Genomic DNA, 144,179 nt, shown 5'->3' with positions numbered 1-144,179 from the left:
TTCCACCTGTGCAGATTCATGGGTTTTAGAATAAATAAGACTTGCATCCTTCTTGACTACTCTGGGGACTATGTGTGAGGTATGGCATGTTCCTTAAGTCACTGTGAAAAAGAGAGTCCAGCTCCCTTCCAGGGAGCCCATCACAACCCATACTGCCACACTTCACCTGTTCTCATATTCTTAAATGCTCCTTTGACTGATAATTTCAAGGCACGCATGTAAGGAACTCGTATCACAGGGATTTGTCTGTAAAAGTGCATTTAAAACACCAGGCAATTTAAGTTAGATACAGTGCAATGGGTTTGGGTAATAAAGACATAAGGGGTTTTGTTAGTATATTGAAGCTGTTACAGAACAAAGCTTGGTTATAATACGATCAGAGTTATCTTGCTGGTTCTGTTATGTCTTCTTACACAATATTTGTAAGTGAAGTAGCAAAACGGTTTGTGTAGATTCCTCTTGAGTATTTGTTCATTCTTGTTGAAGAGCTACCAAGAGGAGTCTGCAATTTTTAATCATGCTCCAGTCTTCTGGTTAAAGGTAACAGATTTACTTACTGTAACTGACAATAATGAAGAGATAAATTAATTTGGACCCTGATTTTGATCTTTAAAATTGATTCTATCTGGAAGAACTTTAGGTTACAATAAAAGTACTGCATAGAAAAAGTTGTGAAGTGAGAAAACTCAGTTTTAAGCATCATGGAATAGTTTGGGTTGGAAGGCACCTCTGGAGCTCATATGGTCTCAGATAGTTTCTATGTTTGTTGAGGCTCCTCTGTGCCTTGCTCAACTGAGTTTAGAGTATCTCCAAAAATGGAAAAATTTTTTTTATGCATTCTTTTATTCAAATAAATTGCAAAGAAACAATTCACTCCTGATGTTTAAAACAAGGGTTGCCTGAAGTGCAGAAATCTTGTTTTCAATGGTAATTTTTTGTTTTTCTTTGAGATTCTTTGACATATCTGAATAGTGAAGAGCAATAAAAAAAACCCCAGTGCTTATCTTGTAGAAATAAAAGCTTAGAAAAAGTCAAAGCTCATCATTGTATTTAACAGACAGAAATGAAGTTATGAAGACACTCTTAGCTGTGGAAAATACATTTCAAGGTATGAATTAGGATATATGAAAAAACCTTCTGTGCCAGTCACCAAAAAACCTCAAACAAATGTCCTTAAAATTAAGGACTTTAAATGTACTGAGTAGTTTTGCAGCTTTTTAATTTTTAACCTTACGCATCCTTTGCAAAACTGAGTGCCTATCAATGGACTCACTATAGTGACTCAAATCTGCATCAGGAAGAAGAGGACTACAGAGAAGAAAAGTTTGCATTCTCTGTTTTGAAAGTGCTGACAAACCTATTTATAAAAAAAAATAAAAGTACTGTTGAAATTTTGAGTTTTTTTTAAGAAACCAGTAATCTCAGACCACCCTTAAATGCTCTTTCAAACAAAAGTACCAGTCCTTTCATTTGTTTGTATTCACATCTACAATTGTTAATATCAACTTTTTTTCTGTTTTTTTAACTACAACGTTTTGTTTTAGCAAAGTGCCCAGCTTCTTCTCCTACACCCATTTTATCAATGAGGTGATATTTAACAGAGAGCTTGCCTGTTCTGATCAAGGACAGCGTGCTCTGGAAGCATAGAGTTCTTATCCAATGCCATGGTCTTAAAACTGTCGCTCTCATTTTCTACCTTCCTCTTTCCTTCCCACCCTTGGCCGTTGTAACTCTCATCTTTTTATGCCACAGAAAATGTAAAGTAAGTGATTTAAGAGAGAGTCTGCATTTTTGTCTGTAGCGGGTTGTCTTGCCCACACATGTTAGGAAGGCTGAATAAGTAGAAAATGTTTCAACTGTCCAGGCTTTGCATCACATTTACATTTAGAGTATTGCCAAAAAAGAAGAGCTAACTTGCATTTAACCTCTGAGAAAAAAAAGAAAGAATAGATAATGCTTGAACCATCTTTCTCAATTACTTTTCTATACAAGTTACCTCATTCAAACCCATCCTATCCCCCAAAAATCAGTTAAATGGATAGCTTTTTAACTGAAAATCAGTCCAAAACATCTTGAAGACTAAAAGACAGAAATGGCATGGCCATCCCAGGTGAGAGCTGAAGCTCAGTGCTGGACCAAATCCACAACTGCTACATGTTGTCCCAGCTCCACTGACTTTAAGCACAGTGGTTTTCACAGACTGAGTGCCAGTCACAGCAGTCTGGTCTGGGGGCTGCTCACCAACATGCAGGCTTTAGACCAGATCTTCCCAATGAATTCAGAGGCACAGCTCATAGTATGGTCAGAAAGGTCTGTGTGATGGTGGCAGAAGCAACAAAACAGGGTGCGTGCATGTGTGTCTGCATGTATTCCATAATTCACAGTCCCAATTTAATCCAAAATATTTGGGTGCTGGCCTGCCCCACACTTGCCTGGTGGAGCTGGAGAGGCATGACAAGAACAGCACCAACAGCTGGGGAGCCCAGGATGGTCTGATTCCCAGGCTGGGGACCTGGAACCTACACAGAGATGTAATCCAGAGACTGTGCAAGTAAAAAGGATCCTGTGGTTTTTTTTTTCAGTCAGCTGAGTTTTGCCTTGGTCTTAAAACTGCCAAAAGCAGGGGGTAGCTTTCAGCCCATACAACAGTTCTACAACATCTCTCCTACCAAAGCTCTACAGGTCATTCATTTCTCACAATTTTTTTATTCCAGTGGCCACCAGGAAGCATTTGGCAAGTCACTGCTGTTTTATGGGTGGGAGTTCAGCTTAACCACACCTAACTGCAGTGAGGTAGGGCATTTTAACGTACAACTGTTAATGTTCATTTGCCTTTCAGCACTGCTTGCAGCCCAAGATTTCATTTTATATGGTATAATACGGTTGCATCATTATCAACAATTACCAGTCATGGTTCCATTCAGATTTCTCTGGCTAATTAGATTGACTCCAGCAATATGTATCACCCATAAACCTAACCCCAAAAGGAGTATCTTCCCACAGTGAACAGGATGAAATATGAATAATCAGTTTATTAATTGTGTTTGACTTAGCTTCTCCACACCAATGGGTTTATGAAGAGGCTGCCAGTTCCCTGGTGGGGGAGTACCACTCTGCTCCCAGTTGCTTTCGTGAAAGGAGCAAGAGCCTTCCTGGCTGCTTTGCCAAACCTGAGAACGCTGTGTGGATCTTACTCAACCTTTAAGAGCCTCTACTTTAACTTCTCACAGTTTCACATGGGCATCCAGCTCTTCTCTTCCTTATTTACTCTTCTCTTGCACTCTGCTTTTCCCTCTCCTTACCTCTTTTCAGAAAGGCAGCTGTGATGGAGAACAATATTAGCTCCCAGGGAAGATAAAGAAATTTGGAAATGCAACCCCACAGTCCCTCCATAAAGGGCCTGGGGCTGCAGCCCAGTTTTGACAGCCTCGAGCACTGTTAGCTCCCCTTGCTGACCTGAGGATTTGGGTGACAAACCTTGGCTGGAAGCCATTTCTTAGCAACTTGATGGGCCTTATCTGACAGCTGCCAGCAACAGCCCCCGCTTCAACAGCAGCTCCAACAAAGGAGACAGTGCAGCTTCTAGACCAGTGTTGCTCCATGCCTGACTGGCTTGAGGCATGGCCAGAGGGTTGGGCTCTGTTTGCACTTGTTCGTTTAGGGTTCATCTGGGGCCCTTCTGCAAATCCCCTTCCCCACAATACATGCAGAGCTTCTGGTAATTGCTAGGCAGAGCAAGCTGTAGTTTATCACTCTGGCTGTGAATCGCGCAGACAGGCAGTTGGTTTTATTAATATTTCAGTTGCTTTTCCAAGCTTTGAGTTAAAAGTATTTAAACAAATGTAATTGCACACAACTGCAAGCGCTCCCCATCATGTACCATTATTGGAGCTGGACACCTCATGCTGCAGCACAGTTTGAGCATGGGTGCAGCGTGAGGTGCTGGTGAAAGGGCTGGTAACTCCTAGAACAGGAGGAGAAACACTGCACTGTGTCTTCATTCAGTCCCAAAGCCCTAGGAGACACCACTGAGCTGGTCCAGCCTGGCCTTTCCTCCCTCCTCTACCCTACCCCTGCCTACACCACTTCCCACAGGGGTCGCTTTTGCCCCTAATCCAGAGAAAATAAATGTGAGTGTGCTAACAGTCGGTATTAATGCGGGCTGGCCTTGGGCTAGGGCAGCTTCGTGCTGCCAATGTTTGGATACTTGAACCTGAGACTGTAGGAGGGTGTCTGCTCTAGCAAATTCCATCCCCATCACCACATGCATGTGCTCCAGGACCTTCCTGTGGTCTCCTGGGAGAGAGGATCTCCAGTCCCCCTTGCATCTCTCCTATGCAGTTTTCCCAAAAGGAGGGGAGGAAGGGGAGATCTGGGCTGTCTATGTTGGCACTAGTATTTCCTCATCTCTACTGGAAATAGAGCGAACGTAAGGATCAAACTGGCGGTACACAACTTTCTGTAACTATCTAATGCTGATTTTTTGTTCTCATGAGTTATTTTCCCAACTGTTATTTTCCCTGTTAATAGCAAAAGCCACCTCTGACACTGGTTTGCACCTCTATGACTCTTTGTCTTTTGCTTGAATGTCATCCTCCTTTTATTACAGTCATTCTCAAGGTGCCTCACTCATCTTGCCTGGCCTCTAAACCACTCTGTGCCAGTGATGCGTCACAGCTTTGTGCAGCACATTTCATCAGCACGATGCTCACATGGGCCAGGAGAATGCCATTAAGACAAACATTAAAAGAGAATTGGTCCCCAAACTCCTGTTTGAAGAAGTCTTCCAGATAATTCCTCCTGGCCTGAGTTCTCAACCCTCAGCATTCATTGCCTCCGCTTCTTATCAATGATGCAATTCCTGTCTTCCTATTTTGTCTCCAGCAACATCAGTTGTTTCATGCTTGACATCATAGCAAATACATTAAAGTAGTCTAGATAAAGGAAATCTGGCAGATATCACATGTCTGGAAAAATAATTGTTTCATCAAAGAGAACCATCTTGTTAGTCTGGCGGGATGTGTGTTTAGTTGCGTTCCATCCCATTTTTTTATGTGTCTTTGCATTCTTAATTAACCTTCAAGGTGTGTTCCAGAGCCTTGCATACCAGGGAGGTCAGGGTTACAAAGACGACGGTTGGCTGGATTATTGTTTAACTCTGCACAACCAAATGCATTGTGATGGATATTCTGCTGTCACGGGATCCCTCACTGATATGACAGATGTATAAAAACAGTTGCTGCTAGACGTGCCACCTCACATGCTGGTCTTTCCAGAACTCCTGGACAGGCATGACCTGCTTCCACCAAGAGGAACAGAGCCTGCTCTTTGAGCGATGCTTCCCCACAGTACTGATTCCATTTACATATACTTGTTCCCATTAACCAGACTGCTTTTGCCCCTAGGATTTGTCTTTCTTAAATGAGAACAGAGGTAAAACACTCCTTTGATTTTAGGCCATGCCTAGATTATCTTTAATCTCATTTGCTGTACAGCAGCCTGCCTCTGCTTTCCTTCCTCTCATACACTGAGATTTGAAGTTTTCCACATTGTTTTTTCCTGAATACTCTGCAAGTTTCAGCTCACATTTGCTTCTGAAAGTTCTACTGACATTTCTTGACCTCTAAATGATCAAGTCCTCTTTCTGCAGCCTGTGAACCCTCATGTCTTCCCAACAGCCTTCTTGAGGCTCCCTGGGACTAACCAGAGAACTGAGTGTCACAGACATGTGGAATGCACAGGTGAAGTGTGGGATCCCTCAGCTCCCTGCCTCTGCTTGGGCCTCACCTGGACTCAAGCCTTCTCGACAGGAGCCACCTTTGCCAAGGAACATCACCCCACTTCATCAGTTTGCCCAGTGGGAAACTGAGTCTCAGACACACACAGATTTGTGTTTACACCCCCATTTGCTTCAGACAGTGAGTTCAAAGCCCTGCTCTGTGACTACATCCTTAGTAACTTAATTGCACATCAAAACAACATCACTGTACAAGTTCACTGATGAAGATGTTTGTTGGTTGTCAAACCCAGGAATATCTGGGCCCTGTCTTTGCTAGATTGAACCATCATTGAGTAATGCAGTCTCCTCAGATTGCCAAAGCACTGAAAGAAGTTATGAATAATTTCTGAAAGGGTTTTTTTCTCAGCCAAAAACATGAACAGCGGCTGAAGGAACAAAGACAAAGTGTACTTCTGACCCCACAGCTTTGCTCCTGCTGAGTTCCAGGGGCCACTTGTGACCACCAGAAGCTCAAAAGCTTCTCAGCAAAATGTTGCCAGAAATTATTATGCTAGGAAGTGCGTGGTTATCAGCCCAAGATATTCTAAGGTGCAGCAGAAATTGTTCCCTGCAACCTGGGGGACAGAATCACAGAATCATAGAATCACCAGGTTGGAAGAGACCCACCGGACCATCGAGTCCAACCATTCCTATCAAATACTAAACCATACCCTTCAATGCCTCATCCACCCATCTCTTAAACACCTCCAGGGAAGGTGACTCAACCACCTCCCTGGGCAGCCTCTGCCAGTGCCCAGTGACCCTTTCTGTGAAGAATTTTTTCCTAATGTCCAGCCTAAACCTCCCCTGGCGGAGCCTGAGGCCGTTTCCTCTTGTCCTGTCCCCTGTCACTTGGGAGAAGAGGCCAGCACCCTCCTCTCTACAACCTCCTTTCAGGTAGTTGTAGAGAGCAATGAGGTCTCCCCTCAGCCTCCTCTTCTCCAGGCTAAACAACCCCAGCTCTCTCAGCCGCTCCTCATAAGGCCTGTTCTCCAGCCCCTTCCCCAGCTTCGTTGCTCTTCTCTGGACTCGCTCCAGAGCCTCAACATCCTTCTTGTGCTGAGGGGCCCAGAACTGAACACAGTATTCAAGGAGCGGTCTCACCAGTGCTGAGTACAGAGGGAGAATAACCTGGACAAGTCTAAATGGTGTTGTAGAAGATTTTCCCTAACTGCTGTCTCCAGTGCAGACTTTTGTGTTTTGCACCCTTGGCACAAAAGACTCTCTGGCCTTACCTGCTTGAGGCTGGGATCAGCGTCAGGACTGATTCTCTCATCATCTGCTCCTCATTTCATCTAACCTCATCAACTACCTCTGCCCTCCAAATCCCACTGGATGTGTCAGCTTAGTAGTTAAAGAAAATAATATCTCATCCCAAGAGCAGACACACCAAAAGGCTTTCATGGAGGAGAATGAGAGTTTATATGTTTTTGGTTTGTATTTGGCTACACTTTTGAAAACATTTTTGACAATGACAGCAGTTCTTTGGTGCCCGCATGGAATACTGGACTGTTAAGGTGGCTACTGATGTTTCAGGTCACCAAAAACTCAACAGACCATTCCTGCACAGTTTGGGGACAAGGCATAACAAATCCTCTATGGGCAGTTCTCTGCCTAGTGCAGCACTCTCTGGGGCAAAGAGAGTGAGAGAAAGAGTTCAGCCATAGAAAGAGTAGGTTTTTAGGCAAACACATAAGTAGGGCATTGTTTTCAGGCAGAGGGATGGGTAGCCCGATGCTGCCCCAGGCCAAAGGACCCAGTGGCAGAAAGACGGGCAGAATCCTGATGTACTTGTCCTTTCAGAGTGGTTGGGGGGTTTCCTCCTCTTTTGACCCCTTTTCTGCAATTTTGAGATCATAGAATCACAGAATCATAGAATCACCAGGTTGGAAGAGACCCACCGGATCATCGAGTCCAACCATTCCTATCAAACACTAAACCATGCCCCTCAGTGCCTCGTCCACCCGTGCCTTAAACACCTCCAGGGAAGGTGACTCAACCACCTCCCTGGGCAGCCTCTGCCAGTGCCAAATGATCCTTTCCATGAAATATTTTTTCCTGATGTCCAGCCTGAATCTCCTCTGGCAGAGCTTGAGGCCATTCCTTCTTGTCCTGTCCCCTGTCACTTGGGAGAAGAGGCCAGCACCCTGCTCTCTACAACCTCCTTTCAGGTAGTTGTAGAGAGCAATGAGGTCTCCCCTCAGCCTCCTCTTCTCCAGGCTAAACAACCCCAGCTCTCTCAGCCGTTCCTCATAAGGCCTGTTCTCCTACCCCTTCACCAGCTTCGTTGCTCTTCTCTGGACTCACTCCAGAGCCTCAACATCCTTCTTATGGTGAGGGGCCCAGAACTCAAGCCACATGTCAGAGGACTGGATTGTGATTTCAGCCCAGTGGGGCCACAGATGGAGCCTGAAAATATATGAGGACTGAAGGGTCTATGGAGTCAGTCTGTGTGCCATAGAGCATGCCCTATAGGATGCTATGGAGCAGCAGTCAAATAAAGCATATAAGACATCGTTGTTATGCTGAAGCCTGGCCTTAGCAGGTCCAGCTCCACGTCTCTCATTCTGCACTCAGCAGCCGGATGTGAAACAACCATTACATTGTGAAATGTCATGGGTCTACTGAGGAGCTGCAAACGTGTCAATATTTTCTTCTGGTTGCATGGAGTCATGATGATTTTGCTTGACTGCATGCCTAGATGAAACACCAGAGAACAAAAACAAAGACAGACGGGGCCAGAGCTTGCTCGTGCGCTACTTTTATCTTCCTGCCTTCCCCGCGCACTCATTGCAGCAACCTCTAGGTGATAAGTCCATTGCTTTACAAAACAGGAAGACCGTGGGCTGGTTGGCTTCTCTGATGAGCTATAAATTACACGGGCTTTACCTGGCTTCCAGCCCGTGCTGTACACTAGGTAAGGCAGGCACTAATGGAAGGTGCTGTGGAGGCCAGCGATAGGATAATTACTGTTATTGCATTAGGAGAGAATAGCTGCGACTTAAGAGCCGGGGGGAAAAAGAGTCCCAGGAAATGGAGCACTGAAGGCGTCGCTAGCTGCACGCACACAAAGGCGACCGACCTATAAATAATCTGACCTCTTTGTTCCAGTGAAATGGCACAAGAATTAAGAACCCCCCGATTCAGGAAGAAACTTTAAATGCAGGACTAAAGTCGGCATAGCTGAGCAAACCTATTGACACCATGTCTGCTTTTGAGCCTTTGTGCTCACCTGGAGGTATCCTGCTGGCAGAGCTGCTTACCAGGAGCTGCAGGAGGGTGAGCTTAATTACTGCAGGTAAATGAGTGAAAGCACCCTGTGAAATGTTGAGTGGGATTTGTCAAGAATACCTAGAGTTCAGTGAAATGCTCTTTCTCTGCTAAGTTACAGCTAAAGAAAGAAGCCTCTGTTAACCTCAGTTACCTGATAGCGGTTAGCACTTTGAAAATGAAAAGCTGACATGGAAAGTGAAAAACAGTAAGTGTTAGAACATAAGTCTAACAAATGTAGCCCAGAAATTTGCCAGTAAAACAAACCTGAAACCAAAACAGATGAAAAAAAGAAAGACATGAGCCAGCAGCAGGGCAGGTCATCTCTGGTTTAGCTTCACCCTGCCTGTGCATTGTCTCTCACCTTTGGGAGAAAACCCACTCAAAAATATGCTTGCTCAAATGAAAAGGCTTGTCATCGGGCTCTGAAGGTCCTTAGCAGTCTTGATAAAGTAAAACTGGAGCTACTTGTGAAAAAAAAAGGCTTTGATAATTGTCCGAGGTGGAGAGTAGCACCCTTTACCAGTATTTCTTCTCCTAGCTCCTGATCACAGGGACTTACAAAAGTTATGGCTGAAATCAATCACGATGCCTTCCTATCTTTTGCTTTTTAGCTTGGTGGTAGAGAGAGAAAGGAACTATTTTTCTTGTGCTGGAGGTGGGGAACAAACCTGGAGAGGATGCGTGACTGACCCAGCATCACCCACTGCACTAGTAACCACGGCCCCCTATGATTCAAATCCACAGCTGATACACGTGTCCCAGGGAAGATGTGTACAAGGTGGGTTTAAGACTAATTTTGTTGCTGTGGAGATGAGTAGCAGGATTTGGTACTGGGTTAGCAGCTGACTGGAAAAGCAATAATCTAGCAGCCTTTTTCCCAGGTTATAGGGGAAAGAATAGCAAGCAAGGGATCTGCCAGAAAGTTTTAGTGGCTGTTCGGGCAACTGCAGGTGGAGCTCTCAGGTGTGTACCCGTCCCTTTTGCCTGCCCTGTTAATGTATCAAAGGACACTGAGGGTGAGTAGAGACACATTCTCATATAACTACTTATCCCAACCCACAGCACCTTTCCGCTTTGCTGGCCTTCCCCATGCCTCGCACGTATACAAAGCCCCTGAAGCAAGTACTTTAAAAAGACTGGAAGCATAAACCAAGTTTGCATTATAATTCTTCCTGTGCAGCTTAGTCATCAGTTGCCACAGAGCAACTAAGAACTAACAGGTTCTGTGACAGACGGTGTTTTCTGGTTGCTTTTCCCAAGCTCCTCAGACCATTTCAGCTGATCTCCTGGGTGAGTCTTAGCCCAGTCACAGAGTATTATATGGCAGAAACTCTGAGGCCAACTATTCTAGAGTCACACATTGCATGGATCCTGTTTTCATACTGTCTCATGCTGGGAGCTGTGACATTAAAAGCTGTACCATCCAGCTCTTTCTCATGCTCCTCCCATGCGCATGACCCTGGCATCTCGAAGAGCCACCAGGCTGCAGAAGAAGCCAAGTGGCAAAGTCCATCTTTTTGTTCTGAGGTAGCATAGAGCCCTGCATGGCTATTCTTGGTTCCTGACTCAGGGCATAACCATCTTCAAAATAAATAAAATGAAGAAGGAGAACATCTTTGGGTCCGTATTTGACGCTTATATTCCAACACCATCTGACATTATATAAACCATACAGATTGGTACGGTAGTTATTTTGACGCATCTGTTTAACAATCATTTTATTTTAATCAATGTTTATTTAACTTACTTGCCAGACAAAATCTCCCTAATTTCTTCATCTGATTTAATTGATGTTCCCTGACAGAATGAAGCTAGACTGGATAAGACATTGCAAATTGCACCTTTCTTCTTCATCTATGGTTTGGACCTCTTTTAACAAGCCCTGTGGCTGTCGCAGAGCCAAGACACATCTTACACCTCACAGACAAACTGGGACTGTAAGTGGCTGTATGTGCTGGGACAAGAAGCCAAGAAAAACACCAAAGCAATAAGTGTTGACACAATAATTAACATATTGATTCTCAATGCAAATTATATCTTCAGATACTGTGAAATGCTTCACAGTTTCAGAGGATTTCAGAGGAGCTTACAGTTTCTTCTAGGCACCACAATTAAATACATGTCTTCAGCTGTAGCATTAAAATACAGTTCTGGGTGAAGGATCATAGAGAGACATAAATGTTGTGTAGATAAAAATGCATGGGCTGCATTTACCTTCTATTCCCCTTGGAAAACAAACCCCATGAATTCCATTCCTGAAGAAGCTTTCAGGCTATGGGTATTTCAGGCTTTCTCAGAAGAACCTCTTACTTTTTCTTTGAAGGAAATGGTCTGTACCTTGTTTCACCTCAGCCATGTGCCAAGGGGTAGAGGTAGCTGCAAGCTGAAGGATTGAATCACAAAGTTTAATCTTAGCCTACTACTCCACTTGTATGGGGAAAAAACCTTCAATTTAGCAAAATCAAAAATAGACCGGCTTTCAGAGGAATTGATTTTTCAAGCTCAGCCACAGAAAGTGCAATAGGAAAAACAAACTCTCACATTTACGTAAAGTAGAGTTACATAGAAACTCTGATCCTGAAGTCAACACATGGAAAAGCTTATGTGAAGCAATGCTGTAATTTGCTGTCCGGGTGAGTTCATACCCAACTCTCACTGCCAGCATTTAAAGTCTTTTTGAAATGCTAAAGTCTAAAGGGTAGCACTGCCTCTCAAGTCCAAAGTCAACTGACATTAGGAAAGCCTGCAATAATTTTATGGCCCTCAACAACATTAATGACCGTGTGAGCCAAGGCAAAAACCTACCAGCCCTCGTGCTGCAGAAAACTCCAGAATCACTTCTGCAAGGAGGAAAATTCCCCCTCCGTCCACAAACATACTGCAGCCTTGTAAAAATTAGCTAACTACCTAAATTACAGGCTGAGGGGGCAGAGCTGCCTGCAGTGGCAGAGGCAGATCCCTTCCAGAGACAAATCTGACACTGTGAAGCACCCACCAGGACACCCACCTAGGTTTAAATGTAGATCCAGGCACATCAGAACAGGGTGGTGAGTCCTACTAAAGGAAGCTGCCACATTACAGTAAAATTTTAGGAAGAAGTCACTGTTCTCTAGTGGAAGACCCTGAGGTTCACCAAGAAGACCAGAGCTCATACATGATGCCTTTCCCTTTTACTCCAGCAATGCCCTCTGTACACTCTTCACCTGGATGTTGCCACATGCTAACGCTACCATAGCATCTTGACAAAAAACACCAGCTGGCAAGCATACTCAAGTGCTTCAGGTAAGGCTTCAGCGAGGCTTGGAAAAGGCCATGGAAAGACCCAAAGCCCCTCTGAAGATCTCCAGGGAAAGGGAGGCAAGTGAAGAAATTTCATCTTCTACAAAGGCACTCAGATCAGCTCAGGATTTGTTCAAGCTTGGCTTTCTAGAGAAACAAAGCTGTGTAAGATCAGACACAGCCTGTACAGAAGCTCTTGAAACTGTTGTCTGGTTTGGTCAAGCATGGCAGGATGTGAGGATCTCTGTGATCATTTCCTGTTAGTTTTCATGCTGACATTACCTTTCCTGATTTTCACAGGGAGGCATGACCAGAGGGGTCAGGAATGCCAGCAGAGCACATGGCACTGGGTAGGTTCACTGGTTATTTGTTCTCCATGGCAGAGGAGCAGCCAATTACAGCCTGGATGATGGGCTACACCTCCTCCAAGGCTAAATCCTGCCCTCTGAGTTTGCACAACCAGAAAAGAGGAGAGCTCCCAGCCCTGGGAAGTCTATTGGCACAGGTTGAAGTGGTTTTCATTCTGGTCCAAGTGCAATTCAGCTCCTCCACTCTGCGCCTCAAGAAGTCCTGGCTGTTAGCAAGAGCTGCCAGCCTTGAAAGCTGCCTGCAATTGCAGGCATTCTGAGCCCTGAGAGAAGGGGAAGGACTGGATAAAAAACCACTCCAGGTCTTTGAAACATGGAAAAGGTGTCAGAGTTGGTTCAATGGCCTTTCATGGACTCAGTGAAAGGTTAACCAAGTCATCCACAGTGAGAGCAAATTTGGCATCCCTGTCCCTGGGCTGGCAGTAATGCCAAATTGTCACACTGTTTCCTACAACTGATGCTATTATTTGGGAAAAGCCTTGAGTACAGTCCCATGGGGGATTGTGGGGTGGTGGTTTCATAAAAATGACCTCAAACCCAAAAGGCTGTAGGGGCAGAATTGTGAAAGAAATTTGCACTTTTCCTGCCTGTGAACATAATTCATGCAGTTAGCATTTTATCAGAAGTAGTTTAACCCTCTTCCTCATTTAAACCACAGAAAAGTGAGTTCAAATACATTCCTTCAACATAAAGGAGATCTTTTACCCAAGTTTTGCTCCTGGTCACCCCACCCCCACACAATGCAATTAAATGGCTTGGAACATGACACAGAAATACATGTCTTATTACATTGGTTGGCTTCTCTCACTACATAGCAGCCCTTATCACTACTCAGCAGCCCTATTAATGTAGTCCCCTGCAATCAGCCAGAAAAAGTAGCACTCCATATATCTCTGATCCATCCCTTCCCAATATCATAGGCCATTTCTGGATGCCAAATAAAGAGCAGGAGTTCTTTTTATGCAAGCAGTTTGCTCCGTTACCTCTGTTCTGCATGCCCTTGGTCCAGGGCTCTTGCAGCTCATCCCGTGGCAGACCCCTCACCTGCTGATCTAGCATGAAGCTGCCTTTCCCTGGGACACGGCTGCTGGCTTCCCTGTCACTGTCCCACCAAGGACCCTTCCCACAGCAAGGCTGGGACAGCCCTGTGCTCATGGTCTATGTTGAACACGTTTGTTTAGGGGGCTGAATAACACACACGTTGCACTGCTAAGTACGAACTGCTCCGCAAAGATATTGTACGTTTTCCTTAATCCTACACTGCATTTTCAGGAAATGTGGTGGAATAAAGCATTGCAGGGCTTCAGGAGTCAAACTCTTCAGGAACTGGGAGCTGGACATCCTCACTGGGCATTAAACTTAACCCCCAGCAACTGTATTCCTTTTTAGTAGAGTTACGTTCACTATTTTTCAGTCTTCTTTGCATATATTGAAGACCCCTTTACTGCTTTCTTGGTTTATTTTCAGTTCTGGGTTGCTGTACTTCGTTTAAGATTTCTAAGATATTACAAAATAATATAAACAAGTGTTTTCAGAACTGTTTGCAACTCCCCTTGCTCCCTCCTGAGGAACAGAGGAGGATGGGACCAGGGTGTCCTTGAGCTACTACAGCTGATCTTAGCCAACAGACTGAGAAACATGGTCAGCAAAAAACAGACCGAGGAAGGATATTGCAAAACATCAGTGAAATCTTTTTTTCTTGGGATTTTGAGTTTGGTCAGGCAGGCAAGGCTGGCAGGAGGTGAGGGGGACGACCTCTCCAACTTGCTCACCATGAAGCCAGGCTTGCGAGGAGGAAGCCTGTGCTCTGCAAATGTCTCTTGGGCAGAGTTTACACTGAGCATGAGAGATTAGAAGTGGGTTTTCTGGCACCCAGAGTACCTCTGCAAAGCCAGGGCACCTCTGGCATCTCTGCAGTGTCAGAGTACACGTAGCACCTTTGCAGTGTCAGGGTAGCCACGGCACCTTTGCAGTGCTGGGTCATCCCCAGCCGCAATGCTGGGGTACCCACAGTATCTCTGCCACGTCAGAGTGTCCAGCCAAGCTCAGGAGCAAGCCTTGGGAGGCCCAGGTAAGCCCTCCTGCCATTTCTCTGTTTACCTAGGCTCTAACCCACCCTCAGCAGCCACCCCCATCAATCATAGCATGTGGGTGACAAGAGGCAGGCAGGGAGATGGCAGCAGGAGTGCCCACCAGCCAGGATTTTTCCCCTGGGGCTTCACGGCCCTCTTGCAGGGAGGACAGGTCAGGTAAGGATACAGAATCTCTGCTTACAACTTGTGTTGCAAGACAGAAACTGCAGGCATGGTTACTAGCTATGAAAAACTATCCAGGGAGAAGGTTTCTCTTGCGAAACCACCTCTTGATCATCTTGCAGAAACTGTCCTTGCCCTCCCTAGTGCTTCCACTCCTCAGCTTTTCAGTTCTGCCCCTGACTTTCCTACAAGCTTTTAGGAACACCTCTGTGCCAGGCTGCCAAGCAGAGTTAGCCTTGCTGCCTTCCCTAAAACACATGGTTTCAATTAGAGGAAGAGCGAACCCTGAGCCCTCCCCCCTAGCTTCAAGTATTGATGCAAATGGTTTAGGTTTTAGTGGGGCTTATCAGATATAATTTTGGCTAATGTAGAGTCAATTTTTTATACTCACAGCATAGCATTATTATTCTTTAATGCACTATTTGGAGCGTTATTGACACATAAAGTGGTGAAACGTAGCAGATCTTACTTTTAAGTATTTAATCTCCATGTGCACAAAAGCAGAGGAGTTCATATTTCCCTGACCATTTAATTTCTCTATTTCTCCATTCTCCATCCATTTCATCATTCTCCAATGCCTGCAGGATTATTGTAGATAAGAGACAATAATTCCACAGTTAAATAAAAGTACATATAATTTTTGTAAGTAAGAAAGAAGAAAACAGGTATTTTCATATTGTCTTTAAGAACTTGTACTGCTGTAAGAATGGGCTAAGTCTGGACCAGTGATCTAATGCTGAAAACCATGTGTTGCCAAATTGACTCCTTACTTCTAGATTCAATTTGCATCAAATTGAACATAAAAGTAATTTCTTAACATTAACCCCCCCCCCATCTGGCATCACTGCAATTTGAAACGTGCAAATTGCTAAATAAGTTTGTGGGAAGACTCGTGTTTAGATATTAATTTAGGTAACCATAGTTTCTCGGTGCCCTCTATGTGAAACAAATACATCATCAGGGCAATTAGGGTGATAAAAAAATTCATAGAATCATAGAAACATAGAATAACCAGGTTGGAAGAGACCCACTGGATCATCGAGTCCAACCATTCCTATCAAACACTAAACCATGCCCCTTAGCACCTCGTCCACCCGTGCCTTAAACACCTCCAGGGAAGGTGACTCAAACACCTCCCTGGGCAGCCTCTGCCAGTGCCCAATGACCCTTTCTGTGAAGAATCTTTTCCTAATGTCCAGCCTAAACCTCCCCTGGTGGAGCTTGAGGCCATTCCCTCCTGTTCTGTCCCCTGTCACTTGGGAGAAGAGGCCAGCACCCTGCTCTCTACAACCTCCTTTCAGGTAGTTGTAGAGAGCAATGAGGTCTCCCCTCAGCCTCCTCTTCTCCAGGCTAAACAACCCCAGCTCTCTCAGCCACTCCTCGTAAGACCTGCTCTCCAGCCCCCTCACCAGCTTCATTGCTCTTCTCTGGACTCGCTCCAGAGCCTCAACATCCTTCTTGTGGTGAGGGGCCCAGAACTGAACACAGTATTCAAGGAGCGGTCTCACCAGTGCCGAGTACAGAGAGAGAATAACCTCCCTGGACCTGCTGGTCACGCCGTTTCTGATACAAGCCAAGATGCCATTGGCCTTCTTGGCCACCTTGGAAAGGTTGAAATTCTTTTCTTTCAAAACTTTTGACTTCACTTATACAAGACACTGTGTCTGTCACTTGAGCATTCAATCCACAAAAAGACACATTTGTTTGTGGTGAATATTATTTTCCTGGGGAGAAGGAACAAACCTCTCTAGCCAGCCAACTTATTAGGATTTTATTGTGAGTGATTTAGCTGTGACTGGGGAGCTGGCTTTTCAGGAGCCATGTGTGTCACAGATTACACAACGCACATAAAACACGATAGTGTCATTACCACACCTCTGTTTTTTTAAATACACTTCCTTCTGCGTTTAGGTTGGGTCTGGTTATTCATGGGGAGAACGCAGCTCTGTACAAGGAAGCGGTGTATCCTTCTCCAGGGGGTTGCAGCAGGTGGGACACAAGGTCTGTGGTCTCATGGTGCTCCAAGAGTCCTCAACACCTGTGGGTCCAGCCAGGGGAGAAGTCAGCCAAAGTGAAGCTGAGGGCAGCCCTTGGTTCTATGGTTGCTTGCTCTTCTTTTCTTCAGAAACCCAGAGCTGCCCACTCCTCAAAATACCAATGCAAGCACAAGAGAGCAAGAGACTGATTTAATCTCTGTTTGGAAGAAACTGCTCTAGTTTAACTCACAGATGAGGGCAGTTGTGGATGTAACAACAACAGCAACAACAAGAAACAGACAACTGGCAGGTTTTTCTCCAAGTCCATGCTCTGGGTAGGGCAGGCAGATGGGATCTCCAGCACCATAATTCAGCTCACAACAAAGGGAGAAGAGAAATGGATTGTGAAATGAACCGTAAAATAAACATCTAATGTAAACATTCAGCACTCAGTTGTTTGTTTTTTCAGTCTGGAGCCCAAGTTCCTGCTGACTGTGCCAGGACCCTTCTGGGGGGGTTGTGGCTGGCCCCGTTGCAGGACAAGGAGGCAGTGGCCATTCTTCTTTGCTATCAGGAAAGGAGGCTGATGGTGTCATAAGTATCCCTGCTGTCCTCTGGTACAGCCCATCGCACACTGGCTCAGGTGGCTGAGCTTTGCCCTCAGTTGCTGGGATGGGCTGTCTGCCCTCCCAGACACCAGCCCTGGTGGCGTGGCAGCAGCAACAAGGACACCCCAAACAGCTTCAGGCTGCATCTTTCTCCAGAGCCTGGGTTTTCTGATAAGCAAAGGCTTACTCAAAGCTGCCTCTCCCTGCCGTGTCTCCTTTGTCCCTGCCCATACCAGCCTTGCTGCTCACAGCGGTGCTTTGATGCTTGGATCTCCTCCTGGGCCTCCCTGACTTCCCTGCTGGGAGGGCCAAGATGTGCTCTCAGTAGGGGAAGCTGGCCACCTCTGAAACAAACCTGACCCTCCGCAGCAAGATGTGCCTTGTCACTTGTATTTATACTCCTGGTCCTTCAGCTACGCAGGCCCACAGCCACAAGAGGGGTTGGTAAATGCCAGAGCATGTGGTGCCCCAAGAGAAGCACTTTCTACACCACTTTTCATCAGGAAAAGGAAACCTAAGGGGCAAGGCAGTCTCTTAGAGCTTTGAGTCTCACCAAGAATAGGAGAGAGCAACTTCTGGTTGCAATAAGACGCGCCTGGAGAACGAATTGGGACAAGATGTAGCTTCTCGGGACAAAGGCGGACAACAGATAGTAGAAGGAAACCAACAGCATAATTTTAGCATGCAGTTGCTCTCCGGGGTCTGGGGCACACCCTAGCTCGTGCGTCAGCACACAGGGACAACATTACTCAATAGGTGTTGCACTCAAACCAGGAGAAAAGATAACAATTTGCTACTGCACTTAGAGACCTGTGCCTCAGGTAGGACAGGGCAGGAGCCTCTGGACTTTTGTTTTGGTTTGGTTTGCCTTTAAAGTTGTTATAACTCTTTAGGGCAAGTCATAGGAGCGTGAGGTTAGAAGGGACCTCAGGAGATCATCCTTCTACTCTGAGGCAAGGCCAATGAAAATCTAGGCAAACATTTTCTCCCCAAAAACACTGTTACTAAAGAAAAGTCCACAGCTTTAGGGAATGTGTTAATTAACCTCATAGCTAAGAGAACATAACCTACATTTGCTGCAGATGAAACACAACTATGTCCTCCCCTTAGTGGGCAGGAAGGGTTTTTATTTAAGTAAGCTTCTATGCAAAGGGCAGTTTGTGTCCTCTCTCAACCTGGCCTAACAAATAAACCCAGCCTTTTCCCATAGGTCCCCATTCTTACTGACTCTGCTCATTCTTGTTGCTCTTCTTCAGGCTGGTTCTATCATCCGAGGCTGCCCCGTAGCCACACCATCACAGCAGGAGCTTGGACACTTTCGACTTCATTATTGCCCACAACATCTTTTTTTCCAGTGCTGCTGCTTGCACCCCACTTGGCATATGCATAGCTGATCTCTGCTTCCTTAGCATGGTGCTCTTCACCTTTGCCTGTTGAATTTCTTCTGGCTGATCTTACCTCCCAGTTTCTCATGGTGGCAAATGGTGGCACTCCTTGTTCTGCACAAGGGCCTTGCTTAAGGTGTGGGGCACGTGTCCTCCAGCCACTAGGCTGGCTGACACACCAGCAGTTGGGTTGTTGTCAGCTTTCAGGTTTTCAGGGATCGGTAGCCATGGGCATTCAGCCAGGGCTGGGTGGGGCAGAAGGCATGGGGACTGAGGGGCAAGTGTGGCACGAGATTAGGCTCGTAAGAGGAGGATGGGACACGGTGTGAGTCGAGATAGTGTGCAGGTCCTGCTCTGGAAACACACATGCAAGAAGCTGGGAGTAGTTCAAGTTGCTGGTAGAGAAGTGGTTTCTACCTCCAAATTCCTCTTCTATAGCCAGTGCTTATGGTTCTGCCAGGAGGAGGGGGGAGAGGCTAAAAACTGACACTCAGCCAAAAAGCCTGTGGGATACAGCTCAGAAATCCTCAGGGGAAAGGGATATTCAGCTGATCACCATTTTGCAACAGAAGAGTCTGCATCCTTTAGTGCCCTAACAAATAGGGCAGAGGGGATGCTGCTGAAGATACTGATTTTAATTGTGGGAAGTTATCTACCTCCCTTACTCAGTTCACACGTTCAGCTATGACTACAGTTTTATCATATTTTTGAGTTTCATACATTACTTTTGTGTGAAGAAGTTGAGCACATGCAATACTTGAACTGTGACAAGTGCTGTGAGCAAGGCTTAGCACGTGACAAGGGTGTGGGGTGTTACAGGCCACCATTTGCAGATGATCATCATACGTGCAGGGTACAAGGTTCCCTGGGGTTTGCTTTGGGTACCAGTATCAGCTGTTGCAGTGTCTGTGCTGAACATAGACATGTGCAGTGAGATGTAGGGTTCTGTACACTTTCTCCGGTGTTGCACAATTCCATGCTTGGAAACATAAAATTTAGGAGTAAACTGCTTAATCACAAACAAGGTACTGCAGCAGTTTGTCATAATTAAAATTTCAGATAAGAGGGGTCAGAAGAACGAAACTCCTCTCTATCCATTTCTGAATACATCTCCTTTGTTCAGGCTCTTATTATTATCTTATATTCCAGGTGCCAGATTCAATCAACCTTTAACATTTCTACTGTAGCTTCATCTTGAGACTCCTGGCACACGGGTGATGTCTGAGACAAGGCTAGGCCAAAGAGAAAGGTGTGTGGGCTCTGTGTGTGTGTTTACACAGATATGTTAAGTAAGTCACCTTTAGATGGTCTTCCCTCAACCATGAGCTCATCCAATCTTCCCGTATGATAAACTTGACCTTTAAGTTAGTCTTGAAATGCTGAACATGCGTCTACTGAGGACTGTCAATTACAGTGGAAAAGAAACAGATAAGCCTTTTGTTAGCTTATGGACGAGGTGATCAGCATAAAATGTTCCAATCCTGTTAACCTTCAAGAGGGAAAGTCAGCAGGAATCTTGACTCACTGAAATAGAAAGAATCAGAGTTTGTCAGTTTTATTTTACAGGTTATGGTTCAGAAAATATTACAGGTCACAAGCGTCAGCAGGCAAAACGGCCAGCTCTGTAGATGGTTGTTCTAGGCTGCATCTCGGCTGTACGAAGCTGCTTTACAATATCCATTTCTCACAGAAAGACTCAGCAGAGTATGAACAGAGACGCTTTTTAAAAGAGCAAGGCGCTCATTTTTTTCCCCATTCCTTTGGCTCTAGTGGTTTTCTCTGAAGTGGTGTGCTCATGTTCCTTTGAGCAGCCATACCTGGTAAGAGGTCTACAGTCCATTTGTATTCACTCTGCATTTCCTGACCTTGGCAGATCTTGAATACAGCCACCTGTCTTCATTGGCTGCAAACTTGCTCTTCCATGAGAAGCAATATTCAAGGTTTAGCCTATGTTAGGAAAAGGTGGCTGATGTAACTAGACCAGCAAACTGTGTTTTCAGACTCAGACGTAGCTTGAAGCAGCGAAAAGAAGAGCACTTCTTGCCAGTGTAGCTTGAACGGAGTGAGTTGTACTGGCAATGAGCTCTTCCCAGATAACTGTGTTACCTGGGCTTTTTGCTTGTATAAAAACATCATTAAAAATAATTGTATCCATAACTGACATTATTGACCCCACAACATTTTAATATCTGTCCTTAGAAAAGCAGAGAATATAAAAAAATCAAACAATGGAAAAAAAAAGGAAAAAAGACATATTTTCAAAGAAAGGCTCATGGTAAGCAAAAGTTAGGAAGACCGTTGCTAACAGCATGGGAAACACTGGTGACTTCAGACATGGATCAAAGAATGACAGAGAGGCATGAAGGAGTGGTTTGGGTGCTCCCATGCAACGTATTGTTTAAAGGGTAGCATTTGACTGGGCCCTTTTCATGTGCTGCCTTATTTACCTTTCCTGTGTGCTCACACCTCTTGGTATTTTGTCTGCATGCACAGGGAAGCCTGCTCAGAGGCACAGTCCATAAGTTAGAATCATAGGATCATTTGGTTGGAAAAGACCTTTGCGATCGAGTCTAACTGTACCTGTCCACTACTAAATCATATCGCTGAGCACCTCATCTTCCTGTCTTGAATATGTCCAGGGATGGTGACTCAATCACTGCCCTGGGCAGCCTCTGCCAGTGCCTGATAACCCTTTCAGTGAAGAAATTTTTCCTGATGTCCAATCTGATGTCCCTCTCATCCTATCACCCACCTTGCTACAACCTCCTTTCAGGTAGTTGTAGACTCCCCTCCCCTTCCCTTAAGGTCTCCCCTCCCCTTAGTGTCATCCACAGACTTACTAAGGGTACATTCAATCCCTTCATCCAGGTCATTGATAAAGATATTGAACAGAACTAGACCCATCACTGAGCCCTGGGGAACAAGTAAAAATAGGTAAAGTGGGAGTTGGTCCGATACCCCTCACACATGCATTTGTCTGAGAAAACCAAAGTGCAAGAGGCTCTTGCCAACAGCAACATCATACATCATGTCATCATCCCTTAAGTTCTCGAGAAGGGGACAAAGCTTTGGCAAGATAAGGTGAAGAGATTGTGGAAAAGCAAAGATATTCAGGCAGGAGTTTTAACAGGCTCGAAATGTAGCAACAGTCTCAGCGAAGTCCCCCAAGACCCAGCAATTCAGGGCACTTTCTGCAGATGACTTGTCACCTTGATGTCTTCTAATGAAAAACAATGAATTGTGCTGACTCTGAAGTGCTAGTTACCAATGAGATGAAGAAAGGGAAGCGAGGCTTTGTATTGACCTGTATTAGATACTCCAGGGCAACTTCCCACATACTTGCTCTTACTCTCGGTAAGCTAGTTTGCATGATCCTTTGGTGACAGCAAGGTATCCCACCTTACCTGGCTTGCAGAGCAAATGCAACTCCGCTGCAAAGTAAAGACACATGCTGTGCACACACACCTGACTCTCCCCTGTGCTACCTTCTCTTTCTAGTCATAGTCCTACAGGCAGGAACTTCAGAGCAGACACATGAAGGTAGCTGCCTTCCCCAGGAAGAGATTTTGACATCTAGCTCTGAAAGCCACTATAATTTTATAACCACTCAGGTACAGTAGAGTCTTGTCTTAAATTGTGGCTTTTCCATAGGGGTCTGCTAGGCTGAGTGACAGTGCAGAGCAAAAACTTCTGCATAAATGAGGCAGCCTTACCATATATTTTGCTCAACAGCTGCACACTGAAGTTGATAATGCAGTTTGATATTGCAAGTATGACTCTCAAAAGGAGTGTGAATGACAATGGGTTTCATTTAATGAGTAAAAGGATTTAGGTGGTGTGGTTTTGGTTTTTTTTTAATTCTATCTCTTTTATGAATGGCTTTCCAAGTACTGACTTTTCTGTAGGACATGCATCCACAAACTAGCCTCAAGTTAGGGGAGCCTATAGAATGATGGTGAAGTATGAATTTTCTACTGAAATAATAAATGTGGCATGAGAGGCTGCCGAGGCCCTAGGCTCACCGTTCTCAGCAGAGCCTTGGAAAGGCTGGACCTCACCGTCCTGGAGGGGAATATGTCAGGAACAGCATCCTCCACTGCTCCCAAGGGAGGATTTCCAAGATGGCCATGTCAATGCACAGTTTTCCTCCACCTTTTGCTTTGGAGATCAGAGGTCCAAGTACAACTGGTTTTCCTACCACTTTCCAACCATTCCTATCAAACACTAAACCATGCCTCTCAGCACCTCACCCACCCGTCCTTTAAACACCTCCAGGGACGGTGACTCAACCACCTCCCTGGGCAGCCTCTGCCAGTGCCCAATGACCCTTTCTGTAAAAAATATTTTCCTGATGTCCAGCCTGAACCTCCCCTGGCGGACCTTGAGGCCATTCTCTCTTGTCCTTTCCCTTGATAGAAGAGGCCAGCTCCCTCCTCTCCACAACCTCCTTTCAGGTAGTTGTAGAGAGCAATAAGGTCTCCCCTCAGCCTCCTCTTCTCCAGGCTAAACAACCCCAGCTCTCTCAGCCACTCCTCGTATAGGAATTGCCTTGCGCTTTGAATTTCATCAAAAGCAAAGTTTTAAGGTATAAGCTAAAAAAGAGCAAAAATTGAGGGGACAGAAAATCCTGATCATGATCATGTTTGTCTTGGAAACTGGAAAGATTTTTATGAGATGTTACGTATTTTCACTGCTTTTCCCTCATTTCACCACATCATTCATAGGGTGATATCTTTAAACCTGCATGGCATGATGTAACATTAAAAGAGTGTTACAACATTTACACTCACTTAGACCAATAGTTTCTACTGAATCAAGACATTTTCTCATTTTCTAGATTAAATTGGTTCCACAGAGTGTCATCTAAGCATTGAACAATAAAAGCAGGAGACGCTCTGTTCTAATAAGTAAATGTTGTGGCACATACAAAACTACTGGTGTCATGAGGATGAAAAGAAAATCCAAGAGCAAAACCACAAAATCAAAATAGAGTTTCTAAATTTTGTAGGACGATTCCAAAGTTTTCTAAAGATTTACAAAGCATTAAAAAAAAAAAGAACGTGTTTTTTTTAATTTTTGTTCCAATGGAAGTTTCTGTGTTTTGTATTTATATGATAAAAGTATTGTTATTTAAAAAAAAAAAAAGAAGAAGAAGAAAACAACAAAACACAAAACACAGGCAGAGCCAAAGGGGGAAAAATCCCTGTGGGCTGGGCCAGGCAAAGAGAGAAGTGATGAGACACTGCAGAAATCACTGGCAGAGGGATGAATCTCTACAGCAGCGAGAGCAGTATTGACTCTGTCTGGCTTGGGCTCCACTTCACCCAAGAAGTCCTGCTTTTGAACAGGGAGGTACCAGTCACCATGACTCCACCAGAAAAAGAGGTAGCCTCCCAGATTTGCTTATCTTGAAAACACCCCTAACTTCTTTGGCAGCGGTAGCCAAACAAGAGGTGTTAAACACTGTTTTCCCTGGTCTGGTTGAACTTGCAACTCAGCGTATGTGGTGGCAAGTGCCCAAAATAGCTCTCAGTTGCCTCATCAGTCTCGGGAGCAGCTCAAAAAGCCTTCTGTCTTCTGGGACAACTTGGAAAAGTTTAAAATGTTTGGACTTATTTTGAAAGTACTCAAAGATAAGAAAGATCTTTTCCAAGGCTGGGTGAACTGAAGGTCACAACTAAGGCATTGCACAACACAACCCAGTAGGTTCAGCACAAAACTCACACAGGATTTCATCAACTCGCCGTTGCTGCTGCTGCCCCTACCTATATTCAGGTCAAGGCTGAGGCTTTTCCCCTTGGCACCTCACTGGGCCAAACACTCCCAATGTTTGTCCTAAATACTGGTGGAGCGATGCCAGCGAGGAGGAGGACACGTGTCCTTCCCTGCCAGGTTGCTGTCGGAGAAGCCCAGAAAAATCAAGTAAAACAGCTCCATCTCCAAGGAGAAGCTGTAATCGCTGCAGAACAAATGGTCTTACTCTGGGAAGGCTAATGCACACTTCATCCTGGTCAAAGACTAGTTTCTGATTGATCTTGTAGTATTTTAGGCTATCTCTCATTAGGACAAAGCCCAAATAGCGCTTGCTATGTTAAACGAGGCATCTCCAAGCTACTTTTCATACAGCAGCACTTCAGCACAATGCTCCCATGGGCTTTGCATGGACAACACAGCAGTCATTCCCCCCCGGCCAGAGTCACAGGAAACTCCTCTCTGCTGCACGTAAAAGCTCTTCTTTTTTAAAAACATCATCTGCTCTTGAAAAATCACTTCAGAAAACTGTATAGCCCTGTAGCTTCCTGTCAGGATGGGATAAGTTTTTTGTCAACATCTCAAGTTTCTGAGCATGCTTTCCTGTGCCTCGGCCAAAGCCCTTGGTATAACTTTCTGCTGAGTCAGGCTGCTGGTTTTCTTATCCCAAATCACAAATGGGTGGGTTCAAGTACTCCAGGCACTTTTCAAAGACAATTTGAAACCCAGACAAGCCCACTGGGGAAGTGCAACTCTTCTCCTGGCCAATTTGCAGTTGGGCTGGTTGTCTCCCAGGACGGGCAAGCCAGGCTGCATCTTCAGGGTGCAGCCTCCATCTCAGGAGGCAACTCCAAAATCAAATAAACTCCGTGATTTTCAGCAGCAGTAAATAATCCCATCGATCGTGTATCCACCAAAACTATGCCGGCTTGGCTGAAGTGCAAAGGCTCACATGAATACGCATGTACAGGCTCCAGCGGGTGCAGGACCAAGTCCCCCCAGTCCCAAAGCCCCACCAGATGCTTCCACCCGCTGCTCAGAAGTCACCCATTTTCTAGATCTTGCATTTAGACGTCTGTCCGCGACACAATTAAACAGAGAGAAGGCAAATGTGCAATGTACAGATCCATTATGCTTTATTTACATGCGCCACCATCTCTTTTACAAACTAGATTACATTTTAAAATGGAATACACGAGGCAATATCTACTAACACCAAGTGGAGTAAGCACTGCATCTCTACTTCGTTTGGAAAGGGGCAGGTTTTGCTCCAAAACAAACTTCCTTCCAACCTCTGTGTAGTAAGGTAGTATATTCCTCCAGGGCAGCTTCTTTTTTTGTTGGTTTTTTTTTACTATAAAATCCTCAGTAAGACTGCAACATGAGAGTGTCTGCTTTCAAATGAAAGTACAAGATAGCCCAAATGAAAAGTATAAACTGTTCAGCTCTTCGGTATGTAAAGACGGCCATGCGTGGTAAGGCTGTGGATTTAATATTCTTCCAATTTACATGGCTTGAAACAAAAAAACAGATAAAACAGTTTTACAGATACTGTATACATATTTTTTCCAATCATGCAACTTTTTTTTAAAAAAAAGTTAAACATGTGAAGCCAAATGTACAATCCTTTTTTTCCTACCCATAGTAACGAAATGTATCTGGTCCCCCTTCGCACCTGTTGGCAATTCCTAATGTAGATGGTGTACTAGAAACAATTACTGGACATTGATTGCCAAGCAATGATATCATTTTAGAGATATACATGACCTAAAAGGTAACTTTTTGAAGCGGTGGCACAAAAATTCCTGGAGTTAAGCAGTGGTCAACTATCCAATTATTCTCAAGAGAATTTTTTTTTACAAAATCATTAAATCAATCCCCAAACCTGTGACTAGGAACTGCGTACTTATCACTCTTTTAGACCTTTTACTTAGACCAAGTGTTTAAACAATACCTATGTAATTTTTCTGGATCTTTATCTGTTTTACAGTTTCAGAAGGAAAACTCGTAGGCATAAACACGTTCAAAGAGTCAGATGCCAAAGTTTTCAAAAACTGGGTTCCCAAAATTAGCCTTTCAAGCCCGTATTTTGACACCTAAGTATGTGGCCCTTTGAATTCAGGGAGATTTATTTAGCACCTCAGAAGAAGAGGGTGTTTGCTGGGCACCTCAGCAGGTATGGATGGCAATGACCTTCCCCTGGGCATGGGAGGACCTGACAGCCCTCCCTCCTTTGAGAAACAATGAGGGCAGAGCAGCTCCATCCCCTGTGACCACGCTGGAGTCCACAGCATTTGGTGCCTGACACCAGGCACTTCTGTTTGAAAATTCTGGCCAAGAAAATGAGCAACAGAAACCAAATCAAACCTGAGGAGGCTGGCCAAGTCCACTCCTCTTCGGTGAGTGTTGGGATGTTCTCCAAAGCAGCGGCCCAACGTGTCCCACACACACTAGAGGAAATAATTTCCTTGGCATGGCTGGGAGGCAGGTTAGGCCTTTCAGCTGCTAATGCTCTTATTTAAAAAAAAAAAACAAAACAAAACAAAATAAAACAAACCAAACAAAACTTCTCTGCCATTTCCTGAACAGAGCAGACCACAGTTTTCTCTCTCATTTCTGCCAATGGGAGCTAGCTCCATTGAACTCAAGGGGGCCAGGCTGCTGCAGCAGAGCAGAAGTTGCCCCCACCTGCTAGTGGGCCTTCCCTTGCCTATGATAAGAATTGCCTTCGTATGAAGAAATAAAATCAAATTATAGATTTTTTGTCACCTCGGCCATACCATCAAGTCAGGCCTTACCGGTGCTGTCAGCGACCTGGTTGGTGGTCTTAAGGCAGGCGCTCTGTCTCACCTATGCAGGGACCAAATGCTGCGCCCCAGCACGGGGAGACACTGAACAAGCTCTGCTCCCAGCTGAAACCATGGGGCATGGGGAAGAGCCCAGCCACAGGGTAGCAGCAGCCACAGAGGAGCCTTGGGAAAGGAGCACCAGAGGGAATTCTTTCAGTGTACACTTGCATTTTGGAGTGTAACGGGAAGCCGAGAGCTAATGCTACCTGCTCAGAGGATGCTCTCAATCAATTCTGGTAAAAGGTGCCTGCAACTGGACTCTGATAAGCAAAGCAACCCCTAGCGCAGGTGACCGCTGAGCCACACCAGCATCCTGGGTAGCTGGCTGCTGACAGAGATGGGTAATGAGCATCAGCTAACTCCAACCAAGTCCATAAACTAGTCCCCACGCTGACAAATAGACCACCTCAGTGTAAAAAAAAAAAAAGAAAGAAAAAAAAAAACAGATTTTTTTTTTAAGGAGTGAACGATAAACCCTTGGTTGCTTGGAAGAGTTGATATGCTACAGGGCTACGACAACCACAACTGCACAGAGTCTACACAGTCATAATTGCAGGGAGAAACCAAGAGGTGCATCTTTACGAGAGAATAGCGTGGGGGCTACGGTACAAAACCAAAACTTCCATCACACTAGGAGCTGTTGTTTCACCAGTATCACTTCAGGGATCTGGAAAGTAAGGAGCAAGGAAGGGCCCACGAATGCATGTGTGTGTCTGCGTGTGCATGACTCTGCATGTGCAGTGGCAGTGGCAAGGGAGTCACTCCACATTGCATGGGACACGGGTCAGTGGAAACTCATGCACTGAGACTTTGGGTTAAAATGCTAGTTCGTTTTCCTAACAACCATGCATAATGATCCATTTCTGTACATAATAAAATATATTTATATATTTATATGCATAATGCATTTATGCAAAGAAAAGAACCTTCATATATCGCTTTGGAGAATTATGTATACACTGTCCTATTCAGAACCTCTTCATATCGAGTTCCTACGTACCACTGGTGTTTTCCCCTCTTTTTTTTGTATTCCCCCCCCAGATGCTAATAAAAATTAATCAAACTTTCCAAATTATAGAGAGGATCTATACAGCACCATACCATTTATTCATTATTATTATTATTATTATTCATTTTACAAAAGAAAATCTTAGAAGCAAAATATATAAAACTGCCTTGTCTTTCAGTGTCATTTATCTTGTTGCAATCTATGCTCATATGAAAAGCCATTTGTATGATACTGTCACCTTGCCGTTCCCTCTCCTGCTTCTTCTGCCACAATGGATTATACATAATGAGAAGGAAAAAATAATCAAGGCTATGTCCAAAACAGGAAAAAAAAAGGATCACTAATGCAGTAACACACCCTGCAACAATCTGTGCCTCAACTCTCAGCGTTGCCACTGCAAGTCACTTGCTGATGCCCCGCCTCTATGTTTAGCTTTTCTGCGAAGTGGCGTATTTCTCTTAATTTTTGCCTTCTCAAACACATCTTTACAGGTGGCTATATTCAACCTGTTTGGCAGCTCAGCTTGTAACTCCTTCCCAGTTTGCTGCAGTAGTAGGTACAGCTCGCCTAACAGAAGGTAGCCTGCTATGGCAGGCAGCAAACAGGCTGCACATGTGGGCAACGGCATCCGCTGTCGGTCTGTCCTCACGAACCAAGAGGCAAACTTACCAGCTTCCCTTGCTTTGTAATCAACCCTGGTTTGACGCTTATGGAAAACAGGGGTGTACCATTCAATTTAAGGAAAGAATAAGAAAGAAATAAACCAATCCAACAAACAAACAGACCAAACACATCACCTCTCTCTGGAATTCAGCTGGTTCCTCCGTATAACAAACGCTATATATTCAGCAAACCCTGACATCAGAGCAGTGTTGGGTTATGATAATTTCCTTGTGCATGTGCAGTACTTCAGGTTCCCCAGGGAGAGAAAGCAAAAACGATTCAACAATCTAAGGAAATTGAACTGGAGGTTTTAGGGAGGAGGGTGGGCAGACGAGGAAAACCTCCAAAAAGAAAAGCCAACTTAAAACATCCCATAAACCATTAATATATTGAAACACCACATACTCATTGACAAGTAACTACTGTAAAGGCTACAGAGTGTGTTCTCAACAGGATGGTGCTAAACATTGTCTCCACAGCAGGTGCTTGGCCATCCCAGAAAAGGAAGATTTGCATACTTCATAATGAGTTCAATTCCCAAAAAGAAAAATGAGGGGGAAAAAAAAAAGAAAAAAAGAAAGAAAGAAAGAAAAAAAAAAAAGGAGGATCTTCACTCCGGTGAGGGGCCTATTAACAGTCTGCTTCATTAGGAAAATAATGCAGGGTTCACAAAGGTCGTAAGCTGTAAACAGTATCACTGTCCACTTGCTGACAGCAAATTTGGCAAAGGGTTCTCTCTCTACATCTCGTGTCAGTTTGAGGGCCTGGAGAGGAAGAAGAAAAAGAAGAAAAGACAGTGAGATTGCTGCATGTAAGAAAAAAGCACAACAAAAAAAGGCAACAGAGCAAACCTCCAAACTCAACAACACCTTACACTGATAAGCAATTTTGATTTGTTTGCACCCAGAAGCTTCAAACTTACAGCAATGAAAAAATTGCACTGCGACCTTGCCTGAAGACACTTCTCCCTTGCCAAGGGTAAAGCACGCTTCTTTGCTGGTTTAGCTGCTCCTAAGCAGGAAAGAAAAAGAACCTCTCTGGAAAGAAAAACAACACCCAAGTCTGTTTTACAGAAACTTAGTGCCCCATCTCAGGTGCACTGTTTTATTTTATTTCCAGGAGAAGTATGGAAGGATCCACCAGCTTTTCTCCATTTGTCATGATCAGCCTTTCTCAGCATCACCAAAAGGCTGGACAAAGGCGATCTTGAGTGCTATCATGAAGCACATGCAAGATAAAGATGATCAGGCCCAGTCAACATGGGTTCATGCTGGAGAACAGGACTTATGAGGAATGGCTGAGAGACCTGGGGTTGTTCAGCCTGGAGAAGAGGAGGCTGAGGGCAGACCTCACTGCTCTCTACAACTACCTGAAAGGTGGTTGTGGAGAGGAGGGAGCTGGCCTCTTCTCCCAAGTGACAGGGGACAGGACAAGAGGGAATGGCCTCAAGCCCTCCCAAGGGAGGTTTAGACTGAACATTAGGAAAAAATTTTTCACGGAAAGGGTCACTGGGCACTGGCAGAGGCTGCCCAGGGAGGTGGTTGAGTCACCTTCCCTGGAGGTGTTTAAAAGACGGGTGGATGAGGTGCTCAGGGACATGGTTTAATGGTAGATCAGAATGGTTGAACACAATGATCCTGGGGGTCTTTTCCAACCTGGTGATTCTGTGATTCTGTGATATTGACCACTACCCTTGAAGGAGAGCTGAAGAAGGCTACTCAAGAGAAGAAGCAAATTTGTGGTGAGGAGCCATGAATTTCAGTTCTGACTTTGGAGCTCTCCATTTTCCTACTCGTACAACAAAGCGTCAACAGACAGCGTCCAGCTGGCTTTAAAAATGAGGTTGGAGTCCAGCTTGCTCTATAGCCATGAAACTTCTCTGCAGAGGGAAACGCACTAGAAAGACACCTTGGATGCTGCATGGACATAACTACAAAGGGACATGGTAAGTACATACAACACCAAAAACAGATTAATATTTCAACCAGGTGGGACAAGGGTCAGGTTTCTAAAGGTACTCAGTGATTTAAAAATATAGGCAGGCACCAAGTAGAGTTTTGGAATGCATGCACATTTAAACATTCCCATGAAATCCTCTCACATGTTCAGAAAGCCCACTTGGTAGCCATTCACATTACTGGGCATGTAACTTCTGGCTCTGAAATGGCTTCTGAAATCAGGGCTTTGTCCTCCACACCACCTACAGCCTGTTTAGGATTTTCCCCAAAACGAAGGATTGGTGATTTATTTATACAGTGCAAGAACAAGAGGACACTTGCTGAAACAAAAAAAGCCATTTGAGTTGATTACAGGAATATCTTTACTCTCAAAAGATCCTGGTATCAGGCACTCTCATGAAAAATGGTGGATTTAGGAGGATTAATCTGGACCAGCATCTCCTGCAAGGGAGATGACTCAAAAGCTGTCATGAGATGACTCTCCACCACTGCCCCTCTCCTTTCTAAGGTGCCAGGCACTGATCCTGTGATAACCTTTTATTAAAGCGACCTATTCTGATAATGCTAAATGATTGATGGAAATCTAATCACTTTGTCTCATGGTTATTGGAGCAACAGTGTGACAGCTGCTCCCTGTGCCATTAGGGGAGAACTTCATTCAGCACAGCTTAGGGAGCAGACAGATTGTGTGTTTCACCCAAACAAAATTTGGATTTAGCCTTAATTATGTGGAGGGGTCTGGGGTAGGCTGTTTTGTGAATAAACGGATTTCCGACTGGATCAACATATTGATTTCTTCATTTTCAAAGGGCAAATTAACGCTAGCCGTTCGTTAATATGACTGCCTGGCAATGACTCCATTTGGTAAATGTGTCCTGATGGCCGTAACAAGGTCAGCAGAAGACACCCAGACAGGCCTGGCAACTGCCAGTAAAACCTGTGTCGTGGCTTGTATGCAGCTCCAACACGTGCATGCTCTTTTCCCTACTCCTCCTTAAAGCCTTAGCATCAGGGGGGCTGGAAATGAGTGACTTCCCAAAGTGCAACCTCATCCAAAGGCAAAGCTTGGGTCCTGTGCAGCACAGCCCAGCAAGCCAGCTTGCTCTCGTGCAGTCATCAGTTATGTTGAGCGTGGGCTTAACTTCAGCATGTGAGAGGTCTTGCTGACTTTGAATGAAGCTTTTAATTAAAAGTAAACAAGTACAGAAACTCCCAATGAACTATCAGAGTAATGTTTAACATCTCCATTAAAAATGTATGTAAAATATTATACTTGGAAACAAAGTGAGAAGAGAAAAAAATGGAGGATGGATGATGATGAACATCATTTGTGGAAGTGGCACCACCTGATATTTTTTTCTGGAGGACACCCTGTCCTTCAGACAGTGCCAACATTTAGGAGACAGACATACGGCTGAGGGGAAATTTGCTCATAGCAGAACCAAACCACGCTCTATTTTCACAGCTCTATTTACATGGACTTCGCAAATTTATTAAAAAATGAGAAGTAGATCAAAGTCTTAACCTTCCTGCCTTCAAATTACCCCATTAAAGTCCATAATAGACCCACACTCTCTCACTTTCTGCCTCACAAAAAGCCTCTGCTAACCCAGAGTTAGTGGCCTGCTGCTACACAGCAATGAAAACTGTATCAAGCAGGGAAGCAAGCAATCCAGATACGTCTCTGTTTATCAGTGGTTCTCAATCACGACTCCCCAGTGTTTCTCTCCCCCTGTCCCTAAATATCTCCAGTTGCATTTTGAGCCACCACGAGGCTTTCTCCCATTCCTGACAGCTGTGGGAAAAGCTGCGGCATCACCCTGAATTCACAGAGGTAGGCGAGGTTTCTACTCTGGTGAGCCAGGATGATGCCATCCTCTAGGAGCAACACAGCTTCCCAGGTTAAGTACTGTACTTGTTTTCCTGCCCTTTACTACTGGGTCCTGTTTTGGGGGATAAAAGTAGCACAAGTATGAGCACAGGAGTCAAGAAAAAAGTATACAGAACAGAGGTCAAGGAGGGGTACAAGAAAGGTGTAGTTCAGCATGGCTAGTGGGTTTAAGCAGTGTTTGCTAATTTGCACAGCCAGGGTATAGAGCCCCCTCTTATGTGTGGCATGTTGTTTCTTAGGCTGGTGGGAACTTCCAGAAAGGGCACTACTGGAACACATCACCTGCCTGTACTTCTTAAGCCACTCCCTGGAAAATTCAGTTCTTCCTTGAAAAGCTCCTCTGCCAAACCTGAAGGACATTTTCAGTCATCAGGGGAGTGGAAAGGAAGGAGGAATTCTCGACTTTCTCATTAAGTTTCTTAGACTTTCTTTGCTGAAGACTTTCTTCCAAAGAAAGAAAAGGCTTTCTTGAGGAGTGTAGTCTTCACAACTACATTGATACCTGGGCTCTGTCACACACACATTGAAAGAAGCAGCAAGCAATTCCTATAGGGTTGTTTTGACGCCCTAGACACAGAAGGCTGGAAAAAGATACATCTGCTGGGCATTAGAAAAATCCTTAGTGCTATATCCAGCTACAGTTTATGCAAGCATATATGCACGTGGTTGGTGCAATTAATGACTTTAAAACAGAAAAAGCATTAAGTGAGGGGTAAGAACGAACTTCTGCCATCCCACAGACATTTTGAACACTAGATGCAAAATCTATTTATCCTATTTGGTGGAAAAGTGTTTCCAATATAAAAAAAGCAACTATTTCTGTATTTTCTAATTCTTCACCTTGCAAGCAATTATGCGGGAGATGAGATGCCCTTTTCTTCTGTCCTTTTCTCTGCTTTCCCATCCTCTACGTTGCTACTAACCTGTTACCAATGCTACTCTTGCTTTATACTGTGACCAAATTTTCGGTTGTGATGTTCCTGCAGCAGCAATTCCTCACCTCTGTCTCACAACATTCCACCACCTAACCAGGTGACCATCTCCCAAGCCCATATCAGTTCGTGCACTGTCTGAGTGGCTCTGAAGGATCATCTGCTGCTCGTTGCTTTCTCCCTTTGATTCCCAATAGTGCCTGTTAAAAAGCACTGGAAATTTCTTCAGAATAGAAAGGTGATGCATCAATGCTCCCCAGAACAAGGTGCAGATAACATACACTGGTGCTAAGTTTATGAGCAAGCTAACAGAGCAATCAGCACATACAGTTTTCTGTTAAAATAGAAGTTATGTGCACCTTTACATAATTATAGTATGAGAAACCACACTACCAACACACAGCTACTCTGTACATCAGCCTACCAAGGACCAACTGATTTGGCTGGATGGCTTGTTGAGTGGATCGCGTCTTGAAAAACATCACCACACAGAAGTTTGTAAAATATTTTCTCTGGGTACCACTCCATAACAACTCCCCTGGGACAGGAAATCCTAATAACTACTTTTACTGTCCAGAGACTTGGGATGCAAACAATTTGAAAAAAATTCACATGCTTTAGTGACAAATGTACACTTGTTATGGTGCCTCTGCCCCTTGATTTGTCATCACCAGCTGTACAGCTTCTACTCCAAAATGGGGGTAGGCTCAAAAAGCAAGACTTGTTAATGTGTGGTTGAAGTTAATACTCTGCCCAAGTTTTCACAGCTCAAGACAGAAAAAAATGCACAGTATTTGTTTAGAAACAATTAAGGAACATAACTACTGTGGCCAATCCTTCTATACTGACAAAATTGCAGCATGAGATTTTTTCGTTCAAGCAGAATAAAAATTAGGAATCCTGATGCCATGTCAGGTACACCACAGTGACATCCTGCACGCTTAGGACACTGCACTAGGACAGTTCTGTGCTGAGAGACAACCCCGAGGTCAGGGTGCAAAGCCCAATGGATAAAAAGAGCTGGCAACCTAATGTACTTTCATTCCTGAACTTCAGGCATGTTGCAACTTCACTTTTTTCTCTTTAAGTCCTACTCATAAAAATAGATCTTTAGAGCTCAGAACTGGGAGCAGAGAGTGAGTGAGAACGATGGAAAGAAGAACAACACTGGCACAGAACTAAGACTTATAGGACCTAAAATATTGCTGCGCTGGTACTTGTGCAGGCATCTAAAGCACGGAAATGCCTATTTTCTGTCTGTTGCTGCTCTTCCACTTCAAGAAACACTGCAAATGACAGCAGACAACCAAGTATTTTGGAAGTAAATGCAACTTAAGACAGCAAATCATTCTCTCACCCTTATCACCTCCCTGGAACTGTCGTGTGGTGCCACAACTATTGATATGCGCATTATTCTGATATTCCATTTGTCTATGGAATCATGGAAAAGTCCAGGCTGCAAGAGACTTTTGGTGAAGGCAGGACCTCAGGTTAGGTTATTCAGGGCCCTGTCAAGCCAAGTTTGGAATACTGCCAGCAAAGGGGACTCCACCAGTCCTCTGGGCAGTTCATTTTACCCTCAAAGGATTATCCTCAAAGGATATCCTTCTACCCATTTTACATACGATAAGGAGACACCTGGGGTAAATTGGTCCACTCATGCTCAAACACAGATCATATTTTCCTAATGTATTGGGATGTGACACTGAATGACCATATCCACAGGAGACTACACTTGCTCGCAGGAGGAGCAGGCGCATGCAAACTTCACGGCATATGTCAGTGTGTCGCTGCTCATACAGGAAGACCATATACTGCCACACTTATTTTAACACCTACAGACATGTCAGTATGAAGCTATGCCAGCTTTCCAGCACAAGCACTGCTGACACCCAAGTGCCTTTGAGAACCATCACATCTGGTTGGGTTCAATCCATGGCCAGCAGAGAGGAGCTTAGATGCAGGACATCATCTCTCTATGATGCCTCCGGGTTTCTTACTTGACAACTTGGTGAAATTTATCCCCTGCCTTTTGTTCAGAGGCGTAAGGAGGAGGTTGGAAATCCTGCAAGTTACAGGTGACACAACCACTGACTGGAAGACATCAGTCTGGGTGTTCAACACCCCACTTTTTAGGCAGGATGCTGCTAAACTACTGCAAATTTGTTGTATGGAAGAAGGCAGCCAAAAATGCTTGCAAAATACAACTTCTCTTAGGGTTATAATACATTGGCTAAAATAATGTCACTTTCTTTAGGCACTTGGGAGCACTGGGAAGGAGACCTCTGCTGTGGATCAGAAAAGGATGGGTAGCTGCTGCACTCTGCAAAAACAGAGGATTTTGCTTCCACTTTTGAATATGAAGAATAAGAGCCACTTTTAGAGCAAAAGATAGCTGCATGGCTGGAACATCTTGAATTATGGGTTTATAGTGCTATGGAAACGCGCTATGTACTCTTTATGCTGAAGGCCCTCATAGAAAGTTTCTTTTTCTCTGCCAGGCCTATTCAACCAAGTCTATTTTAAAAACATCAACCCTGCTTTAAAGCCTTCCCATTTTCCTCTGCATTGAAAGTTGAAAATGACAGGCCAAAAATGCTCACACAGGTCATACAAAAGAACTTCCACCATGTTCATATAAGGCAAGACATCTTCTATCATAACTTGCAAGTGGTAGAAAAAGCAAGAAAGGGAAGCTCCTTCCTCAAACCAGACTTTTTCTACATTTGTATAAAATAAATTATCCATGAAAGCCAGGAGAAGCAGTTTGCAAAAGCAGGCAGTACAAGGGAAAAACAATGGGAAAGGTATTCAGCCCAGCTGTAAGAGCGCATAAAAGCAAGTCATTCTCCATGGCATCAGCTGGGAAAGTGGCTTTTTTTCTGGAGTAACCACAGACAAACGTGGCTACACAGTGACCTCCATTAGCTGAGCCACGTCTCCATTCCATTACTGCTCAGCAGATGTCCGCTCCGCCAGACTCCAACAACTGCCATCCTCTGTGGTAATCCGAGTAGAAAACCTGATTAAATAGCCTCCATAGACTGGACCAGAGTGGAACATTCACACTGCCCAACTGCAGGTACCTGATTTAATGGGGTCAGCGTCCCCACGCACTGTGTGGGACTTGATCAGGGGTAGTGCTGATGGGAGCGTCCTGCTGGAGACTCTCCACTGCTGGCACAGGGAGCCTGGGAAGGCATTGTGTGAACATCCTTCAACCTCCCTTGCTAGGGCAGAAGAGAAAGGCCAGCTATTTACATATGGTGCCGCTCAAACATGTGCACTCCTGCTGCCTACGCTGTAACTGTGCTCTTTGGCTGTCATCAACACAAGACTTAAAACTCTCTTGCTGTCAGTTCACCACCTCAGCTGAGCACTGAATTGCTATGAAAAAAGATCTTGACATTTCCTCAGCTGCGTGACGCTACGTTTCTAAAAAGGATCTTTTATTACGCACTTCTTCAAGAAAATATGGTTTTTAGGGGGCTATTTAAAAGCCTGGCTCAAAAGAAGGAAAGGAGAAAGAAATAAACACCTGTAGCCATGCCAGCTATCAGGCAACAGCATGCCTGGGGACCAACACTGATGTGCTGTTCTAAACAATCATTATGGCTAAGTCACATGAAAAAGATGATTTATGAAGATCCATTCTGTAATAAAACTTGTGTGCTGCCAATCCAGGGAGGAAAGCACTGGGGAGACCAGTTGATGCGGGTTGTTCTAAAAATATCAGTTTGTACTGTCATCTGGTGAGAGTATGTCATCCTGTAATCTTGGCATCTGCAGGGACAGCAAGTTTCTGCCTAATTATTGCCGCTGAATCACATGACAAAGCATGAGGTACTAAAAAATCTATCTATATAAAACATCAACAGAAGAACACCCAAACCACAGGATCAGACCACTCTTCTGGCTTCAGCTGCAGTACACTCACAACACAAACCTGTGGAGGCAATCCTGTTTTTCACAGATCTTTTTCCTCGGTTAATAAAACCCCAAAACATAAACCTAGATTAAAAAAACACCAAACCCAAAAAGCCCAACTCCCAGAAGGAGTTAGTGATTCATCACGTTCATGTGTCAGCTCCTCCTGCATTCACACAGCAAAAGCCACAGCATCCCCGCAAGCGTAGTACTGGCCCCTGTATGCAAGGGGCTTCGAGGGGCACTACAGCCAGCAAGACAGGACAGAGGGCATTCCCAGCATGGTTTGCCCAGCTTTCCTCTCTCCTCCTCCCCAGCAGCCACAAGTGCCAAATTTGCTCCTGTGCCACTGGCATGTGCCTGGAAAGTGAGGAGCCTATTTGGGGCAGGTCTTCCTTGGAGCAAATGGGATCCCTGTTCCCACCAAAATACATTTTCAGCATAGATATTTTTGTTCAAAGACTAAACCTGGCACACATGATGCTCAGTTACTGGCAAAACCACCTTTCAAAACTTGGGCTGGCTGAAACAACACTTAACTGTTAGAAGCACGCCACTGCCTTAACCACTAATTCGTTAGAAAACGAGAAGAATTTGCTGCTCCTGAATTTCCTTTAGATTCCTTTAAAGGCAGCCAGCCCCATCTTGGCTGCAGTGTAACAAAACTGCAAGCCCTACCCCTAAGATCTCATTTCTGAAAATAAGAAAGGAGGAAGCACAGCTATGGTCCTGAGGGTGTTGGCACTTTCAGGCAAGAGGTCCACCAATTTCCACAATTTGGCTTTAATGAGCAGAAAACAAGCCTTCAGCTAAAGAATAAAAATCACCTTCCTCGTGGCATATTATCCAGAAGCTTCTGATTCAAAACTCCATCCAAATGGAGATCTGTGACCTTTTGTGACCTTTTCACTACCTACTTTGGCTTTTAAGATGGTGGTGGTGTAGTAATCAGTAAGTCATCCCAAGACATTTGTATCCGTCCTTTATATGACTTTCACCCAAAACCAGGTTGAATGCCAATTAACAAATTGGCAAATAGTCTAAACTGATATGGACTAATAAAATACCGACAGGCATTTTGTTAACGTTTCCTAGGAATTTGCTTTATTAGAGATGTTAATCATCAAATTGTGCCAATGTTACATGACGCTGCTATTAGTAGCTTGTGCACTCTACTGCTACATTAAGATCCTGTGGAACCTAGATGATGCTAGGTCAAAATGAGTGACGTTAACTGATCAGTGAAGTATTTTACTTGTTAACAAGTCAACATGACCTCAGCACAGCTCTGTTACAGACCCCCGAGGCTAGACAGCACATTGAAATCCTCTCAGAAGATGCAGCTAGATGAGTTTTTCAGATGATGAAACCAGCTCAAGAAGTTCCTGTCCTGCTTGCACTCAGCCATCCTCCACCCCCTGCCCAAGCCCTGCCAGCGTGGCACCGTTGTAAACTGGATCACTGAAACAATCAAGGTTAAAAAGCCTTCTTGGATGGGCTTGGTAGAGAAAACATCTGCTCAAGCAGTAGTTGATTACCAGCTCCTAACCTTCCAGGCAGCAGTAAATGTCCTAACCAGTCTCCCCTGCTGGTCTGTTTGGGACTGCTCTTTGGCAAACGCCAAGTCCCTTGGGACTCGCCAGCTAAGGACTACAGAGGAAAGCACAGTGCTGTGGGAACCCCAGGCTGAGAGAGGACCCATTAATTTCAAAATAAAAGCTATTCTAGAGACAGGTGAGGGACCAGTGATGTCTTTATTTATTAATAAACAAGCTGAAAAATCTATGTGATGATTATTTGAGTGGGTGGAGAGCACATCCAGTGGTTTTGGGAAGCAGGCAGAGATAGAGGAACAGAGACCCCAGCAGGCTTAAGAGGGGAAAATTATGGCTGAGTGAATAAAGCAAGAATAAAAGCACATTGATTTTCTCCTTTCCTTCTTACAAAAGAAAACCAAATCAAACCAAATTCAAATTCATTTATAGGCCTCAATGAAGACACCGTGAAAGGCTGTGCATTTCCAGCCTCACAGGCACAGGGCCAGCGCAGTGGGACCAGGCAAGGATCTCTCCAGGGATCGTGCATGGGCTTCTGTGGAGCAAACTAGAAGAACCACTAAACCCATAAAGCTCGTGTCTCCTGCACAGGATTTTTACTACCCCTATGAAGAAACTGTAGTTGATTTTCTCCCAAATTAAACCACTCTCTGCACCCAGGGTATATATAAACTAAGTACCTATGTACTTGGCTGCTTTATTTTCTTCCTGAAAACTGACTGCAACGTTTCTCTTATTTTCCATAGAAAACACAGCACTCGCTATTTCCAGATATCCCAATAACCCATTGTAACTGCTTTTGCCTGCCTGCAAAACACACCTGGCCACCCTCATGAAACGGATTTAGCATGAGTAAGCACCAGGCTGCTTTGCTGAAAGCACTCCCCAGTCTTCAAGCCTGTAAGGATCCATTGTTAGGATCGTGAACACTGCAGAAAGAAGATTTTAATTCAGGAGTCCCTACCGCTACAGCGAAGCAGAGAAGTAACTGAGAAAGCAATTCACAATGATTGCATCCAATGTCACATGAGGTGTTCCTATCAAAATATGAGATCCTCATAGAGAAGCGAACACTCACACAGTGCTGCTTAACACACAAGGAAGGGTGCATGATGAACCAGCTCAGCAGAAATCATCTGTGCTTGCACCTGATACCACAGGCACCCCGCAGCAGCCAGTCCACTTGTCAGAGAGAAGGAAAGAGGCTTCCACAGATGACTGGACAGTAATCCGTCAAGGAGAGCTGTTATTGTTAATAAATCTGTCCTTTGCAATGAGACACTGCTCACACAGATGTGTCAGTTCCTTTATTCAGAGGGAGCAGACTGAAAAAGACCATGATGCCTATGTTTTCCGTGAATGGCATGGGCCAAGGTGAAGAGGCAATGGTGAGCACTGATGAAGAGGTGATGTGGTACATCTCTTCCACACTGCCTACGCAAGCATCCCCACCAGCATCGTCTGCCTGTACATGGCAAATGAAGATACAATAGCAGGAGGCTGCCTTTTTGCCTGTGTCAAGCAAAGCTGTCAGTAGCATGTATTTTTTAGGCCTCATTTGGCAGACTGCACCCTTGGATGTTTCACAGGGATGACATTCCCACAGTCTTCTTTTTCACCTCATGCAAAAATGGTTTTTAAATACAAACAGCTCATGCATCTGGAGGAAAAGAGAACCGGTCAGCAAACTTGACCTTCTGCAAGTTTTTGCTTTCTGGTTCATGAGTCAATTCTTTTTATTCCTCTTTTCCTTTCTTAAATACTCCAGCAATGGAACTGAAGGAAAAACCCAAATACAGCTGTGGCTCTGGCCTTGCCAAGCTGTCGTTCCATGCAGGGTCAGCGGGAAATGGTGTCCTCTACAGCCCATTCCCGCAACAAATCTCCTGGTCTCGCTTTCAGTGAAAAGATGTGACAGAACCAAAGGAAATTCTCCCACTGAAACAGAAAGGGCTGTGCAAACCAACAGTTCCACTGGAGTGAGGCAGCTTTGCAGAATGATTGAAAGGAAGATTCCTGTTTTGTCCTTCCTCACTGACACCAGATCACAGTACATGTCTTCTGTGGTACTTCATACACACAGGAAGACATTGAGGAAGTTCACCACTGCTGTTCACCACCCACAAAGCTTCCCATTGAAAATCTAACTGTGAAAAAGAGAATGAAAACTCAATTAAAGATGAAAGGGGCAAATTATGCACCATAAAGTCAAACAACACCAACTCCTTCTTTCCATCCTTCACCCAGATAATAATAAAGTTGGAAGCAAGCTGCACACTGAATGAATGCCTTGTTTCACCTCACCACTGGGACACTCTACATACTATTCTGAAGTTAACAAAACACTTTCAATTATTTATAGCTAACCTTTTATCCTTCTATATTTTGAAAGCTACTCCCTTACACTAATAAATAAACAAGGGAGGAAGGGCACTTTGTGTAGCACCTTCCCCGTGAGTCAGTAAATATGTACGTGAGAGCAGGCAGAAGTATGGGCAGGAGCCTGTAGAATCACAAAAGGATGACAAGAAGCAATGTTTACAAGTTCAAATGCCCCCAGCTGCGGAAAAGAACACATTACTCTGAAAAACAAATTATCTGATAAGGCTAACAGCACCTATGCCAGAACTCAAAACCTACAAATTTTCTCTTGGTGGAGTCCAGGAGAAAATAAAACCCACTCCAGTCCTGGGGTGGACCAATTTTTGCATATTTAAAACATTAAACCCAGGACATTCCTGGGACCAGGAATCCACCTTTGCTATTTCAATATATAATTCGTCCATTTGCTACTTTTTTTTGGCCAAGAAATAAAATTAAAAAACTCAGATAACTTTGCTAGTTTTGCTCTACCACAGCAGCAATACAACTCTAATTTGGTCCAGATCTGCCCACACACCCAATTCTCGCTGCATGCACTGCTCTTGCAAAGGTGCTCTTCCTCCTCTCCTGCAGTACTATTGTTCCACTGACTGCAAAGCCCCATGCCCTGTCTCTGCATCACACAGTTCGGCTACGTGTGGCATTGGCTGCAAAGAATCCATCTGTTGCGACTTCAAAGAAGACAAGTTCGAGCTCTATGATTCCTAAAACCCACAAATATTCCCCTTTGGTTTGCCTGATTTGTCATTAACATTTCTCATGCCTAAATTAAGAAGGACGCACAGCATAAGATGCATGCTCACAGTGTTGCAGCTGAACAGCTTCTACAGCTTAGCCCTGTTTCCCTCCACACCTCCAAATGTTTCTTGGTTATGCCTGTTGCATACCGACACATAGCAAGCCATCACATGCCAAATTAATGTTATTAGTGTGCACTAACTATTAAGGACTTGGTGCAAACTCTAGTATAATTAAGGAATCAAGTATTTTACCACATCTGCAGGGCACTGACCTGTTTGCCCATTTTCCCTGTTCTCAAAGATCCTTCAGCCTGGTACCCAACTCTGTGATGAAGCCTGTTTAGCACCAGTGAAGTTCCCCACATTCAGACTGACAACGTTCTGAGCTGAGATGAGGGAATCAAAGTTAAAATCCAGACCATCTGCATCCATGAGTTCACTCCGGATAATGGACTCCATGTCACACTCCAAGCTCCCATTGAAAATATCCAGGTCCAAGTCACTCGGGAATTTCTCGTGTCCCAGGACCGGAAGGTTCATGCTAGAGGAGTACAAAGAGGAGCCTGAGAGCGGGTCGGAAAGTGTTTGCATAGACTGATTGACAGGTGACTGCTGATGTTTGCTGGATCCCAAGCTGTTCGAGTCACTCAAGCCTATGTTACTGATGGAATTGGACAAGGCACGGCTGCCACTAAGAGAGGAGTTGTGGGACTGGTGCTGGTGATGAGGCAGGCTCTGATTGACCAGACCGCCCTGGCTGGACTGCGCGGCAAACGACATCATGGGGTCATTCCGGAGCATTATATTCCTGCGGGAATTCTGGGCAGACACAGCTGTGCTGGCTTGTGACATGAGTGGGTCAGATTGTGTCATCATGACATCGCTGTGACTAAGTGCATCAGAGGCAAGGAGATCTTGCAGCGTCTGGTTGTTGTAATGAGAAATGGAAGAGAAGGTGGCCTGCTTATTCTCCTGAATGGTCTGCATGGGCGACTGGCGGAGGGAATTCAGGGACGATGGCCCAAACACGGCGTTGTTGAAACTACTTGACGGGGAACCCAGCCCTGAACCTTTGGAACCATAAGGAAAACTGGAGCTTCTCTGCATCATCCCTCCTGTGGGCGACTGCTGGGAGGGAGGGAGTGTTATATTGTCCAAGAGATCATCCATGAGGTTATCTGTCAGTCCATCATTCAAATTCATTGTCCCAGCCATATCAGTCAACCTAGGCAGCTCCACAGTACATGGTTTGTTTACTGATGGGGACAAGCTCGATGGACTACCATACAGCATGGGAGAAAGCGGAGCATCGTCATCTTGAACATCATCTAGTTCGCTGCTTGCCAAAATTGGTGACAAGCGGCCACTGATCGTACTGGCATTTGAATTTGTACGGGAGCGAAAATCTGTCCATGCATCCAGCTCATCGCTGCTGCGGGAGGTGGGACTCCCTGGCCACTTGGAGAGCTGAGAAGGGCTGTCCTCGCTTGTCTCCTGGGCAGTCTGCAGGGCTGCCTTTTTCTTAGCAGCCCGCCCTCTGCTCTTCGTGTACTTGTTGCTGTTGTCCATTGACACAGCGCGTCTCCTGGGTGCCTTGCCACCTTTTCCACCATCTGGGTTGATCATCCACCAAGAGCTTTTCCCAGTGCCTTCATTCTGCACCCTGACAAATCGGCTGTGGAGCGACAAGTTGTGACGGATCGAATTCTGCAGGAAAAGAACAAAACAAAACGTCAATACAAGCATCCCACTTCTTTTGCCATCCAAACCTTAATTATTAAACCAACATCACATGAAAACAACAAGATGGCCCTTCTGGACATCACCATGGGTTTCTCGGGTGATGGATATGGGAGGACTGGAGTGTGACTGCAGCATGCCAGCACACAGATGTAAAGCAAGCCTTGTGCTTGCACTAGCTGTAGGTTCCTGGTGCCCAGCTCTACACCCCCAGAAGCTGCATCCTAAGGTAAGGAGTGTGACACAGCTCTATTCCTGCTAGCAAGGAGCTAGACACTTCTCCCTGACTTTTGACTCAGGACAAAACTCTACAGCATCAGCAATCTTCCCATCAGTTCCTTGAAACAAAAACTGTAAAGACACTGCAAAAATCTGACTGAGGGAGTAGTCACTCTCATCGCAGCCTCTGCAAATGCCTTTTTAATTCTTCACGGGCATGTGTGTTGTGTATTTGTTATACTAATCCTTGAGAAAACTGCAAGTTGCTGTTGCTCCCCTCCAAAGGCACTCTGTGCATGACTAAACTGTACTTTCTCTCTTGATTAGAGGAACCAGAATTATGGCCATACCACAGAAGCCAGCCAGCTGTCCTCTCGCTATAGTACCCTCACAGCCTTCAAAACATGATCTGACACAGTACATGATGATATCCTTGTCCCTGTAAGCTGCTACATACAGAGTCGTATAAAGCTGCTGTGCTGTACAGGTTATTAGGAAATATGGTACTTTCAGGGAAGCCTGTGCGCAGTCTGCTCTTGTGTATTAGCCGCTTGCACTTGTCAGCAACATCTACCACTCAAAAACAACATTAACTCAAACCAACGAAAACCACCCCAGGAGGAGAAAGAGGCAGAGAAAACCAGCCCATTGGCAGCCCTGGCAAAATGACTCCAGAGTTACATCAAAATAACTGAGATGGAAATCCCACTCCACTCATGCTGCTGATCTTGGATTTAAAATACGGCTCAAAGAAAGGACAAGCAAGTAGTATTTGTTAGTGAGAATGCTTCCAGGTTTGCTTTTTTTCCCCCCCATGTGCAAGTCAAAAGATTTTTGGAGCTATCCTATGTTCCTTTCACGAAACAGTTATGCTGTTCCTCCAGGTTAAAGGTGATCGAGTTCAAAAAGTTGCATAAGTTCTTTTTTTCTTAAATTTTGGCAATTACCAGGTATATCTATAAAGACGATAAAAGCACATTTCTTCTGCCAGCATGCTTTAAAAACACAAACTCAACAGGATCACAGCATAATCAAACCATCCAGAATAAATATCCTTCATTTACAAAGCACTGAAGTAGTTTCAGATTTAAATGGGCAAAGAACAAATCAATTACAAAACCATTCAAAAGAATTTCGACATTTGCATCATTGGGATATCTGAATGTTTGACATACGTGAACTGGTGACACATTGGATGTACAAAGAAATACAGCCTAGCTTTCCTTAAGCAATTCTTTTCAGTACAAAAGGCCTTTTTTTTTCCTCCTGAATGTGTTGTGGGTTTTGTCAGACTGCAAAATGGAAAACATGCCTGAAGTTCTTCTCGCACTCAGACAGCAGACGCGGTTGTGATTATCACTTAATGAAAAGAGAAATCATATGGTGCACGGTTCAAAATAGCAATTGTTGTGTTTTAAACAATTTGCACAAAACAGCAGACCAGATTTCTCAGACTCAAGAGAAGTTTGGGTTAGTGCCTCAGCTACAAACTTGTCCATTTCTAGGGGATCATCATGACATGAAAATACAGTGGATTGAGTTGCAGTATAACAGTTCTTAAGTCTAAGAAAGGAAAGAGCTTTTTACTATTTAACTGATGACATTGTAACCGTATTTGGAGTCTGGCAACAGTCTTATCTACCTTCTAATAACTAGGTTTACTTCCTTGGGTTTCTCCCAGTTGGCTGGAGAATTGCTCTTTTTTTGAAAAACAAACTTTTCTGATATTCCAGCTTGTATTGCATCAGTGCAGGTAGCTCTCACATTCATCCCATGTTACTTTCATGGACAACCACATGCAAGAACATCTATCTGCACGGGGATGTCTCCTTGCAAATAGCTGATGGCAGGATAAGGATGACCAGAGCTGGACTACCACACCAAGCAAGGCTATAAGAGCCATACAAACCCTGCTGTTCCCCACTTAAAAATGCTGGGTATTAAGATTACACAGCACTGTGACTCCTGCTAATGAAAAAATATTAGAAAACACAGAAAAGAAACACCTGAGGTGGCAGATGCAGCATGACACGTAGCCTCAGTTATAAAAACACAAATGCCAGCTGCTACCACTCTTCAACCTACAGCATTCTCATAAAATGGCTTATTTCTGCTGGTGGTAGCCATAGTATGAAACTATTTGGCCTAAAACCATGAAATATTCTAAATGGTAAATTGTGAGACTGAGGTACCTTTCTGGACGAGGGCTCCTGCATGTGTGCATATGTGTGTGCACATATGTAATTTTCATCTTATTATATCCTTTTGCTCAATGTTGGTATTACACAAATAATAAAAGAATGTAATAATACTTTTGACTGAAAATTGGTGGTTATAAAAAAGTCCAAGGAGTTTGTTTTCCTTTACATTATGCAATATGCCACTTATACTCTGGCTTCTGTTTTTCTTTACTTTTCTTCTGTAGGAAGATTGTTTTCTTAAGCATAATTACGGGCCAATTTATTTTTGTGTACCCCATCTCTACCCTCTGTTCAAACACTGCCTTAAAACCCACTTCTTTCACGTAACCTCCCCCGCTAACCTCTTCAGCAACAGTATCTGAGCTTCTTGGTTTCTCCTTGTGTTGGATGCTCTGCTAGATCAAATTAGGGCTGGATACTATTATCCTTTCACATGCAAGTTTTGCTACAGAAGTCACCGGGATTGACAATTTGCATCAGTAAAGGCTGCTGTGCTGTGCTACCAGACTGCAATCCGGATGGCAATAACTGTATTTTCTACCTGAGCTCGTTTCTGAGCTGTCAAAGAATATTCCCATCTGCTTAAAATACAGGAAAATATCATGGGACAACTTTTGCTCACAACCACGTGCATTAATGTGCCACGTGCACTATGGCCATCCAACAAACCGCAAAGGAGGTGGGGGAGCAAAGAAAATACAGTTTATCACTTGAACCGGCTACTGACCAAATTAATGGGTATTTGTCTTTGACTTATTTGGGAGATGGATTAGGCTACAATGATGGAAACATAACACATTTTTCCATGCCAAAATGCAATGAGAAACTTTAAACGATCTATAAAGAAACTTCCATCAATCTGTCCTGGAGACCATATGTAGAAGGGACAGATGCTAGTCAGGCTGCAGACAGCCTGGAAAGAGCTCAGATACCACTGATGGGTACAACATAAGGACTGCACAAGAGCAGAGTTGAAAAGAAATATAAGCTCCTCCCTTTGTTAGAGTTACTATTTATACTGGACTTGAAGAACACTGTGCACTCTGCTAAAAACCAGAGGACTGAAGTTCCTGCAGATAAGATCAGGGAGCATCCTGTATGGCATTGATCCCAGCCCAGCTGGATCCCAGTCCCCTGGGAAAATAGTCCTGCAGGGATTAATAACCAGCCCTGGAGACAAGAAGACCCAGGACAGAGGAACACATGAGGCAGGACAGATGTGGTGTAAGCACAGGGTGGTGCAGTGCCACAGGCAAGCAGCACTGCTGCCCTACCTTTAGGCTGACAGCATCAGGAGAAGGAAGGGGTGCAGCTGGGTGCACACCAACAGCCAGGGCAGCCAACAGGTGCAGTGATAGCATTTTCCCCAAACCTGGGGCCACGCTCTCTGCTTTTATAAATGTCATAGAATCATGGAATGGTTTGGGTTGGAAGAGACCTTAAGTAACATCTAGTTCCAACTTCCCTGCCATTGGCAGGGCTGACTTCCACTGGATCAGCTTGCTCAAAGCCCCATCCAACCCAGCCTTGAACATTTCCAGGGATGGGTCATCCATGACTTCTCTGGGCAATTTGTTCCAGTGCCTCACCACCCTTACAGGAACAAATTTCTACCTAATATCTAATCTAAATCTCCTTTTTTTCAGCTTAAACCCATTACCCCTCATCCTATTACTGCACTCTCTGATAAAGACCTCCTCCCCATCTTTCCTATAGGCCCCCTTTGAAGTACTGGGAGGCCGCTGTAAGGTCTCCCCAGGGCCTTCTCTTCTCTAGGCTGAACAACCCCAACTCTCTCAGCCTGTCCTCGTACAGGAGGTGCTCCAGCCCTCTGGTCATCTTTCTGGCTCTCCTCTGGACTTGCTTGAACAAATCTGTGTCCTTGCTGTGTTGAGGACCTGCTGCACCTGTCAACCTCCTACACTGCATTTTGCTCAGGTAATACTCCTGGAGTGAACAAGACACATTTTGCTTGCACAAAAAAAAAAAAAAATTAAATAGCCTACCATGTCCTCATTACACATCTCTTTTGATATTTTGATAAGACTGCAAATGGGTAACCTCCCAGAGAGAACACTCAAACATTTCCAAAGTGCTGTATACCTGATCTGATATGAACAACTGAATGAGTCTCCAAGGGAGGCTGGGACTGCGTGTTATTTCAACACTCAGCCCTGTTCGAGCAACTGCAGCAAATGCTTGAGTCTTTAAAATGGAGAAAATTCCCCCTCCCTGTGCCTGTTTCAGCCTCTTCCAACCCATGTTTACCTTGTGGAGCCCATCCATTAACTCAGACACCAGCTGCAAGTGCTTCAACTGCAGTACAGACTCTTTTTTGTCTGCAAGCAACATGTGGTATCAATTTATCATTCTCAACAACGCAACAAGGGAATCCACTCACTTTAAAAATAAAAAGAGAGTTGTGTAACTTAACTCTTAAAAGCTCCCCTCCTCCCTTAAAAAAAAAAAAAAAAAGCCTAAAGATTAGCAAGATGAGGTGCAGCTGGTGGTTGCTGAGTCCAAGTCACACACTGGTCTGTTTTTATTTCAGTGTTTTGTAGTGAGTGGCTAATTTGTTATTTCAGATAAAGGCTCCAAAACTGTAAAGTTATGGCAAATCCAAAGCAGTTGTTTATTTTAACAATTGGGACATTAGGACATGATGGGAGAAAAACAAACACTATCTGCAGACCCATAAACCCTGCTAATGCTCACTTGGGAGACTTATACTTTATTTTATACTATATTAACATATTTAATGTTCTAACTTTTACCACGTGAAGTTGTCTGGTAGCCATACAGTAGGGAAAGGCATCGATCAAATACCACTGAAAAGAAGCTATGAACATAACTCCAGCTTATCAGCCTCCAGATGACTGGAGGGAGCCCTGCTTCTCCATGGCTCTGCTTGCAAACTTGAATTTCAGTTTGCAGCCTGTGTCACCATACTCAAAATGCTGTGGCATGAATCTCCTTTGGGATGAACACCCTTACAAAGGGCCTCCCCCAAAAGTACACCAAAAATGAAACAAACTACTTTCTTTGCATTTAGCTGTGGCTGAAACAGGAGGCTGCGAATAATCAACACATTTTGCTCATCTACCTAGAGCAATGTCTGCACCTTTTCATTAAGTACCCAAAATTTGCTTCAATTAGCAGTTTTATATTTTGTTTCCTTTGAATTCCCCAATGATATTCAAGTGCAAATAAGCAAGGAAACAGATACAGTGACTCCAAAATTACAAATAATTAAAGTTGCCCATTATGTGCATGAATTTCTGGTGAACGGGACAATGTCAGTCTAGACAAGGAGATCTTCAGGAAGTACCAATCTGTTGGTTCCATACCGTCACTTTCTACCTTGTTCTATAAGGCTACAGTGCTGCTCTTCTCAAGGAACTTAAAAATGCTCAACCCAAAGAGGTCTCAGAATTTCTTCCTCCTTCCCATGAGCTTTTGCAAACCAGAAAAATAGATATAATTTAATAAAGTAGTGAGGGTGTTCTGGATAGCCAGAAAAAGCAAAAAGTAAAACCTAAGGGAAGTCCTCCCACAATATCTAGCCAGCCATGTTTAACCAAAATATATCTTCTTCCATATAAACCAAAATATTTTGTATTCCACACTGTAATATTTTCCCTGAATTACAGAAGTTACAGAAAGTATTAAGCAAATTACACACAGAAAGAGAAACCTCTCCTGACACCCAAACATTTTCAATGCTTGATGTTTGGTATCATCTGCAAGTTCCTAAGGCAGCTCCGGCAAATCCCACCAGCTGTTCACCAGCCGCAGGTGGCAAGAGCACACTACCATCCCATGGGGAACATCCAGCAGGCCTTGGAACCCAGCTGGCTAAGGCCACTGTCCTTACAGCCCTGCAGAGGATAAGTGCAATGACACGGGTTCAGCCCTGCCACCCAAGCATGGTCTCCTGCAGGAAAAAAGGGAGGGGAAAAAACCCCAAAGATTTAGGGAAAAGAAAGAACAGCTCAGCATCTCAAGAGTGGGTTTGAAGATTCCCCTCCTCACCCTGTCATCAAGGTATTTCTGACCCTGGTGGTCGGGGAAGAGCTAGAAGTGGCCTCCGCTGTAATTAGCTCTCCACCTGCACCTCTGCCCTTCATCCCTGATCCCTAGGAAGGGCAGAATGCCTTGAGGGACACTAAAGCTTCTTGGGAAAACATTATGTCCGGCGAAGATCTATCCACTGAAATGTGCTGGCTCAGATAGGAGAGCAGCACACGGATCTGCCTCCATCCTGCACACAGGGCACTGTGTTGTGCCAAAATACGACAGGAGAAGGTGATCAGTGCAAGGAAAACAAACCCTCCCTAATGGCTCGCCTCACTCCTCGCCACAAGGGCAGGCGGCGAGCGACGTGCCAGCCAAGGAGGTTTATGCCCTCCCTTTTGCAAAGAAAAGTATCTTAACACATGGAGCTAAGGGAACCGAGTCACAACTTCATCAAAAGTTTTTCCTGAAAATATTAATTCTAGCTAGAACAACTGCCCCGCTCTTTGCAAACAGTGATATTGCAAATCACTATGCTGACGTAAATAAAACTTAGCTGAAAATATACACTGCCTGGAAATTGTCTCAGAGCATCATGCTTCCAGTTAGCAGAAAAATCTCCAGTTATTTTACAGAAGTCCTCTGACCGCAGGAGGACTCTAATAAATAACATTTGTTTTTCTGCGAGTAGAGTATGCCGGCTGCCGTTTAATTTTTTCCACTGTGTGTTGGGAGATGGGAAGCAGAGAGCGAGGAAAATGTTGATGTTTTAACTATTGCAGCTGCGGACCAAGCACAAGGTCAGGCTTTGCAGCAACTACTCCTAGCATGAGAAGCCACAGACACTGATGCCCTTTCTAATAGGAAGCCCCAAAAAATAAAGCATTAGCCTCTGTGTGCTATACTGCTTTTCCATGTGAAAACAGGATTTAGGCATCCAGAGACTGATATCATCATCAGGAGACTGCTAAAGGCACCTCATCGAGAGCTGTCTTTTTCACTCTCTTCCATGTGCGTCGTATCACAGCTGCCCACAATTCAAGAACGCAATTGATTTCAATCAAGGGATTTAACTTAATTAAAAGTAGGAATTTAGTTTCAGGCATCGATCTTGCAAGGTGCTGAATTCATGAGAATCCCAAGGCACCTGAGCACAGGCCTGACGAGAACACGAGCACAGTCAAAATGGAAGATGTTGCCACTTACTGAACCTAAGCACAAGGAGTTTCTCCTTCTGCCATGGAGCCCCAAGAGAAGTGTAAGCACACACAACTAATCAACCTGAATATTATACATACAGTAACTCTCATAAAAATAGCTACCACTGTCAGCATGGCCCCAATCCACCAGCCACTAAAGCTACTGGAAGACTTCTCACAAACCTCAGCAGTCACCCAGTTAGACCTCAATAAAAACAATACAATTCTACTGCAAGGCAGATTTTCACCCTGAAGGCTTTGGGCTTATTTTGCTAGAAAGAAGAAGTAGGAAAAAAAAAATTCCCTGTTTTTCATTTCTTAGATGCAAAGATCCCAGCACAACTCTCATGTGGTGTTGTGGAAACGAGAGTGCTCAGTTCTATTTTCACTCATTCTCAGCATATGGTTGTTACTATACATCAACTATTTAGAAACACGTATGGGCGTTCTTTCATGCCTTTATAAATACCTGTGAGTGATGCTACTGCTTATAATAATTCACTAAAAATAGTAGCTTCCCATGGAAGATCACAACAGCTTCTCATTGCTGAATCACTTATTATAAATCTTCTTTTTCCAACAGTTTTTGTGGTCATGTGTTGATTTTTGTTAACATTTCCTAAGCCTGTAAATGCAAATAAACTAGCAACAAATTCATAGAATCATCGAATCACAGAACTACAGAATGCTTTGGGTTGGAAGAGACCTTTATGGGTCCCTGCAGAAAGAGGGACATCTTTAACAAGACCAGATTGCTCAGAGCCCCATCCAACCTGACCTTGAATTTTCCAAGGATGGGGCCTCCACTACCTCCCTGGGCAACCTGGGCCAGTGTTTCACCACTCTCATTGTAAAAAATTTCTTCTTTATATCCAGTCTAAATCTACCCTCCCTTAGTTTAAAACCAAAGTCCTGCCCCATCTTTCTTGTAGGCCCCCCTGAATTACCGGACAACTGCTGTAAGGTCTACCCACAGCCTTCTCTTCTCCAGATTGAACAACCTCAACTCTCTCAGCCTGTCCTAGTATGGGAGGTGCTGCAGCCCTCTGATCATTTTTGAGACCCTCCTCTGGACCCACTCTAACAACTCCATGTCATTCCTGTGTTGAGGGCTCCAGAGCTGGACACCCGGAGACCTCCAGGTGAGGAGGTCTCATGAGAGCCGAGTAGATGGGCAGAATCACTTCCCTTGACCTGCCACACTTCTTTTGATGCAGCACAGGATATGGTTGGCTTTTGGGGCTGCAACTGCAGCTCATGTTGGCTCATGTCCTCAAGCTCCGCCAGGGGAGATTCAGGCTGGACATTAGGAAAAAATTCTTCACAGAAAGGGTCATTGGGAACTGGAACAGGCTGCCCAAGGAGGTGGTTGATTCACCTTCCCTGGAGGTGTTTAAGGCACGGGTGGACGAGGTGCTAAGGGGAATGGTTTAGTGTTTGATAGGAATGGTTGGACTCGATGATCCGGTGGGTCTCTTCCAACCTGGTTGTTCTATGATTCTATGTTCAGCTTTTCATCCATCAGTACAAATTCCACCCCACAGTGGCAGGGAAAGAGTAAATCTGCATGCACGAAGCAAGCCTTCCACAGCTCCTGCCTTACCAAAGTGCAAGGCTGCTTTGCACGCAGCTCTGTGAAGTGTTAGCTCTGAAATGATAGATTGTTAAACACCCAGGCTGGATTAATTGGAAGTGTTGAGCTGCGCACATTAAATTGCAAATCTGGTGACAGTTACGGCTGACATGTGACTGATGAGAGGAATAGATCTGATACACTGTCGCCTGACCGAGTTTGATCAGGCCTGAGCAAGCCCTTCAAATGCCAGCACAGGCACCCGAGACCTTCTTGAGAGAAAGCCTTCAAGCACCCTCCAAAAAAGCCCCCGGCACTTCTGCTATGTAGATTAATCTGAAACAGGACGCCACTCCTGTGCTATTTTAAGCACATAATTGGATTATTATTGAACCAGATGATACTATCTGATTATTTTTTTTAAAAAAACACAAACTGCATTTTAAAATACTACGTACTTCATTTGGCACAATCACAATTCCAGGTATTCCCCGTGTTACTGCACTGTCGGTGCTGCCAGGGTGTGAATTAGGAGACATGGATGAGCGAACAGAACAACTTGAAAAACAGGTATCTCCTCCTTCACAACTCAGTACTGGATAGCTATGGCACTGCCAATAAATACCTGTGCACTCTTCAAAACGTAATGGCAGCTGTAAAATATTAATGTCTTTTGAAAGCAGAAAGCGATCAGTTTTCTTTTTGATGTATTCTGATGTGCATTCTGCTTTTGTCCTGAGAATAATACATGGGTCCTCCTTAGCCTCTCAAATTCTTAAGCTTTCCTACATTTTCCCTCTACTTCGGGGAACATTTGAACATTGCATTTAGGAAAATAACTGAAAAACCGTACAAACTTGCTTTCTGTATACACAAGTCAAGCTCATGCCATGCCAGAAAACATGGGTGAACAAAACCATCTACCTCCTCACTGTTTTTAAATCCACCTCGCTACTGTTGGTGTATTTCAGGAGTCTTTTCCCAATCCATTCTTTAATCTGATTTCCATTGGGGCATTGCACTGGGACACCCAGTCCCAAAATGAGCCCTGCCCACAAACTCACTGCTGAGGCATATGGGTTTGGTTTCCATGCTGTGATGACCTGTCTGCAGTCTCCAAGTTGACTTTTTTTTTTCCCCCTATGGAGAACACTTTATAAGCCTTAAATTTTAACTCTCACCCAGAGTGGGCAGCTCCAAGTCAGACCTCGAAATGTGAAACAGTGACACCAGCCCTCCCTTGGCAATCAGTGGGGAGAAACAAGTGCCTCCAGCAAATAAGCCCACCAGCCTGTGGTCCTGTTTTCCTCCACAAGTGCCTGACACTCTCTATTGGTGGAGGTGGATCTCGCCCTTCGTTTTGGGACAGTCACTCCCAGCTCCTCCTAGGGCACAGTGGCTTTGGGGAGCTCACCCCCACTGCGACTCACCAAATTCTCTCTCTACACCTCTGGGTTAATCTCAGCCTCACCTAACCCCATTCAGAAACTGTTGTAGTTTTCATTGAACCTCACCTCACTTGGGTGACTGGCATGTTACTGGTTTTACTGGATTTTTTTTTAATTTATTTTCTGTTCATTGCAGGGGTAAAATATACCTGAGGAGCTGACAAAAGGGCAGGTGACACCTATTATGCTGCCAATGAATCAGCCCTTTGGTACAGTAAGCAAGACATTCCTGTTTCACATGCAACTGGCAGCAGCACCATCCCAGAAACTTCACGAGCCAGGTAAATGAACAGGTATGAAAGTAATCTTTTTTATTTTTAGAAGTTACTTACCTAATCTTAGAAACTAAAATCAGTGTCATTGATACAATCACAAGTGCTAAATGTTGAGCCTAAAGCTAGGCTATGTCAAAATACGGTGCTTTCTTAGCACCCCACCCCGACACCAGAGCCCAAACAGCAGAACGATGAGTGGAGGAGCCCTTTCATGTTCCCAGTTTGAACCTGTACACATGAGTAATCCCTCCTGAAGCCAACACTCAGGACATGGTGGGGCCATTGTATCGCTCAGTACATACACTTGGACATTTTCAGAGGCAGTTGTGAAGCCACAAGGGCAATGGGTTTCAGGACCTTGATTGTGCAAACAGGAAAGGTCATCACCATGTACTAGGACAAGAATTACCTACCACTGTGGTTGCAGTCCAGCTGAGCTCCCATTATGGGAAGGACTGCACAACTAGGGGACACTTGCATCTGAAAATTTACGGCCTCAGCAGGCAGACAAAAAAGCATTAATTCAATAAAGATTCTACAGAATCTAAAACTGAGTGGCTTTGTGTTCCCTGCACATAGGTGCTCTCATACCATGCCAGACAGGCAAATGAAACTGGTCACAGACTCCAGGTAGGCTGTGTGGACACGTCACATCCTGCTTCTAAGGGGCAAATAGTGAGTTATGTTAGTGGAACTACACTGCTTGAAATAAGACCTTTTTCTACACCTACATGTTCAAAACACAGGGCAAATTTCAAAGACATTGCTAAGAATGATGGCCCCTTGGTACATAATCTTTCTTTTTTTTTTTATGACATTGTTCACAGTATTCATAGCTCAAGAATGCTAGGCCTCCTGAGCATGCCAAGCATCATTTTCATAACAAAGGTACACAAGAAACAAGCACCTTCAACTTGCAGCTGAACAGAGGAGGTGACAAAGAAAAGAGCATTGGTAAGCACCATGGGGATACTTGCCCTCCTTCTTGGAAACGGAGAGGACCCACTACCAAGCACCCTGAGCAATGTGTATGAGTACACACTATGACATGACTGCTAATACTTTTACAATATCGGCTGATACACAAAATATGAAACAGGCCAACACAAACTACCTCTATGCTTTTTCATTTCATTTTTTTTTTCCTGTGATTAGAGTAGACGAGATCTTCAGAAAAACAGGAATTAACTAGGCTACTTTTTGGTTACAAGTAGCAAGGTGAGGAATGAAAAAATTACAGAGATCACAGAATCACAGAATCACAGAATAACCAGGTTGGAAGAGACCCACCGGATCACCGAGTCCAACCGTTCCTACCAAACACTAAACCATATCCCTCAGCACCTCATCCACCCGTGCCTTAAACACCTCCAGGGAAGGTGACTCAACCACCTCCCTGGGCAGCCTCTGCCAGTGCCCAATGACCCTTTCTGTAAAGAATTTTTTCCTAACGTCTAGCCTAAACCTCCCCTGGCGGAGCTTGAAGCCATTCCCTCTTGTCCTGTCCCCTGTCACTTGGGAGAAGAGGCCAGCACCCTCCTCTCTACAACGTCCTTTCAGGTAGTTGTAGAGAGCAATGAGGTCACCCCTCAGCCTCCTCTTCTCCAGGCTAAACAACCCCAGCTCTCTCAGCCGCTCCTCATAAGGCCTGTTCTCCAGCCCTTTCACCAGCTTTGTTGCTCTTCTCTGGACTCTCTCCAGAGCCTCAACATCCTTCTTGTGGTGAGGGGCCCAGAAATGAACACAGTATTCGAGGAGCGGTCTCACCAGTGCCGAGTACAGAGGGAGGATAACCTCCCTGGACCTGCTGGTCACGCCATTTCTGATACAAGCCAAGATGCCATTGGCCTTCTTGGCCACCTGGGCACACTGCTGGCTCATATTCAGTCGGCTGTCAACCAACACCCCCAGGTCCCTCTCCTCCAGGCAGCCTTCTAGACAGACTTCTCCCAGTCTGTAGCACTGCATAGGGTTGTTGTGCCCCAAGTGCAGGACCCGGCATTTGGCCTTGTTAAACCTCATGCCATTGGACTCTGCCCAGCGGTCCAGCCTGTTCAGATCCCTTTGCAGAGCCTCCCGACCCTCCAGCAGATCGACACTTCCACCCAGCTTAGTGTCGTCCGCAAACTTGCTCAGGGTGCACTCGATGCCTTCATCCAGATCATTGATGAAGACATTGAACAGGGCTGGACCCAGCACTGAGCCCTGGGGAACCCCACTTGTCACTGGCCTCCAGCTGGATTTCACACCATTTCCCACCACTCTCTGGGCCCGGCCACCCAACCAGTTTTCCACCCAGGAGAGTGTGCGCCTGTCCAGCCCAGTGGGACTTCCCCAGTCTTCCAGGACTGTCGGAAGATGATGGAAAGGGGTTTGGCCAGCACATCCGCCAGCTCCTTCAGTACCCTAGGGTGAATCCCGTCCGGCCCCATAGACTTGTGACTGTCCAGTCGGGCTAGCAAGTCTCTGACCACCTCCTCTTGGATCATGGGAGCCTCATTATGCTCCTCTAGCTCCTGGGTTTGTACACAGACAGAACGACCCTCCTTACGACTAAAGACTGAGGCAAAGAAGGCATTAAGTACCTCAGCCTTTTCCTCATCCCCTGTTACTGTTGTCCCTTCTGTGTCCAATAGGGACTGTATGGTCTCCCTAGTCCGCCTTTTATTATTTATATATTTGTAGAAAGATTTTTTGTTATCTTTCACTGACTTGGCCAATCCAATTTCTAGCTGAGCCTTAAATGGATGGCTTAAATGGATGGCTTAAATAGATGGAAGAGTCCACACTGATCTATGGTCAGATTTTTTGAGAGTTGGTGGAAACTCCTTTTGATTGTAGGATCTGACCATGTGCCCTGTTGCAAAGTAAGATTCTCACCTACAAAGGTTTTTCCATGTGTCTAAATGCATACTCTATGAACTCTTTTGTGGAGTTGAACATGAATAACTACAATGTGTAGGGTTAGACATATACCAGTCTTTGCCAGACTTTGCCTTCTTGACAAGGATAAACAAGAGGAGACACACAAAAAATTTCCAATTTCATTCACAGGCAAGTTTCAAAGCTTGCAGAAGTTAATGAAAACCTTCTAGCAGTTTTGTATCAGGCTCTTTTTGAGGTGAGAATGTACCGTATTAATTATTTTCAGCAGAAATGGGTTCCTGGTGCCATCTAATCACAGCTATAACCCCAGTGGCCCTTCCAAAGCAAAGTGACAGCTGAGTCACTAATGTTAAAGCAGGGACGCAAAAAGGAAAATGAAAAAGAAACTAGGCTACTTCCCCTGAGGAGCTAAATACAGTATTTAATGGCATTTTTTTATAAGGTTAACAAATCAAATGCTCCAGCTATGGATTGTTAACATCATCATAACTATGACAGGATGACCCTGCACAACCTATCTCCATCTAGGTTTCTTCCTCCTGTGACACGTAAACAAGGAGGAAGAGGCTGGGAGGCAGTCCAGGCTTTCCCCATTCTCTGGGCACTGGGGGAGATGGGTAGCAATAGCCACATAAGGTGCCAGCAGGACAAAGCAATGCTGTCAACGGAAAGGGAAGATAGCAGGACTGAACAGATGGGGCACTTGTCTTTTCCTGCAACTGCAGCAGCTACCATCTTTGTCCTGTTGCTCCTGCGGCACTCCGCTTGCACAGGCAGGAGCAGGCAGCACTTGAGCTCTCTTGTTTAACTCACATTGAAGAGTCATCCCCTTCACCCCACTGCTCTTAAATGAGGGCGTCAAAAGCAATTAAAGTCAGGACAGCAGAAATTTTAAAGCTATATGCATAAAGAAGCATCTTTTTTCCAATGCTGCAGAAGTGCTGGGCACTTTGGACTCATGTTGCTCATAAGCTCCATTTTAATAAGTTGCATTTTAGTGAAGTAGCTTAATACAGGCGCATACCAGAAAATATCTGTCCAGCAGAACAGGAAGGACTGAAGCTGATTTTTCAGAAAGCCAACTGCAGCTACCTGACAAGCATTCTGTACTACGAGACCCTAAATGTACTCCTAAAGCATTATGGCATAACAGGGTGAAATTTTTGCTCATTTTCACTTCCCTCCTGCTGCTCCAGTGCCACGTTTGTGAGGAACAGCCCTGGCTCAGGGCTGAACCTGGCGAGCTGCTCTGCAGCTCCAAGCCCCAGCAAAACGTTCCCACTGCAAGAGCCAACAACGTCATCACAAATGTAACAGGAGTATGGGGCAGTTCAAAATGCCATCTCCTGATTTGATACCAGTGCCAAACTTGGGAGCACACAAGATACAAACACACAGGCAACTGGGCCACCTGGGCAGATAATTCCTGGAAAGACAGGTGCACTTGGACTTAACCTCCCTCCTTGTGGCCACTGCCCTGGAGTGCATGTTGGATGCCTGTGGTACTGTATGTGCTTTTTAGGGAGCCACCTTCTCCAAGTTCCAGAGTTTGACCTAACTTGGCCCCATTTGCCAAACAAGCAAACCTTCTATTTAACTAATCCCATGCAGGTCTTCAGCAGCGTCTCCCTTCAGTTGTCCTAAAACACTCCATCCATGCTTTATCACAAACTCTGCCCACATTATTATGATCACTTTAAGCATAATCCAAGCATGATACTGAATACCAAGTAATCACCGTTTGGCTGACCTCTGCAGGATTCTTCACAGGAGAAAAAGTTTGCAGGATTAGTACCAAAGCCCGCAGACACGGTCATCTCCTCCCTCTGCCCGCCCCCTCTCCCTTGACTCTAGCATCCAGTACATGCTGTCCTCTTTGGTACTTCACAGTCCTCAAGGCTTTAGACCTGAATGAAGAGAAGTAGAATGAGCAAGCTCTGTGATTCAGGGCTATTTAAGAGAGGAAAAAAGGGGCAACTGTTAGATAGAGCCTGCCAGGAGGAGGAAAAGGAATTGGTTTGTGAGCCAAGAGGCGAAAGTCCATAGTCTTTGAATTTCAAAGGCTTTCAGGAAAGACGACCTCAAGATACTTTCACCAGCTACTTTAAATGAGTCTCAGCTTGGTAGTCTGCTGTTTTTACCTCCTCTTCTTTTCTTTCACTTAGATAACTTTGGGGTTTTTTTCACTTGGTGAAAGGCAAAATAATTTTAATAACTTTAAATAACTTTACTCCACCATTTATGGGTATGTACATGTCAATTAGCTCTGGATTCCTACTACATATTGGGACGGTGTACAACCTTGGAAAACAGTCCCTGAGAATTACAATGCCCTAAAACATTCAGCCCCGTCCCACCACTCTGGTACACCAGCCAGCAAACACAGAGTGCTTTCTTCTGCCATGCTCCTTCTCCGTCCCTTGCTCCCTCCCCAGAGTCAGGACATCGCTGGAACCAGGTACAATGCTGTTTGCAACCATGTATGTTTAAAATAAAAAATGAAGTCCTGTACAAAAGTAGGATCATATTTCAGGCCGCCTGCAATATAGTACTCCTAGTCCCCCAAAACATAAGTTGAAGCTTACACGTTTAGATAACACAAAAATTAAGACAAAAACTGTAAGCAATCCCTTTTAAACATAGCCAGGAGCATGAAGCAGCTGCCAAGACATGCTAGTGCAAACTGGGGTCTTATGAATGTCTGACTTTTTTTGCTCCCAGGTTTCCACCCTGAATCCTGGGGGGGTGGAAGCCAGCTGGGGACATAGGCAGGCCCAGGAGAGCCCCACACCTGGGAAGGGGCCAGCTGGCACTGCCAGAGGAGGACACAGCGTTCAGGGACTCCAGGCAAATGATCCTCTTGATGCAGAGGGAATAAGGCCACGCCTGTCTCCTTGGTCTCAGGCATGGACCAAGAGAGGTCGGCATGGCACTATGCGTATTGGAGAGGTTTCTGGAAACCCAGGGCTCTGCTTTACAGAGAAGCAGCTCCGACAGGAAGGTCATAACAGTGCCAGACTCTAACTCTTCCAAGTATTAATAGTCATCACATGCTTGTCAGGAGGGGCATCTACCCTTTCATGAGCACACACTGCCAACAAAAAATTCTTACCAAGAGCACATCCAGGACAACCCAATACCACATTTTGCTAGGACAGCATGAGGAAAAAACATAATCTGCAACTCCAGTCTTGTTGATGACCAGTTCCTGCGGTCATCTGCCAGGCACCGAATCCCCCAGTTCATGCTGACTCTTGCTGGAGAGAAACACAACCTGCTACATCACCTACCGACTGCTGACAACAGGATTGGGTTCACTACTGAAGAAATCCTGGAGCCTGATGTGTCAAATGGCAATGAGCCCTGCTGGTTTTCACAAACGGTTGATCTTTTAGAACTACCCAGAGAAAAGCTGGGGGCAGAGTCCCACCATCATCCAAGTTTACAGGGGTGCTACTGAGAATAGGAAATAAACTGGCTGGGAAACGCCACGGTGTCATGCATTGATTTTCAGACATCGACACATGCACTACAGCAAGACTCCACCCTAGAGCCCAAACACAACAATGCAGGCACTTCACAGGCTAAATCACATCAGTCCTCCAGACTGGCAGCAGTTTTAGGAAATGGTCTTCTTCAGGAATAGGAAAAATGCAAAGAATCCAAGAGCATGTGATCCTTCACAGCAATCCCAACAAGTAAGGCTAAAATGAAAAGTCTGGGACAGATGTCAGCAGCACTCAGGGGCCTGACAAACACTGGAAAGGAGTGCTTTCCAGCACCAGGAAAAGGCTGGGAGTATCACCTTCCCTTGGTACATAGCAACAGTTGCTAGCATTGGCAGGCAGCGAGATGCAGCGCAAGACATGAGGGTGACATCATTTGATTATCACCTCACTTCCCTTGGATTCAATTGGGTTCCAATAAGAAATTATTTTTAGAATCGCTACAGACAAAAGCCACGAAAATTCATTTCTTACAGATCTGGGTAGAGGAGGCTGGGGACCGTATTTCTAGCAGACAAAGTCTTAAAAAGGCCCAATATTTGGAAACTGAAACCACAGCAGAAATATCATGTATGTATCAGCAGTGAAGGTAATTAACCTTCTGAAAAACACACTTAAAGGCAGGGTGGGTTGCCCATTGCCTTAAATTTTTGCATTTAAGACTAGCTATTCTTCCAAAAAGTGGGATGTAGCTGAAACTGAATTTAGGAGTTCCTGCTTGAAGAACCGATGGGAACTCTGAAGCTTTCATTCAGCAGGCCTGCCCTTAAAACATTAAAGTTTACTTGCTGCACGTACTTGGGAAGTTCAATTCCTAGTTGCTAAAAGAAGCATTTTCAGTTATGAAGTAAGTTAAGAATTATCAGAGGATATCATGACATATGATATAAATATTCCAGGGAAAGCAGTTTAGAAAAAAAAGTTAAAGGCCTCCAAAATATTAAGCAAGAGGTCTGCTGCTTCTGCCTCGGATGCAAGAAATTAATAACATCGTGTCTTGTTACTCTGTGCTACTGAGAGCTTGAAAGTAACTGGTCTTGCCTCCAATTTCAGGTTAGCCATAGTGTTTGTTAAGGAGAAGAGGTTCACATGACAGGCTGGAGGTTTTGAAGGAGACCTTTTGCTGAAGCAATAGCAGCTCTCTGGAGATAAATAAGGGCAGGGATTCCCAGGCAGCCGCACGTTTGTCAGCAGCGGTCCACTGCCTGGCGGTATACAGCACTTCTTCATTATGTTTATGCAACTACAAGTATTAGTATTTACAGCAAACGGCACTTCTTTTTACATCCCTTAGTTTGAGTATTTTACATCATTTATGAATTTTACGAGACCGTTGTACTGTCTTGTGTTTTTTAGCTTGTCATTTAATATGTTGGTACAGTGACAGACTAATGAACTACTGAGTGATGTGAGAAACCGTGTGGTATGTCACGACAACTTGTTTTATGAAATAACAGGGCAAAGCTTTCTCTGTTTTTGCAGTAAGGACAGATTCTCTACTCTGCTTGCCCCAAATGACAGCCTGAAAAAATGTTTTGAGCAAGAAAGGAGGGGGGTGGGGGAAACAAGACAGAAACAAAACTGCACTGTCAGGTTTTCATTTTGTTCCAACCTTCATAATCAAACCCGGGAACGCTCCCCAGCGAGGGGCCCTGGACTATCACATCAGCCCCAATGCAAAACTTCTGACTGACGTAAGCAATTGACTTGTCTGCTAATTTGATTTCTACAACTCACTGCGTTGGGACGTGACCGGTAAGAGCTGACTAGTAATTCCCACAGATAGGGATTTTGCAGAGCCTTGCATGTCGTACAGTGCAGCCAGCTCCACCCAGTTCTTTCTGCCGATGCCACTGTCACCTGCAACTCTGAGGCAGACACACAGGACTCTCTATCAGCAGGACCATATGCATCTGCAGAGATAGTAAAACCCAGAGACTGCCACCACCTAGCCAAATAAACAACTTCACATGCAAGAAATGACGCGCCAGGAGAGATTCAGGAAAGGACTTGGTTTAAATCTCCTAAATGCAGAGGTGGTTGCTTCACGTAACACCTCTAACAGATGACAGAGGTAACCCTATAATCCCAGATTCCTACTACGGAGAAATCAAATTCAAGAGGGACAAAGCATAGCCAAAGCAGTGGAGGTGGACTTCTTCAAAACTGATGCATCTAAATTGAGGATTTTTATGTGTGCAAAAGGCCTTAAGATAAATACTTTGGTAAAAGGGTGGGAAGGGGAACATGGATGGTAAAAGGCAGGCCAGAAAGTAACATGAGTAATTTGAAAATATTTGGTGTGGTAGGTGGGCAATAAATTACAAACTGTCTGGCCTGCAGAGATTTATGAGAGGCTGTCTGCCAGTGAGGCCAAGTAACTCCTTTTTCTGGAGTGGGATAGGCAAGGAAGCACAAGGGGAAAGACTGAGACTCTTGTTTACTGGAAAAGCAGATTTTTAAAACCCTCAGAGAAGGCAGGACAGATTGAAAAAGACACTGCTCAAAAAGCTCAGGCTTCCTGAAGCAACACACCTTGAGCTGAAGGCTGTGTCAGTACATCCAGCCATAACTGCCTCCTGCAAAGATTCGGTGCTGCTGCTGGAGGGCTGGGAGGTGCCTGACCTTACCTGCCCAAGCCCCATCACACCCTCCTCCCTGAGGGCCAGCAAGTACTTACTGCTTCCCCTGGGGTGTGCAGGGGTCAGTGAACAAGAGTAGCAAGCAGCAATGCACACACTCCCTAGCACAGCTGCATCCCTTCTCCCTCTCCAAAAGCACCCACCAGGGCACTGGGACCACAGCTTTGTGGTGGCAATCGGGGGACCCCAAGGGCCTACTGGCCACTGGCACCAGTAGCCTCATGAAACAGCTTTCTCAGATCAGAGTATGGTTTACTACTAACAGAAGGCAGGAAGCATAACATTTTCTAAAATCGATACAAAAGAGGACATACGTCTCTTCTAGCTCGGTCCTCTATCACCACATTTCGGGAGCTGCTGAGAAGCAGGAATTCCTGCAAACTCACAGGCAGGCGTCTGCTCCCAGTGAACAGCTCCCAAACAACTGCCTCCTCTCTGCCTAGAGAGGGTTTTTTAACTGTTTATAGTTCCTTTGATCCGTTCCTTCTTAACACTGGCAAAACAAATTGTAGCTGAGAAGGTAAAATCTTCCCAGTTAATAGCTTCAGTATTGTACCTTAATCCCCCCTGAGGCATCTTCCCAGAGTCATTTTACCAGCAGCCACTGCCTTGCCTGCCTGGTTCTTTTTAAAACTACTTTGATATTAAACCAACCCCACACAGCCCTACAGTAAACATCCCAACACCAGGGCGTACACCCTCTTCATCACTGGCAGGTGATGTGCCCCATGCAGGAGACAGAGGGCAAGGAAGACCAGGATGAGGCACACTGCCCACCTTTATGCATCTTGGATGTCCAAGCTGGGACTTGAGGCTCCTGAGGCATCCTGAGACCAGAGGCTAATTTCAGAGCATGGGAGATAAAAAGTGCCCTGCCAATCATGTGGCACAGAAGCAACTGAAGTTAGACCATGACAATTTTCTCCTCTCTCCCCAAAGTTATTTTTTTCCTTTAGCTTCTCTTTTCATCACTAAGATTACAAGCTCTGTGCAAGTTGTTCTCATCTTTGCATGCCCAGAGAAATAAACCAGATTATAATAACAGCAGAAAAAGGCAAAGTTTGTTTCAAGACCATGCTTTTTCTATCAAAGTGACCAGAGGCAAAACACTCATGCCTCAAACGAGGGGGAGGCAGGGAAGTGCAGGAAGAGAAATTCGTACTAGGGACACAGGATAGTTCATCTGAACCAACAGAAAGGGGCTACAGACTTTCTTCTTGCTCTTCTCGAGTAAGTGTCTTGTAACAAACAAAAAAGGTTTCTCTACCAATAGAACAGACAAAGCACTCAAATCCCTGCAATTTTAACCTCATAGAGTAAACTATTTAATCCTTCATTTTTTTTCTTTCTTTCACTTTTGAAAATATCACTAGCTCCTCACTCTGGTTCTTCCACAGCAATTTAACAGGCATCAAACAAGATAACAAACTGGTAAACCTCAATCCAAAGGAGAAATCTCTTTACCCTTGGTCAGAGCAGGAACTGTCCTATGCAGCTTCCTCTGAGAAAATCTAGCATAGTTACATATAGTGCTCTTTCCTATACTCTTCATCTACAAAAAAAAACCAAACACCACCACTATCATGTGATGCAGCCTCAAGGCCTCAGCTTTCTAGAAAGAAAGGCCAAGTGAAACAGTTGTTCCTAAAGAGTTTGCTTGACTGCAGAAACAGGGTCACACCAAGCAGCAAGCACCTGGACCAGTGCCCTAAATTACACATCACAGATACTTCTTCATCCTCCATGAAGCTAACACAATGAAGCACAACTGCTACAACCAGTGAAGGAGAGCGTGGAGGTGGTGAGGAAACACAGATATGCTGCTACATTTTTTATGCTGTCTTTCTGCCTCATAGCTCCTCAAAAAGGCAAGACCGCTTGGCCACCAATGACAGCTGGGCAATGGGTGAGGCAAACAAGAGCCCTGTATCTCTGTTCTGTGGAGGTGGATGCGCCACTGGGTGGGCAGATCAGGTGAGAAGCAACGTATTCACTGGAAAAGTACCATGAATGAAAACCCAAGCATTGCCACAAAAACCTCGGATAAAAAAAAAAAGTTTCTGTGAAAATACTGTAATAGGTTACCTTTATGTGGATGACTCTTCAATGCTCGCCTAGACTGAGTCACTCTGTGAACTGCCTCGCAGTCCATCTGTCTGCCAACTCCCGGCTAAACTTGAACATCCTGTGACTGAAATGAATTCATCAAAGACTAAAACCCTACAAGGTAACAAGGTTTTCTTTGTCCAGGACCTCCAGATGCACCAGCATTCCCCTTACACTACCTCTTACATATCCTCTGGGTCTATATTTGGTATGTTTCTGACTTTCAGAGCTTGTAAAGAAGCGGTAGACTCAGTCTTTGCCTCTTGCTCTGCTTCTACAGACTTCCTCAATCCATCCTTCACCCTGCAGCCCGCTCAGCCCCAGCATCGTACAACCACCACTTAGAGAAAACGTAGGGCCCAACCAGCCCTTTTGATGCTGACCTCACTGAAGCACAGCTGATCAAACATGCTCTCTTCACTTGCAATGCATCACGACAACAGCAGCACCATTGTCTACTGCTCCTGTGCTGATCTCCTGCACCCCCTGGCACCGTCCCCAGGTCAGAGAAGCTGCACCATCACATTCTTCACACACTGCGGTGGCTAGCGCTCGCCTCCAGGTGCAATTTAGCCAGGGCCAAGCCAATAGCCAGGGCCAAGCCTCCCTAGAAAGAGGCTTGCAATATTTCATACGAAAGGTACTATGTGGGCAAATCTGTACAGTTTCAAATATGGATCTGTTTTCAATTTTTCATTGCCTCGATGGAAAATTTTGCTGCCACCTATGTAAACAACATTCAGATACTAAAGGACACAATTACTGTAAACAAATGTGGGCACAGAAACCACTCCAACACCATTTTTTAGAGAAAGCAATCCTGCATTACTGGATTCTGCACTTCTGCTGCCTGCCTTTCAATCTGCTTGCAGTTGTAATGGAAGGGGAAAAAAAGTAGTAGTACTTACTTCCCCAGCTTTCGTCCCCAAATCAGGTACACCCTCCTATCTCTTAGGTGACAATATAAACTTAAATGATTTTTCCTGCCCTCACTAAAACCATTTTAAAACCAGCAGTCAGGAACAAAACAAACATCCCAGCTAATGTAATGTGTATTACTCAGTGATGATAAACACTGCACACCCACCTAAGACTTCTCTCTTGATGTGGTTGGAAATTACTATGTAAGGTGGAAAAAACTAAGGTACGCCACTTTTATTTTTGGTATTTGTTTCAGAGTTTAGGCTTACTGCAGCAGTACATTTACTCTGACTCCTCTTGCTGCTTCTAGCTAACTATGTAAAGGTATTTTGGAGTTATTTTTTGGGAGGGAAAAAAGAGGTATCAACCCTCTGTGTATCCTACACTGCATTGCCAGGCTGCAAGAATGGAGTGCGCTGGGAGGGGATCTCCTCGTCCTCGCCCGCCAGAGCAGAGCTCAGCAAGGTAAAGCTCTGTCTAGCCAACAAAGCTCTTTACCATGAATATCCTTATTAAACACAGCCTTATCAGAGACCAGTTTCTGCAGTCTGAAGCAGTCAGGAATTAACTCTGTCAATATTTAAAATTTCAAGCCAGGATTAGACCCCAGACTCAAGCGGATGTGAGCCAGCATGCAAGTCACAACACGGGCACCCAAGAATGCTCACGTTGTGCCAGGCATCAGGGGGCTGTCCGAGCAGCCAAGGCTCAGGTTCTCTACCTGCCACCTTGGTGGCATCCGGGCCCCCACAAAGGGCCTCGCTCCCCAAGGCTGCTGTGGCAGGAGGATAGGGATACAGAAACTTGCCTCTCTTGTGGAATGCAGGGGAAAGGCCTGCAAACGCTTGCATAAGGGGTCAGGCTAGGGAAAGACTCCAGGTCAAGCTGCACCAGCTGTGTTCAGGGAGCTGGGAAAGCCAGCCTGGAGGAGAGTATACTGTACACTACAACCGTAGCCTGGGAACGTTGGGATGGGAGCCTCACTAGCGCTTCCCAAAACCATGCCACTGGCCAGCGAGGTGCATGGCCAAGACACAAACCCATTTGGTACACTCCTTTGGCAGCCTCTGGCTCTAATCTCTTCCCATGGGATCAGGCTGTCTCCTGCCTTATCCACAAGATGAAGCTGTCTATCCCCAACACAGTCCTCGGGGCAGGGCTGGCAGAACCAACACTGCCTGCCTTCCCTCCAGGGTGAGCCTCCACCAGCACGGCATGGCTGCCTACCCAGGCTGGAGAAGATGCAAGTTTCATTCCACCACCACCATGAGTCAAAGTCTTAATGGAGACCTTGCTCCTTCTGATACATATTAAAAGCTTGCAATGCGGTTGATGGAGATTCCATGAAACACATTCATAATATGAGCCAACATGGCAGCAGCAAGACTATTGCACCCTGACGTTAGTGATCCTGGTGAAGTCTTCATGCTGCCCTTTCCTACAGAAAGAAATCTCTGCAAAAACATCTATGTTGTTGTAGTTTTTTTGTCAGATCTACCAAACTTGGCACAGAGTCCTCAGGTGTAGGTGCTGGGCTTCTGCCAGAAACTGTCAGCCTGGGCGAGCAGTGAAAATAAACAGTATGTTATGGGAAACACTGCTGTCTTCATTCCTCCTCAGATACCAACCCAATATGCTGCTGCTCCTTACTTTTAGTGCAACAGGGGATGTTTGCAGTGACTGGCATTGCAAAATACTAATTCACATGTCATGACATTAATCTTAATACTCGTGACTGTAACAAGAGCTATTCCAAACCTGTAATACATTCTGTAGTATTGCACTGCCCTCTTGACTGACAAACAGAAGCACCTTTCCTCATAACATTGTTGCTAGCTCCTTTCCACTGAAGGCAAATAGAATTCACAATAAAACCCCCATACATAAATAGGTAGAATGACATGAATATCAGAGGTTATACCTGTTAGCTTCTTATGTTTTACCACTGATATTGTTACAGAGCCCAACAAAGAACTGGAAGAAAGGTTCAAAAAGTTGTAGCAATAAAGGAGAAGAAAGTCAACTTGAATCCTACCTCCATTTGTACCGTATCGATTTCTAGCTGAATTGTAGCCTTGGCTCAAAAAACAGAACATGTGTTATTTGTTGTATGTTACATTACATATCAAAATCATCCATAATAATAATTGTTTAAGATTTCACTGCAAGTTCCTCTGTATTTCTTACTGCCCAGAATACCTGTGCACCTCCCAGGGAGGCAGAAGTACATTTAAGTGCATGTTTAAACTACAATAAGTTTTAAACCCTTCATCTTCCTCTGAGCTCGCTTTGCAGCAGGTACTAAATGGTTAAGTTCAGTAATGAGTCCAACTACGAACACGGAGGAAATATTTCCATTGCTTTTGGCATAAAGTATGTGCATGAAGTTGCCTTTCTGCTTGAATAAAAGCCTGAAAAGCAAACAATACACACAGCACGCATTGTTCAAGAAGTGAGTGCAAACAAACTTAAAAGCAGATTAACTTTATAGTTGTTGTACAGAACAATGAAGGCAGAACCAACTGTTCTCACCCCAGCAAGCCAGGCAGCGGGTGCAGAAATGACCATAGAGTGCCGACTGGCATCCTGACCATTAAACTGCATGCTGGCACTGGGAAATCCAAACTTGCACCTCAGAAAATAAGAAGCTATTAACAAAAAGTACAATTCTGGTCTCTCCTGCAGCTCTAACAAGACCTCTGTCTCATGTCAGTGGGAGCTCAGCAAGTGGAGCAAGAGCAGAACATGCCCCATGATGTGGAGGACTTTCGTATTTAATCCAGCCCCTTAATGCTTTTGTGTTAAACCCAGCCTCAGACAGCAAAACAGAAACTGAATTACACCACATACACAATTTAAAATTATTAAGTATTTTAACTTACTCAGATTTAGACATAACAACATCAAGGGATAATTACGCTTTTACGGTGCTTCTGCTATATCAAAGACTGGCTACTAGAAAGAGACAGGAAGATTTGAGATAGAAGGTGCAGACTGCACTATGCGAGACATTTTCAGTTTCCTTCAAAGTGGTTCCCTGTTTAAAAACAGGCTTTGGTGTAAGCTTTTGAAACCTACTAACTATGCAAAATACGCTATTACCTGTGTGATATTTTCCAGCACTTGCAGACTCCTGGTGCATCTAACAGTCTGTGCTCCCCCCCACCCCAGATAAATATAATAACCACAGTTAACTCCATTAATCAAAACAAAAAGGAACTGAGAAATTGCACTTTGGTGTTGCAGGAGACAATGTGAGGAAAGGTGAGGCTGAGAAAGAGATCCTAAGGAGCAGCCTTAACACATAGCGCACAGGTACGACCCAGCTTTAAAAGTCCTGTATGCACAATCCTGCCTGCAAGCCTCTCTCCCCAGGCTCTGGCGAACACTACTTGCAATACAAGCAAGCCTGGTGTAGCAGCCCCATAGAGACACAGGTCTCCCATCATCAAATCTAACAAAAGAAGGAATCAGTCAGGGCAGCAGAAAGTCCTGTCTTTCTCCTTCGCACCCTGCAGTGGAAATACATGACTAAAGGAAAGACGCAAGTAAACTGCCACTAACCCTAGCACATTCAAGCTTTGTTTTATTTAGCTTGCATACTAAAAGCTTTAACAAGACAAGGCCTTCACCCCCAAAAAGCATGCACTCCTTACTTAACAACTTACTCATCCATTTCCAAAGAAAATGAAGAGGCTTCCAGCCAGCCAAAACCTGTGGGGACATTTTCAGTCACCAGAGGCAGTAGTAGGTGCCTTGATTCCTACTCAAGTCAGCAGAAATCAGGTGCCTAACCTTTCTGTGCCTTCAAAATCCCCTCAGTAATAGCTTAATGCAACAAAAGGGAGAAGCAAACAGGTTTTGTCTGTCTATAGCCTGCTTCTCAAACAAAGAATACAAATTGCATATGACAGGCTGCTGCATGTGCTTGACTGTATGTGTCTACGTGCAAGTGGAAGAGCAAGTGGAGAAGTATGACAACTTTGGAAGAGCATATTGCTGCCAGTCATTTTTAATAATTAAAAAAAAATAAAAAGGTAATACAAGATATCCCAGATAGCCTGTAGACCCTGCTACCCAAGCCCCTTTGATTTGAGCAACCTGCAGTTTGGAAGTAGCATGCACCATTGCCACAGACCCCACGGGCCACCAAGTATCTGAGCTGGCCGCCCTTGCTGAGTGCAGCATACTAACAAGACTCACATCCAACTGTCCTACGGAGCTAACGCCAGTCCCACCAAACCCTTCCTCTTTCTCTTTAAAGGGATTCGGCTTCATGTCCCTGTTTGAGCAACATCATGAACCTGCTGGTATAGCTTTGAAAGAGGTAGCTGCCGAGCAGGGTGAGAGCAGTGCTTTGAGGAACATGTCCTTCAGAGGCAACGCTGCCTCAAGCAGCTCTCTGCTGCTGCCCAGGCCTGTCCCTGCACTGCCCTTGGGGATCTTTTGAGCTGCTTAGGTGGTTGCATGAATGGGTAGACGGCCCAATGTAAAAATGACCTTGCTTTTCCCCAGTGTATCATCTTCCACCTTTAGTAGTTCCAAGGCTAGATACCTGCCTGCCCGCACACAGCTCCGCCACCACAGTGTGTGTATAGGCTCGTGCTGGGTGGCACTGGTCTGAACAGGGCTCCTACAGTTGTCTTAGGGTTTTTTTTCACCTTCTTCCTCTCAGACTTTGGCCAGATCAGCTCTCTGAACTGGCCTGTAGAACAGCAGAATTTACACTGGCGGAGAAAGGAAAACGTGGGGGACATGGGGAGAAGAGAGAGGACAACAAAAGCCCTTAAATTCAGCTTAGATTGCCATGGAAGACGTGGCTGTCAGAAGGAGCACCCCTCTCTATCCTCTGAGATGAAGCTAGTCTCTGTGAGCATGAGAACATACCATGGAATCAGCCAGACCAAGCACTCCAAATTCTAGGATTTACTTTTTAAGTTTTGGTTCATGTTTCCAAATTGGAGGAAGAGTTAAATACAAAATTTAGATCCAAATCTTCTTGTGTGGGATGCCTGGACAAAGGTAGAGGGAGGCCAGGTCAGGCACCTCTTAAGTAAAAATCTCACCTGGACCTTGCAAGCTTCCAGAAGGCTCTTCTGTTCATTAACTTCCTAGCTGTGCAATGGAATCATCATTTCCACCCCCACCCTTTATCTTCTGCAATTCTCCCTGGGTGAGAAGCACTAAAGTTTGCAAACACACTGGGTTTTTTATATGTTTTTTTAGTTAAAAAAAATATTCAACGGCCTCACCAGTATTTGGCAATACTGGAGAAACATGCGCAGTTATTTTCTCACAAAGAGCATCTGGGGACAAGCATCCAGCAAGGTGTTGGGTGTGCTAAAGTGAAATGAGTCTGTAAGAGCCAGCACCTCACTCAGTTGTTAGCATTTAAAAGAGGCTGAGGCTTTCAGAGGGACCCAAGACAATTAGCTGCTCCAGACTAATTGAATTTCAATTAGATTTGTGCACATACTTCTTTCAGGTTCTTCTAAAATGGAGCCCATTGCTTACACCTGTAATCACTGACTTTCTCCCTTTGTGTGTATGCCAGTCTTTATTGGGGACAATCTTTTGTGTGGATGATTAACTTCCAACTTACTTAAGTATTTCTTGAAGCAAACACAACTTAAGCACATTTAGATTCAAACAGGTGCTTGCCTGCTCCTCCAAAGAAAGATGAACTTAAATGACACACCTATTTTTCTAAGCAGGAGCCCTTTATATATTTAGTATTACTTTCAGCATGGTTGTTTGGGTTTGTTTTTGTTTTTCTTTTTAAACAACATGTTCACACCACACTGCAGAGTTTATAAATTCAGGTATTTTTAGATCCCTATAATACTCTCAGACTGGGATGTGTAAATGCAGAATTAACTTATTTATTTTGACTATATTAATTTGCATCTGAAAAAAACCAAACATTTACACGTATCTAGTTTCACTACAAATTTAAGAAGTATATGATTAGCATTAATTGCTGGATATGCCATGTTACTGTGTAATATGCTCATCTTCTAAAACCTTGAGTTGTAATCTTTAATAATCTGCTCCTAAACAGCAGTCTAAACTCTTCTTCTCTACATAGTTTGCCTTACCATATTTGACTTGTTAATAAACTTCCCAAAAGCTGCACTCAAAGGACAGTAAAATGTAAAGATCTATGCTAAGATAGGCATTATTTGGATTCATCTCATTAAAAATCAGTAATGTTAGCTTTCGTATTCTAAGCAACGCACAGGCACTAAAGTACTTCCCAGTGAAAAGTGAGGAAGTCCTTGGCAACATCCTGCGCAAGATTAAAAGAAAACAATAGGCGCAAGCTCATCAGACATTGAATGACCACCCTCATATACACCTATGTCTTAACTTCTAGTCTGAGGTACTTGTACCTTGAATCTTTGCAAACACTGAGCTTGGCCAGAGCACTGCTGGGAGAACCCAGGGCAGGGGTAACACAGGGACACTGGCAAAGGCCAGTTCGCTTACTAACACATTCCATGAAAATTTCAGCTCTACCGGCATGGAGGTTTTATGCAGAAAGTGAGGCGACTTTGCCCTTTTGCGCACCTGTGATGCAATGCACTATTAAGCAAAATTAACTGATTATGTAGCAAACATGGCAAAATGAAGCATTAGCTCCTCTGACAGTGCTATCTCCTTTTTAATGAAGCACAGAACAATCTGTTATCAGGGCTAGCACCACACACAATGTTTGTAGTAATGGGTCCCAGCTCATCTATTTTTTTATAGTAGAGTATGTACCTCAGATGCCAGAGTTACCACACATTAACTGCTGAGCCTACAGGGGCACAATATCTGCCCATGTCACTGGAGTATTAACAACCTTACACAAAGGACCTCCTACAATTTAATGACATCTATTCTAGTCCTTCCAATCTGTTCCAGAAGCCTCCACCTTGCCTTATAAGCATTCAGTCCAACCCATTCACATCTGTATGGCTCATCCTTCTCCATTACCTTGAACTTCCTTGCCTCCAGTATGTGGTACTGGCCATGTTTAACTTACGTAAGCCAAGGATTGGCTGAAGAACATTGCTAGGAAACCCTACAGGCAACTGCAGAATCAGCTAAACTGTGCACAAAATAGGTCACTTCTGCATTACTGAATGTACTTAGTGCAATTACAATCACAGAGAACCATTTCGAACTGAAAAAAATAAATATGGTAAGGAACAGAGAAGAAGGGAAAGCCAGCAACAGCAAATGTGAAGTTCTGTTTCTTCACAAGAGAATGCCTTCCACAGGTCACCCTTTCTGGAAAAAGAATAGGCTTCAAAATGGACATAGCTTTTATCACATAATTAAAGGCTGCAGGAAGACTTCTAGTACTGTGATGAACATCAGAAGCAAAAACATGGAGTAAAGCATTAAAAATCTGCAATAGCAGCTTCTAGAAAGAAACCAGATGGGAGCTGCTACCCATGCCAAGAACCTAGGTGGGGAGCCCATCCTTCCCAAGAATGACATTGTCTTTCCACATGCCTCCTCATCACTTAAACTTCTCAGAAAAGCACATGGGAAAGCAGAAGAACACATTTTGTAGTGCTTTTACCCTGTAAGATATATTCTTCAATTCCCAGTTCTTGAGGGGAAGAGAAGGTCTCTGGAATCTGCTCCTTAGTGACCACTGACACCAAATCTTCTGCCTGGATACTCTGCGTAAAATTCACACCCAACTAACTCTAGTGAACAACTCTCGCTAAAGTGAGGCTCTTCCCCTAAGGAGCCAGAAAATCTTGTATTAAACATATCCTGACATGTGAATGTCTTGCATTAATGAAACAGTTTGGCACAGAATGTGAAGATGACAAGCACGTTAGTGAGCATCCCTTCTTGCACAAAGCAGTCCACAGGCTGCACTTCTTCCCCTTTAAGACAGAATCCCTGGTAATCCATTACAGGCTTGAGTGCTGCTTTATATGAAAATACAAATGCAACTTAATACCTATAAAAGTAGTAAGGGAGCACCCTGGAAGTTGGGATTCAAACCATTTTGAAGGAGACAACCAAGGCATGGTGTATCGTGATGACCACAACTCTTACTGTGAAGCATGCAGACTGACAGGGAGGCATCATGAGGTGTGGGGTATTTCATGTCAATCAAATTTCTTCACGTCAGTTATCAAATTATTTCATGTCAATCAAAATCAATCTCCACTCCATTCTTAAGATACTCTCCAAATAAGCCATAAGCACTACTGAAAACAACATGACTCCTTCATTTTCTTCACAAAGTAGTCTCATGTGCAAGTTGAATGTTTTCATGATTTAAACAAATGAACTTCATAAATGAAAAAACGTGAAAATAAAACTGTTATGATTTCTTGTTTGGTTTTAGTATTATACTTGAGAAACATTATATAGATTAAAGATTACATATAAGACAGCACTGATGCAGAAAGTAACTGTGGCACCATACGAAACCGTAACTAAATTAATTCTTCCATCTCCTCCTAATCCCTCTGAGAATGTGGGATATTTACTTCTACCATCACCATCGTTCAACTTTCCAGCTCTGATTGCCAGTTACAGTTGTACAGTATGTACTGTTCAGAGTTGCTGAGTCAAAGAAAAGATAGCACAAGTAATTAGAAAACAAACAAACAAAAATAGACTTTTATTTCTCTCCCTCCCCTCCTCCTCAAATAAAGCAACATCACAGACTGAATCACACGGCAGCCATCATATGTCCATATCAAAAGTCTCATAGTTGCTATTTCTTTTGCGGTGTGTCTAGACAAGAGCAAATGTTTCACTGAGAGTCGGTCGTAAAATACCTCCTCAGTCAATCTTTTATCTTTGCAGTGCAAGGGATCTCATGATGTAGACGGCTGTTTATGGGCTGCAGATTTTTGGAGGAGGGAACATTAACACAGGAGAGGTCGCATCATACAATTGATCCTAGTATTTGTTGACTTAAGAACAGCATGATGTTGTGTGACTTGTTCAGTTTTACGTGTCATCACTGAAAGCAATTTTATTTTTAAAAGAAAATCAAGAAATATAATACAGTATGTTATATAAACACACTCTCTTCACGTCTCAGTTTGCACTATATATATTGCTCACACATTAACTGGACCCCCAAAAGGTTCTCTCAGACTGAAACTGAAAGACAACAACATGGGAGCATCCCAAGCAGTAGCTGAACAACAGTCACCATTTAAATAACACTAGAAAAACTGGAATCAATCTACAGTAACTTTTCAAAACTAGCATTTAATGTAGCCATAAAGCCTCTAAGCAACATGAGGATGCCTCCTTCCAGGTAGAGATATGCTATAGCTGCACTGAAATACACAGGCAGAATGGAAAAGTCACTCACTTTAGCCAACCGCTGTCAGAGTATTTCTCTAAAGAAAGCAAACGGCTGAATAATCAACTGCAAATGACTTCTGGGTCAGAGAAGGAGGTGGAGGGGTTGAAACCTTGAACCATTGCTGCTGATATATAGTATCTTTATCTCCCTGCTCCCTATGGCATGTACTTGCGTGTTATCTCAAAGGATGAATGACCTGCCTGCAATGAATTATGCCTGCTTATCTTCCAGACAGGGTATACACTAAGTCATTAAGTCATCTAAGAATATAACCCCAAGGGAATCACTAAAGGAACATGAAATCCTGTCCTGCTCCTAGTCGTTGTGTCAGACTTCTGCTGGTGCAGGTGACATGGGTGTGAGGAAGAGGCATGAACATCTCTCACCCACTGTCTCCCAGTTTTCCACTTTTGAATATTTCTGCTTCTGACCATGCAAAGTTAGATGACAACAGAGTAACAAGACTAGCCATTTCTTTCAGAGGACTGCAAAACGCAGCCCACTCTGACTACCAAGATTTCCAAGCCACAAAGAAACTAGCTGAAACATGCAGCCAATGTGAGACTTGCAGAGAGCTCACAGCTATCCTATTTGTGTTGGAATATAATGGGTTTTGTCCAGATGAAAGGGTGCACTTCTTCTGAAGAGCCGCACATTTTTTTTTAATTAAAAGAAATTGATTTAGTGACAGGATTTACAATAGGGTATCTGACAAGCTCACTGACCTTCACACATACATACAAATGACTGAGACTTGATGCATTCAGAGAAGCGGATCCTTGTTTGAAACAATAAAACTGTTAAAACATTGAGAACACTGATTCCTGCAAAAGCTGAGGACCTCCCCCCCAACCCCCAAGCAAAGTGTATTAAAGAAGGCTTAGGGTAAAGACTGCTCTGCACAGCGAGCCTTTCCAGATAACACCTCAGGAAGTCTGGGGTATAAAATAACATCTTTACACAGAGAGAGAAAAGGGCATGTCTGGCAAAGGGTTGACCATGCTTTATTATAGCCTGGCAAAGCTCTAGCTCATCATTTGCCTGTGATGCTGTCGCTACTCCCATTGCTCCTTATACTGAGCAAGTTGTGTAGTAGTTAAATATCTCCTTTCAAGTATTCTCAGTACCCACAAAAGAAAGAAGCTCAGCAGCATTCTTAATGAGAAGGAAACACATCAGCACCTCTAGACAGCACTAAACTGGCACCCAGCCTCTAAAGCTGTTTTCAAGGGGCTACTGCTCGAGTTTGGTTTCAGTTTCCCATTATCTGCAGCCAGGTGATGAGCACTCTTGGAGGTGTTTCCTTGGAAGTGGTGGTGCAGCAGACCCTGGCTGTATACCAACTGAATTAAAGCTTTACTGGGAAAAAGAATAAGGAGGCTCCTCTAGAGAAGAAAGCAAGCCTGTCTGAATGGAAATCTGTGCCTTAACAAAAGAGCGACAACAATCTCTAACCTTCTGCCTGGCAATACCTGCACCATATGTGAAGAAACAATGTTCAGTGTCATTTCAGCATCCCCCCCTAAATTTAAAATGAGATAATAAAAAATAATATTAATTTTCTTAAAAAAAAACAACTTAAACTCAGTTTTCTTCTTGACTTACAGACTTTACTAAATGAACACCCCTCCCAGCCTGGTCATCCTGATAGGTCTCCCTGAATATTAACAGATAAAAAATAAAACCTAATCCTTGCTAGAACGTTCCTGGGACAAGGCCAGGATATTTATATCTTTCCAGGGCAAAACTCAAACTAGGCCTTGTGCTGTCACTTGTGCCAAGAAAAGTCTTGCTAGGACATGGAAAGAGGAAATTGCTTCCGTTTCCATGTGGACATCAGAAAACTTTGGCTGGAAACAGAAGATGCCACACAAACAGTCAAGAGAGCAACCAGATTTCTTTTAGAAAGCTCTACACATCATACTTCACAAAATTTTTTGGAGGACGGTTCAGGCTTGTTTTCCTGTGTTTTGCTAGGCTTTTGTTTTTTTGGTTTGGTTTTTTTTTTCAGGACCTTCTACATTAATAAAAACCCCTAAGTAATACATGTTTCCCTTTTAAACAGTACTTGACACACAGAGACATACTGGGCACCTCCAGAAGTGTGATTTTAATCTTATCTTCCTGTGCATAGTGGTTTATATAAGGACTTAATTTTCATTCTCTTATATAACACCTATTTTTTCACACTGTGCCTCCAGCCACTACCATTAACGAGGAGTTAAATGGCACGATGGTGAAAAGATTTCATTAATAGACTAGCTTCTAAGCTTGTGAGCAATCTGCTAAAGGAAAAATAAAAGCAACAGATTTTCAGTTTTAGTAGACAAGGACAGCAAGGGCTCCCTTGTTAGCTTCTATTTATGGTCCCACAGCAGATGACCCGAATCTCCTCCATACTCATCCCCCTCTACAGAGCCTATAGCTTAGATTATTCACTTCTTAATGAAAACACCACCTGCCAGATGGACAAAAGAATAATTACATTACACTTACATTAATAAAATACATACGAGTCCTGTTTGCTGTGCAGAGAGCAGTGCTTTACATCTGGATCTTGTACAGTAGAAAGACACTCAGAAATGGGATTTTCCTTGCTGTATTTTATGGTAATGAAGATCAAGATCTGATTCATACAATTGCCTAATGCAAATCTACTTGATGTGGGAAAGGCAGCTCTTGGAGTAATAAACTGCCTTTCATTATCATCTGTGCTTGCTAGGTTTTATAGGCCAGGGTTCAACAACTGCATCCACAATGCACGGCCATTCCCATCCAAAACCCCAAGTAGACAGAAAAAGACACCACCAGGAGCTACACAGGAGGATAGAACTCTAATGAGAGTCAGACAGAAGCAGGGACCTTATCTGAACTTGATAAAAAAGCTTGGGATTTGATTTTAGGGGTGAGCAGAAGTTCAAGCCAATTATGCCCCTGTATCCCTAATATTATCCACAGCATCAACCAACAGCATGTCCTAACTTAGCAGTGTGTCTCAGGGAGCATTTCCACCTCTCTGCTAAAAGCCTCATTATTCATATTTCTGGGAACCAGGGGTAGAGAATTAGAAAACAAAATGCCTGAATAGGCGATGTAGCGCATAATAGTTTCATCATTAAAAAGATGGCTACAGAATGAGTCACTTACTGTACAGCCACGGTTGCATCTGCGTTGAACTGAGGAGTGCAGAAAATTGATTTTGTCTCCCCAGGAACATCCTGAACCTTTACGGCTTTTATCCAGGAGGGCGAGAAGACTAGCAGATGCTTTCTGCTGGTTAAATCCATTTCTCTCTTCCCCCAAGAAAGGCGGTATCTTTGACAAAAAAAGGCTACACTTTTAAAGTTTAACCTCCAGAAATTCTACTAACATAGAAATTTTGGTTTATCATTCTTTCTGTCTGTCCCACTACTCCAAACAAAAGGAGTTCTCTGGGTCTAGTGAGACTTTCCAACCTATTCCTACTTTCCTGGCTCTTGCTGCCTAGATGAAAGCAGAACTGTAAAAGATCCTTTAGGAACGTATCAATCCATGTTTGCAAATACTTGAAGAAACTACTGGTTGCTTTGACTGAAAACTTAAATTCTGCCATTCAGTTCAATGGTGCCAAAAACGCATGATGTTTGCACCTCCTGGATAGCAGTTGTCTTCACTGTGTGAAACAACAGGAGTACAGCCTTCAGTTTACACCTAGTTCACCCCCTCTGCTATGGGAGTAAAGTTTCTCCTCGAAAGGACTATCATGATTTGGGGAAGTAAAGATGGAAAAGAAGCCCAGAGCTAACACGAAACAACACTGCAAAAACCTAGCACAAAAGCTATCCTGTCTTTCTGGCTGACGACTAAACACATATTTCCTTGAGGGAAGAAAACATCTCCACCAGTTTGCTTGAGACTTGAACGTCAGTCCTAGCCAGACAGCAGCCCTAGTTTCACCAGGAGCCAGACTCCAGCCCTGGATGGTTTCCATCCAGATCCATCAAGCCTGTGCATGCGCAGCGCTTTCAAGAGTTTGCAAGAGCCACGTGTATATTCAAGAGCAGATTTGGATGTTGTGTTCATTTCTGGCTTAATGGTTCTCATGTCCCTTAAATAACAGCCTGTTTTCTGGAAACTGAGTAATTTCTTAAACATGTTCACAATTTTATCCCTCTTATCTGGAAAACAATATCGAAGCCACCAAACATCTGTAGCTTTGATTTTTTACTTTTGGAGACAAATGACTGTTTCTCTGAAGGAAGGTGTCACTTAGACCATATACTTCAGGAACCTTCAACCTCCTTCCTTTACCACACCAGTGCCTGCAGAGGTCCTGCTACACACAGCTCTGGGTTTGTCTCCGAGGTTCCACCAAGGTAGCCTAAGCAGAGGCAAGGTGTCACAGAACTGGACAAACACCTGTGTCACGAAACCAAAAATTGCCACAGAACACAAAATATGCAAAGAAGAAAAAACTGTGCAGGGTACAGCTCAGGTAGCCTGTGTTGCAGATCACCTGTGGTCCTAAGAAATTCCCAATGCTCTTGGCAAAAGCAGAGTATAGATCCAAATTCCCGAACGCAGCAATGTTTATTGCCCCAGCCCAGTGATTCACTAAGTACAGGATGTGCCCAATTATTCTGTGTATTTTTCCAATCCTATTTCATAAACTTCAGTTGCACAAGTACAGCAATACATTCTTTCATGCTTGTCCATTAAAATTCACTTTAAGAAAGGCCATCCGACTCAAACAATAAAATCACCAACTGGCTATATGCACGGGGGTTTTTTTGTTTTGTTGTTGTAACCATGGAATCAAAAACCTCAGCTGTTAAGTGCATACATTCTATGATACAATCGCTTATTTTTTTGTCTCAACCTGCTGAGAAAAGTTTTGCTTTTAACTTTGGATGCTGGGTTTGCTCCAAATCCAAAAATTAAAAACAGCAGTTCTGAGGGACACAGATATCTAAGCCAACAACATTTGGCTGCCTAACATAAAAATTAGCAGAATTGTTATTACTAAAAACAAACCATTAGATCTTTCCAAGATAAATAAAAACTTAGAATTTTGACTATTAGTCCACAAACAAAGCTCCTAATTTAGTTTGTTTGAACGCCGCACCATGGATAAAACAGATACAACTTCAATTTCTGTATCTCTAAAGCTAATTTCACTACCTTAAGCAACCTGGCTGGAAACTGAAGCTTCCCCTTTTTTTCTCTTCTAAAATTATTTACTACAGGTAAACACAAATCTTTCTATTGTTGTTGAAATATCATTGAGGTACCATGGCTGACAGCAAACCATACTTCAACAAGCTTGTCCCATACTCAGGGCAATACATTTGAGATTTTATGAATGAAGTGTGGGTTTTCTTGTGAAAGTAGCAAAGATGACAACATGAAAGATGAATGTGGTGCAGGCTCCACATCTCTGACCACAACACACACACAACATTTACCCCGGCAGCTAGGAAATACAATGACAGTATTTTATATACAATAAGCCACTTTTCACCTGGAGAGCTGATACCACCCTACCTGAAGCAGACAGGGCAGTCTGAGGTGCAGTGGCCTACCACACACCACACAACACCCATCGGTGCCAGAGATGCAAAGGAAACCTGGACTTCCATAATCTCCATGTAGGATTCACACTAGCTGTGTCCACACGTGGGTGGTCCACAACAGCTTTGAAGCAAAACTTCTTGGCCATCCCTTCTGCTGCATCCTGGCTTTGTTCACAGGGTGACTCTGCTGAGCCCAAACTACGTTTCTTTCAGAGAAAACTAAATGAGAAGTTTAGCTCTGGGAATGTATCGAATGCCCTCCTGTCTTTTAACAGGGAGTGAAGGATTCAAAAGAAGTGGTTGCTTGGACAGAACAGAACAGGTTAAACTATTTCAGTTTGAAGGGACCTACAGCAAACACCTAGTCCAACTGCATGACCACTTCAGGGCTGACCAAAAGTTAAGGCATGTTAAGGGCATTTTTCAAATGCCTCTTAAAAGCTCACAGGTTTGGGGCATTGACCACTTCCCTAGGAAGCCTGTTCCAGCATCTGACCATCCTCTCGGTAAATAAATGCTTCCTAATGTCTAGTCTGAACGTCCCCTGTCGCAGCTTTGAGCCATTCTCATGCATCCTATCACTGGATACTAGGGAGAAGAGATCAGCACCTTCTTCTCCACTTCCTCTCCTCGGGAAGATTTAACATTCATTGGCAGTGGGGACATCTGGTCCAAAGAACCAGACTAAATCTAGTCTGGAATAAAATGCTCAGTATTAATATAGTGTAGATACAGGAGCCTCTGCACCTGCTGCTTTATCTACTCATCCTCTCCCACTGAGCCAAACAGCACCATGAAGGCCACATCTCTCCAGCACAGAAAGCTGCCAGGACAACCAGTGCTTTTTGCTATTTGTGCAGGACAAACACCTACCATATTTTTCCTTGACAATCATGTATTGCACTAACAAATCATTTTATGCGCTTAATTTGATGAAGAAGGTACAACTGACCTTATTCAAATTCTAGACGACAAATTTGCAAGGCAGACTGGACTTCTGGTTTAAGAGTGTTGGCAATGCAGAGAGGATTTTATCCCCTGGACCAGCTCAGATGTGCTCTTCTTTGTCAGGACTTGCACATCTGTTGAACACCATCAGAGCCAAGTATGCTGGGAGCATTTCCCCTCTACAAACCATCTACAGTGCTCCACAGGGCCAAGCAACTCCTGAAAGGGAACTGCCATAATTTGATGTGACCCATCGATTAGACCACTCGCTCTCTCCAGGGCAGCACAGAAGGCTGAGACCAAGCTGCTTTGAGACACCAGTATCTGACAAAACAATGCCATCTAAAACCCGCTGGCCAGCTTGAAGGAAGCTCCTCTTCTCAGCAGGTTTACCTTCGGCAGCTGCCAAGCACTTCAAGGAAATCAGTGTCACCTCACCACTTTGTGTGTGCACCCAGCAGTTACTGCTCAGGCTTTGCAACCTCACTGGAGAGAGACACAAGAGTAAGACAGGCCAAATTAAAACCCTAAGCCCATTAATCACACCCTCATGACTTCAGATAATGCAACGTGCATCGTGCACCATATGCTTATGTAGGTCTTGCCTTCGGCCATAATCTAGATTATGGAATTAGCTAGGAGCAGGGCTGCAGTGAGAAAAAGAAGTGACACGAGTGAGGAGGGACAGGCCAGGGTCATGTGAATTCACTCCCTCAATGAAAGGTAGTTATGGAAAGAGTTCATACCTAAACTCAAATGGCTTGATTAACATTCCTGAAATGAAACTCATCGATTCTCCACGTAAAATGAGGCCAAAACTGATGGCGCCTACCTACTCTGACACGCTCAATGCTTGAAGTGGAGTTCAAATGGATCATTGCAGCTTCACAAAGTTCTCTGTGAAGAATTGCCAAAGGAGCAAAATTACGTGAAATACCACTTCATCATTCCTACGGTGGAAGCAATGTGCAATCACAGAAATGGCAGCAAAAGAATGCAGCTGAAGTAGTTCCTCTGACCTGCTGCAAGGCACTGAGAAAGCTCTTCAGCCTCACTGGTGAATTGCAGGGAGCTCAGCAGCACAGTCATTTCATGCCTGTATTCGCAGACAATACTGCATGGTATTTTAAGATCTGCATTAATAGAAATCCTTTAAAGAAAAAAAATCAAATTAAAATTAGACATACTCAAATTACATTATTTCCATGCCATGTTAAATACGAATTCTGTTCAGTATAAGTGCAGAATATTTCATGTGGAAAAAAAAATAATTTTGAGGGGGCAATGAGCCATGTGGAGATTTACAGAAGATATTTTAAATCAAATGCATCAGAAAATGAGTAATGCTATTAGACCAGTTGTTTTAAATAAAGACATTGGCTTTAAAAGGTGCGGTATTTCCAACAGATTCCATATTCTTTGCACCAACAGAGGGATTTTTCAGTGAGTCTCATAAACATGAGTGGCTAAAGGAGCTTGTTGCCTCCCTGCAGCAGTGGCCATGGAAGATACAGCCTCCAACAAAACATCAGTGGACCCTCTTAGTGTCAGGCAACACAGAGCAATGCTGCAGGCTGCCCATCATGTCAGGTCTGGGACAGAGAGGTGTCAGAAAAGGGATCCATTTCTAACTTGGCTTCAATCATTGCTGTGACTTTCAAACCTATTATTCAGGGGGAGAAACATCAAAAGATAGATACGCGCTTGAAATTGCAAAATTTGTTCCACTTACACATGGAACCAAATCTGCCAGACCCAGATCACTCTGGAGTTCCTAACAATGGACACAAACAGTGGGTGAGGTGGAGAAGAGGAAGAGCTGATCCCAAATATGCACATTTTCTGGATACGTGCCTCCTCCCAGCTCCCCCAACCAACCTACAGACATCTCAGCCCAAGCCTTTGCAGAACTTGGGTTACAGTAAGAGGAAAAGTCCTAGAGGGAAGATGTTCCTGTGATCCTTTAATGCTTAACATACTCTCTCAAGAGCCTTAGTCTTCAGATACAAAGCACCTGAGTTTTCATTCTACCTCCCAGAATCTTTCCTTGCCTGCAGGATGAGAAAAATTGTTTCTAGGTGGTAAAACTGTGTCAATTCTGCAGTTCCACCAGGCAGAAACAGCAGGACACTCCAAACTAACAAGTTTGCATGGAAGACATTTACCTAACATGGGGCTTTAATGAACACAATAGTAAATGTCTTTTTATCTTCAAAGATCTGCTATCAGTTTGAAATCCCATTAGCTTAATAAACTAGAAAAAGAAAAAAAAGAATAAAGAAGTGAGAGGGTGGGATTGGAGAGTGGGGTGGTAAATGCCTAGAACCTCATGTGTATTTATAGTCCCATTCAAGTCACCTGAAAGGGCTTGTTTACACTCAGATAGAAAGCTGAAACTGATGCTATGATTGGGAAGGAGTCATTTTTTGACCTGAAGAGACCAGATTTAGATACCTGTGATACCTAAGTGCCAAAATGGGTAAGGTGGGAAGTGGATGAAGTTTCCTCAAGAGCACAACTCAACCCAACAGTCGCGTCCACTGTGATGTGGAGGGCCCTCTCCTCCCCTGCCAAGAGTGTGCCTTGGTCACACACAACCCTTGTTGGGTGCCTACATGTCAGGGGATGCAGCAGCACCCAGCGGAGCTGATGCGGTGGAGGCAGCTCCAGGTGACACCGCTTTTCCTCAAAGAGGCTGGGAGTGCACAGGACATGACAGGAAGAACTACAGAGGCAACTGTGTTTTGCCCAAGTTCTTTCAGCTAGAGTAATCTTACGATAGGTTGAGTGACAATAGCAGGTAAAGAACAAATGCATAAATATGCAGCCCTAAGCCTCCTGAGCTCCTTTGATCGTGGCAAGCCACACCATCAGACACTTGCGATGCCGCAAACCCTGCCAGAAGTTCGGGGCGGAGGCACCAAAAACACACCGCCAAGCATGCCATGCTGTATCTGAGCAAAAACCAATCTAAGCTAGCTGCTCTGCTAGAAAGCAAGCCACAGAGCAGGGGAAAGAAGAGCTTGCCCTCCCGAGCCATGGCTCTGCCTGGGACAAACACCAGCTGGTCAGCATTCCCATCCCACACACACCCCGGCTGCCGCCACACAGCATGGGCAGGCACCCTGCCTCCTGGCCACTGCAAAGAAGCCACATTCTCTGGTGTTCGGGGCAAAGAGAATTCAAAGGCTAAATATCCTTCTTGAACAGGGACTACAGGTACAAACCATTATTTTTATTAGCAATTCCTGTGTTGCAGATTGATGCTTTCTCTAAATAAGTCAAATCTGCACCATTAGCATACGATGCTTCTACCCATCCCCAGTCAGTCTTGTTAATAAAACACAAAGGCATCCTCTTAAGTGACCTTACTCACGTAACTCCCCCTCAAGCCAACAGCAGCCAACCACTAAAAACAGTTAGAGGTAAAAGCTGTTCCATGAAGGTCCTGAAGACGACAGCAGCACTGCGTGCCTTGAAGGAATCATTTGTCCCTGACATCTCAAGCATTTAGACAGAGATGGACAGAAAAGACACTTGGCTTAATGCTTTTCCCCCTCCCCCCTCCCATCCTTCCTGGAAAGGGTATTGTGGCTGACTGCTTTGGTCCAAGTACTCGTAACCGTCCCTGACTCTAAATGGCTCTTTCCTCCAGGAATCATTTCAATGTAGGCCACTCTATTTATGCTGCTCTTCTGTAATCGGGGGATGAAAGAATATCGCTTGCAAGACACTCCTGCTTGGTTCACAACTCATCTCCAGGCAGTGCCAACAATAGGAGTGCTTACAGCTAATCCATTTACTCGGCTTACCTGTTATACTTCCATCCCCTTAATAAGCACTACCCGGCAGCTTCACTGAACTTGGAAACTGCTAAGTGACCTGTAGTAACCTCCCCTGTGCCACGTACTTGGAAAGCTGTGGATTTGGATTAAGACAGAAGCAAACCAAAATTGTCCTGGAGCTTCCAGTGGCCTGCCAGTGAGCGAAGATGCCTATGCCTTTCCCAGAATGGAGACAACCATTGGCAGACGCAAGCACCTCCCTCTCCGTGGCTAACCTTCAAGGAACAGAAGCCAGACATGACATGAACAGCAGCTCCCTCTTCAATGTGTGAAAAAAGAATCACGTTATACTACTCTCTGTCTCTTCTGGCTTTTCTGACACCCTCATGCAGGCTGAAAAGGTTCCCAACATGCTGCTGGCCTTGCTGGTAAAAGGGCCTGAAGCCTCCTGCAAGGGGCTCTGCTGTGCCAGAGCTCACCATTTCACTTCTTCTCTTCAAGAGCTTCAGTGCCACTTCTTTGTGCAAACTGCAGTGCAAGGTTAACAGGCAAACAAAAAGCAGCAGCAAATGGAGGCTGGTGCTTCGGTGGTTTTAGAAGAGCTGTAGCTCCTGCATCTAAAAAAACTGCTAAATTTCTCATCACATGCACAGGACAGTAGGGAAATGGATCAAGAACACAGAAAAAGGAATGGAAGAACCACATTATTTCTACTTAAATCAAAACAAAAGGCTTAGCATACCTGGATGGGTAAAGAAATTTATCTTTCACTATGGAGAGGTGTAGAGAGGGAAGCAGAGATTCTGAAACTCTGACGTAAGAATTACATTCAGTTATAATGCCAAGCAAACAAAACTCCACAAAGCAAATTCAACTGAAAGGGAAAAAAAAAACCCACAACAACAAAAAACGCAAAACCTAAGAGTGACTAAAAAATGTATTAGTCAAAGAAAATTTGTAATGGAAATGAACTTCCACAAACACTTTAGTTACAAAAATGAATCCTACCAGTGGAGCTGTGGAGCAAGAGAAGAGACTCAAATATTAGGAAGGATCTTCGCAAACACTTTTCAGGAGGTATTGAAGTAGGTGAGAGAAATGAAAAGGCCAAGAAGAGTTCCTGTCCCCAATCCTGCAGAGTACAGCTGCATGCCAGGCTACAAAACCATCTCTGGAGAAGCAAGTATGCTAAGTTCTGCTCCCACAAACTCCAGATCAATGTTGGAAAAGGTCTCCTCCCACCACCAGCTTTGGCCACTTGAAAGTCAGGTGTCTGTACAAATCTAGGCTCAGCTAACAGTAAGATGGGTGTGAAGAATCACCCTGCCTCTCCATCCATTGACTACACAGGGACCATTAACTACCAATTTAGATTTCGTGCACGCCCAGTGACTGCTAAAGAAAACAGACTCAACTTCAAGATACGTGTGCAACAACAGGCTGCTCCAAGCCTCACAGTTAAACACGAAGAGCAAAAGGCAATGTGCATCCTAAGGAAGACCTAATGTAAAGCTTTGAGATTTCTCTGTTCAGCAACATATCCTTAATGTCTCTGTTCAATAACATACTCGTCCCTGTAAGTAATTCCTGAACATTATTAAAACACTTAATTTATTCATATGAATTATTGCAGTACAAGATAAAAAAGCAACCGATAGTACTGAGTCTTGCAGTTGACAGCAAACAGGCTGGTTTATCCAACAGCAAATACAACCTTACCACTTGTGATATTGGACCACTATGACAAATTTGCCCACCCTCAATGTGAAATCCAGTGAAATGGTCTACAGCAGGTGTCTGGAGAACAGGACACAGGGTGATGATCCCTCCTACTGCCACCAGCTCAGAGATACTGGAGAGCAGAGGTGCGATTTTTGTGTTCTAAAAAGCCCATCCACCAAGCCCACTCCATTGACCACTGGCAACTGAATTCCATCAACTCTATAAAATAATATTTGCCCCTTTATGTACCATGTAAACAAAAATCTTCGAAGAAAAAAAAGTCACACTTAAAAAAAATGAATTATTTGTAGCTAAGACCTAATTTTCCCATTAGGACTGCAGAAATACCCTGGAGCAGACATGTGGTGTGGAAGCACTGGAGGCTGTTGAACAAAAGGAAAGCACATTTGTACCTTTAGCTTCCAAATCAAGCCAAATTCAAAGATCCTCAATCCCTAGCTACAAGAAGCAATTTATGCATCACCCAATGTATGCAACACTTGACACTACAGAGGACAGTTTGACTGGCCTTCTCTATACATAATTATTATTTGTTAGATCTACAGTTTATGATGAACTATCAAACTCCAGATAACTATTCTCAGCCAGGGAAGAGATGGGGGAAGAAAAGCTAGAATTTTCCAAAATGTAACATATCTGTCTCTCATTGTATCACCTGGCACTCCTATATAGCATATAACCCTCCCAACTCTTGAAGCAGCTAAAAAGAGACAGTTCCTCAGTCACTCAATGTACAAATAGTTGCCTCCACACCTAATAAACACAAACTATGCTTTTTAGTGCCTAGAGATGGATGTGGAACCAGTGCTTGATGGAATAATAAATATGGTTTTAGAGAATTCCATTATTTGAAAAAGTTTAGTGTCTGTAATAGGAAAAAAACTTCAAACCATAATGAGCAATACTTAGATAAATGATGTAACGAACTACCAGAGTAAAACCCTAAAACACACACCTTTCAGGGAAGGGCAGGAGAAGTCCAGTTGATTCTGATTATCTAAAAGAAGACCTAGTATATTCACTAAGCAAAAATCTCTGATAGCTAACATCAGCTGAAGTTAGCACATGAAAACAGAATACAAAAGAAAACCCCAGTGGCTTGATAAATACAGGCTGGAAAAGCAGTACCAAACTTCTTATAAAAAAAAAGGTAATTAACTGCTGGAAAAAATTCCAAGAGCTTTATCATCTCAGGTGTTTAAACCAGAATGGGATGCCTTTAAAGTACCCTCAAGCTCTGCCAGAATTTATGTGCTTGATGCAGGAATTATTAGATGAAATTTGATGTCCTGTATGTCACACGTATTTTACTCCGCATGTATTAGGAACTCAATTACATTTTGTAGCTACCAAAAACTACACAAATATTATCACATTGCTACAAAAGATGAGCTAAAGAAGAAAGAGTTTATAAGTCACAAAGCACTGCAAAATGAGGCTTCTTAGTGCACCTTAAGACAAAAGTGGACCAATAAATTAAAAAAAAAAAAGACACTTTCTGAAAGTCATCTAGACCTAAGGCAATTTCTCCTCACATCACCTCACAATTTTTTTGTTTAATTTCTTGGTTAACAGTTAGTACTTTATAAATTATATAATTATAAATTTTCTACACAGCTGAAAAAAAATAAAGGGAGGAGAATTCTCTTTTCAAACCCAACACCTGGACTTTGATTGATAAGAAGTGCTCTCTTCGTAGATGCACTATTTCCGAATGGAAAAAAAAAATCTTAGAAAATAAAATACTTCGAGTTGAAATAGTAATCTCCATTACTAGCACAAATGCCTTTCTCATAAGGATGCACCCTATCTTGTGCCTGACCCGGATAAGGGACTCATAGTGCTAGATGCTGTCAGAATGCAGAGTACCAAGAGACGCTTGCTCTCTCCAACAGCTTGGTCAGAGCAAGCTGTCTCTTTTCCATATCTTGAGGAAATGGAGGTAGGTGAGAGAAAAATACTTTTCAGAAACCACAGTGGCACTTTGCATCACTCCAACATCTCTTGCTTCCCCTTTGTGCCACAACCTCCCATCCCTTCTTGCCAAGGTTGAATGGTACCTGCTTACTTACACTTGTAAGCTGATTAATCGAGGCTGCTGCTATATAAAATGAAGGAGCTTGGGCTTCATCATATTTCTACATTAATGTCACTTCACTTAATCCAATCTTTTTATTATGCTCAATCATTAGGCATAGTTTTCAAATTTGTAGCTAATTATTAATAGAAAGAATTCTCTGGTGATTTTTTTCCCCCCTAACAAAACAGAAAAAAAGGACTAGTCTGTTTTTTTGACAACAGGCTTTTTCTTAGTAATAAAAAGGATCATATGACAACAGTTTTTCAGTGTATCGTGCAAGCTCTGCTGGAGTCAATCCAATTTCTATACAAGTGCTGCCATTTGGACAACAAAGCCGCCTTATTGAAACAGGCAGGCTTCATCTTAATTCTGGCACTACTGAATGGAGAGTACACACTAGCTGGGGAACAATGAACCAAAAAAAGAGTTACAAATCTCTCGTGACAACTGCACGCCAAGGAAGAGAAGATGCATTATGATAGCGTTGTTTGCTCTGCTCCTTCCCAAGACCACTTTCAAACAAAGATGGCTTTTTTGCACCCCAAACTGAAAGCTCTTTCCAGATTTTGCACGTGTTATCCTCCAACCCCCATCACTGCATCCACTAAAACACTCCATTACAGCTCTGCTCCTTGGACAAAGGTGAGAAAAAAGAGGCTCCCACCTTCCCACTCACTCCCTTCCCTCTCCTACTGTCCTCACCCATCCCCCCTGTTACTTACCCCCCTGATATTTTCACATTTAAGGCACATAGTACTGGACCACTGTATTGTTCTAGGGGGAAAAAAAATTGCTTTTTAACTCATTTATATTACTTACTTCCCAGTGAAATTAAACTTCTGAATTCCTGAGATTTCCTGAAGTATAATTTAGTGCAAGAATGCCTGCCTTGACCTTGTCTCCTGCAAAGAACCGATGAGCTCGGCTCACACTGGTCTCTTAACTCATCTGGCAGCACAACTGGACTACCCCCCGACATGACATGTTTCGATAAACCATTACATATGGCTGTAGAAACGTATGCTAAACATATGCTAAGGTATATAGGTCATAAGATATGTTGTTCAATAGTGTGCATTAAATCCATTACAAAACAGGTTAGAAAATGCTGCCTTCTACCTAGTGTTGCCTTCCAACACATTTTTCAACAAAGGCAGAAGCCACCAATATAATCTCACAAAGGGAAGAAAAGGAAAATAACATTTAAAGGAGCAGATCACTTGCGCACTCCTTCTTCGTGCCAGCAATGCTGACGTGGCTGTGCATGACATTAACGAGGGGAATACACACACACTCCAAGGCTTCCACAAAGCTTTTCCACTTTGCTTTAGTTTGCATGGAAGAGACACTCAGAATGTCTACATGGGAGTGAACCAAATCTTTTTCTTGCAATTCAAGACAACTTGGCCAGTATTTGCAGTAGTTCTAGAAAACACGGCAATGTGTATTTATCCCAACCAAGGATGATTACAGCTCTCCGGGCTGCTTGCTTTTTTTTGCTAGGGTAAATGCAAGGACACATCTACACCCATACAAACATGCATACACATAAGAAGATAGGACAAAACCTTGTGAAACCTGAGAAACAGGCCAGCTCAGTCCATGAGCTTCGACATAATGAGTTTCTTAAAACCTTTCAGGTATTTATTCTGGCAAATGCAACCTGATAATACAGGTATTTGTAATATAAATCAAATGCAGGTACGTGCATGTTTCATTTTAATTAAAACAATTACAATCTTTTAAATATTTGAATACAAAGTCTTGCTTGGTAATTCTGGTAAGAAGTTCAGGAAAATATTACCTTCAAGCACTCCCAGAGAGAAAGAGCAACTCATTACAAAATGCTGGGCATTTACAGAGATCTTTCAAGGACAGTGGCAACAGATTTTTCTTCATATCCTGGTAACAGTCAACAGGAGTTGAGAGACCGACTCTTCCAGGACACTCTGAAAGTCTCCTCATTACTGTTCAGATGGAACCACTGGAAAGCATGAATGACTTTACATTAAAAGGCATTTAAATTAAAGCCATTTCTGTCACACCTGGTTTCAGAAACATGTTAATTCTAATGCCGATTTATATGAAACGTCCTTTGGAAAAAGGGAACAGAGGGTCAAAAGCAGGACCAGTGCCCTTCGCATGTCCATACATACAAGATGTGAAGGAGAAAGATCTGGCACCTTCTTTTCCTTATTAAATAAATAGCTTTGAATTCTCACTCAGCAAAAAGGAATTCATTTTATCTCCAGTGGATTTCAGCATCTTGGCAGCAAGCACAGAACACAAGTATAATCTTTCTAGACCAAGTCCTCAAGCTTGGATGAAGTGAATGAAAATATGCAATGGGAGGGTTTTTTTCTCTGCAAATAATTGCATGGGAGGGAGATGAAGCAAGTCAGACCTAATGAGCAGATCTGCTCAGCTCAGCCATTTTGCCATCCGGCAAGGGAAGCACAGCTTTTGTTTTCTTTGATGAAATGTGATTACCCTTCAAGTTTCTTATGAGATTAGGAACCTGGGTCCACAGCCTACAACAGCCACTGCTCACTTGCCTCTAATCTGAATTATTGAAAGATGGGGAAAATTAAAAGCCCTGGAAGCTAGGAAATTTTGAGAACATCAGAAAAAGGTAAAAGGTAGAAAGTAAAAAGTTCAGTCACTCAAAGTACTCAGTGAAGGCCCTGGAGCAAGAAGGGATGTGTCAGAGCATGTGGTTCAGTTTGGGGGATGTCCTCCTGTATCACTAGAGCAATGAGCACAGAGGGACAACAGCAGACTTGGCTGTGCTTAGCATGTCCTCCCACCAAAAATAAATGACAAAATATGATATGAAAGGTACCGTAAGGCAATAACCACCAATCTTCTAATAAAGGCAAAGGCTGACAACATTCAAAAAGCTGCTAGGCCAGCTACATAAAGATCTCAAGTTTCCAGTGAACACTTTTCTTCAAAACCACAGCCAAAGCTGGCTCACACAAATGAATCAAGAGTTCACCTCTCTGTCCACCAGAGCTGAGGCTCACAGTGCTTACAAGTCCATAAATATGGGCACAACACAATGCAAAGAGCATGCACATCAAAAAAAGACAGCTGAGGTTTCCAGCAGCTGTCCAGGATTCTGAAAGCCCTGCAGGACCCTGCCTTTGACTCCCAGAAAGTGCATCAGTGTAAAGATGATTTGGGTGCAAAGGCTCAGACTGCTCTTGGAAAAATCTCCAAGGAGCTCTCACTTCAACTGGGTCAACCTTGCTAGAGAAAAAAACACAATTATCCAAAGAGTCCATCACAAGTTCTAACTGAGGAAAGTTGCTGATGAAAGAAGATACCAGGTCCTTCAATTTTAGAAGTAAAAAAAAAAAAAAAGAAATTTAGTAACTTGCTCCCTAAAACCTCTGACCAAAGCTCTAGGAGATGCAACCAAGTGTTTAACACAAGCATCTCATTCCTCATTGTTCAACAAATTCAAATACACAGCTAATCACTCAGATAAAACATACTAGATCATGGGCTCAGTTCTACTATACTGCATGTAATTTCTAGAAAAAAAACCCAGGAAATAAACAACACTTTGCAAATTTATTACAACGAGTACCTATAGAAGGGGGCTCAGGGAACAAGGTTAAAACTGCCAGCCATCCTTCAAACAAAGGAAAATGGAAGGTGACTGCTGTGGAGTCAGCCCTGTTGTGCTTCATTCAGGTGCCAGCGACTGAGAAATGCAATGCAATTCCAAAAATTCAACAAAAAGAGTTTCTATTCTTTATCCAACTATCAGGTGTCTTAAGATCACATTTAAGTAATTAGATTAACAACCTAAGCAAAAGGAAAGAAAGATAGCTTTGGCATAGGGGATATTTTGGTGATCTTTTTGATCAAGTATCATAGAAAACACAGGTAAATTTCCAGCACAGTAATACTGGAAATCTTCATCTGATTCAGGAATTCCAGAAAGGGAAATGAGAAAATGAAGCTGTAAATAAGGAGACATTTAGAAGTGCCTAGCCTATTCAAGGCAACTTTTATTGAAGTTCAAGGACCAGCTTTTTTAAATCTTTTGCATTTGACTTTGTCTCCAGTGCTATAAATTCAGCCCAACCAGGGGGAAATGAACATAGATTTAGAAAGAAGTGCTGAGGAAAGAAGATGAGGTCCTTTATGTTTCCCAAGTGGGGAGAGGTCAGTCTCGAAAACAATGTAAAATATGACATTAATTTCAGTCAGTTTGTCATAACACACTGAAGGTCTGAGCTACTTTCCAGCAACACACTGAGCCAGACTGAAAACAATAATAATACAAATCCAACTCCCGAATGACATTCTTGAGCGCAGAGGCTGCCGACACAAAGACGCAAGCAGCAGACCTTTTCTACACCAAACACGCCAGCTTTTGCACTGCCTTAATACAACCTTTGTTTATGCACAAACATGTCCTGCTTGACTGCAGAACCATCCAAAGTCACAGTGATGTCTTCTCATCTTGTCCCTTCCCATCTCAAGAAGAGGATGCTTCTGGAGAAGTGCCCAACTTCTTGGACAGAACTTGTTCAAGCACAGCCTAAACTCTCTCCCCATATGCAGCCACACTGACTCTGAAGGAGCGACTGTCATGCTAAAGCAAGAGGTTGTAAAATGCCTAAATGTGCTAAGTGAACAAAAAAAAAATATTCTCAGTATGTTCTTTTATTGTCTGGGAAATTGTTCACCCTGCTCCTTAAACATCTGTGGAAAAACAGAATTGTAGTCCAAAATTAGTGTCATATTATGACATTAACTCAATTTTCATTGCCTCCTTTCTGAGAAGACACAGAACATCCAGCATTAAACCAAACATACATGGAATATTAGGTACGTGTAAGACTTCTCTGGAATAATCCCACATCTGTATTTGGATAAAATCAAAATGGCAAGTATGCAATTACAAATTAATTTTCCATTTTTCTTTCCTAGGATCCAAGTAATTCCTGTTAGGCAGCAAACTATGACCACCGTTCACACCAGACTAATAAACAACTCCCCCAAAAAATAATCACTGGAGACAAAGAGAAGGGAGAGGTTACCAGAGGGCAAATAAACCTAGTAACTGAGAAGTACCTAAAATAAGCAAGGGATTTACAAAACTATTTTCAAGCCCGTTCCATTAAATCTGAATTCTGAAATTATTTTTGCTGAGGAGCAACCATTTCACCTAGCATATTATGCACTGATATCATCATTAATACATCTTCATCCCTGTATGGCGAAGTAGCTCCTGACCAAAACTGTAGTCCAATGACAACGGCAACCTACTAATAACCGTACAAAATACATGGCCCATGGTACATTTGTTCTGAATACACCTTATTGCCTACAACAAAATAAATTTTTTAAGATCTTGCAAAGGAAATGTGCAGGTTTTTGAGTTAACTGCCTGGACTCTGCCCCAAACGGAGAGTTTTCGTCAATGAGCTTCTAATGATCCCGGCACCTCCTGCCTGAGGAAGGATAGCTGTAAATCACACCCTGTGAGAGCATGTCAACACCCTCCATCTTCATATGGCCTGGTAGGATCACCCCATACCTGACAACACTTGCAAGATCACGTAGGCAGTTGCCTCTCAACCTCTAGGATTTAAATTTTGCTGGCCTGACATGCAAGGAAGTCAGAAAACCTCCAAAATGCATGGCCTCCAAACAAAAACACTTGCACAATATAGAAGAGGCTGGGAGTAGAGAGGAACATCTTTGGATTATGCTCATCTTGCATAATACTGAAAGATCTTAATTGCTTCACGCATTAGCGATAATAACGAAGGATCTGAGTTGGCTCTATGTGGAAGCAAACTCTCGGGCTGAAAATAATAAACACAAGTCCTTCAATAACGCACTGACTGGGGATGGCAAAGGCAGGAAGTCTGGACAACTGTGTCCCAGCACTATGAAGAAATACATATTCCTAAAGAAAGAAGTTTGCTTTCCCTGGGTGGCTGGGAAAAAAAGAAGCATAACATTCCTAAAAGACAGTTTGCCTTTGATACTCTTAATATACTGGATTAAAAACAATTTAATTTCTTTCTGCCCAAGGTCTTGGGAGCATCTATATCTTGCCTAGCTTTAAAATACTTACAAAACAATTGAGTCTCATCTCTTCCTACTTATTTCTTTAAATGACATTGTTAGGTATGAGAGGCTAGCTCCTGCAGCAGAAAAAGGTATTTAAACACAGACATACTATCTGATTGAAGTATCAGATACAGTTAAAATCTTCCCTTTATGGCTCTCCAGTCTCTGCGTAGGAAATCTCCCTGCAGGAAGAAGGGAATCCTGAGGAAGACAAGAAGTCCCCACCACTGGGTCTCCCAAAAGGCTGCAGAAGTCCTGGTGGACACAGCACTCACATCTTATGCATCCACCTCAACTCCAGTGTACCAGCATTGATGTGTTTTACACACTGGGGCCAGGCTGTCCTGTCAGCTCAGGGTAAGGGAGTCTTGCCCACAAGAAGAGAAGTAGTAGCAGCCACCAGTTATCATTCTGTCATCATAAACCTTCTGGCACTGGTTTGATCAATTTTTACATTAATTCATGCTGGTTTAAACAGGGAAGGACTTGAGTTCACCAAGGTGAGCAGTATAGTCAGCGTGAAATACTTCCTTGGCTTTGGCTAATAATACGGAGAGCCAAAATCTGGAGAAACCCAGCCTTGCAAGAAATTGCACAGGGAGCGTGCCAGGCAAATGCCTCTATCATCATGCCCCAAAGACTGGTCATCATCTCCTCTTTCTAATTCCGCAATGGCCAGGCCCTCAGCCTTCACAAGCACTCCCCAACCCTTGCTAACGCTACGGCTGCCAACATATGCAGCTGACAAGGGTAGCCAGGAGGCAGCCAGCAAGCTATGAAACAGCTATGAAGCAGCTATGAAACAGGTAATGGGGGTGGAGATTTCACAGACCACCATGATGGAGCGGTACATATAGGAGCAAGCATACACTCACACTTTGCATGCCCCTTTTTGTGTGTGCAACAGTGTGCTGGGGAGAACAGACCCTTTTCCTCTGCAGAAATGGGGAGACCCCATCAGAAGGGATAGAAAGCTGTCAGCACCCCAGCTATAGCTGCTGTGCCCAGCCTGCCAGCATCCTCCCAGACAGTCCCCCAGCAGCAGGAATACCCCCGAGGTATAACAGCTGCGCCAAAACGGGAGAAAAATCTCCTATCTAGCACAGTACTGCCTCGGCAGAGAAGCCTGTGAGAAGCATGCAATAAAAACAGGGTGCTACCTGTAAATCACTGGGATCTTTTGGGCTGTGCAGACCACTTTCAGGGCTGGTAGGCAAGGCTGCTGCCAAAGGGACCTGGAACCATATTTGGCCTGACAGCCACACAAGTGCACACACAAACACAAATGGGCACAGAGCTAGAAAAGCCAAGGGTGAAGGGGAATCACGTTTAAGGATTAAAAACAGCAACAACAACAACAACAGAACTTTCCTCCCCACTAAATCATTAGGGGGTTTTGAGTCCCTTTAGTCATGGCACTTTCACACAGGCTTTGTTTAGGTAAACAAATTGCTTTTAATGAACTTTGTTAGCCCTCCCAAGCTATTCGTTAAATTCAGGATAATTGCACAATACAGAGGTGACAGCTTCACTGAGAACCTTTTTCCTCTGGAAAGCTCCTTCACTTGCTGCTAAAAAACAATTTGCACTTTGGAGCAAGACAGTCATCAAAATCCACTTCCCTCTTTTGGGAGAAAAAGAACACAGGCTCCAAATCCTGCCTCTTTCAGAGCCAAATTTCAAAAATACTAAATACTAAAACTTGCTAGCAATCACCCAATAGGGATTATATTCATCAGCAAGACAACAGAGGCAGCTTTTTCAAACCAAACTGAGTCAAATGCTGCCTGTGGCATCAGCCCAGTTTCTCTGCCTCCCAACAGATTGACAAACGGAATCCTTGGATGTGGCATCAACCCCTCCTGAAACCCACAGACAGCACAGGGGCTCGCACCCCCTCAAAAGGACATCCTGAACTTTCTACTTTTCTATAGTAACATCAATAAATAAAATGCAAAGCTGCAGAACACTTGAACTGTACTTGATACTTGACTGAACTCTTCAGATATACGACATCAGCCTTGCATCTGAGGTCTCAAAAATCAGAGTTTCATAGAATCATAGAGTAGGTTGGATTGGAAGAGACCTTAAAGATCTTTAAATTCCAACACCCCCTGCCATGGGCAGGGAGACCTTCCTACTAGATCAAATGTTCTTTTACTGGTTTTAATCCCTCCCCACCCCCATTACACTCACTCAAAAGAAGACAAAAAGTGAAAACTTGCCCCTCTGCGGCTGAGCCTTGTTGCTGAGCTGCGCAGACTTCAGGCACAGAGCAGTATTTAAGGCAAGCTGGGAAGGACCCAGATTAAACAAAGCTGGGTGCAGGATGGTGCAGTGGCCGAGCCCAGGTTGCTGTACTGACCTATATTTGCTCCCTGGCAGCTGAGTGAGGCTCAAATCATCTGGCCAGCGCAGAGTGGGAGAAGCAGCTGGTGAAAACCTGCAGGCAAGCGGCCCATGCGGCCCAAACTCAAATTTCTTCAGAGATACAAATAAAAGATCACATTCACTGAACTAAAAAATGTTACACTTGCAGCATAGTTTGGCTTCACACAGCAGATCATTTGTCTTCAGCCTTTCGGAAGACCTCAGATACCATGGGAAATGCTTAGTTTCATTTTAGCTTTTGTTAGAAGCCACACGCAGAGTGCGGCGATGAGACCAGTGACAGGGAAGGGCATTTCATTTCCCCAGCATCAGATCAAAATCCCACCCGGGTCAGCTTCTGCTTGCTGCCTGAGAGCTGTTAAAAAGCCTCTGCAAAACGAGTTGGCTGTTTTAATCCAGTTTCAAGTGGATGGTGCTTATATCCCAAGGTGGTAAAAGCTTTAGCTATCAAGCGGACAGGCACATACCCTTCACATAAAGCACAGTACAACCAGTACTAATCAGCAGCAGCCATGCAGGAGAGCAGCCAAGGATGAAGAGGAGGTTGGAAATCCAGTTGCCCACTCCATTCCTAGAAATGATTCAGCTACATTGGACACACAGCAAATGGGCAGAAGCACAACAAGCAGCTTGTCTTTGCTCCCTGTGTTTTATGAATAGGTATTTCAGCTCTTGAACCCTTGATCTTTCTTTCCATAAAATGCTATTGCAAAAGCCAACTCATTTTCCACACACATGGAAAAGTATTTGCTACCCATTCCATTCCTTAAACAAACACCACACACCTACTCACTGGCTTTCTTACACCTCCCCTCTGCATTTTTTCTTAGAAAAATGCTTAAGTTTCTTCTTTTGAGGTCATTTGTTTCAGTATTACAGTATTCTTTTTCTTGTGCCCTTATTAACTTTAGGAGGGCAGCAGACAACTTCCAGATAATGCAGTAAACCATTAAAACGAATACTAGGATTTCTGCTTTCTGTGTACACCTTATCAGAGCATGGCATTTTCTTGTAAGATTTTTCACTCTTGCAGAGCTGTTGACAAGTGAATGATAAATTAGTAAATGCCCTGTCTGCATTATTAAAGTCTCAAACCCTTTAAAGCACAGCAAATAGATGGGGCAAAGGGAGTATTCTGGAAATTCTACACCTGCAGCAACCACACGTTACTTCCCAGCTGTTACATACAAACACTGGCTTGAAATCGAAGCCCTAGATGAAGCAAGGAACTAGTCGAAGGTGCTGGCTGGCAGGGTGCTTCTCCGCCTGACACCGTGTACATGCCGTGCTGTACAAAACGTGCTGGTCCCTCCCGTCCCGGTGTGTCACCATCATTGCATCATTGCTAGTGAAACAGTGCAGCTGCCTCATTGCTCTTTTTTTTCTTTTTCTTTTTTTTTTTTTGGCTTTTATATTACAGCAAATTTCAATGCAGTAAACCTCTGAGCCTGTACCCAGCTCTGTCACCTAGGCAGGCTGCTTTTCAGGACCCTTCCCTTCCCCTGTCACGGCCTCATTTGGGAAAAATAACCCTCTCACCACCTGAAAGATGTCATGATTAAGCTTAAAGATTGGCAGCCATGTTATTGCCTGTCGTTATCCCCTTAGGCCTCTGGGATTACTGCTTTCACTGACCATTATCGCACTCTCCCAGGAGCTGTACCACATTAAATGGCCTCTCCGATAGCCCCTGCAATCTACCGCAAACCCCGAACGCTGCTAAAAGGCCCCAGCAGCCACTGACAAATCCCAGCAGCAAAACACACAGAACTTTTCTCAGAGCTAAAAACTGCAATAGGTGTGATAAGTGCTGTCTCGCTGGGCTGCTGCCCTTCGTTCCCATTCAGCAGGCAGACGGCCATAGCCAGGTTGCCCATGCAGCTTTCAAAGAGCATCTTGGTGCCACGATTGCAATGCAGAAAAGTCCCCTTTCTCCATGTTTACCCACTGTCTACCTGTGGCAAACCTGCTGAGTGCTGATCTTTGTAACGGCAGAGCTATCCACAGCCACTGCTTGTTTTAGTAAGATACTGGAGTCCATGAAAACATCTTACCATATGATTCAACTGTAATTTTAGAAAAAACACTGCAGCTTCCTTATTTTTTTCCTTTTACTTTTGACAATTAAATGCATTAGTGTAAGGTTCAGCATCGGTTGCAGCTACAAACATTCTAGCTGAAACCTACAAGCTACATACTTGTTCAACCAGATTCATGTTTTTCTTTTTCCCTTTACATTCATTAAGGCAAGAGTAACAATTTAATCAGATGAGGAAAGGGGAAGAAAAAAAAAAAAAAGCAAGCCTACAGGAGGCTTCTCCAGCTACTGGAAGCTTCACGCTCGCAAGTTCTCATGCTACTTGGAGACTTCAACCACCCCAACATATGCTGGAGAAGTAGCACAGCAAGGTGTAGGCAGTCCAGGAGACTCCTGGGGTGCACTGAGGATAACTTCTTAGTCTAAATGATAGAGACCCCCACCCGAAGAGAAGCAATACTGGACCTTATGGTCACCAATACAAGCAAACTCATCAGTGACATTAGGATCGGAGGCAGCCTGGGCTGCAATTATCATGCACTGGTGAAGTTCAAAGTCCAGAGGGATATGGGACAGGCGAGGAGTATAGTCAGGACACTAAATTTCAGGAAAGCAGAGTTCTAGCTCTTCAAGGAATTACTCACTAGGACACCTTGGGACGTGGTCCTCAGGGACAAGGGAGCAGAACAGAGCTGGAAAATATTCCAGGATGCTTTCCATAAAGCTCAGGAGCGCTCAGTCCCTGTATGTAGCAAATCAGGCAGGAAAGGGAAGAAACTGGTGTGGTTGAGTCCAGACCTGCTGGTTAAACTAAAGAAGAGGAAGGAACTGCACAGGCAGTGCAAGCAGGGATGGGTAACCTGGGATGTGTATAGGGACACTGCCTGGTTGTGTAGGGATGAGGTCAAGAAGGCCAAGGCGCAGCTGAAGCTGAACTTGGCAAGGGAAGTGAAGACTTACAAAAAGGCCTTCTACAGGTCCATCAATAAAAAGAGGAAGGTTAAAGATAACATATCCTCTCTGATGGCTGGGAATGGTGATCTCATGTCAACAGATGAGGAGAAGGCTGAGGTACTTAACAACTTTTTTTGCCTCAGTCTTCACTGATAACCACTCTCCTCACCCCGCCTGGGTCATGGGACAGCAAGATGGTAACCAGAGGGGTAAACCCCCTCCCACAGTAGAGGAGGATCAGGTTCGTGACCACCTGAGGAACCCGAACATACATAAGTCTATGGGACCTGATGAGATGCATCCCAAGAGTCCTGAGGGAACTGGCTGATGTGGTGGCAAAGCCACTCTCCATGATATCTGAAAAGTCATGGCAATCCGGAGAAGTCCCTGGTGACTGGAAGAAGGGTAACGTTGTGCCCATTTTTAAAAAGGGCAGAAAAGATGACCCTGAGAACTACCGACCTGTCAGCCTCACCTCTGTGCCTGGGAGGATCATGGAACAGATCCTCCTAGAAGCTGTGCTAAAGCACATGGAGGACATGGAGATGATTAATGGCAGCCAGCATGGCTTCACCAGGAGCAAATCCTGTATGACCAACCTAATGGTTTTCTATGATGGGGTAACCGCAGCAGTGGACATGGGTAAACTGATGGATGTAATCTATCTGGACTATCTGGGATCATGTGATTGAGAGCTGCCCTGCAGAGAAGGACTTGGGGGTGCTGGTTGATGAGAAGCTCAACATAAGCCAGCAATGCACACTCGCAGCCCAGCAGGTCAAGCTGGGCTGCATCAAAAGAAGCATGGCCAGCAGGTTGAGGGAGGTGATTCTGCCCCTCTATTCCTCTCTTGGGAGACCTCATCTGGAGTACTGTGTCCAGTTCTGGAATCCTCAACATAAGAAGGATATGGAATGGTTGGAACAGGTGCAGAGGAGGGCTACAAAGATGATGAGAGGGCTGGAGCACCTTCCATACAAGGACAGACTGAGAGAGTTGGGCTTGTTCAGCCTGAAGAAGAGAAGGCTCCAAGGAGATCTTATAGCGACCTTCCAGTACCCGAAAGGGGCTACAGGAAAGCTGGAGAGAGACTATTCATAAAGGCTTGTGGTGATAGGACGAGGGGGAACAGGTGTAAACTGGAGAGGGGTATATTTAGGCTTGATATAAGGAAGAATTTCTTCACCATGAGAGTGGTGGGACACTGGCACAGGTTGCCCAGGAAGTTGTGGCTGCCCCATCCCTGGAGGTGTTCAAGGGCAGGTTGGATGGGGCCTTGAGCAGCCTGATCTAGTGGGATGCCCTTGCCCATAGCAGGGGCGTTGGAACTAGATGATCTTTAAGGTCCCTTCCAAACCAAACTATTCTATGATTCTACTTATAACTCAAGTAGAAGACATTACTTTTAGCCGAAGAACTCCTAAGAAAGAAACAGTGCCCAGACCAATTTTCATGTACAACTTCCTGAATTTGTGATTCAGAGCCAAATGTCAGGCACAAGTTTAATTCAGATTTTGAATTGCTTGACCTCAGCACGTTAGCAAAAGCTCTCATTTTAGTGCCTGCAGCTTTGCTGCTTCCAAACTCTATAGATGTAAAACTCAGATGCATCAGCTGCAAAGCCAGCAACTGTCAGAAAAAGCTGCCTTTAGAGAAATAAAGCTGTCAGCCTCCTACAGTTCCGAGGGAAATTTGGGAGGCGGGGAGTGTCTACCCGGGCACAATACCATGCTGATAGGAGCAGGACATATCCCTTTACGGGAACTGCGCGTTCACAAACAAACACCGGAGTCACAGGCTGTTCTGTGCCACGCGGTGGAGATAACGCCAAGAGGCTGCAAAGCCACCTTCCCCAGCAACTTTTTTTTTTTTTAACCTTAACTATATTTGACTTCGCTGTCAAGTATTTCAGCACAGCTGCTATTCTCAGGTTCTCCTAAAATACACACAGTAGGTACTGTACTACCCCACATATAAACATCTACCTTTCTACCGCAGCTATTTATAATAAAAATAACTTTTCTCCATTTCTAATTTCATTTCCTCTCCCCAGGCCTCATTCTACATTGGACAGGAGCTGCTTTCAAGATTGCACCCAGGACCAAGCTCTAGCATGTAATAGAGAAATAAAACTCTAACCTAGTTAGAAGTTTAGAATTTAATGTCCAGTTTCCCAATTTTGTGGGTGACCTGTAAATAGGACTAGATTTCCAATGCCTCATGGTTTAGGGGAAAGAACTGAAGTCAACAATGGGCCAGAAGGGCAGCGGGGGGGGAGCTGCCTATCACCGGCTGTTCCTTCAGACACCACCAGTGTCAGTTCCAGCCTCTGCTGGGCTTATTAAATACCTTACTGGGGCTTGCACAGCAAGTCTTCTCTAAAGATCTGATCCAATTCCAGCTATGCAGTCAAAAAATGAGCAGTCACACAATAGCAACACATAGCAGTGATCAATCTTATTGCTCTGTCTAAAACCAGACTCCTTGGGTGAGCAAAAAACATACGTGCTTTTTGGCTGCGCTGGAAGAGGATAAAAGTCATGGGCAGTTTAACAGGCTCTTCCACTCTCTGGGACATTTTCACAGTTCATAAGTTCTCTACTGATCTGATCATGACAAGGAGCCAGTGCCTTCTCTGTGTCGAAACCCACAGCATCACCTCCTAAACTCACCCATCCAGCTTGGCAAAGGATTTTCTTCAAGCAAATGCATCTTGTTTCCACCCACCCTCGCACCAGGCAAGTGTGGAGGTTTAAGTATTAACACCACAGTTACAGAGCTGAGGTGGCCCTACATAGGAATGGACACCTCCACCTCCCCGGTCACGCTAGGCTTTTAGCTGAGCCCCAAGCAGCAGCTCCATACTGCATCCAGACAGCAAGTGGTTGGGACATTCAGATGTTCCCAGTACCCAGTCCTTATCCAAAACTTCCCTTAGAGGGACCTGTTCCACTCAAGAGGATCTTGCATGTATTTTTTACAAGTTCAAGTTCAAAGCTCCTTTTACTCCCAAAGCTTCTGCACAATTCATAACTTTGGCATGACATTAGATCTGACACTCCTGGAGAGCTAAGGAAAACCTCTCCTGTCTCTCAGACACGTTACTCCGGACACAGCCGAGCAGCGTCACGCCTTGTCCATGATCATGCTGCCTACTCAGCCAGCTGTTAACAAATAATTAACCCACACTGAGGCAAAAGGTCCTTTCTGCCTGATGGGATGGGGCCTCAAGTTTCAGTGTGAAGCTCCTTTATACTGAATCCAGTAGGTCCTAGAAATCTTTCTGTGGGCAGCTGTACTCTGTATGAGCAGCAATATCAACAACAGAGATTAATGGGGCTCATCACTTGCTGTTAAAGGAAAACAAATACAATTGTTACAAACCATTTAGAGGCGATAAGGCATTTGGGGTGAGTGATGCTGAACCTGGAGTCCATGACCCCATGGAACACATCCAAGCACAGCAAAAGGAAGCCCCCACCACAGGGCTCTGGGTACGAATTATTCAGTTCCTGAAGTTGAGCTGCCACAACCCACCCCAGACCGTCCCAGGCACGGGCACACGCACTAGCATCGCAAGGCTGTGTTTCAGTAGCACTTCATTCTACTCTGCCTCCAATGCTGAGTTGCTTCCACTTATTTACTGGTGCTTAAAACCAGCTGTATGACTGAAGTAGCATCAGGAGACCAGGAGCAGCTCCATTTGGTGTGGGGGGAATGCAGAACATGGGAAGAGGCTGGTACTGTTTTGTGCACTTTCAGACTTACTCAGATGCTAAGAAAAGTTGTCTATTGCTAAGATTCCTGCCATTGCTACTAATTCACAAAATGTTACTTACCTGGTTCCTTCCTCAAACACAATCTAACCAAGGGCCTCATCCCACTGGAGCGGAGACAGTGCAAATCCACAGCCCACAGGGCACACAACCACACAGCTATCTTAACCCTGGGGCTGAGTCCAAGAAAGCAGCTGGATACCTGCATACCTAGACACATTGAACTTGTCACTTCCTTACAGAATTCAGTAGTTTTCCTAGACAGCTGTTGTTTCACATGACCCTTGGTCATCCTCTTCCTTCTTCCTAAAAGTTCCCTTCTATTTATATCTAAGGACTCTGCACAAGGACTTTACAGAAATCTGTACTTCTAGGATGGAGAAGTGAAACTGTGATCAGATGCTCTAAATACCCCTATACATCAGTAAATCAGGGGCCAGGGGTTAAAACCCACTACCCATCTGTGCTGCCTGTTCACCCTGCTCCAAAGCCCACTGCTGGAGATGTGAGGCTGGTACTCTTCTGACATGTGCGCACCGAAAACAACTGCTGGAATTGTAGTCAGAGGAAACCCCCTTCCTTTGTCCTGTCCTGCCCTGCCTCCAGTATCAGACTGACAGGGAAGGCTGTTGGAAGATTTTTTTGACCCGACTGCTGGCATGGAATCCTCTGGACATCTCATTTAACAGACACCCTGCACCCGCAATGCCCTCAGTTTACCCTGGCCTTTGCATGCAGTCCATCAGTGTTCTGGCTTCTGTATTTTAACCATGGGGCTTTGGTTTGTCTTAAGTTGATAGAAAAGCATTTTATCCAATATGGTGCGTGGTATTAGCCAGCCAGATCTCTGTACACCCTTCTGAAGAAGATGCTTATTGTTTGTCTGTCCTTCGCTATTAGGGACTGGGCTTCACGTGCAGGTGACCGGTACAGACCCACCAACTTCAGGTCCATTAAAACCTCTTTCTTTGCAGGATAGAAAGGTAATTCTTTGCACATATGTTGCAAAAATAAACCTACTTAAATGTCAGATCCCAAAGTCATTGTTTTCTTTGATTTTTTTCCTACCTACTTTTCATACATTTTAACTGAAAGAAGTGGTTTACAGCTTGGACACTGGCATCACACAAAACTCCGCCTGACAGCCCAATCCCAACTCATAGCATGTTAACTCAAGGTTGTTACCTCCTCCAGCGCCTTTTGTCACACACCAGAAAACGTGGAAAACAAACAAAAACTGCAAAGAGCACATGGAAAAGCCTCGATGCAGTACAGACAGGACACATTTCATGATTCACCTTCAATCTTTGCACTTTTCTGTTTTCCTTGGACATTAGGTGACATGCAGAGGTTCTGGGATCTACACAGGTTGGCAACTTCTAACTGGTGCAGACTTCAATGCAAAATGTGCAGCATGGAAAACAAAAGTTACTTAAACTCCTCCACCCTCCACAAATGCACAGGAAAGCCTCAGCTGGTGGCCAGCATACTGCAATACTCTGACACTGCTTCTAAAACTTGCAAACCAGCCCCCAGCACATATTGCTGTGCAGATGCTTATCTGCACTTTAAATATGTACATCTGCATTTCTTAATGCACAGAAAGCACACAGCGTAAGAAGAAACAGTTTTAACACGCCACAGAACTGCACGGTAATGCTCCCCCCGCATTACACAGCTAAAGCTTCAGCCGACAGCACTGGCTACATGACAGAAATACTCCATCAAGCCAGTGCTACGGCTGTGCAAAACTGTAAATAGTTACAGAATAATGTCCTGCAATCAAAGAACAAAAAAGTGTGCTGTAGATTAATCACTTTCCAAGATGGGAAAGGAAAGATAGGCTTGAGAGATAAATCTGGCTGGGGTGTTTATGCAAGCGTATCGTGCTCCTTAGTACTGAATGTCCCAGAACTTACAGAGGAAGTAAACAATGTGCTGGTGGGGTGGGGGAGGCTGGGGGTGTGGAGGGGGCGTGCGAGGGGTGTGCCTCTGCTCACAACCCAAAAAATCACTGCTTGTGAAAAATGCCTAATTTTCAGTTATGAAAGCCTAGGGTCAGAGGTCCCTTGACTGCCAGCAATATTGCTACTGCCCAGGAAAATCTGAAACAAGGACATGCTGACATACAGTTGACACTTCTCTTCGGCATTTCAAACTCTCCTATAAATTCCACAAGGCTGCCCACGGAGTCCAGAGCCACCTCCCACACCGCCTAAGCAGCCACAGCAGACAGACAGTGCATTAGAAGGGACTCCAAGCGCTTCTGGTTGGGATTTACTTCTGGAGGCACACTCCACAGCAACCCACATTTTCAGTGTCCCTCTAGCATATAATCACGCTGCTTTTGGCTGCTTAAGGAATGCCAGCTTTCATGCATTCCTCGTTTTTGTGTAAACATATTTACATTTGTAACTCTTAACTGGCTTAATGCTACACAGGCATTTTGAGGAAAACCCTACCAGCACTTGAATTAAATGTAACACGTGAACAGTCAATTATGAACACAGAAAACAAAAGACCAGGTGAATCAGGGAGGCTGCATTTCCAGGGAGAGCTCCCAGTGGCTACAGTGACTGCTTGAGCAAGGTCTAACCCAAGTGGGGCTTCGGCTGAGCAACCCTGTGAGAACACGACGCTACACTGGCACAAAACTGAAAAGCAAAAGAGGGAAGCAGCCCTAAGCCTGACCCCGATCTTGCAGAGAGAAACATCATCTGGTGAAGTGGGGTCACAGCACCATTGTTACCTGCAAAGAGGCACATTCACAATATGTTAGGTCATAAATAAAAGGCATCTGAGTGCGTTGCACAAGGACTGTTCCATGTCACCTGACTGCAACGGGTGCAGGGGAAGCCGGCAACCTGGACTGAGACTGCGGGCTGCACATAAAAACTGATGGGTTTGCTGAGAAGCCCCTCTGCAAAAGCTTGCCCAGGGCCTATGCTGCAGCAGCCTGATTTACAAAAGTGCCAAACGCCCTCGTCATGATTTAACACATTACAAAAAAATTACAAACTCTCCACGTGGAGAGTTTCAGTTGTCATCACCAGCTTTGGAAGAGGTCAGAGCACCACGCAGTGATTTCTCACCTGAGGATGACAATTCTACATCAAATGTGTGTTTCCATACAGGAGCTGATAAAAATTTCCCCCAAATGAAAGTGTGATACAGTGCCAGGGTATGCCCTGCAACAGTGTTCTATATAGCAAAAATTATTCACAGAAACCAACCTTTTAAGGTCCTTCCTTCCTCTAAATAGAAGGTGCTGTATTAAAACAAATTAATGATAATCTACTAATAACAAGACTGTGCTGTAGCTGTGAGATTCCCCTAAAGCAAAATCCTGCCAATGCTAGTAATTGATTCGGCAACGTGCACCAGCTCAATGGCACAGGCATCTCCAATTCTTGGAAACATTACATCCAGTCTAATTCCCCCCCAAGGTCACCACAACCATCTGAAAATCCCTGCACATTATGACCCAGAGAGCTACAACTAACTAGCTGTTACCAATAGCCTGGGAAGCTGAAGCACAGTATCTGAAAGGCATCTGCCACTACCAGTGAACCCCTCAGCCGACTGAGCTACTGAAACACTCTGGGGAGCAGTGGCTGAGAATAAACCACAGATTTCTCTTGCGGCAGAGGACGCAGGGCATGCTAGGTTTGCCTTTGTGCTATTTGTTTGCACATGCTTTATTGCAATGGAAAGAGGACAGGCCACCCTGCTACCTGATTGAAGTTCCTTCCTAATAAAGCCCAAACCAATGGACTCAAACTGCACGTTCTATGCATAAGCTCTTTAATAGGTCACTAGAAGGTTATTCACACCGTTAAATTATTTGATTTAGGATCAAATTCATGCAGAACTGACTACTGACTACAATGGAAGTTAAGTCTTAGAATCACAGACTCACAGAATCATTAAGGTTGGAAAAAGACCTCTAAGAACATCAAGTTCAACCATCAGCCCAACACCACCATGCCTGCTAAACCATGTCCCAAAGTCACAGGTCTACACATTTTTCTGACACCTCCAGGGTAGGAACATCCACCACTTCCTGGGACAGCCTGTTCCAATGCTTCAACACTCTTTCAGTGATGCGATTTTTTCTAATATCCAACCTAAACCTCTCCTGTAGTCATGCCCAGTGAAAGCAGCAAAGGTATCCATCCTCCCACACTTCAAAGCATCACCATGCAGTTCTGAGTAACAATTCAGTATGAGTTTCTCAGCCTAATTCTGCTCTCAAAAAATCTGCAATCAGCTTTCCACCTAGATGTGGAGGTATTTACCAGAACCATTAAACACCAGGTATGAAGTCATCATCAGAGGCAGAAAAAACAAGGAGCTACGGAAGGAAAAAGCTCTTCATATTTTTTACTCTAAATACACCAAATCACAGTGCACCTGCTAGAGGATGCAGAATATCGTATGACTACAGACTATATACTTTCATGTAATATAATTATCAGTGAGGAACTTGTATGTCACCTCTCTTCTCACTGATAAGGAATGAAAAAGGAACAGCCTCTCACTATGGAAGTGAGAGCAATTGCTACACATGCCACTGAATATTTTAGGGACAACTCAGTAGCTCTATGAACTGTACAACCTCAAGACACTGCTACCTAGTTCACACTGAAATACAGATTAAAGTGCCTCTACGGCTGGATTCTCTACCTCCTACAAAAATGAGCAACCCCTCTCAACGCAGGATCAGCAGAGGGAAAAGGACTACCCAAACAACCAAGGATTTGCACGCTGACAGCACCAGGACTGCTTACCTAAGGGTGGATTAGTTAAAAAAAATAAACAAATGCTGTAAATTATAGGTGGTGCTGCGAGCCCCACCTACACCTCGTATTGTTCAGCACTTCCTACTATAAAACCCTGCTGCCCTTTGCCAGCAGCTTTGCAAAGCTGAACTGAAACTGGGATTAGAAACCTGGTAAGTGGCCTGGGATAGGGCAAGATATGGGAAACAGGGAATCCTGGGACAGAGGAGAAAGGTGGAACAGAGAGCTGGATAGAAAAAAACAGGCAAGCTGTACAAGCGAAGCAGATATGAAAAGCAGGGGAGGTGAGCAGAGGGTGGGAGATCACAGGAAAAGGAAGGAGCAATGCACAGAGCAGAACTGGGAATTGCTGGGAAGAAAGCTGAGATGGGAGATCATGGAAGGCGAGGAGCTTGGGGCAGGAAAAAGAGGATGCAGGGCTGCGATGGTGCTTGTTAGGACAGCCCACAGATACTGGGGAGGTAAATGATGCAGAAAAGCACACCGGCACACCGGGAAAGGCATATTTCTTCACTCAGAGCTGAGTGCAACACACATGGCACAGGGCCCACACAGAGATCATGGGGATGAGTTGAAACCCTGAATACCCCTTGAAGCATCCAGCCCAACAAGGACACTAGGGGTGGATAAAGTGTGCAAGCACGTTACTAATGACAGTGTGATAGTAATTTCAAGTGTTAGAGGCAATTTTCATTCTGAGATTTTGTACTTCCCAAGCACTTGGCTTTTATACTGATACATTTTTTCAGCATAGATTTTCGTACAAATGAAGGACACTCTTATTTAGTACTTCTGGTCAGCACTTCACTGAGCAGTGCAAACCATCCACAGAGATACTCCAGCCATCTGAAGTTACCAGGCAAGTCATGCAAAATCCAACTTTCTTATTCCTTATCTGCCTCTGGAAAATGGGAAAGGCCTATCACTGGCATTGCTCGAACCCACATCCTGTATCATGGTGCTTCTACAGAGAAAGCTGCTGCCCCACATGCCCCATACCCACCTGGAATGATTGGTGGTTTGATATTTGATAAGAGTTTCCTGCAGAAAGTAAGGAAACTATAATCTCTCAGTCCATGCAGAGGACAACAACAACCCAATGAAAATGTCAAACCAGAAACCAGGCACACAAGACTAGATAAATTCAGTACGATGTCACAATTCAACTACAGTCAAAGGTATTCCATACTTAATTTCTCAAACAACTGCTATCATACTGTTCAAGCACAATATTTTTCCTTCAGGCTGAGAGGACGTCAAATCCACGCTATTTCTGAATTTACTACTTTTCTAATTGAAGGGGGGAAAAAAAGGAAAAAACATTGTCATTCCATATGCTTAGTACGAGTCTGACTAAAAAATGACATGTGAGAAGCTTTTGCCAGGGTTAAGTCCTGACACAGCTGTTGGAAAAACCCAAAATGAACATTTTATCCTGGCCAAATCAGTATTCTTTTCACTATTTATACTCTTGAATCCAGCAGCTGCAAGTGACACTACAGGTCATGCTGTCCTAAGTGGACAAAGAATCTGAGGATCCTCTCAAGTTTTGGAGGCTTGTTTGTACTTCTGTTCTCCCAGTCAATACTTCGCAGCGCTTCTGCGCTGATGCCAAGTTGCCTTGACTTTAAGCAGGGTACCCAGCTCTAGTTAGAACAGATTTTTCAGCTACAATCTTCCATCTTAAAAAAAAAAAAAAATACGAGAGAGAGAGAGAGAGAGAGAGAGGGGAAAACCAGCACCACAGGATCAACATTGGCTGCTCAGTTGATAATACCCCTCTTTATTTGAAGTTATTTTTCTCCTTTCACCACCCACATTCATCTGGGACTTATTCAGTATTATTCTGACACTGGTCCAAAACAGCAAACAATTTCTGTAACAGCACAATAAGCAAGCGGACCCTAATGGAGGCACGTCGTAGTCTAAGAATCCCCTTATGTAACATCCAATTATGTACCGAAAATAACGTCAAAAAACTTGTAAGGAGGTTAGATACAGCTGTGCCTTTAACAGCTTTAACTTCTCTGGTATCGGGACCTGCGTTTTACAAGGAAGGCAAAGTCCCTGCTGTACTTTGGCCTTCTGTCATCAGAGAAAGGTGGAGATTTATGCTCTTTCTCCTTTTAACTAAGACTCCTTCAGTGCCTTATTTTATATTCTTCCTGACGGGTCCCTATTTTGTGTTTTAAAAAAACCCTGCTCTCTCTGGGCTGCAGAGCAAAAGACCTTTCCTGCTGAAACAGAAAACTCCTGCCATCAAGTCAACTGGCAAGAGGTAACGCTGTGGTTAAAACTGCGAGGATAAAATAGTTTGCCCAGCAACATATTAATTTCCAGCAGGATTTGATAAAATTATAATTCACTGTCCAGAAAAAGACTAAAACATTAAACATATTATACAGAGAAAGTCAAAATAGGTCATTCAATCAGCGTTATTCCCCCTTCATTTCAGACATAATACAAAGCAGTTAAGTAGTTTCTCTTGCAATTACCATCATCTTTGTCTCCTCAGTGTTTAAAATACACTGGAGATATGGAGCTGCTCTGGCTGTACAGCAGCCCAGGCCCTGCTCCCCACCATCACCAACTTCTCAATAAATACACAGAGGTGAAATCCTATCTTCAACAATTTAAACTATGATAATTGTATTTGTTTTTTCTAATTCCCTGGTTTATCACCTCACACGACAGACTCTTTCCCACTGATTAAGGAGGACTACAAATGCACTCAGTAAGAACCTAAACATCCTCAACTGCTAAGGCACATCACAGTCCATCCTCCAACCAGGAGGACATGCTACCTGTCAGAGCCCTGAAGAAGGTGGGCTAGAAACAGCCTCCCTGAGGAACGGCAGGGTTTTAGAGAACTTTCCTAGATGTGAGAAGTCTGACATATGCCTCAAATGCATTTTACTTTAGAAAAAAAAAATGTTGGAAAAATTTTATTAATGTTTCTAATTAGGTAAACAGTATGCTTCCACCTGCTCCAAGCTACCCCCTAGGCCCAGTAGACATCAGATGTCTATGAGCATACATCAGGTTGATTTACTCCCTACTGTTCGTTTACAGAATCCTCCCTCCTCCCAGCCCCGCAGGCCACTACTTCATGGCCTACACGCTTTCCCTCTTTTTTTTGGTAAGTAAAACGGCCTCACTATTGATTTTCAAATACCTTCATAAGCACGTAGCTCCCATCCCTAGAGCTTCCTAAAAAAACCAGCTCCTTATGAAAGATTTCTCTCTTACCCCAAGTGTGCAAACCTTCTAGTGCATTTAAGAAGTATTTTTGCCATCCATGAACCATGCCATAAGAGCAATGGGGCAAGAAATAAATCTCTGCATTCTGTGGGAAGCAAGATTACACTGTCAACATCATAATGAAAATTACTAGGTTAGGAGCTTTTGGCCACTACACAAACTAGGCTGGAAAACTCTGGCCCAAACCATGCAAGGCTCTATCACAATTTCCATTTGAAAATCAAGGATTTTAGATGTGGCCTGTTTATCGAAGCCACATATGGGGTTCAGCCTGCACAAACGCAGAAGCTGTTTGCACAAGATTCACAAAATACTTCAGAGTTTTTACAGCTCCTCAGCAGCAGCAACATTTTAGTTACCAACACTGTTCTCCTACAGGGGAATTGTAGGACAGGAACCTCCCATTGTAGGTCTTGATGAATACTTAAAGAAGCACCATTCACCCTGAAACCTGACATCTCAGACAAATGGTTTTTAGTTCCCCCATACAGTGAAACTTTTAAACACAACAGATCATGTTGCACAAAACCAGGGACAGCAGCTTTATGTGTCTCAGCTTACAAGCATCTCAGGACATGACTTGGACTGGCATCACCTTCTACGAACTCCTGGAAAAAAAAAACATTCTTTGAAAATTAGTTAAGGTCCAGAGCAGTTTCACAGAACAAAAAGTTACAGACTTTCAGGAAACCACATCACTGCTATCAGCACAAAACCAATTGGCATAAAAGCCGATAAAGTGGGAGCCTGTAAGAGTCTCACACAAAGACATTCTTTCTTGAGAGCTGTTCTCAATTATCAGATGCCAAATTTTATGTACTAAGCATATCTAGAACTTTATACATGAAACTGATAAATTCTCCATGAAGTACTAGCAAATATATTTACAAAAGATAGGTGTTCACTGCCTCACTTCACAAGTCAGCAACTTCTGATCTGGATTAAGTCTTGCATTCTAAGGTATGTTTACACTGCGAATTTCATGTGAGAAAGTAGTGTTAACTTTGGTCATAACGTGTCTCTAGAGAACTGAAATAGCTGCTTCAAGAGCCAGCATAGACAAAAAAAATATATACAGCAGATTTTAAGAGTGCTGGCACATAACTGGCATGTATATCGAGATAATTCAGTTCATATTCTCGATAAAACAAATATGGCCCTGGAAGTCATGACCTAAAATTATTTCTTTAGAATAATATATTTACTCTTCTTCACCTTATTTTGGAAAAAAAAAAATGCAGAAACCAACATGGTACAGCATGAGAAAACACTAAGTTATAAGGGCAAATCATCTACAATGTCAGAGGTGCCGGCTGCCTGGGCTAGGTGAGTAGTTTGTGTTAGAATATTATTAGGTAATTAATATGTTTTCAAACAAAGCTTTGTTTATTTAAGTGCAACGCTGTTACTAATGCTCCCTGGTCATGCTCAGTCTTCACTGGGAGTCCAGGCTCAGCTGCAATCAGGATTTTAAACACTGCTGGTTTGAGTCTTACTTACATTAATGCAAATGCATGTTGCAGTAGCACTGTAGGAGAACCTCACCCTGTTGCTTTAACATGGTTTTTAGCAGGGACAAGAATCAGACTTTGTCCTCTTTACTTCATCTACCTGTGAAAGTTGCACTGGCATAAACTGAACTGCATTCACACAAAACAGTTTTCATTCCCACCACTAACTGAGCAGTCGCAGCACTGGGAAAGCACAGTGAGGCCCGAGTGGCCACGTGCCAATGTGTTTGGGTGCTCCTCTATCTGTCCTCCCCCAGCAGACTGTTATCCATCCTCATCAGCGTTCTGACTTATCTGCTGTCTCCCACTTCTCTGGGGCAGGATAAGCAGATGTTACCTCCCTGTTTAAGTGCTGGCATCCAGCCTAGACCTGCCCCTTTCTGGTCAGAGAACTCAGAAGCCAGTAAGCCTACGAAAAAACCGTTTTCCTAGGACTACGTCCCACCCATTGGTCACAATTCCGGGTGTCCCCATGGCATCCACTGCTCCCTAGGGAGAGCTGAAGGTCTAGGAAAGCCAGGGATGAGGAGCTGGGCCTGCAGGCACTGCAAGGCTGAGGGCTGGTTTATAAGCAGCCTCCAGGCAGACCCATAGCACAACGTGAAGTATGAAGGCAGCCTGAGAGGTAGATATAAAAGGAGAAAAGTGGCACTTCTGACAGCAGTCCTGCCCTCATTCCAGAGCTCTCAACACAGTTTTGGAATGGAGACGTCAGCGTGGACCCACCCTTCATCTCAGCACAAGCAATGGGTGAAGGGATGCAGAAGTGTCATGATCCGGTGACTCACCTTCCGGAAACGCACCTGACTGCCAACAGCACTCAGGTGCACAGCGGCCAGAGACTGCACAGGCAGAGCCCCACAGCAACAGCGAGCAGCCTCCTGCCCCTCAAAGCAGGCAGGCAGCACTCTCCAGGACATCTGGAGGCACAACCTGCAAAGGCACCAACAAGCTGTCAGTCCCACACGCCATCCTCTTCACTGGAAAGGGATCTTTCTCAGTCCCTCCAGCAATGACCTGCAGTCTGCTTCTGTCCTCTTGTCCCAGTGCACACCTCCCTTGTACGTCCCTTTACACACAATGAGTAGCAACTTCACCAGCAAGGGAAAAATGGTAAAGAAAAGCAAAAGAATACCTTGCCAAGTAAACATGTTCATGTGAGAACCCAACATTTCATAATGTAGCTCTTGAGTACATAGCATGTTGCGATCAAGCAAGCAATCTATTCAATTCATTAGCACACATCTGTTATAAGAGCTAATTTTCACAAGGCATGTCTTTAGCAGTACAAATCCCCAGAAAGGCATTTCTCTGTCACTGGAATCTTACAAAGGTGTTTTGTATCAGTGGAAGTATTTAAACAGTCTTTATTTTTAATAGGTACTAGTATACAGGTAGACAATTACTCCAATAAGGAAAGCCCAGGAAGGACACGTGCAGAGTTCTCAACAAGACACCAATGCTGTTAAAAACTAACTCGCCGCAAACTCCATGCAAAGCAGCACTACAAACATGTCAGTTCTTGAGCAAATGTGCAAGGGTGGTGGCCCAGAGAAAGGACTCTGGATTAGCAAAGAAAGCCTGGCTCCTCCTGGACTTCAGAGCTGGGCACAGTATCAGGAGGAACCATTCTGGCAAAAAGCAGTGCTGTCATAGCAATGCTCTTCTCGTCCAGCCCCACTGAGAGGCAGCTCCTTTGCTATTCACCACAGGCAAAGCACTAATGCAACCACTTGCTTGTTCCCAACCACTTCAACTGCCCTGAAATTGCTCTTTGTCAATCCTGTAGCCTAATCACCTCCACGCTGTATCCCCAACTGAAATGCAGCTATATGCTGCAACACACCCCACACAGCTATGAGCCAGCCCTCTTACCTCCCACAGAGGCAACGCATGCACCACACAAACCCCCAGCTAGTGTTACAAAGGGAAAAATGGAGAAGGTGTAGTAGGACAATGTCCTGGAGTCTCCCAAGATAGGAATGAGGATTTGAGGGACGGAGAATTGAGAAATGGATTTATACATATATTTTTATTTTTATATCAGTGTTTGGAAATAGAACAGGTGCTCTCTGCATGCTACTTTCCCCATCTCACAGGTTTTAGACCAATGACCTGTGACAACCCTTGCTCAATGTATTTTCCAGGAGATACCATAGAAAACGTAGCTGATCAATACAGCAAGACACAACTTGCTGTTTATGGAGACCATGCATCACTTCAGCAGTGGCCTGCTCTCAACAGCTCCAGAAACCTCACGATGCATCACCCTGGACCACATAGACCATGGAATCATAGAACCATTAAGGCTGGAAAATACCTCTAAGATCATCCATTCCAAATCTGAAGATGACCTCCCTCCCAAGCACCACAATGCACCCCAGCAACTCCTCGAACCCCTCCAGCTTCACACACGTGAGATTTTCCTACCCTTCCACCCCAAAGAGGGGCTGGAGACACATCACTCCAATATCCCATTGAGAAATAGGGCTCTCTCTCCAGCTATCTCAATCAGAGAAGCAAGAGCCGTACCCACCACTAGGAAAAAAACCACTTGGAAACAGGCTGGTTTGCTTGGGAAAGCTAAGCTGATGTCAAAGAAATGTTAAATACACTTGGGTAAGGAGTTGGTGCCTGTCAGTGGTGCAACGGTATCCCATCACGCATAAGAAGAACATCAGGAAACTGGCACAGCCGTGCAGAGAAGCACGGGATACCTCACCCTGACTTTGTCTGAAGCAAGTTAGAACAAAACATCTCATTCTGAAGGAAAATCCCCTTCTGTAGACAAGCCACTTTTTAATAATAAGTGCTAAATGGACTATTCAAGCAGGTAATTAATGTTAATTAACATATGTCAGGCCATAAATTGGCTAAATGCACCTCATTTTCCAAGCTTAGTGTGTGGCAATGCTCAGGAAATTGTAACAGAAAAGAACAGTCCAAGTTTGTAGAAGCACAGAAAAAAGCAAATAAAAGGTTAAGCTTAATCTTCACTTAACTCATGGTGTGCTGAGCCAGCACTACTGAAAACTGAATGCCTGTGCACATTACTTAAACACTTTATTTTGCTCCCGAACCACTGCGCTACACAGTGTCAGCCCTAAGAAAAGCCACATCAAACAAACCCTGCAGCTCCCCGCGTGTGGTGGTATCAAGCAGGCCTTCATTAGGATGCTCACTTCATGCTGCGGGACCTGGCGGCACCTCCTGCCCTGGCACCTGGTGGGGTTGTGGCCCCTTCCCAGTGCTGGCTTGGGAACCACAGGTTTTCGTGGCAAGGGGAACGAAACAGCAGCAGGAGGATGCTCAGAGCTCACCCTCCTCCAGAGTCTGCCCTGAAACACGGCAGGCCTCGTGCCTTTAAAATAAACTAAAACTGCCATTTTACAACCCTGCCCTTGGGCACGTTTTCCGTGACAGGTAGTAGCAAGGCTTTTAAACAAAAAAGTGGGAGAGAAACAAGAACACACAAAGATTTCAAGTCTAAGTAACAACTTGCATTGGGGAACACTTTAGGTTTCTCCCCTGGCAAGCCGCCACTACGCTAAGACCCACTGTAATTGCATTGCAAATAAGAAACAATCTTCACAAAAGATTTTCCATACTTCCACGCAAAGCAGTTGGCTGCCAAAATCTCACAGGGCACCTTGCGGAGGCTGCCACCTAGAGAAACGCTTTGGCTGGTTATTCTTAGTTTTCCCTTATCTCCGAGGCAATCCCTTCGGCCTCGCTTTGAATCCAGCACACACATCATGATTTTCTGGGGTGATTTCACACTTGTTCTCCCCCATCCACACCACACAAGCTGGCTGAAAACAGCAGGGTCACCGAGGAGGGGTGCACGGGGACTGCACGCGCCCCGGCACTGCCTGCCTTCTGCAGAGGATACCACTGATGCCGGGCTTCTACTTTGTCCGTGTCAGCACAAAGAGCTTTCACAAAACCACCGGGCTAACCCTAATCGCTCGCCTTTCTAAATGCACCAGCACGTGCCCAGCCTCCCCTAATCTCCCAGGATTACAGCAAAGTGGTGTAGCACCACCGAAATGACCCGAATACAAAATGGCCTCGCGTGTAAGGCACCGCTTGCTTTCCCAGAACAAAACCAAGCAGAGGCAGGATGTCCCAGGGCAGAAGCACCAGGACCCCTCTCTTCCCCAGCCTGAGAGTCTCAGACAGTGCTTGTTCAAGCCAACACCGTGTCATGGATATAAAAGCCACTAAGGCCATTTAATTTTTATTAGCATTAAGCATGTACTTTCAAACACACAGGTAAGTGTAAGGGCCAACTCTCTGATTCTCAAGCTTCCTGTTTTAAGTATGCTCAAATATTGACACTAATAAACTATTACAGATGGTGCTGATGTTGCACGACTGTTTCAGGCAACCTTCTGTCTCGAAAGAACTGAGGAACACTGATCCCAGTGTTTATCACGCAGGTCTACCTGACAGTGATACTATCTGGCATCATTCACTGGAGGTTTCCCATTCACATCAAAAATGAAGTTTATCAGAGCCTGTGACTCTTTGCAGCTGATGACATTCACCAAGGCAACCTGTTTCTATCTGCATTTACAGAGTCCTTCAGTACTGTCACACCACGGATCAAACAATGTCAATGATTCTGGGAGAGCATCTCGGTCTCTCCCTCTCTCCTCTAATAGCTGTCGCCTGCTTGAATGAGCTGCGGAAAAGTGAGATCTTTGATGTACGTTACAGATATAAAATAATAATGTTGACTAATATCTACACATGAATTCTACTGGAAAGTTTAACAAGTTATTTGTTACTTTGATACTAAAGTATATGCTTCTGATGCAAGAAGCTTGTTATCTAGCAATTTCAACTTTGAGGCTGGAACTGTACGTCTCTCTACACTGCTCAGCACAAAATTCACTTACAAATGTTACTGAGTATTTTGTTAAATCACAACATAGTAAGGCTTTGATCAGGTAAGATGCTTAAGCAGTAAGTTTAAGCACACAAGTAATCCCAGTGGAGTCCCAAGGATCCATTCACGTGCTTAAACCCGTGCTTGCTTCAGTAGATCAAAACTTAAAATAATCAGACTACAGTTTGTAACTCAAACCCTACTGCATAGACAAGCAAGGCAGCTTAAAATCAAGGCGGGGAAAAATTGTAAGAATATAGTAGGAAGCTGGAAAAAATATTAATGGGAAACAGCCTTTTACAAAAAAAAAAAGGGGAAAAAAAAAGGGAAAAAAAAAGCAGCAGAGAAAAAGTGTAACTGATGCAACTCTGGTTTTGTGCTGCCACTCTTGATAAAGACGCTGTGTGCCACTCCAAGGAAAGAGAAATGAGAAAAACAGAGAGTGGTGTTGCTTTCTTCCCACATCCTTTGCAAAAAGATGATAAAGTCCGACACGTTTGTGTATCAGCATCTGGCTAACAGATTTAGACATCTGTCTACATCACTGGCAAACTTCTCAAGTCTTTTCAAGTCTCAATAATCAGAGAAAAGACTCTTGCCTTTGCTACACTGAAGTGACTGCAGCCCTTCGGCACACACTGGTCAATAAAACATGGTAAGGAATGATGAAATGCCCATGTACAAAGTTAACAAAAATCTCCCTTCCAAATTAAATATCCCAGCCACCAGTATTTACCTTGCATGAGGAAAATGAACGCAAGAGGTAGAAACCAAAAACTTCAGATAGGAAAAAAAGCAAATGAAAGCAAATCAAGTGCATTTAAATTTGGGAATTGCTGGTATCTGCGTACACAGGACCAGACTCATAGCCTTGCATACCGCTCAACAAAGAGGAAAATAGTCCCCCTAGTGTACTCTTCATGTAGAAAAGACTGTTTCACAAGATAGTACTGCAAGAAATTACAAAATAACACTATAGGAAGAGATATGGAAGTACTTAAGCTAGACCGAAACCAGGCACCTCTGCTGTATACGCAGACACAAAGGTTTTCCAGGTTTGTATTTCCAGATTATTAAGGGAGCTGAGTTACTGCATCCTAAATACCTGGGGGATGAGGGGAGAAGAAAAATGGTATTTTAAGTCAGTACCCGAGCTCTGTGACTGCATGGCATCGACAGGGTAACGGATACTTGGATTTGGCAAGACAGGTAGCTCTGGTCATCGAGGAGCTCTATGGAAGTACCTGGAACAGCTGTCTGGTACAGTGCATTTCACAAGGGTGAAACCAGCTCACCCTCAGACCTTTATCCTTCCCCCCCAGTGATGATAAATATAAGTACCGACACTCCTTCAGTATTCAAGCACCTAAACCCTTCCTGGCGATTTGGAGGCATATGGGTTTGTATCAAAGCACACTGTGTGTGGTACACGATAGTGTCCGCAGCATTCTGGCTCTACAGCGATGCCCCGTACACTACTGCCGTAGCTGGCTGTCAGGATTAGGTTAACTAACGTCCCGACAGGTCCTGGGTGAGGGGGGATCAAAGAAGATTGTTGGGGAAGAAGGGGGTGTTGGGCAAACTTTATCTGAATTAGCGGAAACGCAATATATGCCTTCCTAACCACAGCTGAAATACTCACTTCTGTTTTAATGCCCCGGGAAAAAAAAAAAAAGAAAAAAAGGTGTTCGTTGCAACTTTAATTTATAGCTCTTAAAATAATTGTTTTGAGGAGTATAATCCCAGCTATGTTTACGGATTATGGTATTCAGCACATCTCACTGGAAACAGTATTAATATTTCATATCTAATAATACATAAGGTAATAAACCCAAGTTCTCATCTTCCCTTTGTTTAAAATGACAATTTTCCCACTCGGTGCCAGAGCAGAATACTGTTAAATTGGCTTGCTGCCTTCAAAGACAAACTTAGCTGTGTAAAAATATTCTAAATTATGATAAAAGCTTTCTGATACAGAAGTATCTTCCGTTCGTTTAAAATCTTGGTGTAACTAGCAATCTGAAAAGTCTGATGTGAAAAGCTGACATTAGTTCCTGAAGAGTTGTATTTATTACCTGTGAGGGAAACAAAGATAATCACATATAATGTGTTTTAGCATCGGGAGGCTGAGATGGAGACTCCATTTAAGAGTGTTGCCTCTGCACAAACTAATTTACGTTCTAGCCAAGAAACCAAAATAGTCTTCTTCTGAACGTATACGCATACATTAAAAGAAACTCTAGTCTTGCTAAGGGATTAATATTTTGCAGTCTTGATCACCTGGCAAATTATTAGCTCCTGACCTCTCCTTTGCCCCTTTCGGTACGTCCCTACCACCGATGTAAAACTGCACCCACCATTAATGCAATCTAATGCCTTACCCTAATTCCAGAAAGAACCCACAGTTCTTACCGTGGCAGAATTTTCTGCTACCAGTGTGCCTGCATCTCCTGAGAAAGGTCATCTTAAAGGCTTGAGAGAAACTTCTAAACTAAATTATATCAGAGGAATCTCAAGGGATCCAAGTTTTTAACATTTTAATTAGCTCCAAGTACCAGTTAATGCTGCTCGGCAAAAGAATCAATATCAAATTAACAGTATAAATTGTCAGAAAAAATGTGACTGTATTAAGCATACTAATCAATGTAAGCACTTTGCGTTATGGCCCAGATTCTGCTTCTGCTGAAGCGAATGGGAGTTTTGCCACCAAATTCAGCCGAAACAGTATCAGCCCCATTTGTTCACTAAATCTGCCGCTGAATTGACTATCAAGAACTTACTGAAAATTCAATGTATCATATAAAAAGGCTGGATTTGTCATATCAACTGCATCTAAAGCCACTGCTTCTGTGTGAGACCAAACAACTTAAGAAGGCACGGGCTGTCACTGGAATATATACCCTTTATCACACTCTGTGTCACACTTGTAAAGTCACATCAAAATTCAACACCTAATACAGAAGCAAAAGCTGTAAAAAGGATCTGTGTTTTGAAAAGCCTTGTCTTGAATCAGCTACGCAACCAATAAACTTTGTGTTTGTATTTTCCCCAGCCCGAGGCACGTCTGTCGGTGAAACACTTCCTCTGCAGTGCTTCATTTGGAAGGTAAAAATCATACAGCTGCACTTCAGTTCCTAGCAGGCACCAAAATATGAGACAGGGCTGCTAACACGAAAATTGCAAGAAATGTTTCATCCATACAGTGTTTCTGACTGATGTGTACACTCTAAATAATCCTCCGACCCAAAGATAGAGAAAGATTCAAAGAGGGAATTTAATTTCTCTGTAACTCAGTAAAACTTGCTGGCAAATTCGCTTTCAGTCATCTATTCAAAAACTCGGTCTCGGATGCTGCCAGTATCGGTCCTTGGCAGCAACTGAACCGTACCGGGATTTCCCTCCACAAACAGTGTCGACATTGAGCAGCACCTGCGTTTCTGTACAGCTGCAAGTACGTGACATTTCAGCAACTGACAGGCACTAATGGATAGACATGGAAAACGAGGAAGAAGAAAGCAGTTCTGGAAGTCACTTCCAATGCACTTTACGTGCAGCACCAGCTCCTGGTAGGCCTTATCGGACTCTGCCTGAGAGCAAAACCCTGCCCGCCTGCAACGTGCTTTTGCACGCGCTAAGTAAACAAGCCACAAATCCAGATTATTTTTTTTCTCACTTATTAAAACAGTAGCAATCCGAGCTGCTAACTGTCACAATGCTAGACAGAAAATATTCGGATATAGGGATTTAGCAGCAGACGGTGTCCTTGTAACACTGGCACTGCAGAAAACACAAAAACCAAGCATTCCCGTGGCTGAGCAGCCAATAACTCCACGCTTTGATTAACTTTATGAAGAAATGTCAAGACCTGAATTTCCCTCTATTGCCTTTGAGGAACGTGTGGGAAACCACCAGGATTTTTCTTGACAAAACTAACAAGAGTCGTTCTGTGTTTGAGCTTTGAGACGCGGACTGACCCTGTATAAAAGCAACTCAGCTTATTTCCAGCAAAAGTTACATTGAAGATACCTAGAACTTAAAATATATATAGACACAAAACAAATAAACCACAACCGACCGACACACAAAACCAAAACAAACCAAAAAAAACCCAAAAGCCCACCTTTACATTTTCTTTTTTTTTCCTTCTTTCTCTTTTTCTTTCCCTGCTTATGTGCTGGTGCACCGGAGAAGCCAGCTCCGTTCCAGCGTTCCCTTCCCCGCTCCCAGAGTTCAGAGCCCTCATTGCTCGCACACAGCGACAGGAAAGGACCAAAACTTTTATTCTCCCCTCCTTTGACAGACGGGCAGTCAGACAGACAGACAGATAGGTAGATAGATGGACAGATGGAAAGACAGGTAGATAGATGGATAGATGGAAAGACGGATAGACGGATAGACGGATAGACGGATAGACGGATAGACGGAGGGACAGGTAATCAGAAAGTCAGATAGATGGCCAGATAGACAGTCAGCCAGTCAGTCAGACAGAGAAGCGGCGGTGGCAGCGGGGTCCCCGCAGCCGGGCGAGCGGCAGCGCCGTCGGGGGGAGCCGCGGGCGCCCCGGGCCCCCCGTGCTCACCTTCCACCCGGCCGAGCTGTTGCTGTCGCCCTTGTCCTTGAAGTAGGGCACGCAGCGGACCATCCAGTCGTAGATCTGCGAGAGCGTGAGGCGCTTCTCCGGGGAGCTCTCGATGGCGCGGGTGATGAGGTCGGCGTACGAGAGGTTGCCCCACGCGTTGCGCCGCGACGAGCACTTCCTCGGCGCCGCCGCCGCCGCCGCGCCCCCGCCCGGCGCCCCGCCGCCCGCCGGAGCCCCCGGGGACGGGCTCGGCCCCTCCGCGCCGGCCCCGGGCAGCGGCGCCGCCGGCCCCGCGGGGTCGGCGCTGCCCACGGCCATGGCCGAGCCGCCCCGCTCCTCCTCGTCGTCCTCCTCCTCGGGGATGACGGCGGCGGCGTCGGCGGGCGGCTCGCCGGCGGGCTTGGCCGGGCTGGGCTGCAGCTCGGGCCTCTGCAGGGGCCAGGTGCAGGAGCGGGGGCGGCTCTGCGGCTCGAACTCGGGGTCCAGCTCCACGTCCAGCGGGGACGGCGGGGCGGCGGCGGGGGGCGACGCCTCTGCCATCTTAGCGCTCTGCGACGGGGCGGCCCCCGCTCCTCCCGCCGACGCCGCCGCCTCCTCCTCCTCGGGGCCCGCCGGAGCCCTAGCAAGCGGGCATGCCGCGCTCCCCGCGAACCCCGGGGGAGGAGGGGAGGAGAGGGAGGGGGAAAAAAAGGAGGGAGGAAAAAAAAAATTAATAAATCCACAAAAATACGGGATTACGAGCCGGAGCGGCAGCGGGCGGCGGAACGGCGGCCGCTCCCGCGGTGCGTGTGCGCGTTTGTTTACGTTTCACTCCATGCAGATGCAGAAGTCGCTCCGGCGGGAACCGAGCGGTATTCCAGCCGGGAGAGGACACCCCCCTCTCAGCCGCCCCCGGCACCTCCGAGCCGGCTCCTCGTCGCTCCCGCAGATTATCTTCCTTTTCTCGGAAGGGGGGGGGTGCTCTGCCCCCTCCCCCGGCGGGAGGGCAGCGAGAGGGGCTCCTTCGGGTGACGCCGAAGACTTTTTATTCCTTCTTCGAGACGCCCTACGGGGAGCCGAAGTCCTAGCGTACATCCAACCGCGATGCCAGCGTGGAGGCTGTCGCTCTGCGGAGCCCCCCAAAACCTCACAGGGAGGGCGGGAGGAGGCCACCCGGGGGCTGCTCCGTTCCGAAAGAATAATGATAATAAATCCTTCTTCGCGCTGGGTGGGGGGAAAAAAAAAAAAAAAAAAAAAAAAGCAAACGCGGCGTGAACAAATCAAATCGCCAGTCTTCCAACAGGTCCAGAAGCTTTAAGCCCTCCCTAGGGCTGCCAAAGAGAATAGGTTTTGTTCCAGCATCAACACCACATTCATAACCTCCTTGCTCCTGCTGCTGCCATCTTGACAGTTTTTCCCCCCGCTTCGCTCAAGTCATTTAAAAAGCGCAGGCAGAGGAGGCAGCGAGAGCCACGTCGGGAGGGGAGGGAGGCAGGGGGGGAGCCGACAGCCACCTCCACACCGGCAGAAATCGGGATCCGAATCCACGGGAGGAAGAAGCGGCGCTGCCGCACGGCTGCCGCTCCTCCCGCTCCTGCGCCTTCAGCTCCGAGGAGCCTTTCCCTTTAAAGGCGAAGGAGGCGAAAGCGGCGAACCCTCTCCCTCTGCGAGCGGCCGGCGAGAGGCAAACGATCCGCCTGCCGCCGCCCGCCCGAGCAGCCCGTCACCCTCCTCGCCTTCCACATCCCTCCTCCGCCTCCTAACAACCACCGGCAGCGACACAAAGTTATAGCCACACGCAGCGAGCCCCGGCCCCGCCGCCCCGCCCCGCACGCACCGCCCACGGGCGGGAGCGGGCGGCGCCGCGCAGGGGCCGCCCCGTCGGGGCGGGGGCGCCGGGGCTGGGGAAGGGGCGGGGAGGCGGGGGGAGGCTGCCGGGACCCGCCGGAGGAGGGAAAGCGCCTTCCCCTTCGCTCGGGAGAAGCTCCCCAGGAGCGCGCAGGAACTCTTGCCAAGGGCTGCGTTTAGCCCTGGCTCTCTGCGCCTCGTGGAATCCAAACGGGAACGGCAGGCGCAGCCGTCTGGGTTTGCAGTCCCGCTTCACTTTATCATAGAATCATAGAATCACCAGGTTGGAGAGGACCCACTGGATCATCGAGTCCAACCAACTATCAATCACTAAACGATGCCCCTCAGCACCTCATCCATCCACCCTTTAAACACCTCCAGGGAAGGTGACTCAAACATCTCCCTGGGCAGCCTCTGCCAGTGCCCAATGACCCTTTCTGTAAAGAATTTTTTCCTGATGTCAAGCCTGAACCTCCCCGGCAGAGCTTAAGGCCATTCCCTCTTGTCCTGTCCCTTGGGAGAAGAGGCCAGCTCCCTCCTTTCCACAACCTCCTTTCAGGTAGTTGTAGAGAGCAATGAGGTCTCCCCTCAGCCTCCTCCTCTCCAGGCTAAACAACCCCAGCTCTCTCAGCCGCTCCTCATAAGGCCTGTTCTCCAGCCCCTTCACCAGCTTTGTTGCTCTTCTCTGGACTCGCTCCAGAGCCTCAACATCCTTCTTGTGGTGAGGGGCCCAGAACTGAACACAGGATTCAAGGAGCAGTCTCACCGGTGCTGAGTACAGAGGGAGGATAACCTCCCTGGACCTGCTGGTCACGCCGTTTCTGATACAAGCCAAGATGCCATTGGCCTTCTTGGCCACCTGGGCACACTGCTGGCTCATGTTCAGTCACTGTCAACCGACACCCCCAGGTCCCTCTCCTCCAGGCAGCTTTCCAGCCAGGCTTCTCTTAATCTGTAGCTGAACAGGGTTGTTGTGCCCCAAGTGCAGGACCTGGCATTTGGCCTTGTTTTGGCTTTGCCCGGCCCACCTGGCCAGGCGGGAACACGGCTTCGATGCCTGCTGCCTGGCCTTTTTCCCCAAATCCAGCTCTGGCTGCCAGTCACAACGGAGGAATGTTTCTTTTCTGACTTGTTTCTGCTGGTGCACAAGTTGTTCTGGCAAACTGTAAACTCCGAGTCCAATTCCATAATTTATTTTTTTTTTTTAAACCTTTCATTCCACCTGCGAGTGGTAGGGCAGCACGTCTGGGCACGTCCGCACGTGAACGGAATCCCACTGTCCTTCCTCCTCCAAAGTTGTGCCCTGGTAGAAAGCCCTCCAAAATAGCTCACTTGAAATGTAGTTAATTATGGGTTGGATAAAGGGGTGACCCACAAAGCCAGGAACATAGAGCTATTAATACAGAGGTAGTTATAAATACATTACATAGCTATGTATATGTATCAGCTCTCACCTTGCTTTGTGTGGACCTAAACTACGGACTAGATTGAGCACGAAATGGTGTTGTCTTCGATACCAGATATAGACAACTGCATGCACTGAGGAGTAGGTGTACTTCTAGAACGCTGCTATGTAGAATTAGCCAACACATTGTATTATTCCAATTTATTTAGCATTATAGACCAGCAATGAGATTTGAAAACCATTTGGTTTCATTGGAAAACAGCAAGGCCCTGATCCTGCATGCCTTACGTGTCCTGCTAAGGAAGGACTAAGGCCCTCAGGGTCTAGTTAAGTTTTGAATTCAAGTGGCACTCACGTTAGGAATAGTTCGGCATGATTTTATTACAAGGGACAGCATTTCACCATGCATACAATTAATCCTCAGTTATCTAAATATAGTAGGAGATGCTGAATTAATCAGAATGAATGCCGGTTTGAGCGATGGAAGTAATTTTCACTGCAGCTCCATTTTGGATCACGACATTGCATGCCCTGCAATGGCTTTTGTTGTAATGTGGTCTTTTATGGGACTGCAAGTCAGCTTAAAAAGGCACTAGCTACTCTGCAGCTGGGATACTGGTATTTGTGTGTATGATTTAGTTGGTAGGAGAGGAGAACTGCAGTAGCATTCAAGAGCCAGGAACCAAGATCAGACAAGGCTGTGCATAATAAGAAGATGCTTAGTCCAATGCCATATCTTCGAGAAGCCTTTACTTGAGGCTTTCAGCAGCTCACCAAAGAAGGCTAGCTGCGAAGACATGATTGACGCTCTGTCCTTTCCCAAAACCCACTACTGCTTGGGTCTGATTTGGACCGGTACAGAAACCTTTCACTTCTTTAGGTCCTGAGGCTCCAGGGGAGTGTAGCACTTTGACCTTGGGCTGGATTACAAACTGCAAATCCAGTCCTAATTTATATTATCAACTTCATTTATTTATTTAATTGGCATTGCATTACTGCACAGGCATTGCCATTAGGCCTCATTGTGCTGGGCGAAGGCCCTGCACATGGTAAGAGATGCTCCACTCCCTAGCAGAATTGCAGCCTAAGTGAGGCAGGCCAGGGCGGGAGAAAGGAAATAGGTAGTAACCCTATTAAAGAGATGATGGACTGAGGCACAGAGCAATTATATGCCTGTGCTGAGATCATACAGGAAGGCCATGTCAGAACTGAGAAATAAAATGAGATCTCCTGAGCACCAGCCCTGGCCCTTTACTGCAAGATAGTCTGCCCTCTTCAGAATTCACCGGTGTATCAGCCATTCAGCCTTTATCACGTAAGTCACCCTACCAGTTCTTCTCAGCTCCACACAGCACGTGTGTGCCCATGATACTTCAGTTTAAAGGAGGAATTAAAACCACAGTATAATACGTGTTCCTGCACATTTTCCTTGCCAAAAATGCACACGCAAAACAGAAAGGCAGAGGAGCCCTTCTTATCGCCATTCTGTGGCTGGGCCCACTGAAATACGTAGAAAACCGATCAAAATTGAATCTAAAGCCTGCACTACTTCCAATCCCTTTCTTTAAGTACTTAAATGCCCCAAGGCTGGGATTTTCAAAAAGGCTCCATTTATAGGAGTTTTATCGCTGACTTCAACAAGAATAAAGTTAGGCCAGCCCTGAGGCCATGTGAAAGCCTCACTCACTTCTTGTGGCTGCTTAGACTGCAAGTGTATGGGGGCAGTGCTGTGTCTTCCTCTGCATCTTTTGTCTACTGTCCCCTCTCAAGGTTATATCGAGAATGTGTACCCATCACAGTACCTGATTATACGGATCTGGTAGGGTCAGATTTACTCCACAGCCCTGAGTTATCTCTGTGGGTGATCTCAGAGACCATGCAAGAGCCATCAGATGTGACTGCTTTAACGTTCCTATGACAGCACTCTAGGTGGGAATCCTCATGAGTGATTTTTGCATTGAGATTAACTCTTTCGGGCTGCTATGTTCAGCTACAGCAGGCTATCATCAGCTCAGTTTTCATTCTCATTCTTCCATTTTGTTGATTCAGAGAGCCAGCTTCTCATAAGGTAACAGCGTACCAGTTCACGGCGGTAACCCAGATATGATCACTCCTTTATTCTGCCGTAGCCTACATTCTCCTGGGCTCGGAGGTCACATTTCTGGCTTTACCCCTCTTACACAAATAATTTACCATGGTTGGAGCTACAGTTGAGGGTGGGGGTGATGGGGACCTGGAAATTCTCCTCATCATTACATCACTATAGAAATCTTCTGTGAAGTCTACCGGCCTTCAATAAAACAATGTTATATTGCAGTTATATTAACAATAGCGGCATTGTCTTTGAGGACTTCACACAAACTAGTATATGGCGGGTTGTTTTGTAAGCCACCTGCAGCCTGGTTTCCAAGAAGTTTGTGTCCACTGCAATAACTCTGTCTACCCCTCCCAGACGCCCCCTGAGAGAGCAACTCCCTCAGTGTATTTTTTGTTCTTGCCACAGTTCCCTATTATGTCCTTTAAACACAGACTGGGCAAAGGGCAGTAGGTTTTGTGACTGATTCAGAGCAACCTATGTGCTGATTAGAAAGAAATGTCATCTATAAGCCAGCCAGCTTTGTACTTTGAGACTTTAACCTTTCTGCCCAGTTTGGCTAAAACTGGCTAATAGGTTCCACAGTTATTAAGGGGAGATTGGCTGACTGGCAGATAGACATAGAGCAAGGGTCCAGATTATGCCACGGAGACACAAAGTGTTTGCCAAAGAGGGCTACACAGTTCTGACTGTAAAATTTTCCTCTAAGTGATGAACAGCAATTTAAAGATCAATTGAATTTGGACTTCAGCCTGTGAACTGGCTGACTGACTGCTGTAACGGAGGGGAGGGGAAGGAAGAGAGGTGCAGTAGCAGAAGGAAACGGTGACATTACTACTGTGGAAAGAAGAACTCTTTTCTCAAGTGGTCTTGACAATTTGGGGACCAAACCCTAAGTGTGGAAGCATTCAGCTCTGTATACATCTACAGCCGAGCACCCACTGCTGAGGAATTCTTGATCCATTTCTGTACCATGTGGAGTAGGGTGACCAGACATCCAAATTCACCTTTCTGGAAGAAACAATTTTTAAAATGAAACCTCAAAAAAAAAAAATCTGCTTGAGTAAGGAGCTGTGAAGCTGAGGAAGTGGAAAAATTCAACCTGGTAGCTTCAAATTGTCATTAAGGTAGTCTCACATCTGCTGAAGCTGCACTGCCAAGGCCCACTGAAAAGGGGCCAAGAAAGACTCTCGGTTTCTTGTGGGCTGAAGTAGCAGGTTTCTAACAGTGTTTCATACACTTAATAAAACCACAAATAGCACACAGCAGTGTTGCCAGCTTTCTCAGCTTTATTTATGAGCCCCACAATACTGGTGTTTTCCTGAAATCTCTGTTCTTAAAGTCCCATTAAAGGAGCATCTCAACTACCATTTTAAACCAATAGCCAAGTTCCCGATGCTCTATGGATGCGACCCAAGTACACTTTCAGGGCCAGGAGTGAAGTAAGAAAAAAAAGCCAACCCCTAATTGCATAATTTGAAGTCTTTTTAAACCCAATTTTTAAGCTGACATTATGCTACTCAAAAGCTCGCATCATAATTTTTGAATACTTGGGAGTACGTGCAATTATTGAGTTTATATCGTTAGGGTGAAATGAGTCAAACTGCTGAGATCTGGCAAGAAACTCCACCTTTTTTCTTCACATTCAGCTGGGATGGTATGAAAGGGTTTCATCCTCACAACAAAAGTTTCTGCTAAGGATTCGAGGAAGCATTTAATCATCTCCCCTGGTCTCTTTGCCTTGTCGGGACACGTCCTCGAGCCGGCCAGTCCGGTATCCCGACAGACAGACAGCTGTGTCCCTCTTGGCCCTGTCCTGTCCCGAGTGCCGTTCTGCCTCCTTGTGCAACCCGGGCGCGTCACTTCACCCGTCTCTGTTACCCGACGCGGGCTCCATTACGTCCAATTATCCCTTAATGACTCCTTTATTATAACTTAGCACCTTCCCTTGCCCATGCAGCGGCGGGGCAGCGGGCGGAGGGGTTAACTCGGCGGGATGGCAGCCGCAGCCCACCCCGCAGCCCACCCCGCACCCGCCGCGGCCGCGCCCCCTCTGCGAGGCCACGCCCCCTCGGAGAGCTTATATAGGCTATGGCGGCGGCCACGCCCCTTCCGTCTAGGCCACGCCCCCCTTCGGCTAGACCACGCCCCTCAGGGGACACACGTCACGTAGCCGAGGCCACGCCCCCTCCCTCGCCACCGCCCCGGGTGCGCCGAGCAAACAGATGATGTCATTGCCCCGGAGCGTCACGTGACCGCCGCGGCGCGCCCTCGCCCTCCCATTGGCCGGCGCCCGTCGCCCGTCGGGGCAGCGGCGCTCCCCATTGGCCGGCGCCGCCACCCCTTTGGAAAATAATAAACAATCGAGTAAAATGCGGCTTGGGAACCGGGGATGCGGTGCGGAGGCCGGGAGGGTGCGGGTAGGCTTCGCGCACGGGCATTAAAAGCCTTTCCCGAAGGTCCCGCGGCACCCGCGCTGGAAACAGCCCTCAGGCAGGAGCCGCGGCGCCACCGAGGAACAGGCGAAGCGCTGTCCCGGGGTTCCCGTGCATCAGAGCTGGGTGAAGCCACCTTCTGGAGGGGACTCGCAGTCCTGCGTGAGGCCGGAGGGAAAGGGGCTGGGCCCTTGTCTGGCGGCGGAATAGAATCACTGAAAAGACCCCCAGGATCATCGAGTCCAACCATTCCCACCAATCACTAAACCATGCCCCTCAGCACCTCATCCACCCATCTTTTAAACCCCTCCAGGGAAGGTGACTCAACCTCCTCCCTGGGCAGCCTCTGCCAGTGCCCAATGACCCTTTCTGTGAAAAATTTTTTTCCTCGTGTCCAGTCTGACGTTCCCCTGGCGCAGCTTGAGGCCATTCCCCCTTGCCCTGTCCCCTGTCCCTTGGGAGGAGAGGCCATAACCCTCCTCTCTACAACCTCCTTTCAGGTAGGTGTAGAGAGCAATAAGGTCTCCCCTCAATCTCCTCTATTCAAGGCCAAACAACCCCAGCTCTCTCAGCTGCTCCTCGTAAGACTTGTTCTCCAGCCCCTTCACCAGCTTTGTTGCTCTTCTCTGGACTCGCTCCAGAGCCTCAACATCCTTCTTGTGGTGAGGGGCCCAGAACTGAACACAGGATTTGAGGAGCGGTCTCACCAGTGCCGAGTCCAGAGGGAGAATAACCTCCCTGGACCTGCTGGTCACGCCGTTTCTCATACAAGCCAAGATGCAGTATGCAATGTGCCTAGAGGTAGGGCATGGATAGGGAGACCCAAAAGCTACATCTCTGAAGCTGTGGCATCGTCAGTTGTCTTCATTGGGACAGAAAAAGTGTCTGTCCTGTGTGCGTGGTGCTGAGAAGAGATGCGGCCTTGATCCTTGTGTGGTTGTAGTGGTGCTTACATGCTGCAGCCCCAAAATAACCACCTTTCATTGTCCTGCTTCCCTCTGCCTGCAAACATAAGGCGTGCTGGTTGAGAAGAGACTTTAATCAGGGATCAGACAGGGAGAATGAGGGTTGCAGGAGAGGATTTCCTTTTGCTGAGACTCTCAGTCTGGCCTCTCCCTGTGAGAGCAGGTGCCTGCATACTGCCTGTTTCGGTTCCTTCAAAGAATTAATAATTTTCTCCTGTATGTGACCACTGGAGGAAGAATTCCAAGCACCTCCATCATTCCGTATGATCAGAGCACTTGCTTAGATGCTGGAGATGTGGCTCTTCCTTTTTGCAGAACTTTTTGTTTCATCCTCTGACAAATATTTGATATAAAGTATATAGAACAAACTTGGAAAAGGGGACTGAAATCCAAGGCTGTTTCCATCCCTTCCCCATGGCAATGTTGTTATTGCTAGGTCATGGCCTCTCCTTGATTGCTCCCGTGAATCCTGGATCCCCACCCTCTCCCCCAGGCAGCAGTATGGGTTCAACGGGCTAGTTGAAAATGGGGTGCATGTTAGGTGAGCCTGCCTCCCAGGTAAGATACTCTCCAGGAAGGTCAGAGGGAGGCATCTGAACCCCATCAGGCAGGAGCAGGGAGATGTTGACGTTGGGTCACTTGGTGTGGGGGACGCTGCAAGCCACACAGAGGGAAGGAACCCCCGCCACGGGGAGTTAACAAAGGGTTCAAAGGAGCTGGGGAAGCGTTAAGCAAAAGCAGTCAGCGGCTCACCACATGGTGGGGAAGTTGATAAGCATTTGCAGCTGGTTTTCTCCCTCTGCCACCCTGGAGGAACTGGGCAGCTGCTGACTCAGGAGCTGCATCAAGTTGGAGGAGTGGGAAGAGGGTCATGTTTCCTGAGTGTCTGAGACACCCTGCAGCGGGCGATGGGACAGAAACGGGCACCTTCTGCCTGCTGTCCCGTCTTGGAAGAACGATCACAGCACTGTGCTGTAAGGTGCTGGAGCCTGCTGGTATGTGTTCGATGTGCTCTGAGGAGGCTGTGCAGCCAAGGCATGGGTCTAGTCTTGCATGGAGGCGTGTTTGAGCTCCGAATTCCAGCGTTGGGCCCAAGGGGAAGAGAGGCATGGCACTTCCCAACGTGGGGTGGTTTGGGTATGCAGAAAGCAGAATGTCCTGTATCTTGGGATGCTGACAGCCCAAAAATAGGACTTCATCAGCTGAGCAGGAGCTTTTGGGAGGGCAGTTCTGAACTCTAGTTGCTCGGTTCTGCCCTGATCCTGCTTCTGGTATTAAAGACCTTACATTCCTTGCAGCTCATGTAAATGTCACTTAAACGTGCTGGGGGCATGCAATTTTAGTTAACTGCCCTGCAAACTCTTCCTGGAATCTGAGAAGTTGAATTCTTCCATTCATACACACCCTCTCCTGCCCTGCAAAATCATTTCCTTCAGTCTAGCAAACCACTGTATTATAAGTTTACATCTTAAGACGTTCGCTGCCATTTTTCCTGTAGTGAGCTAGTGACTGCAAGACTTGATTTTTTTTTTTTCGTTATTTTTCCAGGGGTATCAATTAAGTGAGCACATGTAATTGAACACACAGTGAGAACTGATCTGCTGAAGAGCCTGTTGTTTCTAAATACGGTAGCTACTTTTCACAATAGGCATGTTAAGCTTAACATATGTATGTGTAGGGGTTTTATAAGCCTTGTTTTAATAAAATGGATTTTTTTCCTTGGAAGTAAGCAGGCAAAACTGGGGAGAAATTATAGCTGAGGTCTGACAGATGTTCAAGTACGCGAAGCTTAAAGAGGAACGTATGCTATTCAGTTTGCTCACAGAGGCTTTGTGACCTGTGTCTTTGCAGTAATGATGACACAAGCTTTTTTGAATAAAAGGAAGAAATTAACTGCATTGGCTAATCGTACCCTTGCTAGCTAGCTAACCAAGGACACCGTTTGACTGTGAAAATTGTTGGTGCACCCAAATTTCTCAGCTGGGGATAATATCTGAAGTGAGAGTGTTTCCATGTCTGTGGGTTAGAAGGGCTATTAAAAAAATCTTAATTGGAAAATTACACACTGTTGCTTTAAAACAGTGGTGCACTGCTTTGAAAAATTAAGACCATATGGAATTATTTATTACTTTTCAATATGTATTCAGTCTCTGGTGCAATTTTATGTACCTGATAATGCATAAAGTCTTTTGGAGCAGGAATAAAACCCCATAAAGCATGATTTAAAGCTATAGGGTCACCAAATCTGTTTCAGATTACTGGATGTTTCAATCTGCTGAGCAGAAGGGGTTGTCCCTGAACCAGTGAAACAATGAGGAGATGGGAGGGCGGAACAGCAGTAAATTACTTAAGAGGTGCACTTTTAACATAGTGCACACATCAACAGAAACTTTTAAAGGTTCAGTGGGGATTTGCTCACGTAACAGATATAGTTACAAGGCTAAACTAGACTAAGCACAGGAAAGTTAAAACAAAGTCAGTATTAATAGTATAATACTTGGTTGCAATTTAAGGCATCTTAATGAATCGTGTTTTCAAACAGTACAGGCCCACCTAAGCATGTGACTGTAAGAGAAAATAAGAGCAAGTAATCCGGGAGTGCACAAAAGTGCTTTTGTTTACAGGTCTGCGGTCACTGGGAGTGCCTATTCCTGTGCTTGTTCACAGACACCTCTGGCTCTTTCTTCCAGAAATCCTATCCAAACATTTTTGTTCTGACTTCATTAGAAGACTTTGTGCTTCGGTTCTTTTTTGTATGACTTTTACGAGGTTCAGTCTTACAGTGCCCTTCCTCTGGCAAGGGACTGAGATGAGCCCAATGCCTCAGCTGCTTTTTTTTTTTTTTTTTTTTTTTTCTGTCTAACAAGCTGTGGGGCAATCTTTGCTCCCAGGGCCTGGGCATTTTCCTTTCACTGGTTCAGGAGGGACTAAGAAGAGGCCAAGGCTGACAGGTTAACCATGCATGGTCTGCGCCACCTGGCAATGAGCTCTGCAGGCATGGGAGGCAATCTTTATGCCTTTATCATGAACCCAAGAGCAGTATAACCATCTAGCTAGTTATAATTTAGCAGAAAACTCATTTTTCATCTTGCTGTGCATTCTTTTAAATGTCATCTGTAGAGTCTCCCAGTGAGTGGGAGCTTCAGCTTTGCTTTTTATTTTTTACAGATGCAAATCTTTTTTACAAAATTTTTTACAAATTTTTTTTTCGTATGAACATGGTCCACTAGGTTACTGGAAAAGAGACAGATTCTTTCTTAGAGGCATAAGCAAGCTAAGAAGAGTTTGCAGTAACTTTTATACTGCGATCAAACTATTTTGTCAGTATGTATTTGTCTTTTATAACCAGTAGATTAATTGACTCATTCTTCTATTAAGGTTGAAATCTTACATTTTTAGAGGAGTTATTAAGCAAGTAAATTAATCTTCAGCTTTCCTGTAGTACTGAAGCTTGTTCATTGCTGTCGTACCTTCCATCGTTCTTTAAACATTTTATAATTGATAGTAGTAATTTCAAATAAATTCAGATCTTTTGTTTAAAATACATGGAGTACGTATGCTGCTTCTGGATCAACACCTTAACGCAACCTCTCCCACCTGCTCAAATTATAGCATCAAAATAAAATTCCTCAGGCAAAATTAAGCCAGTTGAATGAATTAGGATTAAGACAAATAACATGAGAAGTAATTGCTGGCCGTATGAATAACTTTTATCCAGATCCAGTATCTTAGCTGTTGGAAAACTCTTAAATAAGATCCGTTTTAAAGACCTTTAAAACTTTCCTGAGACGTATTGTCAGTTTAGATATGTTTTAACTTGTAACTATGACTGGTATGGCTATTACTTGCCCATAGATGGCAATAGCATTGCACTGTTGAAGTAGCCCCCAGCCTATGAAATGAGGCTGTGATGGAGGTGAAAATTAACTTAAAGAATGGAAAACAAAAAAAATCATGCTATCTTTTTGGTGTTTTTTTCCCCCTTTTTTTGGCTGCAGCAGTGGTGGTGGGGACTGCTCTACTTGCAGGAATGTTGGGACTAATCACGTGAGAAAAGATCCTGGAGTGATGAGGCAGCATATTTCCCATGTCTGAGGTCACGATTTGTTCTGTGAAGCTGACCTTTTAAAACAGCCTGAAAATGAGGAACGTGGCACCAGCGAGCAGAGCAGGAAGCATGAAATGATGTAAGATATGTTTCTTCTGCATATGAAATACTTTTTTTTTAGAAAAAAAGCTCCAGGTTTGTGATTCAGCATTTTCTGCCATTCACAGTATATAAGAAAGGATAAAATTATATGGGAAAAGATAAATTCCTATTGTTCTAGTCAAAATCTAGTAAAATATTAGCCATCAAGTAATTCTGTTCCCTTCTGCTGAGTTGAGGGGGTGTTATCTTTTCCCCAAACCAGTTTTCCCTCAACCTCCTGGTCTGAAAACCCTGGAGTGGTAGATAATGTGGTATTTAGGCTTAATCTGGTTGCCTTATCTGCCTACAATGGGTGTGAAGTGCCACCAGCTTTCTTGGCATTGGATACCTGGGTGACTGCTGTTTTGACTCTGACAAGTGACAGCAGGACAGTCTTGCCGTGAGAAAGCTTTGGGCTGTCGGTGCCGGGCGGATGTTTAATGCAGCTCGGGCACCTCGGGGACACGCCAGGGCTAAAGCAACAGCCCATGTGAACTTGCCCACCTGGGTTTGGTCCCAGCTGCACAGTGATACAAGACCTCCTTTCTGGGCTTATGCGAAAGCGCCTTTACTGTCTTTTCTTCCTTATTTCTTGCCTCTTCGTCTTGTGTCCCTTTCTCCTGTGGAGACACGCGAGGCTGTACTGGGAGGCTTGATGCACCTGCTGGAGGCTCTGCTATGATAGGATTCTTGCCTCTCCAGTGTCAGTGTGAGCCCTGAGGCCACCACTGGGAAAAGGATGCCTCAGCCTGTTGCCACCTCTAGGACCTGAAGCGCTGCTGACCTGTCAGGAAACAGAGTTCGAAAGGAGAAAGCAAGGGATTTGCTTCATCCTTCTCCCCCCTTAGAGACTGGTTCTGTGTTAAGACAACATTTATCTTCCTTGATAAAGGGGGCAGTAGCAGGGAGCACTCCCAGGTACTGGAACTCTTCTGGGTCCATGGTGAGACTGCAAAATTGTCCCTGACACAGTGTTGGCTCAGGCTCCTACCACTTTCCCAAAAATTCCCCCAGGCATGGATGTAAAAAGTCTGGCGGCAGCCACTCCACTGTGATGGGTAAGAGGGTTTAACAGCCTGGACATGGCTGCTCTGTGCTCGTTGACTTGTTTAAACCTATGGATTTCAAGGCGGGGAGGGTTCCTGGGTGATCGCTGCTCAGAGCAGTACCTTGTGCAGGGGCAGCCTTGCTTTCCAATGTTGAATCAACTCACAGTGGACAAGCAGGGAGACAGCCTTGTCATGCTTTCTCTTTACCTGCTGAGATGGCAGCACCAGTGAAGGTGACTGATGGCTGTTTTTCATGTGCTCCAAATGCCAGCCAGAAGGAAGCCGGCTTGCATCTGCCTAAGACTCTGAATAGATTTTCTTTAAGAGTCCTAAGGGACAAGCAACTGGATATGCGCACGTACCGTGTTCGTGAGACCGGCAATGGGATGGATTGCGTATTTTAAATTGATGTTGAAAAATGGGTGGTGGAACATTAGTGCCACACAAAACGATTCAGAGCCTGAAGAAAATGCTTTGCAATGGGAGATGTGAAGCACTCACTCTCTCTATCTTATCAAAAAAGACGGAGCAGAGAATTGATTATGATGGTGAAGGAACTTCCTTGGGAGAAAAATACCAGGTACTGAAAGGCTCTTTAATCTAGTAAATTATGGGAATGTGTAGCAGCAAGCTGAAACCAGATAAATTCCTATGAAAAACTGGGCACAAATTTATTGGAATGAAGGTGATTAATCACTGTAACAAGCTGTCAGGGTGGCTGGCGCATTTTCCAGATGTGTCCAAGCCAAGACCAGCATGTTTCTGATGGATGTGCTCTAACCACAGTTAAAAGTGTGAGTGACACTGTAGTTAAGTCTCAGGCAAGGTAAGCAGGTGAGGTTTGAAGGGCTGTGATATACAAGAGGTCTGACTAACAGTTCCCAAAGGAGCTGCAAAGATCTAATGGTTCCCATCTGTCTTTAACCTCTGAGAGACTGAGAAAAACAGCACTGAGCAGAAAGTGGAAGGGAAGAATCAAAATGACAGCCCCATCACTGGCACATGAATGTGCACTCTGTTTCTGCGAGGACTGTATCTTTCACCGTATCTTGGGGCTTTACTAATATATTTTCAACACCCATCACAAGGCAAATCTTTCTCCATTCCACAAGGACTAGGTACCAATTGGTGTCAATCTCTTTCATTTGACAAGAGCTTGAGTAAAAATTTGTGTTGCTCAGCAGCTCACGTGATAGCTCAGATGAGTTGTTTTCTTTTTGTTTGTTGTTATTTCATCTTGTGCTTTGGACTTGCTTCTTCTCCTTGCCTCCGAGTTTCCCTACTACCCATTTCCTTTGCCACTGGTCTTAGTGCACTGTGCTACGTTGATAATATTTGGTGGACTAGATCATCTCGGCTTCTTACTTATTCTGAGACCATTTGTTCCTCATAATGTGACAAAAATGAACTCTCTCTTTCTTGCATGGATTTCACACAATACGGGCACATCAGGTATGTGCTGTGTAGGTAAGAGCTTGTCAGGAACTTTTAATAAAGTGCCGTTCATCCAGCAGTATAAATTTGTAGATGCTGGTAGCTATTGACAGGAACACACTAAGGTGTCTTTGCAGAATACCTGCAATCTGTATCTGGAAAAGTATTCTAATCTCATTTTAAAAACAAGACTTCTCTCCTGGAAAACCAGTTGGTGGTGGCAATCAAAACTTTCTCATTCCTTGTTGCTTTTTCCAGGGTCCGAGTGCTTACCTGCTTTTTCCCTATCTGCTTGGGATGATGCAAGAATTTTATTCTCTCAAGCCCTAAATCAAGTCTGCTGGCTTCTCCTTGCTCCAGGGGGTAATTTTGTACAAATACAGTGCTGAGTAAGTACAGAAGTGTACTGAGGTAAGTACAGAGGAGTGAGAGTCATGAGCTTATTTCTATGTGGGAGGAGGAAAAAAACAAAAGAAGAAATGTTTTTAAATGTTGGGGGTTTTTTTGGGTTTGTTTTTTTTTTTTGAGGAAATGCAAGCAGTCTTCTGTGCAGTATTCCAGATGCCCACGTGCCTCTGGAAAGCAGCAGAAGCATTTGCATGAGCAAAGAGCTCCAGACCAGGAAGGTACAGAGGGTGTAAGAAGAATAAGGCTGTGGCTGGAGAGATAGAAATGGCTTAGTTGGGGTACCAGCTGAAGTCCTGCAATGGCTGGTCTTATTTGCAAAGACTGCAAGTGACACCAGACCTAAGCAGAAGCTGATCCAGACTATTCCCAGCCATTGGGGAACATTCAGTTTTGGATCTGAAGGACCCATGTTTTAGGCTGAACTGAACGCATGAGTCTAAAACTTCTTCAGAACTCTGGGGAGGTGTTGCTTTTGACCTCACTCTGTAGCTTGGATCCATTTGCTTGTTCATTAGTTGGATAAAGGTTGTTCTCAGTGTCAGGAAAAGATCTACCTTTGCTCTCATGCTCAACTTAACTTAGTGTCACCTCCCAGTTTACCTGCTTTTATATGCACATCCTGCTGCTAAATGTGGGCAAAATAAGTGGCTAGTCCTTCTACTCTTTTTCTTATCAGCTTGTTGGTCACAGGATTCAGTCATATGTATGGTAATGTGTCACTGAAGGATGGTAGCTTTGTCCAGCTGGCTTAGATCTCACCTCTGAGCACATACTCAGACAGGCCTACCTATTCTGAGCTGTGTGAGAAGCTCTCCAGGGCCCAGAATGTGACAAGTAATCAATTCTTGCAGAAACATTTCTGCGAAGTCATGGAATCCAGCCAAGAAACATGATGAAAGTGACTATTTTCTAGGACATCCAGTTTCATTTGGTTTTGTTGTGCCCATAGAACTTCTCAGCAAATGTCTGTGTGCTGATTGTGTCCTCTGCTCTTTTGTGATTTGGTTACCCTGGCAATCCAGCTAATTTTGCAGAAAAGTCAGCTCAATCAAGGTTCATTGACTTGTTACATTAGCGCATCGCTTGCTCCTTCAGTAGACTTCAGCATTCATTGACTACAGGTTGTTTCATCAGCTTGGACCCTTATGAGAAGAGATCTGCAGAGAGGGTTATGGCTTGGCATGCTTGATTGGAGCTGTTTGGGTGAGGGTTTTGCCTTGTTTCATCTTCACTTCAGCTGGACCGTTCAACTTTCTTATTTCTTGAAACTCTGGAGGAACTTTTCTGCATATTAACAGGCTTCTGTCCAGCAAGTTCTCTATAGGAGTGAAGTTTCATGGTAAAAGTCTCTTCTTATATGCCTCCCTTCAACACCTTTGTATAATAGCTTGATTTGACCAATGCATAGCAAGTTCAGCTCTATTTTCCACTTGAGATGCTGGAGAGAAGGGATGCCATCCAGAGGGACCTTGACAGGTTTTAGAGGTGGGCCTGTGCAAACCTCAATAAGTTCAACAAGGCCAAGTGCAAGGTGCTGCACCTGGGTCAAGGTAACCTCAAGTACAAATACAGGCTGGGCAGGGAATGGATTGAGAGCAGCCCTGAAGAGAAGGACTTGGGGGTGCTGGTGGATAAGAAGCTTGACATGGGCTGTCAATGTATGCTTGCAGTCCAGAAAGCCAACCGTATCCTGGGTTGCATCAAAGGAGTGTGACTGGCAGCCTGAGGGAGGTGATTCTGCCCCTCTACGCTGCTCTTGTGAGACCACATCTGGAGACTGTGTTTAGATCTGGAGTCTAGAGCACAGGAAGGACATGGATTTGTTAGATAAAGTCCAGAGGAAGGCCACGAAGATGATCAGGTGGCTGGAACATGCCCCTGGTACAGCCACATACATGTCTTCCCAAGTGACAAGGCAAGAGAAAATTGCATCAGGGAGAGTTTAGTTTGTAAGAGTGGTGAAGCATTGGAACAGTCTGCCCAGGGAAGCGGTGGAGTCACAGTCCCTGGAGGTGTTAAAAAAAGATGTAGATGTGACATTTCAGGGCATGGAAGGACATGCATCTCTTAAGGTGAGTCCAGTAAAGGGCTGATGGTCAGAGGGCTGGAGCACCTCCCATGCGAGGACAGGCTGAGAGTTGGGCTTGTTCAGCCTGGAGAAGAGAAGGCTCCAAGGAGACCTTATAGTGGCCTTCTGGTACTTAAAGGGGGCTGCAGGAAAGATGGGGAGGGGCTCTTGATCAGGGAGTGCAGTGATAGGATGAGGGATAACGGTTTTAAAATGAAGGAAGGGAGATGTAGATGACATATTAGGAAGAAATTTTTTTCCTGTGAGGGTAGTGAGGCCCTGGAGCAGTTTGCCGAGAGAAGTTGCATCTACCCCTTCCTTGGAGGCATTCAAGGCCAGGTTGGATGAGACTTTGAGCAACTTGATCCAGTGAAAGGCATCAGGGACGTTGGAACTGGATGATCTTTCAAGTTCCTACCAACCCAAACCATCCTGTGGTTCCATGGCAGGGTTTAGAAGGGGCAGTGGTGTTGGGTTGATGGTCAGACTGGATGATCTGGTAAATGGAGTTAACTCCATCTGGAGGCCAGTGACAAGTGGTGTCCCTAGGGCTCAGTGCTGGGTCCAGCCCTGTTCGATGTCTTTATCAATGACCTGGATGAAGGCATCGAGTGCACCTTTAGCAAGTTTGTGGGTGACACTAAGCTGGGTGGAAGTGTCGGTCTGCTGGAAGGAAGGGAGGCTGCAAAGGGATCTGAACAGGCTGGACCGCTGGGCTGAGTCCAATGGCATGAGGTTTAACAAGGCCAAATGCCGGGTCCTGCACTTGGGGCACAACAACCCTGTGCAGTGCTACAGACTGGGAGAAGTCTGTCTAGAAAGCTGCCTGGAGGAGAGGGACCTGGGGGTGTTGGTTGACAACCGACTGAACATGAGCCAGCAGTGTGCCCAGGTGGCCAAGAAGGCCAATGGCATCTTGGCTTGTATCAGAAATGGTGTGACCAGCAGGCCCAGGGAGGTTGTTCTCCCTCTGGACTCGGCACTGGTGAGACCGCTCCTTGAATCCTGTGTTCAGTTCTGGGCCCCTCACCACAAGAAGGATGTTGAGGCTCTGGAGCGAGTCCAGAGAAGAGCAACAAAGCTGGTGAAGGGGCTGGAGAACAGGCCTTATGAGGAGCGGCTGAGGGAGCTGGGGTTGTTTAGCCTGGAGAAGAAGAGGCTGAGGGGTGACCTCATTGCTTTCTACAACTACCTGAAAGGAGGTTATAGAGAGGAGGGTGCTGGCCTCTTCTCC

The 144,179-nt window shown here is 44.8% G+C and overlaps 1 protein-coding gene across 6 annotated transcripts; it reads right to left on the bottom strand.

Moving 5' to 3' along the window:
* Positions 1-25,786: 25,786 nt before the first annotated feature.
* FOXO3 (forkhead box O3) lies at positions 25,787-125,694 on the bottom strand. Of its 6 annotated transcripts, none has more exons than XR_011336964.1 (4): positions 125,071-125,692; positions 42,854-44,288; positions 27,042-29,959; positions 25,787-26,187 (listed from the first exon to the last, which is right to left on the bottom strand). XR_011336964.1 is itself a non-coding variant. In XM_069851692.1 (3 exons), exons 1-2 carry the CDS (start codon positions 125,608-125,610, stop codon positions 42,888-42,890), a joined length of 1,941 nt encoding a protein of 646 aa, XP_069707793.1. In that variant the 5' UTR covers positions 125,611-125,692; the 3' UTR covers positions 25,787-29,959; positions 42,854-42,887. The 6 variants fall into 6 exon arrangements, 3 of the variants coding, with proteins under 3 accessions (XP_069707793.1, XP_069707795.1, XP_069707794.1); XR_011336965.1 differs by having other exon boundaries at positions 29,601-29,959; XM_069851692.1 differs by having other exon boundaries at positions 25,787-29,959.
* Between the last annotated feature and the right edge of the window lie 18,485 nt (positions 125,695-144,179).

The sequence above is a fragment of the Phaenicophaeus curvirostris genome, chromosome 2 (assembly GCF_032191515.1).
Source record: "Phaenicophaeus curvirostris isolate KB17595 chromosome 2, BPBGC_Pcur_1.0, whole genome shotgun sequence".
NCBI lineage: Eukaryota > Metazoa > Chordata > Aves > Cuculiformes > Cuculidae > Phaenicophaeus > Phaenicophaeus curvirostris.
The sequence above is the reverse complement of the archived record's forward strand: the minus strand, read 5'-3'. Positions and strand labels throughout refer to the sequence as shown.

Coding starts and splice junctions, on each gene's coding strand:
- FOXO3 (XM_069851694.1), bottom strand. CDS start 125,610: ATGGCAGAGGCGTCGCCCCCCGCCGCCGCCCCGCCGTCCCCGCTGGAC. Junction 44,289..125,070: donor ACAGCTCGGCCGGGTGGAAG/GTGAGCACGGGG, acceptor CTTTTCCTGCAG/AATTCGATCCGTCACAACTT.